Below are 136,646 nucleotides of genomic sequence, written 5' to 3' on the forward strand. Positions count from 1 at the left end.
GATCCCGGTGTCGCTGGGCTGGAGCAGTTCCCAGCTCAGCCTCACCCGAGGGATGTGGCAGTCCCAGATTTTTTGGGGCTGAGCTTGAAGAATTGGGGAAAACAAGGGCAGGGTTTTGTCCTGCGGAGGGTTTTGTCCCCATGAGGGAAGGGCGGGGAAGTTCTCCCGCACAAGGAAGTCCCACGGTGGTGGCACAAGTCCCAAAATGGTGGCACAAGTCCCGTGGTGGCACAAGGAAGTCGTGCAGTGGCACAAGGAAGTCCCACAGGGGTGGCACAAGTCCCGTGGTGGCACAAGGAAGTCCCACAATGGTGGCGCAAGGAAGTCGTGCAGTGGTGACACAAGTCCCGTGGTGGCACAAGGAAGTCGTGCAGTGGCACGGTGTGGCCCGGTCCTGGCCACCAAGCCACCGTGTCCCCAGCCAGCCCCTCAGGGTGGCACCGGGCACGCTCTGCCTTTGTCACCCCCGTGCTGTCACCGCTGGGGAAAGGGACATTTCCCATGGCCACAGGTGCGCCATCACCTGACCTGCTCGGAGCCCCTCCCACCTGCTTTTTTAGGATTTTTTAAAGCTAAAACCCTCCAAAAAAAAAAAGCTTTTTTGGCTTCTCCCACCCCATCCATCCCCCCGTGCCCAGGAGGGCGGTGCCCACCGGGGGTCCCGACCCCTCCCCAGCGCACACAATTCCCGCAGCGCTCCGTGCCGTTGGAGCGCACCTGAAGCGCCACCCCAAAAACCAGCCAGAGGCTCCACCTCGAGCTGCCACCGGCCCTGCGGAGGGCAGCACCGGCGACAAGGCGCTGGGACAGCGTGGCTGTCGCTGTCGCCGTGGCTGTCGCAGCGGGAGTGGCGTCGCGAGAGAGGCAGTGCGCGGTGTGGATAGAGGAAGGAGCCGAGCCGAGGGTTCGGGTTTCAACCCTCGTTTATCAGCCGGGCTGGTCCTGCCGCCTCTCGGGAGGCCACCGAGGTTTTTTTTTCCCGTCCTTTCCCCGCCACCTCCGGAACTCCTCGGCTCGGCTCTGAGCCTCCAAACACCTGGAGCAGGTAACTGAGGGGGCTGCGGGTGCTCCGGCCTCACTGCCCGGGCTCGGTGGGGTTAAAACCGGGATGGAGGAAGACTCCGAGGGGATGGAGAGGATGGAATCCGAGGGGTGGAGGTGTCAGAGGGGTTTGAGCTGCGCCTGGGGGAGCCGGAGATGCGGTTCGGAGCACCTCGTGAGGAGGGGACACAACCCCCGATGTCACACGGGGATATTTTCCAGCCTGGCCGCGGGTTGAGACTCTCCTGGAGGTATCCAGCTAAAAAAAAAAAAAATCTCCTGGAAGTTTCAAAGCAGCCGGTTCTGGTCGCGCTGCGCCAGGGGTTAATTCCCAGCCGGAGCTGCGGGAAGGTGTGGCTGCAGGATCGGGCTGGCACGGCCGGGAGCGGGGCAGGGGCAGCCGGTGCCTGCTCCGCTTCCAGCTGGGATTGGGGAGGGAATTCTCATCGGGTTTGGGGATCCTGACAGGGTTTGGGGGATCCTGACCGGATTTTGGGGGATCCTGACCGGGTTTGGGGGATCCTGACAGGGTTTTGGGGGATCCTGACCGAGTTTGGGGGATCCTGACCGGGTTTTGGGGGATCCTGACCGGGTTTGGGGGATCCTGACCGGGTTTGGGGGATCCTGCCCGGGTTTTGGGGGATCCTGCCCGGCTGGAGGGGCTCTCCCCGTCCTGCTGTGGCATGTGGGATGGTTGTGGTGGGTTTTCCCTGCCCTGTGGTGGGATGTGGTAACTGTGGTGTGATTTTCGTGGCCTGCTGTGGGATGTGGGATGGCTGTGGGATTTGGGATAGCTGGGCTGGCTTTTTTCCTGCCCTGCTGTGGGATTTGGGATTGTTGTGCTGGGTTTTCCCTGTCCTGCTGTGGGATTTGGGATAGTTGGGGTGGGATTTGGGATGTCTGTGGTTTCCACCCCACGGCTCCCAGCCCTCCCTGGGATGCCCAGGGCCTGGGAATGAACTCTCCAGCACTGGCAGGGGCGGGTTTGGAGCTGAGCTCGGTCCCGGCTCCATCCTGCTCCATCCTTCCTTGAGCTTAGTCCATCCTGCTGGGGCGGGAGGTGAGGGGGGACAGGCGGAGGGCACGGACGGCTTCTCCCTAAGGAGCTTCCTGAGGAGCTGCCGAGCGTTGGGATGACATCCCTCTGATCCCGCTGGCTCCCGGCTCAGGCTGGGCGGGGGGACACCAGTTCCCAACCACATGGAACAACATCCCTGACCCAAACCCCGGGAAAACGGGAGCCAGGGAGCCACAGGCACCTGCAGGAGTGATCCCCCACTTGCAGGAGGGATCCCCACCTCCACAAACCCGGCTGCGTTTCCCACACGCTTTATCCCAGCTGTGCCCTCTGGAAATGCGGGATGAGCCTCGGGCTCTTCCCAGGGCCCAGAAAACCAGTTCCAGCTCCCTGCTCTGCTCCAGTTCCTTGGTCCCACCTGCCCGTGAGGACCCTTGGAGGGATCCTGTGGCATTTTGGGAGGGATCTTGTGACAATTTTGGAGGGATCTTGTGAAAAATTTTGAGAGATTCTGTGGCACTTTTCAGAGGGATCCTGTGACATTTTGGGAGAGATCCTGTGTCCCCCTTGGAGGGATCCCGAGGCACTTTTGAGAGGCATCCTGTGTATTTTTGGAGGGATCCTGTGACCATCCCAAGGTGGGGGATCCTGTGACATTTTTGGAGGGATCCTGTGGGCATCCTAAGCGGGGGGGGAGGATCCTGTGACCCCCTTGGAGGGATCCTGTGGCACTTTTGGAGAGATCCTTGGGCCATTCCCAGGAGGAATCCTCTGCCCATCCCAAGGACCATCCCAGGCTGCTCCGCCGCCCCCAAAGGCACCACCGAGGGCTGTCCCCGGGCTGGGGCTGGCCCGGATCCACCAGCCCGTCCTTCCAGCTTCCCTCTGGGCCGGAGGGAGCGCCGGGGCCGCGTTTGTTCCTGCGGCAGAAGGAAAAAGGGGGAACCGACACCGAGCTCCTGCTCCAAAGGGATTTCTGGGAAGCTGCCTGCAACCCTCCGGATTTCCAGCTGGAAGCGTCTCACGGTGACTAAACTCCGCTCTGGGCCCTGCAGAGCCCAACCCGCCCGTGGCGCTGCGGAGGTGGCGACAAGCGACACGGCCAGGGCTGTTTGGTGACACTGAGGTGTGCCGTGTCCCCGCGCCGCCTGGGACACTCCCAGGGTTTGGTTGGCTGTTTGCGGGGCGCGGTTCAGCTCCCTCTGGATTGTTTTTGGTTTTTTTCTCCCAGAAGATTCGTGGTTTTTCCCCCTCCCCTTCCCCCGGGGCTGCTCCGGGCTTGGGGCGCTAATGAGGACGCGGTCGGGAATGAGCTGTGATTCACCGGGAAAGCCGTTCCCGGCCGTCCCACAGGCACATCGGGGGTGTGGTGGGCTGGAGATGACAATAAATCAGGGTTGTGGCATCCGAGGACAGCGAGGGAAAGGCGGCGGTCCCCCCTCGGGGTGTCCCAAGGGGTGGCACCACTGCAGAGCCACAGGAGAAATCTTGGCAAAGGTCCTGAGGGATTCTGGGATTTGGGGAGCCCTGAATGTGATTTTTTTAAAAATCTTTTTGCTTCGGACAAATCTTTTTGCTGATTTGGGGGGCTTTTGGCTCTTTTGGAGATTGATGAGGCGGGCACGTGGCCGTTTTTGGAAGGGACTGCCATGGCATCATCCATGAGAGCCAACTTCCCAAGTGCTCGGGAAGGTTTTTGTCCACTCCGCGCATTTCCTGTCACCCAGGCCGCCATCCCCGGGCCGCTCCCGGGGCCGTGGGATGTGTCCCAGATGGATTTGGGGCGGGAGAACCACCTGGACCAGCCCGGAGCTGCTCGGTGGTGCCTTGCACAACCCCGGGCGCGGCTGTGTCACCGCGGGTGACAGGCTGTTCCCAGTCCTCAAGGTGGGCCATCAGACCTAAAAAAAGGAGTTGTTTTTTTTCCCCCTTCACACCCAGCTCGACTCAAGGCACGTGTGGCACCGCACCAACGAGGCAACTGGGACGCTCGGGGAGGTGACAAAGCTGCCCACGGGTGACAAGTTCGCTGTGTCACCGGAGCGCAGCCGCTCCCGTCCCGCCATCCCGGCTTTGGGATCTTGCCTGGCATCCATAAATCTCCTGGCAGAGGCCTGCATCGTGCCGCTGGCACCTTCCCAGGCTCCCGCTCCGCTCCGGCAGGTGTGGGGCTCCGGCTATGGCAGGAATGTGCCGAATGTGTCGGGGCTTGACTGCGGGAGGTCGGCCCGCGGCTCGGGATGAATCACCGGCGGCTCTGGCAGCGCCGCGGCTCCCGGGCTGGGGCAGAGCCAGCGCTGCCCGAGTTCCCTCCAAACCCCGCCGGGAAATGCGATCCCGAGCCGGCAGCAGGGAGCTGCGAGCCGGCGCTGTCCGTGTCCCTCTTGCCGCACTGAGCTGACGCGTTTGTGGGGGTTTATTTTGGGTTTTTTTAAGCGTGGGAGATGCGGCAGTGGAAAATTGGGGGGTTTATCCAAAAAACCATCAAGAGGCTCCTCAGGGAGTGGAGCCCAGGCTGGGGCTCACCCTGCACCTGATCCCGGTGGGCTGGAGCGGGATTTGCAGCTCCAGGATTTACAGAGTGTCAGGAATCACCGCTGGGAGCAGAGGGATGCTCCATTTCACCCCCCTGCATCCCATCTCGGTGGGCTGGAGAGGGATTTGCAGCTCCTGGGTTTGTAGAACCTCAGGAATCACTCTTTGGAGCAGGGGGATGCTCTGTTTCACCCCCACCCTGCACCCTCTGAGTGCTGGAGCGGGAATATCGGCTCCAGGATTTACAGAGCGTCAGGAATCACCGCTGGGAGCAGGGGGATGCTCCATTTCACCCCTCTGCACCCTCTGAGTGCTCCCAACTCGAGGCGCTCACAAAGACTTCGTGCTTTATATCTCAGCTGGGCGAAAATGGGAATTCCCAAAGCCGTGCCCACCCCTCGGGCACAGGGATCCAAACCCAGCCCCACATCCGCAGGCCTTTATCAGCTGCCGGCCCTGGCTGCCTGCCCTGCGCGCTTTTGAGGCCGTTCGGTGGGATTTGAGGCGTGATTGAAACCATCCCGCGGCCTCCCCGGCCGCAGCCCGCGGGGTGGTGCCGAGCAGATGTTTGTCCAAGGATATTTGTGATCATTCCAACCCGGACGCCCCCGGCGCTGCAGCTGGGGCTGGACAAGGGCGAAATTCCCGCCGTGGCCTCGTCGGGAAGAGGGAACTGGGCGGTGGTGGCGGTGCTGTGAGTACCCCCAGAGCCGTGGGGACATGGGACAGCGATGGAGACCCTCAGTGGGGGTCGTGGGGACGAGCTGAGGGGACCCGCCATGCGACGCCTGGGTTTGGGGACAGAAGCGCGAGGTCCCCCAGGTGCCACCGCGCCGCGGGGACAGCGCGGGGACAGCGCGGGGAGGCGGCGATGGCGCAGCCCGGGGTTAATCATTCAACCCCTCGGCAGGTTGGGTAACGTAGCCAAGAGCGAGGCGGGGGCGGGGGGGAGGTGACAGGGACATCTGTCCGCCAGCTCCGCAGGGCTCAGGCACAGGGACAGCGCTCCTGCTCCTCCTCCTCCTCGTCCTCTCCATGGGGATGCAGGTGCCCATCCCGATGGTCCCGTGGGGACCGCAGCTCGCGGGGGACCCCCGGCGTGGCGGGGAGGGGACAGCGACACTGTGACAGCTCCGTGTGGCGGCTGAGCGGGAGCCGAGCTGGCCCCCGGCACGACGGAGGGAGCCAAGAGGCGCAGCTGGGTTGTAAACACGCCGGGATAAAGTTACAGCCATTGATGTTCCTTGGAAAAGCTGCGGGGGGAAACAAAAAGGGAGAGGGAGTTCCGGGAGCTCCGGGAGCCGCGATCCCGGCTGAGGAGGGAGCAGCTCCTGCCCCTCTGTGCCGCCCCTCGGGACCGACCCCAGCGCGGGGACAGCGGCGACTTCAGCGGCCGCCAGCGGGATGTGACAATCGGGGCTGGTCCCCGGGGTTGGGGGGGACACGCAGCCAGGACACTGCAGGAGCAGCTGCGGGTTCCTGGGGGTGCGGAGCCCTTTGGGAACCCCTTTTTGCTGCCCGGCCGCTCGTCCCGCGGTGACTTTGCCGTGTCACGGTGCCATCAAAGGCGCTTCCAGGCGGAGCGAGGGCTGGCTCCCGGAGCCGAGGGGGTTAAAGCTGGCGGCAGCTGCGGCGGCTGTTAATGATTGATACCAATGACGGTCTCCATGGGCTTGGGAAGGGAAATCACCCGCCCCGGCCGGCTGCCGGAGAGCCACCGGCTCGGCGAGTGGCGCAGCGGGCGGAGGGGACGCGCGGTGACACCGGTGAGTGTGCGCGCGTGTGTCCGTGTGTGTGTGAACGGCATTGTCACACGAGCCGGGACGTGTCACACGAGCCTGGACGTGTCACACGGGGCCCAGACGTGTCACACGGCGCTCAGACGTGTCACACAGAGCCCGCAATGGCACTCGTGGGCCATTGTCTGCGGCCAGTGCCACCGCCAGCAGCTGGTGGCCCGAGGGTGGTGACAAGCCGAGGTGGCAGGAGCAGCACGCCGGGCACCTGGGTGTGATTATGGAGCTCGGGCAGGGGCCGGGGATTTGTCCCGGAGGATTTTCTCAGCGCCGCTGCCGTAATCCCCTGACCTGACCTGGCCGGGGAGGGGCTCCTTTGATGCCGGGGATTGTGGGGACAGGAATTCCCGGCCATGGAAGTGGCTTCTGAGAGAGCTCAGGGAGAGTTCAAATCCTCCAGGGGCGAGTCCAAGTGGCTGCTCGGAGGTTGTGATGGGAATGGTGGCATTGGGTTGGGAATGGTGGCTCTGAGCGGGAATGGTGGCACTGGGTTGATAATGGTGGCTCCAGACGTCAGTGGTGGCACAATGGTGGGAATGGTGGCTCCAGACGGCAATGGTGGCTCCATGTGGAAATGGTGGCTCTGGGGTGGGAATGGTGGCACTGGGCTGGGAATGGTGGCACTGGGTTGGGAATGGTGGCACTGGGTGGGAATGGTGGCACTGGGTTGACAATGGTGGCTCCATATGGGAACGGTGGCACTGGGTTGGAAATGGTGGCTCTGGGATGGGAATGGTGGCACTGGGCTGGGAATGGTGGCACTGGGTTGGGAATGGTGGCACTGGGTGGGAATGGTGGCACTGGGTTGACAATGGTGGCTCCATATGGGAACGGTGGCACTGGGTTGGGAATGGTGGCACTGGGTGGGAATGGTGGCTCTGGGTTGGGAATGGTGGCTCCATATGGGAATGGTGGCACTGGCTGGGAATGGTGGCACTGGGTTGATAATGGTGGCACTGGGATGGGAATGGTGGCACTGGGTTGCCAATGGCACACAATATTGGGAATGGTGACTCCATGTGGGAATTGTGTCTCCAGCTGGGAACGGCAGCTCTGGTATCCCGCTGATCCCCTGCACAAGGGCCTGGGGCTCTGTCCCCACGAGGGGACAAAGGAGTGACATCAGAGCTGCCAGGGCACGGCCTGTCCCCCTCTGTGTCCCCACGCAGGGCTGTCACCGTCCCCACTTGTCCCCCACGGGGTCGCAGCAGCAGCGGCTCCCTTTGGCCGGCAGCCCCCGTGGGCCGCGCTGGGACGGAGCCGGCGTTTCCAGGGAGATAAAACACAAACTCCCGACGCTTTTTTTTTTTTTTTCTTTTTTTTTGGTGCTTTTTGTGCTTCTCCCCGACCCCAGCTGGCGCGGCAGCGGGGGACTCGCCCTCTCCGCGCTGTCTGCCAGCAGCCGCTTTGTTCTCTGGAAATCCCCGGCCTTTCCCTGCGCTCCCGGGGCCATCCATCCATCCCACCGCTGTCCCCTCCCCGCCGCTCTCCCCACAAAGCCGGGATGTCCCCGTGTGACGCTGCTGATGTCGCCGTGGTGCTGGGGAGCTGCCGGCCCGCCCTGCCCGAGGACTTTGGCCGGTTTTTCGGGGCTGGCACGGCGGCCCGGCCGCTTCCCGGGGGATCCAGCCCGGCCTCCGCCCTCGCTGCCCGCGCCGCTCCCACGGGACAAACAGCGACCGCGGCGAGCTGGTGGCCAGCGTGGCCAGCAGGAAAGGGTGGCCCTGGGCTGGCTTTGGGGTCTGGGTCACCCTGAGATGGCTTTTGGGGTCTGAATGGCTCTGAGATGGTTTTGGGGTCTGGGTGGCCCTGGGCTGGCTTTTGGATCTGAGTGGCCCTGGGCTGGTTTTTGGGGTCTGGGTGGCCCTAGGATGGTGTTTGGGGTCTAGGTAGCTCTGGGATCGTTTTTGGGGTCTGAGTGGCCCTGATATGGTTTTGGGGTCTGAGGGCCCTGGACTGGCATTGGGGTCTGGGTGGGCCTGGGATAGTTTTTGAGACCTGAGTGGCCCTGAGCTGGTTTTTGAATTCTAGGTAGCTCTGGGATGGTTTTGGGGGGTCTGAGTGGCCCTGGGATGATTTTTGGGGTCTGGGTAGCCCTGGGATGGTTTTTGGGGTCTGGATGACCCTGGGATGGTGTTTGGGGTCTGGATGGGATTTGTTCCCCAGGAGTGGGGTTCGTTCTCCAGCAGGGCTCCGCTGCCCCTGAGCCCCAGCCCTGACGGACACAGGGTGGAATTGCTGCCTCAGCAGGACAGAGGGGCCGGGATTGGGGCTGGGATGGGATTGTGGAGCAGATCCGTGCCGGGAGCAGCGGGATCTGCCAGGAGCTCCTCAGGCTGGAGGGAGCCTCGAGCTGTGGCCATCCCCACCTGGATTTGGAGCTCCCACAAACCGCTTTATTCCTGTTTATTTATCGTGCTGCAAATCCGCCAGCAGTGAGATTCCCGGGGGAATGGTTTGGTGATCCCTGGCACCAGGGGGGTTCCTGCTGTTCCCATTCCGCTTTTCCCTCCACCTCCTCTCCCCTGCCCTCTCCCATGGAATTCCCACAAATCCAGGAGCTGGGACGGGCCCGTGTGGAGATGCCGGACCCTCCGAGGGAATTTAAATCCATTTATTTCTTTAATCCCTGTGGTCCCTGCAGGATGGACCCTGGGGGGTTTTTTTGTGCTTTATAATCCATTTTTTCCCCACCCTGGGCTCCTCTGCAAAGCGGGACTCAGCAGTTTGTCCTCGCTGCTCCAAGGGCGGATTGTCCCTTTGGTGGGGACCGTGGGTGACAAGGTGACCCCGAGTCCCCTCCCGTGGGTGCTGAGCGCTGCAGCTCCCGGGGAGAAGAGGATTTCTGAGGGCTGTGGCTCAGGAGGAGGGGGAGAGGTGAAGAAAGGGTTGGAAAAATACGGGAAGGAGGAAGGGAGGGAGGGAGTTGTGCGGGGCGTGTTTGGCTGGCAGCCACCCCAGCCCCATCCCTGGACGCCGGGAACATGGAAAAACTTTGGATGAAGGGGTTTTGTGGCCACCGTGGGGGGAGTTTGGCTGTGTCCAGCTGTCCCAGCCCCATCCCGGAGTGGGGACACCTCTGTCCCCGAGCCGTGGGGGCAGCGAGGGCTCTGGGATCAGGATTGGGGCGTGGGAGGAGGCAGCGGTTGGATCCTGGAGCTCTTTGGGCAGGGCTGCTGGGGACAGCGGGGTCACGGTCCCTGTCCCCACCCTGCTTTGTTCGGGATTTAGGGAGCCCCGACAGGCCGGAATGGCCGTGGATTGGGAATGGTTCCCGTTAATTCTGGGGTTCTGGGGGGCCACTGCTCCCCTCCTCCTGCGGCCACCGAGCCCAGGTGAGGGCTGGCAGCAGGGGACAGCTCCCTCCTGTCACCGTGTCACCGTGTCCTCCCCAGCTGGAGCAGCGTCAGCTCCCTGGGACACTCAGCTCCAGGCTCTGGCTGTCCTTGGGGACATGGGGTGGCACTCACAGAGTCCTGGTGGCTCTGGGGGTCATTGGGGACAAAGAGTGGCACTCACAGAGTGCTGGGGACAAGGGTTGGTGCTCACAGAGTGCTCTGGTGGCTCTGGGGGTCCCTGGGGACAGGAGTGGCACTCACAGGGTCCTGGTGGCTCTGGGGGTCCCTGGGGATAGGGAATGGCACTCACAGAAGTGCTGGTGGCTTTTGGGGTTCTTTGGGGACATGGGGTGGCACTCACAGAGTGCTGGTGGCTCTGGGGGTCCCTGGGGACAGGGGTGGCACTCACAGGGTCCTGGTGGCTCTGGGGGTCCCTGGGGACAGGAGGTGGCACTCACAGAGTCCCAGTGGCTCTGGGGATCCTTGGTGACCCGTCCCAGCCGTGGTTTGTGGTCTGAAGAGCTGGAAAGCCACCACCCCGATGGGCTGAGGGAGGGGACAGGGGGACAGCGGGGTTGTCCCTCTGCCCCCCACAAGCTCCAGCTTTGGGAAGGGGGAGGAACAGCAGCACTGGAAGTTTTATTCCTCGATTATCCCATTTATTCCCTTCTCTTGCTCCGTGCGTGTCTGGGAAAGCACGAGGAGGTCCCGAGGGGTTTCTCTGAGGTTTATCTCCAGGAGAAGCAGCCACTTGTCCCCCTCAGCTCTCCTGGGAGGTCGTGGGGAGCTCTTGGCACCCCTGGAGCGTGTCCATGGATCGGACACAGATCATGGATCAGCCACGGCTGCGCCGTGTCCCTGCCCACCCCCGGACACCGATGACAGTGACAGAGCCCAGCTGGTGCCACCACCACGGTGCCTGCTCCTGGTCTAAAAAATCCCGGCCTAAAACCCCCCAGAGCCTGGCACAGCCCGTGTGACACCCCACAGGGTGGTGACACCCACCTGGGGTGACACAGAGTGACACCCCAACCCCTCCTCTGGCTCCGTCCCTGCTCCTGCCACGCTGTCCCCAGACTGCTGTCCCCAAAAGCAGCCACAGCCTCCTGTGGCAGGTCCCTTCCCGCAGTGGTGGCCGTGTCACCGGGCCAGCACTGGCATTGTCACCAAGGAGGGCTGGCACACGCCCGCAGCCGTTGGGGGACCTTGTCCCCGGATCCTCGGCTGGGGATGGAGAAGTGGGTGAGTCACTGTGGTGGGGACAGGGCGACATCAGGGGACACCCAGGTGTCTGCCACCGGTGCAGGCACTGGCGTGAGGCCATGGCTGTTGTGGTGGCAGTTTGTACGTGGATGTGTCACACCCCGAGGGCCTGGAAAAAGGGGGATTTGGGGTTGGGTTTGAGTTGGATTTGGTTTCAGTTTGGATTTGGATTTGGGGTTGGAGTTGGGTTTGGGTATGGATTTGGATTTGGTTTGGGTTTGTATTTGATTTGATTTCGATTTGGTTTGGCTTGGATTTGGTTTGGATTTGGCTTGGGTTTGGATTTAAGTTTGAATTTGGTTTCAGTTTGGATTCATTTCAGTTTGGATTCAGTCTCACTGGTGCTGCAGCGTTGGCACATTCCGGGATGTGCTGGGGCCACTGGTGCCATCAAAGGGACAGCGGGGACACCCCTGGAAGTGGTCACAGGCGCTGATCTCACCCCAAAGGGGCACAATCCGGATTTTTGGGAGGGTCCCACGGTGGTCCCGGGTTTTTCCGGGGCCGGGCAGTGACGGGACGGATCCCAGCGTCCTCCCCGGGCTCCGCTTCCTTCTTTGGAGCTTTCTTGGCAGTGTCAGCCCAATTCCCGCCCTCCTTCCCGAGGATTTGCCTGCCCGCCCTGCAGGCTTTGGATTCTCGTCCCAAAGCCCCTGCGGAGCGTGGCTCACCCCAAATCCTGCTCAGCCCATCCCCAAGGGCTCCCCGGGATTTATTTGGGGGTGCTGATACCCTGTGGGGTCTGTCCCCTCCCCGGTTGGTGCTTGTGCCCCTCCTGGTCCCCGGGATTTCCTCCCGGTGTCACCTGCGGGGAGGAACAGCCGCGGGGAGGAGGGGGACACACGCGGGGATGGTTTGGGGACACACCCGGGGATGGTTTGGGGACACTCGGGGATGGTTTGGGGACACTCGGGGATGATTTGGGGACACTCGGGGATGATTTGGGGACACCTGGAGATGCTTTGGGGACACCCAGGGATGGTTTGAGGACTCCCGGAGATAGTTTGGGGACACCCAGGGATGGTTTAGGGACACCCAGGGATGGTTTGAGGACACCCAGAGATGCTTTGGGGACATCCAGAGATGCTTTGGGGACACCCAGAGATGCTTTGGGGACACACGCAGGGGGAAGGGACGCAGCCACTGAATCCAGGGCAGCGACAGAGCTCAGCTCGGCTCGGCTGCTTCCCTCGCTGTGACACCCGCCCTTCCCTCTGCCCCGCCGGGCTGGGGGGGCCCGGCAGCCCCTCCCCAGCCTTTCCGAACCCCCCAAAACCCCCCTGAGCCCCCCGAGCCGCCCTTCCCCTGCCACCGGCATCTCCCCGCGCTCCGCACCTGGGCTGGGGGAGGCGGCTGTGCCGCGCTGCCCTTCGCCTCTCCTCTGCGGGGACGCGAGGAGCGGCAGCTGTTTTGTCCCCGCTGTCGCCTTCCCCGCCGCCTGCCGCACACCGGGGCCGCCCAACCCCGCCGCTCCCGGAGCCACCGGAGCCCCCCGGAAGCCCCCCGGAGCCAACCCCGGAGCTCCGCACCGCCAATGCCACCGGCGCGGGGCTGCCACGGCGACTGGCACGGCTGGCAGAGGAGACGAGCGGAGCCCTCGCCCACCGCCCGCGTCCCCGGCGGTCCCCGCTGTCCCCTGGCAGCGCGGTGGTGGCACCGGGCACCGGCAGTGCCCGCCGAGGGGGCGATGCCGGGAGGCGGGAGCGGGCGCTGAGCCGGGAGGGGGGACCCCGGGACCATGCTGAAGTTTCGGGCGGACCGGAGGGTGAGGTAGGAACCCCCCAAAAGGTTCTGGGGGGACCGGCGGGGAGCGGGCGGTGCGGGACCCTCGGGCCGGGCAGTGGCTGCTGCATTGCAGTGCTCGGGAGGCGATGGGCACCGCCGAGTTTCTGGAGCGGGGTCAGCCCCGGCAGCGCCTCCGGCCGCTGCTTCCCGGAGGTTTTTGGCTCTCTCCGGGGGCTGGGGGTGAGGGCAGGATTGGGGTGGGGGCTGGAGGAGCCGAGGGGGGTGCGGAATGGAGGTGTCCCGCCCGCAGGGACAGTCCAGCCTGCGGGGACAGGGCAGGGATGGACAAGGGGACACCCGGCGTGGGGTTCAGGGTGACGGGCAGGGATTGAGGGGGGACCCCCGGTGTGGGGTCCGGAGCAGCTGGTGGGTGCTGGCGGCGCCCACTTCCCACGCCTGGCGCTTTTTGGGGCGCTGCTCTCTCAGCACTGCACCCTCCCCGTGCGTCAGCGTGGCTGCGGGGATGGGACCTGCCCCAGTTCCCGGGATTTGAACCCCTCCGAGGGGATTCCCGGGCTGGGAAAACGCTCCGGGAGCAGCTGCAGCCCCCTCGGGCAGCGCTGGAGCGTGGGCCGGCCACTGAGGGTGACTCCGGCCGGAGCAGGCGGACCCTGGCGCGGTTCGGAGAGCGAACCCCCCGATTGTGGGGTGCACACACAGCCCCCGGCGTTTGGAGGTGCCCTGAAAACCCAGATCGCCGTCAGGGGACGGGGTGGGACTGCCAGGGGCGGCAGCTCAGCAGCGGCGGTGCTTTTTGGGCTGTCAGGGGTTAATACCTCCCGAGCCTGGGGTGGGATGGGGATGAGAATAGGGATGGGATTGGGGTGGGATGGGACGGTCCTGGCAGAGGTTTTTTCTCGCTCAAACTTCCCCCGTTCTGCTGACGGGCAGGAGGAGTTGGTGGCTGCTGGTCCGGGGGTGGCTCCGTGTCCCTGTGCCCGGCGGGTTTGGGAAGGAGGGATGGCTTCCGGTGTGAAATTCCTGGGATGGAGCCCTGATCCCCGTCCTTTCCCCCTGAGCACCCCAGGGAGCGCAGGAGGGGGTTCTGGGGTGCCTGGCAGTGCCACCTCTGTGGGACAGGGCACAAGGTGCCAGCAGAGCTGGGGACAGCCCTGTGACACCGCTGCTGGCACCGCCAGGGATCCCTTCAGCTGCACCCAGCGCCAGCGAGGCAGCAACTGCTGGTGCTGGGAATGCTGGGGTGGCTTTTGGGGTCTGAGTGGCCCTAGGATGGTTTTTGTGGTCTGAGGAGGTCCTAGGATGATTTTTGGGGGTCTGAGTGGTCCTAGGATGATTTTTGGGGTCTGAGTGGCCCTAGGATGGTTTTTGGGGTCTGAAAAGGTCCTAGGATGGTTTTTGGGGTCTGAGGGGTCCTAGGGTGGTTTTTGGGGTCTGAGTGGCCCCAGGATGGTTTTTGGGGTCTGGGGGGTCCCAGCCCCCGTGCCCAGGTGACCCCACTCAAAACCTCGAGGTGCTTTGGAAAAGGCTCCGAGAGCAGCCAGGGGAGGAGGTGACATTGGGGACACGGCTGCAGGCACAGCCCTGGATGGGCCGTGGCTGCTGCTGCAGTGACCTGTGAGTGTGGCCAGTGGTGACAGCTGGGCTGTGACAGCAGCGGGAGGGACAGCTCGGCCACCACGGCCCTGGGCACTTCCTGGGAAATGCCAGTGAGGTCTTTGAGTGCCCAGGGAAGGCGCTGGAGTGGCCGGAGTGGCTCAGTCTGGAGAAAAAGACCCCCAGGGGGACCCTCAGAGAATCAGGAGGGACCCTCTGCCTCTCCCTGCCAGGAGGTGACAACCAGGGCGGGTCAGGCTCTGCTCAGCACCCCTGGGAGTGTCCAGCTCAGTGGATGTGACACTTGGGGACACGGTTTGGTGGCGCTGGGTGAATGGCTGGGCTCGGTGACCTTGGAGGCCTTTCCAAACTAAACGATTCCGTGAAGGATCCTAAAGTATGGGATTATCGGGGTGCTCGAGGCAGGGCAGGGGGTGCCAACCCCGGTGTTGGTGTGGAACCAACAGAGCGGCAGAGGTGGTGCCAAAGGGACTCTGTGGGGGACACGGGGACTCTATGAGGGACACGGGGACTCTGCGAAGAACTGTGGGGGACATGGAGACTGTGAAGGACATGGGGACTCTGAGTGACTTTGTGGGGGACACAGTGACTTTGTGGGGGACATGGAGACTGTGAAGGACACAGGGACTCTGTGAGGGACACAGGGACCCTGTGAGGGACACAGGGACCCTGTGAGGGACGCTGTGAGGGAACACAGGGACTTTGTGGGGGACATGGACACTCCTAACACCCTCGCCATCGCTGTCCCCGCAGCCACAATGAAAGGCGGAACACCTTCCTGCACCCAGTGACGGGACAGCTCCCCGAGGACACCTCAAGGCTTGACTTGCCCAAGTACGTCGGCTCAGAATCTCCTCGGGTTGGGATGGGGGAGCCAGGAGGGGCTGGGAATGGTGGAGGGATGACTCAAACCCGCTGATTCCTCTCTCTGGTGTCACAGACAGAGCTCGGACATGTCCAGCAAGGCGGGCAGCAAGCGCCCGGCCACCGTCCCCAGCGAGCCCCCCAACCACGCCATGGTGGCCGAGGTGCCCCCGGAGCGCCCCGGAGGCCGGGTGAGTGCTTGGGGCGGGGTGACACTGCTGTCACCAGCTCTGAAAGGCAACCAGGGTCCCCAGCTCGGGGCACTGAGCATCTCCTCTGGCTCCACGCAGGCTCCGCGCTCATCCCGCAAAGGCATCGCCTTCGGGAAACGCTCCAACTCCATGAAGAGGAACCCCAACGCCGCCGTCACCAAGAGCGGGTGGCTCTACAAGCAGGTACCTGCCCCGGGCCGGCCCTTCCCGGCCCCGCAGCGCCCCGGGAACACCCGGGTCTCACTGCCCTTCCCTCGCAGGCCAGCTCGGGCGTGAAGCAGTGGAACAAGCGCTGGTTCGTGCTGGTGGATCGCTGCCTCTTCTACTACAAAGGTACAGCCACCCCCAGGGCTCCTGGCCACCCCCAGTGTCACCAGCACAAAGCCCCCGGCTCTTTCTGTGCCCTGTATTATTTGTGTTTCCCGGTGTTTTCCATGCCGAGGGGTTAATCCCGAGCTCTCCCCGCCTCCCTGGCAGCTCCCGGGGCTGGCATCAATAATTGAGGAGGTTGTTTGTGAGCCAGGGCAGAGCTGCGGGAGCAGCAACAGGCAGGGAGCCGATCCCACAGGTGGGACGGAGCCGGGCCATGAGGGAGGGGCTGTTCTGGGAGGAGGGGGTCCCTCCGTGGGTGTAACCCCAGGATTCGCTGCCCCGTTCCAGACGAGAAGGAGGAGAACATCCTGGGCAGCATCCCCCTGCTCAGCTTCCGCGTGGCCGCCGTGCAGCCCTCGGACAACATCAGCAGGAAGCACACGTTCAAGGTCAGGGCCTCTGCTGGGGCTGGCAGGGGACAGCGTGGCACTGGCGCGGTGGCACTGGCGCGGTGGCACTGCCCTGGTGGCATTGGGGTGGCGCTGGTGATGCTGGCAGGGTCCCCGCTGCGCTCGTGGCTTTCTCGGTGGCGGCGCATGGGGGCACGGCTGGGGTGAGCCCCGCGGGTCGGGTCTGCGTCTGCTGGGGGAAATGGGGACAGAGCAGTGTCCCCATGGTCACCACCCCACCCTGCAGGGTCCTGCTGGGGGAAATGGGGACGGAGCAGTGTCCCCATGGTCACCACCCCACCCTGCAGGGTCCTGCTGGGGGAAATGGGGACAGAGCAGTGTCCCCATGGTCACCACCCCACCCTGCAGGGTCCTGCTGGGCACTGCCGCCCCTCTCCTTGCCCTGCTGTCCCCTCTCCATGGCTGTTGTCCCCAATTCCAGCCCTGTTTAAGCTGCTTGACTGGCAAGTGTCACCAGAAAGGGGTGACCCTGCCACGGGTGGGGCTGGAGAGGGGAGCACAGAGAGGTGACAACAGCTGCTGCTCCATCCCTGGCAGGGTCTGAGCTTCCCTGGCATTTTTTTGGCACTGCTGGGCACCTTTGGCATCCCCGGGCACCTTCCCATAGGGCACTCCTGAGTTTTTCCCAGTTTAAGGGAGGGATTTGTGCAGCTGCCCCACGTTAAACCTGAATTTAGACTCAGCTGAATGGGTTTTAGGGGGAAGGGATGGCAATGGGTCACACATGGGTCTGCCCTGTGCCTGTGCTGGTGACACCTTCTGCAGGTGACAGCAGGGAAGTGACCTGAGGGTGTCCAGGGAAGGGTCTGGAGAGTCCTGAGGGAGCTGGGGAAGGGGTTAGAGAGTCCTGAGGGATTTGGGGAAGGGTCTGGAGAGTCCTGAGGGAGCTGGGGAGGGGCTCAGCCTGGAGAAAAGGAGCTCAGGGGGAATTTGTGGCTCTGCACAGCTCCCTGCCAGGAGGGGACAGCCGGGGGGATTTGGGATCTCATCCCGGGGAACGGGGACAGGAGGAGAGGGAACGGCCTCAGGCTGGGCCAGAGGAGGCTCAGGGTGGAATTCCAGCAGGAATTTCCTCATGGAAAGGGCGCTCAGGCCTTGGACGTGCCCAGGGAGGTTTTGAGTGCCCAGCCCTGGAGGTGTCACCTGGGGGTGGCACTGAGTGCTCAGGATGGGCATCAGGCACGGCTCAGACTCGATGATCCCGGAGGGATTTTCCAGCCTCAATAATTCCATGATTCCATGAAATCCCTGACACTGATGGGGGAAAACCTCACAAAGCTGCTGCTGAGCTCGGCAGCTCCTGGGTTTGGGGAGGACGGACTTGTCCAGGGAAGGGCAGAGAGGTTCCCACCGCACTGCCACTGACCCCGTGTCTGTGTTTCCTCCTCCTCCTCCTCCTCCCTCGGCGGGCGAGGACGCCGGGACAGGAGGGGTTTCTTGGTGCCACCCACCAGGCCAGCACCCAGCCACCACCACCTAGGTACCAACACCTTCTTGTGTTTCTGGTGCATGCAGAGGCTCAGGGCTCGCTCCCACTCTCCTGCTAATCCCAGGGATGGATTTTGATTTTGATTTCACCTTCTCCTCTGCCTGCAGAGCTTCCAGAAGTGCATGGGGGATGCTCAGGGGTTAACCCCATGGTGGCTGCATGCTCTGGGGAGGATGGAAACTCAAGGGAGGGGTTTAATCAGACCTCATTATTCCATTTGAATTCTGGTTTTTTTTTTTTTTTTTTTTTTTTTTTTTTTAAGAGATTGAAGCCTTGAAATTCTTTCAGGAGGAAAACTCCGACTCCTCCCTTTTCTTCCTCCTCGCTTTCCCCCACCCCTTTTCCACAGCGGGGGGAAGGTGGAAGCTTCAGAAAGGGCCCTCAAATAAAAGCTCCTTCCAGCACGTTCTGGGCAGAGAGCAGGCACCAACATCTTGGATCAAAACCGAACCTTTTCCTCCCAAAACATCTCCTGGGCCGAGAAACCACCTTCCCCCTCAGCCCGCATGGACGGTGCTCCTCTGGTGCTGCTGCTCTTGCTAGGACCTCTTTGCCACCCCAATATCGGGGTGCTGCTCCTCTCGGGGCGGGGCAGGGCTGCTCCCCAAAAAATCCCTGGGTGTGACTCCAAGGGGGATAAAACCCCGCTGTGAGGAGCCTGCAGAGCTCCCAAAAAACTCCTTGGGAGTGACTCCAAGGAGGATAAAACCCCGCTGTGAAGGGTCTGCAGAGCCCCCCAAAAAATCCCTGGAAGTGGCTCCAAGGAGGATAAAACCCCGCTGTGAGGAGCCTGCAGAGTCCCCCCAAAAAAATCCCTGGGAGCAAATCCAAGGGGGATAAAACCCCACTGCGAGGGGCCTGCAGAGCTCCCAAAAAACTCCCTGGGAGCAAATCCAAGGGGGGGCGGGGATAAAACCTCACTGCGAGGGGCCTGCAGAGCCCCCCAAAAAACTCTCTGGGAACAATTCTAAGTGGGATAAAAGCCTGCTGCGAGGGGCCTGCAGAGCTCCCCCAAAAAATCCCTGGGAACAAATCCAAGGGGGGAATAAAACCCCACTGTGAGGGGCCTGCAGAGCCCCCCAAAAAACTCCCCAGGAACATTCTAAGGGGGATAAAACCCCGCTGTGAGGGACCTGCAGAGCTCCCAAAAAACTCCTTGGGAGTGACTCCAAGGAGGATAAAACCCTGCTGTGAGGGGCCTGCAGAGCTTTCCCCCCACTCGGTAGAGAAGGATCTCTCCCGGCACCTCCCGGAGCAGCAGGACGGCGGTGCCAGGCTGGGAGCGGAGCTCTCACCGCCGTGTCCGTGTCTCTCTCCCCGTTCTGTGCCCCCACAGGTGACGGTGTGCTGGGTGGAGGAGCTGCCGGCAGGTAACGGGCAGTCCCTGTCTCCCCAGGCCGAGCACGCCGGCATCCGCACGTACTTCTTCAGCGCCGAGAACACGGAGGAGCAGGAGTCCTGGATCCAGGCCATGGGCGAGGCCGCCCGCGTGCAGATCCCCCCCACGCAGAGGTCGGTGCCACCAGCACTGCCCAGTCCTCCTGGGGACACGGTGCTGTCCTTGCTCCACCCCCAGGGACGTTTGTGGGGTGCTGGGTGACACCACGAGGCTCAGGGAGGGACAGGGGATCGCCGGATGTGAAAATCCCCGTTCGGGCACCACTCAGGCATGGCGCAGGGGACTGGGATCCGACCTGGAATGTCCCAACCTTCCCAGGAAGAGAGGGCTCGTAAGAGACAGCATTCCAGGGGTCTGGGCAGTCCTCCGGGCACTGGGTAACCTCAGCAAGCCTCAGCCTGTGGCTGCGAGTGATCAGCTCTCAGCAGTGATCCTGTTCTAAACAGTGATCCAGCTCTTAGCAGTGATTTCGGTTCAGCAGTGGTTTTCAGCTCTCAGCAATGATTTCAGCCTTAAAGGTGATTTCAGCTCTCAGCAGTGATCCAGCTCTGAGCAGCGATCCAGCTCTTAGCAGTGATTTCGGCTCTCAGCAGTGGTTTCTGCTCTGTGCTTTCAGTTCTTAGCAGTGATCCAGCTCTTAGTAGTGATTTCAGCCCTCAGAGATGATTCCTGCTCTCAGCAGTGGTTTTCAGCTCTCAGCAGTGATTTCTACTCTCAGCAGTGAGTGATTTATTTCAGCTCTCAGCAGTGATTTCAGATCTCGGCAGTGATTTCAGCCCTCAGAGGTGATTTCAGCTCTTAGCAGTGTTTTCTGCTCTGTGCTTTCAGTTCTTAGCAGTGATTTCAGCTCTCAGCAATGGTTTCAGCCCTCAGAGGTGATTTCAGCTCTCAGCAGTGATTTCAGCTCTCAGCAGTGATTTCAGCTCTCAGCAGTGATTTCAGCTCTGCCTTGCAATGTTCTCCCAGGCCGACTCAAGGACAGAGAGGCAGGAGGGTTGTGTGGCAATTCCACAGCGTAACCTTTATTATCCATCACCCTGCAAAGGTGGCCAGGGGTGACAGCTCCCTGCTGAACCGGGCAGAGCCTGGGGGATTTATGGGGGAAAGCGAGAGTGGTACCAAAGGGGGGAGACCAATGGGTTAGAAAGAATCTAGATGGGTGTACCAGAGCATGATGGGGACTCGCCATGACCAGGAGAACAGCCTCAGCTAAGGGGTAACTCTCCCCTGGGAAGGGTGAGATGAGCTTATCACAGCCCATCCAAGGGACATCCCTCCGGGGCAGAGGCTTGGCTGGCTCACCTGCCTCCCCAGCCCGCCCCAGGGGCACCACGGGGTGTCAGTGACCCCTCTGTGGTGCCACCCCGGGGCATCTCTGGGCATCGGTGACCCCTCTGTGGTGCCACCCCAGGAGTGCCACTGGGGTGTCAGTGACCCCTCTGTGGTGCCACCCCAGAAGTGCCACTGGGGTGTCAGTGACCCCTCTGTGGTGTCACCCCAGGGGCACTGCCAGAAATAAGTGACCTCTCTGTGGTGCCACCCCATGGTCCCAACCAGCCCTTGGTGACCCCTCTTTGGTGCCACCCCAGGGGTACCACGTGGTGTCAGTGGCCCCTTTGTGGTGCCACCCCAGAGGCATCTCTGGGCATCGGTGACCCCTCTGTGGTGCCACCCCATGGCCACCACCCACCCTTGGTGACCCCTCTTTGGTGCCACCCCAGAGGCACTGCCAGGACAATGGTGACCCCTTTGTGGTGCCACCCCAGGCTCACCACCAGGGCACCAGTGACCCCTCTGTGGTGTCTCGCCACCCCCAGGCACGAGAAGCCGGACTCGGAGAACATCCCCCCCAGCAAACACCACCACCACCAGCACCACCAGCACCACTGCAACACCGCCCACCGCGAGCACCCCAAGGCCGAGCCCGACGCCAGGACCCGCGGCGAGGGCGACGGCCGCGGCTCGGAGAAGACGGAGCGGAAACCGTCGGACGCCAAGAAGGATCCTCTGGCCAAAGCCAACGGCCTGGGCGGGCAGGAGCCGCCCTCGGAGCCGAGCAGTCCCTACCCCGAGGGCCCGCGGGGCCCGGCCAGCGCCGAGCGACCGGCACAACCCAACGGGTGGCCGTACCCCTCGCCCAGCCGGCCTGGCAGCACCGCCTTTCCCCCGGGAGGGGACGGTGACAGCGGCGCCCAGCGCCGGGGTGTCACCCCCAGGTCCTACCCCGAGAAGGTGGCGCAGCGCAAGAGCTCCATGACGCAGCTGCAGCAGTGGGTGAACTCCCGCCGGGCCACCGGGGCCGCCGAGGAGCTGCGCAGGTGAGGGATGGGATGGGATGGGATGGGATGGGATGGGATGGGATGGGATGGGATGGGATGGGATGGGATGGGATGGGATGGGATGGGATGATGCTTTATCCCCACGGCTGGTCCCTCTCTGGGAGGAAAATCTTGATTTTTCACAGGGGTTTGGGAGGAAAACCTTGGAGGAAAACTCTGATATTGCCCGGGTTTTTGGAGGAAACCTTAATTTTGACAAGGTTTTTGGAGGAAAACCCTGGTTTTGCCAGGTGGTTTTAGAGGAAAACCCTGTTTTTCCCAAAGTTTTTTCTGAGGAAAACCTTGGAGGAAAACCCTGATTTTGCCAGGGAGGAAAATCCTGTACTTGTCAGGGCTTTTTTTTTTTTTAGAGGAAGACCTTGGAGAAAACCCATTATTTCATATAGGGTTTTCCTCCAGAAAACACTGATTTTGCCAGCTATTTTTGGAGGAAAACTTGCACTGACTTCATCCGAGGAGCATGGAGAGCGGGGATACAGATGTGCCCAGGCAGTGACTGAAGTTTTCCCGCTGTCCTTAACGCTGTCCCTGCCCACCTCCAGCTCAGCTCTCACCTCTCTGTCCCCCTCTCCGTCCCCCTCTCCAGCCCCACCAGGTTTTACCCCGTATCCCGCCGGGTGCCCGATTACTACTCGCCCTACTCACCGCAGTACCCCGAGGAGTACCAGTACTACCCGCCGGGCGTGCGCCCCGACAGCATCTGCTCCATGCCCGCCTTCGACCGCCTCAGCCCGCCCTGGGCGCTGGAGGACAAACGCCACTCCTTCCGCAACGGGGGTCCCTTCCACCCTGCCTTCGGCCGCCAGGACGTGCCGCTGTGGCTGCCGGCGCCCTCCAGGCCTCCCAGTTACCTGGACGAGGTGGAGGCGGCCTCGGGCTCTCTGCGGAGGATGTCGCTGCAGCCGCGCTCTCGCTCGGTGCCGCGCTCGCCCAGCCAGGGCTCCTACGGCCGCGCCAGGGTTTACTCACCCGTGCGCTCGCCCAGCGCCCGCTTCGAGAGGCTCCCGCCCCGCGGGGATGAGGTTTATGCCGACCCCACCACCTTCGTCATGCGCAGGTCCATCAGCTCGCCCAAGGTGGGCACCGGGCGGGGCAGGGGGGTGGCGGTGTCCTGGTTGTGTCCCCTCTGCGCGCGCAAAGGGCCACCGAGCGCGGGGCTTGTAGCGGAGGGTGGGTTTGGGATTCCCGTTTCCATCCCGCAAGGATTCCTTGGTTGTGTTTGTTCCATGGGAGGGAGTGGGACAGGATCCATTAAATGAGGTGGGATCTGCGGGATGGGATCCATGGAATCCATGGGATGAGATGGGATTGGATCCACGGGATGGGATCCGTGGGATCCACCCCAAGATGTGCTCCCAGGCAGGGAGCACTGATTCCCCTGTCCCTCTCCTGTCCTCTCCTGTTCCTTCTCCTGCTGTCCCATGTCACTGACGTTGGGGTGGGGGTCCCCTCTCTCCACAGTACGATTACCTGGGTGACAGGCGGCCCGTCCCGGCCGGGGTGTACCCGTACCACTTCCCGGCGTCCCCCACCATCCACGACAAAATGGTACGTACCCGCTGTCCCCTGGGGGTGACCCTGTGACCCTGGGGACCTGGGGCAGTTTGGGGGGTCCTCACTCAAGGTGGCCAGGGAGGACCCGGTGCACCCCGGGGCAGCTTGTTGGGTCAGAGCTGGGCCTTTCATGGGTGTCTCTGGTCCCTCCCAGCCATTCCCGAAGGAAATCCATGTGGGAATTCCCTCCGTAGCAATGGGACACCCTCAGACCCCCAGGGTTCTCCCTGGCTGAGGCCAGCACTCCCCCAAACCCCTCCTGCTCTGCTTCCTCACATCTGGCCACAGCTGCTTCCTTCTCCTGCCTCGTGTCCCCTCCCGGAGCTGGGGGGGTGACACCGGGAGGTCCCCGCAGATCCCAAAACCTTGGGACGGGACCGCCAGAGAGCAGGGAGAAGCCTGAATTTCACCACACCCCACCCATGCCGCCCATCCATGCCCGCAGCCAGAGGCAGAATCTCCCCAGGATAAAAATAAAACTAAAAAATAAAAATAACAAACCAGCTTGCCCAGGGCCCGTGGGGCACATTCCTGGCAGCATTCCCGGCCCCAGGGGGTCATTCCATAGGCTCCCGCCTCCCCTAACCGCTTTTGCTTCTTCTTTTATGTGTTTTCGCTGCTCGTTTCTTGCCTGCTGGCTCCTGGTAGGATGAACTTTTAGACCTTCAGTTGCAAAGAAACCTAGAATATTTGGACCAGCAGGTAGGCGGAGCTGGCTGCCAGCCTCACCTCGCCGGCTGCTTCTTGTCCCCGTGTCCCTGTCCCCTCCTGCCATCCATCCTCACCGCTCCTGGCATCCCAGCAGCATCCCAGCAGCATCCCAGCAGCACCGGTTGTTCTTTTTTTCATTTTGGTTTTTGGCTTCTTCCATCCTCTGCATCCGTAGGGCCGCTCATCGCTCGGCAGAAAATTCCTTCCCAACCTCTGGCAGTGCCTCTGTGTGGTGGAATGGGTTCTTTTTGGGAGGAGAGGGGAGTTTTGGGGGTTTTGAGGGTTTTGGGGGCAGATTTCAATATTTCTGGGGGATTGAGCTGGAGTTCTGAGGGTGCAGCGGATCTGGAGTTCTCCAGGTTGGTGCCAGTGTGGCCGTGCTGTCCCCAAGCCCAGGGGTGGCAGGTGACACGTGGGGACCCGTGGCCGTGGTGATGTGGTGGCCCCTCGAGGGGTGAAAGGTGCAGGTGCAAAACCCAGCAGCGCTCAGGGGGTCTTGGAGGGGATTTTGGGAGGAAGATTTTGGGTTTGCCAGAGGCTTTTGGAGGAAAACCCTGAAGAAAAACCCTGATTTTGCTGGAAGGTTTTGGAGGAAAAGCCTGATTTTGAATGGGGTTTTTGGAGGAAAACCCTGATTTTTCCACGAGTTTTTAGGGGAACACCTTGATTTTGTCAAGGGTTTTGGAGGAAAACCTTGATTTCGAATGAGGTTTTTGGAGGAAAATCTTAGAGGAAAACCCTGATTTTGCCGGGGGGGAGGGTTTTAGAGGAAAACCTTGCGTTTGCCAGGGGCTTTTTTGAGGAAAACCTTGTCAGAAACCCCTGATTTTGTCAGGGATTTTTACAGGAAAACCTTGTATTTACCAGGGACTTTTTTGAGGAAAACCTTGTCGGAAAACCCTGATTTTACCAGGGATATTTTTTTTTTAATTAAAACCTCAGAGGAAACCCCTGATTCTGCCAGGGTTTTCTAAAGAAAACCCTGATTTTACCAGCTATTTTTGAAGGAAAACTTGCACTGATTTCACCCCAGGAGTGCAGGGAGAGAGGATACAGCCGGGAGAACCCCCAGGGATGTTCCCAGGCAGCGACTGAAGCCCCAGCCGGGCACAGGAGCTGCATCCCCGGCCAGGCTGGCACCATCCCATCCCGCTCCCGGCACGATCCCATTTGGCTGCAAACCTCCGGTGGCCGGGATGTGTGTCCGCCCTGGAGCGGCGCCAGCCCCGGGCAGGAGCTCTCGCTGCAATAAAAGCTCCTCTCGCTGCCTCGCAGCCTCTCCGAGGCTCTTTAAAACGCTCCCTAAAAAGGTTTGGCATCTCCTCCTCCTCCTCTTTTTCCTCCTCTCCCAGCGGCCTCTGGAGAGGTTAATTCGGAGTGACGCTGTCAAGGGCCTCTTTTCAAACATCCTGCTGTTCTGTTTTCTCTCTCCTTCCTCCCCCGGCTGCGGCCTCAGCAGGGTTTGGGCCCCGGTTTGGTGACAAAGTGTTGTCACCCTTTGGATTTCAGGGCTCCCAGGGCTTCCTGCGCAGGGCTGGGGGCTCTGGGATGAGCTGGGTGGGGCTCAGCTGCTGGTGGCTCGAGTGGCTTTGTCACCTGGCACCGGTGGCTTGAGTGGCTTTGTCACCTGGGCAATGCTGGTGACTTTAGTGGCTTTGTCATCTGGACAATGCTAGTGACTCAAGTGGCTTTGTCACCTGGACAGTGCTGGGGACTTGAGTGGCTTTGTCACCTGGCACTGGTGACTCAAGTGGCTCTGTCACCTGGACAGTGCTGGTGACTCGAGTGGCTCTGTCACCTGGCAGTGAGGGAGCTCAGCCATCACTGGCTGTGCACAGCTGGCTGGGGACACTCCTGTCCCCATGGCACAGACCGTGCCTGGCAGCAGGTATGTGCCATTCCCGGGGCCACCTGGAAAAGGGGACACTGCTGTCCCCAATGCCAGCTTTCAGTCACCTCCTCAGCACCCAGTGCCCATTTGCGGGGCCATGCCAGCCCTGGCTGGGCACAGAGCCCTGGGGCAGTGCCAGGGCCTGTCCGTGTGTCCGTCTGTGTGCCAGGCCACGCTGCTGCCACCGTCCCTGTCTGTCTGTGCCGTCTGCTCCCAGCTCTCTTTAATCCATGTTTTCCCTCCAAAAAGAACCGCACTAAAAGGAGCAACAGCAGCGCCAGGCCACAGCCGGAGCCCCTGGGCCACCTCAGGGGGTGGCATTTTGCATCCCGAGGGCTCCTGGAGCGGTCACCGCTGTCACAGGCGCGTGTCCCCGCTGACCCGTGTCCCCTTTCCTTCCCTGTGTGCCGCAGATGAGCGAGAGCGAGACCCTCATCACTATGGTGAACAGGATGGTGGAGACCTCCTCCCCTAGGGCCCAGCTCTACATGCAAGTAAGGCTCCGGCCACCAGGCCCTGCATGGCTCGTGCCTGGGCGGCCGTGCCGGTGTCACCTCCTGCCACCCGGGGTCACCTCCCGCCATCGCCACTCAGCCGCGGCATCCCGGCACATCCCGCTCTCGGGGGAACGCGCTGCTCCATCCCAGGCTTTGCTATAACCCATCCATGAGCCATTCCCGGCCGGCAAATCCTCGTGCCCGCAGCGCGAGGTGGGGACGGAGCTGTCCCCGGGGACTCTTGGGGACCGGGGACTCTTGGGGACAGAGCCACCCGCGGGGACTCTCGGGGACAGAGCCACTCCTGGGGACTTTTGAGGACAGAGCTGCTCCCGGGGACTCAGAGCCACCCCCGAGGGGACTCTTGGGGACAGAGCCACCCTTGGGGACTCTCGGCCCGAGCTGCCTCTGGTGAATTTTGGGGACGGAGCCACCCCCGGGGGCGCTGGGACGCGCGGAGCTCGGCTCGTCCTTGTTTTTGGAGTAGAAGTTGTGGGGTGGCAGGAACGCAGCTCCTAAACCAAGGCGGTAATTCCTGAAACAGGCACAGGGAACATTTCCCCCGCTCCGGAGGCTCCTTCTGTCCCCAGCGCTGGGGACATCCCAGCAGTGTCACCACATCGCTAGAGCCCCTCCGCTGCCACCCACCCCGGGTTGTGCTGCCCTGGGCGCTTCCTGGATGGGATTTTCCTACAAAAATAAAACAAAAACCGGCGGCTGTTCCCATCCGCTGCCAGCAGGGATGTGCCGGAGGGTGAATCCTCCGCCTGGCCGCGCTCCCTGCCCGGAGGCCGCTCCATCCCGATCCGCCCGCCTCTGCCTCCAGCCCCGCGGGCATTTCCCACATCCGGATCCATTTGCATCATCCCGGAGAGCTTTTAAAAGGCTCCGATGAACCCTCTCTGCTTTCTAGCAAATAATGATCCCCCCGCTCCTTCCTATCTCGTGCCTTTCATCTCCAGCTCTGGGGAGGCAGTTAATTGCCGAAGGTCCCATTAGTAATTGAGATTTCCAGGAAAGGAAAATGACTCACGGAGGAGCCGGGCGGGGGTAAACCAGCTGCTGATTTATAGGTGCTCCCACTCCCGCCGAGGTGGAATTACAGCTCGAGCGCGCTGCCTTTTGTTTTCCCTGCCTCTGGAACGGGAACGGTGGCGGTTAATGATTCACGAGGAGAGGTTGTGGCTGGATCGTTCCCGTTGGGAATGGGCAGGGAGAGGCTGTGACTCCATCCCAGTGACTGCTGCGGAGCATCCACCGGCTCCGGTCTCCTTTTCCCGGCTCGCAGGGATGGGGAGAGGGGCTGGGAGCCGCCTCCCCGTTCCCTGGGCGTCCCCCGGGGAGGGCCGGGCTCAGCCCTCGCTCTGCTTGCAGGTGACACCGTTCCCGGAGCCCTACAGGGACACCCTGCACCCCTACAAGATCAGCGAGCAGGACACCGATGTAAGAGCCAACCCTGTCCCCTCTGTCCCCTCTCTGCGTCCCCTGTCCCCGCAGGCAGAGCTTTGATGTGATTTATCCTCAGAGATAAATCTCGCCCCGAGTTTAATTCTTGCCCCATGTCCCAGTTTGTCCCGTGTCACCTCCAAGTCCCTGCAATGACAGCAGGAGGTTGGGACCCCCCTATGACCATCACCCCCATCAATCCCACCAGTCCTGGTGCATCCCGGCGGGATTCTCATCCCGCTCATCCTCTCCCCTCTCTCGGGCACAGAAGCTGCTGGGGAAGCTCTGCGAGCAGAACAAGGTGCTGCGGGAGCAGGAGAGGCTGGTGCAGCAGCTCCGGGCTGAGAAGGTACGTGGTGACACCTCAGGTGGCCACACGGGGACATGAGGGTGGCACCTGTGTGGTGAGGAAGTGACGTCACCACGGGAGGAGTTGGGTTGAACCTGGACATCCAGATGTGTGTGTGTCATCCCTCTGTCACCTTTAACCTGGACATCCAGATGTGTGTGTCCCCTGTCACTTTAAACTTGGATATCCAGGTGAGAATGCCGCCTGTCACCCCTGAACCTAGATATCCAGGTCACAGTGTCCCCTGTCACCTTTAACGTGGACATCCAGGTGTGTGTGTCCCCTGTCACCCCTGAACCTGGACATCCAGGTGTGTGTGTCCCCTGTCACCTGTAACCTGGATATCCAGGTGACAGTGTCCCCTGCCACCCCTGAACCTGGACATCCAGGTGAGGATGTCCCTCTGTCACCCCTTAACCTGGACATCCAGGTCACAGTGTCCCCTGCCACCCCTGGGTTGAAGGGACATTACAAACATCTCATTCCACCTCTGGGCCACCACCCTATCCCAGGTTCCCCGGCCTGGCTTTGGACACTTGCAGGGACATGCCATCCTCAGTTTGGGGACATTTCTGATCTGGGGGAGATGCCGTGGTGCTCCTGGTGCGTTACTGACTCCGTGTGTCCCCGCAGGAGAGCCTGGAGAGTGCCCTGATGGGGACGCACCAGGAGCTGGAGATGTTCGGCAGCCAGCCCGCCTACCCGGAGAAGCTGCTGCACAAGAAGGAATCGCTGCAGAACCAGCTCATCAACATCCGTGTGGAGCTGTCCCAGGCCAGCACGGTAACGGGCCGGGTCTGGGTCTTTTTTTTACCCTTCCCAGATGGAAAACGAACAGGGAATTCCCTTTGGTGGGGGGGGGGGTGAAGGCTCTCACTGGGGACAAAGTGAATTAGGCACCTCCCAGGTGCCAGCTCAGCTCCTGTCTCTGCCGTGTCCCAGACAGCTCAGAGCTTGTCCCCACTGCTGCCACCCCCTCCCCAGCTCGGGGGGCTGTGCTGGGTGCCAAAGACCCCCCTGATGCCCCCCACTGTCCCCTCAGGCCCTGGCAAACAGCACGGCCGAGTACGAGAGCCTGGAGAGCGAGGTGTCCACCCTGCACGATGACCTCTGGGAGCAGCTGAACCTGGACATCCAGGTGAGAATGTCCCTGTCACCCCTGAAGCTGGACATCCAGGTGTGAATGTCCCCTGCCACCCCTGAACCTGGACATCCAGGTGAGAATGTCCCTGTCACCCCTGAACCTGGACATCCAGGTGTGAGTGTCCCCTGCCACCCCTTTAACCTGGACATCCAGGTCACAGTGTCCCCTGTCACCCTGAACCTGGACATTCCAGATGAGAATGTCCCTGTCACCCTGAACCTGGACATTCCAGTCCCCTGCCACCCCTGGGGTCCCCATGGAGATGAAATCCCCCTCTGCCCCCACCAGTGGGGTCTCCATGCCCAGCCCTCATGTCCAGCTTTGGCCACCGAGGGTGTCACCGAGGGGGACAGCCCAGAGTCCCCCAACTGTCCCCAGCCCAGGTGGGTTCCTGGGGAGCAGATCCCGGCCTTCCAGCAGGGTAAAAACCCTGGATGTGACAGCTCAGGCTCAGTCAGATCCTACAGCTCAGTTTGGGGCTGGGGTCCAGCCCGGTTTGGGGTCGGCGCCGGTGTCCCCAGGATCCCTCGTGTCCCCTTTCCCCCACGCAGAACGAGATGCTCAACAGGCAGATCCAGAAGGAGATCTGGCGGATCCAGGACGTGATGGAGGGGCTGAGGAAGAACAACCCCTCCCGCGGCACCGACACCGCCAAGCACAGAGGTGACAGCGGGGAACTGTCCCCAGGGTGTCCCCGCTGGGCTCCTGCTCAGGGGGGGATCATTATCTCGTTATTATCTCGTCAGTAATTATCTCACTGCTGCTCTTTTCCCCTCCAGCAGTGGCGCTGGGCCCCTCGGGCACGTACAGCTCCAACAGCCCCGCCAGCCCCCTGAGCTCCGCCAGCCTCACCAGCCCCCTGAGCCCCTTCTCCCTCATCTCCGGCTCCCAGGGATCGCCCACCAAGCCAGGCCCTGGCGAGGTCAGTGACCCTGCTGTCCCCTCTTTGTCACCAGCACGGGATGGGGGGCACCGGGCGCGGCGCTGGTGGCTCCGCCTGGGGACACCGTTTTGGTGACACGGACGGACCCCAGTGCCACCTGGTGGCTTTGGGATCCTTGCGGTGGGGTCCGGAGGGACGGGAGTCGCTCAGCTCCAGCTTTTGGCTGCTCCTGGTGCCACCACGGTCACTCTGAGCGTCACCTGGCGTCACCTTCGTGCACAGGACATTTATTTAGGGCGGAATTTGGGGACTCCCCAGCCCCGCCTGGCCGGACAGAGGTGATGCTGCCAGTGTCCCCAAAGGCTGTCAACAGCCCTCCATATGGACAACCCCCAAACCCTGCCTGGCACGGGGGACAAGTGGGACAGCGAGAGGGACACCCTGAAGTCACCCTTTCCTCCTCCTCCTCCTCCATCCCTTTCTCCAGGACGCTCCCGACGGTGTTTTCTTCCACCTCGATCTCTTTTCTAACTCTCTCTCTTCCTTCTCTGCTCTCACGCCTCCCGCTCCTGCCCGCCGCAGGAACCGGGCCCGCCTCGGCCTCCCCTCCCCAAGTCCTACGTCCCCCTGGAGTCTCCTCCGGCCGTTCCTCCGCTCCCCAGCGAGAGCCGCCTCTGGCCCCACCCCGCCTCCCCTTCCTGGCACCAAGGCGGCGGAGAGGCCAAGCGGGGACAGGTACCGAACCCCGCGGGACACCGCCACCCTCCTCTTCCTCCTCCTCCTCCTCCGGATGGCGCTGGGATGAGGCAGGAGCCGCCCGCCCCAAATCCGCGGGGACAGCGCGGAGGTGGCACTTGTGGCGGGGACAGCTCTGCGTGCCACCCATCACCCCTCGTGTCCCCAGCAGGTCGCCACGCCCTGTGCGCGCTCAGGACAGAGATTGTCCCCTCCTCCTCCTTCTCTTCCTCCTCCTCCCGGGGAGGTTGTCCCTGGTTGTCCCCTCTGCTTTGCTCTGTCGCTGTCGCTGTCCTTCAGTGTCACCGCTCCCCGTGTGGAGGTGACAGGCTCCGAGCCCTCGGCTCCAGGGAAAACCGGGATTTGGGAACTCCCGCTGACACCTGGGCTGTGTGTGGGGACACACAGGTGACACCAGTGTCCTCAAGGGTCGGGATGAGTGGCCATGGACAGGCAGTGGCTGTGCCAAGTGGGGAAGGGACACGGTGCCAGCGCAGGTGGCACTTCCAGCTGCCGTGGGTGGCACAACGGTGGCTCCGTGTGGCTCCAGGGGTGTCACGGTGCATTTAGGGGGACACACTGGGCTGCTGGGCCTGTTGTCACACCCCTCTGTCACCCCAGCAGCTCCCGGGCTGTTCCCATGAGAGGGAGGATCCCAAAAATGTCCCTCTGGTGGCTGTCACACCCCTGTGTGACCCCACGGGCACAGGGTGCTGCTGGGGCCCAGCACAGAGCCAGGATGTCCCTGTCCCCGAGCTCCTGGGGGCTGTGGAGGGATTGTCACCTTGGAGGAACCTCTGTGCCTTCCTGTGGGGACAGCGGTGGGTGCCCAGCCCTGACAGGATGGGACACCGCGGGGACAAGAGCAGAGCCCCTTCAGCCCTTTTCCCCAAAATTTTGGGGTGCTCTGGTCCCACCTGGCTGCTGTCCGTGTGTCCGTGGAGAGGGTCCCTGGTCTGTCACCCCAAGAGCAGCTGGTGTCCCCTGTCCATGTGTCCTCAGTTTGTCACCCCAAGGGCAGTGGGTGTCCCCTGTCACTGTGTCCCTGATCTGTCACCTCAAGAGCAGCAGATGTCCCCTGTCCCTATGTCCTCAGTTTGTCACCCCAAGAGCAGCGGGTGTCCTCTGTCACTGTATCCCTGGTCTGTCACCCCAAGAGCAGCGGGTGTCCCCAGGCAGAGTGTGGCCCAGGACTGGGGTTCACTGGTCACTTTTCCCTGTCCCAGCCCAAAGCCGGCCTGGAGCAGAGCAGGAAGGAGCCAGCCCGGCCTGGCCCCGCGCCCGAGGGGCTCCCGCAGAGCCGGCCCGAGCAGGACGGCGACAAACAGGCGGCTCTCAACAAGGGTACGGCACTGGGGACACCCGGCGGGACCCCGGGGGTGACACTGGGACCTTCCCCTGCGTCACCTTGGTGTCGTCGTGTCCCCGCAGTGGGAATCGTCCCTCCCAGGACCAAATCTCCGGCGGAGGACGAGGTGGTGCCCAGGAGGAACGGGCTGGCCAACGGGCTCAGCTCGCGGGTAGGGCGAGGCTGGGGGGTCTGGGGGTGAGACTGGGGGTCTGGGGGTGTCTAGGGTGTCTCTGCTGCAGCCTGGGGACAGAAACCTGTGGCTGGGTGGCTCCAAGTGTCACCATCCTCCTCGTGGAGACCCCCGGAGTGAATTCAGCACCTTTACCCCATCCCGGGTGTGACAGCCCGGGTGTGACATCCCGGGTGTGACATCCTGGGTGTGACATCCCAGCGGCTCACAGCAGAGAGGGGTGGCACCGGGAGGATGTCACCAGCCACCAGCGGGTGACCACAGGGTTGGCCTGGTCCCCAGGAGCGACCCAAGAGCGCCGTGTTCGCCGCCGAGACCAAGGTGAAGATGAGCGTGGAGGAGCAGATCGACCGCATGAAGCGGCACCAGAGCGGCTCCATGAAGGACAAGAGGCGCAGCCTGCAGCTCCCCGGCCCCCAGCAGCCCCCCGGCCCCCAGCCCGACCCTCCCGGCACCAAAACCCCCTCCTCCTACAAGGTGGTGAGTCCCCCGGCGCGGGGAGCGAGCGGCGGGGACACCGCGGGGTGGCATCAAGGGGACAAGGTGCCAGCCCACGGGGACACTGTCGCTGCGCAGGTGCGGCGGCACCGCAGCATCCACGAGGTGGACATCTCGGACCTGGAGGCCGCACTGCGCTCCGACGAGCCCGGCAAAGTGTACGAGACGCCGCAGGAGGAGATCGCCCGGCTGCGCAAGATGGAGCTGGAGCCGCAGCACTACGACGTGGACATCAACAAGGAGGTGAGGACGGGATTGTCCCCGAGTGTCCTCAGGGTGGTCACACCATCCCCTGGCCTCGGGGAGCACCCTGGAGCTGTGTCCAGGCGTGGGTTGGAGGGGACAGGTTCCCAAGTGTCCATCCCGCTGTCCCCAGCTGTCCACGCCGGACAAAGTCCTGATCCCTGAGCGCTACGTGGAGCTGGAGCCCGAGTCGCCCCTCAGCCCCGAGGAGATGAAGGAGAAGCAGAAGAAGGTGGAAAGGATCAAGACCCTCATTGCCAAATCCAGGTGAGGCTGCAGCGCCCGCACCGGCCGTGCCAGGGGTCATCCTGAGGGGGACTGACCACTCACCTCCATCCCTTCCCTGGTCAGAACTGACCACCCACCTCCATCCCTTCCCTGGTCAGAACTGACCACCCACCTCCATCCCTTCCCTGGACACCCTGAGGGGGACTGACCACCCACCTCCATCCCTTCCCTGGTCAGAACTGACCACCCACCTCCATCCCTTCTTTGGGCAGAACTGACCACCCAACTGCAACCTGCACCCTGCACCCTTTCCCTGGACACCCTGAGGGGGACTGACCACTCACATCCATCACTTCTCTGAGGAGAACTGACCACCACCCACCTGCAACCTCCACCCCTTCCCTGAGCACCCTGAGCAGAACTGACCCCTTCCCTGGACACCCTGAGGGGGACTGCCCACCCAGCTGCACCCCTTCCCTGGACACTCCAAGACCACCCACCCATCTCCACCCCGTCCCCACCCATCCCAGGGGGAACCTACCACCCCTCTCCCTCCTTCCCGTCCCGGGGCTCCTGCCGGGGGTCCTGACCCCGGGTGCCGTTCTCAGCCTGCAGAACGTCATCCCGCTGGGCGAGGGGGAGGTGGACACCCCCCAGGACCCCGAGATGCAGCTGCAGGAGCAGGAGAAGAGGATCGAGATCTCCTGTGCCCTGGCTGCCGAGGCCTCGCGCCGCGGCCGGATGCTCTCGGGTGAGGAACGGGGGCCTCAGAGGGTGAGATCCTGCAGATCCCGGGACAAGGAGGTGCCAGGACAGCAGGAGGGCGGGATTCTGCAGGTCTCAGGACAAGGAGGTGCCAGCAGGGTGAGGCAGGTGCGGAGTTGGCAGCAGGACAAGGGGTCAGCGGGCAGGAGAAGGGTCAGGGACAGGGGGACAGGTGATGCCAGCAGCTCCTGGGGCTGCCTGTCCCCGAGATCCTGGGATGGAGCTGCCATTCCACAGCTTCCAGCACCTCGTCAGGAGGGTGGGAGTGCCTGGCTGGGTGGCATGAAGTGGCATGAGGTGGCATGAGGTGGCACCCCGTGCAGGGGGGTTGTGGTGGCACTCCACACCCAGGGAACTGCTTTGTCACCCCGTGCCCAGAGGGACTGTGGTGGCACGGGCTGGCACGTTGTGGCTGTGTATGGTGGCGCTTCACGCTGGGGGGATTGAGGTGGCACGCTGTGCCCAGGTGAGCATGGTGACATCCCGTACCTGGCTGACCGCGGTGTCACACTGTGCCCAGGCACCGACAGTGCCACACGATGCCCAGGCGCCTGCAGTGTCACACCGTGCTTGTGTGCCCACGGTGTCACACCTGTGTGCCCACAGTGCCACACCATGCCCAGGTGCCTGCAGTGTCACACCATGCTTGTGTGCCCACAGTGTCACACCTGTGTGCCCACAGTGCCACACCATGCCCAGGTGCCTGCAGGGTCACACCACACCTGTGTGCCTGCGGTGTCACACCACACCTGTGTGGCCACGGTGTCACACCGTGCCCAGATGCCCGCGCTGTCACACCATGCCCGCGCTGTCACACCATGCCTTGTCCATGAGGAGCCCTGCCGGGAGCTCACGTGTGCGTGCTGTGCCCAGCTCTGACTCTCTGCCCTGCCAGCTGTTGCTCTTTTTCCTGCCAGCTGCTCCTCCTTGTCCGCCCAGCTGTGGCTCTGTCCCCTGCCCAGCCATGGCTCTGTCCTGCCCAGCTGTGGCTGTTTGTCCTGCCAGCTGTGACTCTCTCTCCTGCCAGCTGTTGCTCTTTTTCCTGCCAGCCGTGGCTCTTTGCCCTGCCAGCTGTGACTGTCCTGCCAGCTGTAGCTCTGTCCTGCCAGCTGTGATTCTGCCCTACCCGCTGCTTGCTTCCCCCTCTTTCCTTTCTCTTTTTTCCCCTGCCCCGGGTCAACCCCGCTGTCCCCTGCCCGTCCCCGCTGTCCCCTGCCCGCTGTCCCCAGCCCGCTGTCCCGTCCCCGCTGTCCCCTCCTTCACCGCCCTGTCCCGTTTCTCGTTTCCAGCCCAGTGCGCTACCCCCAGCCCTCCCACCTCCCCAGCCTCCCCGACTCCACCGACCAACCCGCTGTCGTCCGAGCCGCCCCGGGCCGCCGACAGCAGCCACCTCATGCGGGTGTGAGCCTCTGACGTAAGCACCTCTTCTCTCTGACGTCATCCCCTCCATCCCTCCGCTGCCACGTCAGCCCCGGCTCCTCCATGGACCGAGTGTCCCCCCGCCGAAGCCGAGCCCCCGAGGTCAAAGGTGGAAAAAGGGGGAGCCCAGCATGAAAATCTGGGGAGGGTCACAGCCTCCCCCCGGCTCCTCTGAGCCAAATTCCCGCCGCGTTTCCCAGGGGGGGGGTGGGGCAGGGTGGAGCCCCCCCAGCTCAGCCCCTCTGTCCTGTGTCCCCCCCACTGTCCCCAGCTCAAGCCCTGGCTGCTGCCGGCGCCATCAAGTTCCACGGGGCCACCTTTTAGTCCCCTCCTGAGGTGACACTGAACCTGCTCGGCTCTCCCGGAGCCCCCTCCCCTCCCCGCGGCGGCGACACCACCGGGACACTCGGCACCGAGCGACGGGAGCCCCGAGGGCACGGACGGGTGAGGGAGATGTCCCCAAGGAGCCACCAGGGCCGCGGGGACACGGCTGTGACAGCGCAGGACTCGTGGGGCTGAAGCGGCTCTCGGGGTGGGGAGCCCAGCACGGACGGTGCTCCCACCTTCCAGCGCACCTGGATGCTCCTCCTCGGCTCCTCGGGCGTCCTTTCCCTTCCCTGAGCTCTGAGCCCAAGTTCGGAACCCGTCTGTGTCGCCAGCGGTGGCTCAGCCCGAGGAGGAAGGGGACAGGACGGGTGGAGGTGACACTGTGGGGACACACGGAGGTGCCCGGGGTGCTCCCAAGGGCTCTCCAAGCGCGGAGTGGGAGCTCTGGGCTGGGATGGGGATGTTGGGTGGGAGCAGAGCAGGGAATCGGGGTGCCAGGCGGGAAAACGGAGCTGTGGGGTCGGCAGGGACCCCGCTCTGCAGGGTTTGGGGACAGCGGTGTCACCCGGGCTGTCCCCATCCCGCTGTCACCCTCCAAAAATCCCTCTGGAGCCTTTTCCTGTAGCAAATTCCCTCTTTTCTTTATCGTCCTGGAGGGTGGGGGACAAAAATAAAATAAATCCCTGGAAGGATGTGAGGTTGGCAGAGAGGATGGAGCCAGGAGCTGGATCCCAGATCCCAAATCCCAAAATCCCAAATCCCTCCTGGCCCGATCCCAACCTCCCCCAGGACCTCCCTGCATCCCAACCCCAACTTAGCAATACTCGTAGGATCCCTGGAGCCCTAAATCCCGCTCCTGAGCCCCCCTTTAGCTCATAAAGCTGGCCCTTTATTTTGCTATTTACATGCCTTAATATATATGTTTGATGGAAATTCTACATTTATAATATATATCTATATTTGGTTTTCCTCTTCTTTTCCCGGGAAAAAAAAAAAAAGCTCGTGCCGAGCTCTCTCTCTCTTCTCCACAGGATTTGTTGGTGTCAGCCCCACCAACAGAAAAATGATAATAATAATATTAATAAAAAGTTCTTTGCCAATTTATTAGAGGGGGAAGGAAATCTCAACAAAGAAAAAAGAAAAAAGGAGAAAAAAAAGGGAAAAATAAAAGGAAAAAAAAAAACCTATTTAAAAAAATATATCTATTTTTTTCTGCTTTTATTAAAAAAGCAAAATTTATTTAAAATAAAAAAAAATGTATACAGAGACTGTAAGTTTGAAGAGAGGATGACTTTATTTTCCTGTGTCCCTTCTCGGGTCACTGGGGCAGACCCCCTCCGTTACTCTGGGGACATTTTGGGGACATCTTGGGGTGGCTGTGGGGACAGCAATTCCCATCTCTGGCATCCCGAGAGGACGAGGAACATCCCAAAGCCATCAACTTGCTGTCCCCAAGGTGTGACCCGATTTTATTTTATTTTAAAAAAATATATTAATAATAATAATAATTTTAAAAAAAGGAAACCAAACCGCAATGAATTAATGAATTAATTAATTTTATTTTGGTTATTATTTTTTCATAAACACTTCATAAAGCAGTGACTTGTTAACCCGGGAAGGATTTGCATCGGGAGGAAATAAATCTATTTATGCATTCGGGGAGGGTGGGACGGGAGGGCTTCGGTTTTCTGGGATATTTTCCTAGCAGTAGAGAAATAAAAATATCTACGAAACAACGATGATATTTTCCTGTAATTTTTTTTTTTTCCTCCAGGGGTGAGTTTGGATAAAAAATTAATTTTATGTTGGAGGAGCAGAGGGTGAGGGGGCTCCAGAGGCAGCTCCGCCTCCCTCTGCCTGGATTTTTTTGGGGGATTTGTTTTCCTGCTGGAGTTGGTTTTGGTGCTTGTGCAGGGATCAAATTCCCATCCCTGGGCAGTCTGTGGGATGAATTTTGGGGATGGCTGGGGTTAGGTGGCTCTGGGGTGACACAGGTGACACAGGGATGTGTCTGAAGGAGCCGATATTCCCACACCGACCAGCAAATCCTGGGAGCCTCGACATTCCCAAAACTCTCCTTTCCCATGGAGCAGCCTGGGATCCACAGGATCCGTGGGGACCCACGTCAGCCGTGAGTCCTGGGGACACTGCAGGGACCTCTGCTGTCCCCTCGGTGCCACTCGGCCACCCCAAGGATCTCAATCCAATTTTCCCTGTTTTAGGGATTCATCCCAGGGAACTCATTCCACAGGGACAGGGAAGGCAGGACCAGCCACGAGCCACCGTGTCCCCCTGAAGCCACTGTGTCCCTTTTGGAGCCACCATGTCCTCCCTGGAGCCACTGTGACTCCTCTGGAGCCACCATGTCGCCTGTGGGGCCACCAAGTTCCCTCTGGAGTGACCATGGCCCCTGGAACCATGTCCCCCTGAAGCCACCATGTCCCCCTGGAGTGCCCCTTTTGGACCCACCGTGTCCTCTCTGGAGCCACCGTGTCCCCTTAGAGTCACCCTGTCCCCTCTGGAGCCACCTTGTCCCTTTTGGACCCACCATGTCCCCTCTAAAGCCACCGTGTCCCCTCTGGAGTCACCACGTCCCTTTTGGGGCCACCGTGTCCCCTCTGAAGCCACCATGTCCCCTCTAAAGCTACCATGTCCCTTTTGGAGCTACTGTGTCCCCTCTGGAGCCACTGTGCCCCCTTGGAGCCACCATGTCCCCTTAGAGTCACCCGGTCCCTGCTGAAGCCACTGTGTCCCTTTTGGACCCACCATGTCCCCTCTAAAGCCACCATGTCCCCTCTGGAGTCACCGTGTCCCTTTTGGGGCCACCGTGTCCCCTCTGGAGCCACCACGTCCCTTCTGGACCCACCGCACGCCCTCTGGAGCCAGGTGACAACAACCTCTGGGTGTCCCCTCGGAGGTGGCACTGTGGGCGTTCCCGGGGCCGTTAATCATTCCCAGGGTGACGTGGGGACTAAAGGGCTTTTCCAAGGGTCACCCTGGAGCCACCGGGGCCACCCTCGCCCAGCCCCAAGATGGTGTCCCTGAGCGACTTCCAGCGTAAGCAGCCCCGGGGTGGCCGTGTCCCGGTGGGAATTCCCGTCCCGGCTGGAATTCCCGTCCCCGTGGGATCCGTGGGGACGTTTGGCAGCTCCCAATCCCGGCTGGGAGCTGCTGGATGGGGCTGGGAGGTTGTGAGGTGGGAAAATTGGGATGGGCTGAGGGTGGGGAGATTTTTCCAGGATCATCCAAGGATCGTCTCCAGCCTCTCCCGGAGGGAAAAGGGAAAAACGCAGGGAAAAGCTGGACAGGGTTTTCCCGTTGATTTTTTTTCCTTTGTAGTTCCTGATTTATCTCGGGGGTTTCTGGGCCTGGTCTGGGTGTAAAGGCTGATCCTGAGGTTTGGGGGGAAAAAAAAATCCAAAGGGTTTTTTTTGTCGTTGGTGGCACAGTGACAACACACAGAGGGACACAGTAAAAGTTCCTCGTTACGGCCACACGCTGCATTTTTTACAGTTTTTACAGTTTTTACAAACCTCGAGGGTGATTCTGATTGGTTAATAGCTTTGTTGTTAATTGTTCTATAGGTTAGTAAAAGGTATTTTAGCCGTCCATCAAACCTCTCTGTTCTGAGATTGTTCTTTGCTGATTCTCATGGGACAAATTCCTCATAATCACAGGGATAATATGATTTTTCACTTATTTTTCACCGTCAGAATAGACTCTGGTGTTAAAGGCACTTCTCATTCATATGGGAATTTACAAATTGGGAATTTACAAATTTTATACAGTTTTTACAAACCTCGAGGGTGATTCTGGTTGGTTAATAGCTTTGTTGTTAATTGTTCTATTGGTTAGTAAAAGGTATTTTAGCCGTCCATCAAACCTCTCCGTTCTGAGATTGTTCTTTACTGATTCTCATGGGACAAATCCCTCGAGATCACAGGGATAATATGATTTTTGAATTATTTCTCACCCTCAGAATAGTCTCTGGTGTTAAAGGAACTTCTCATTGATACGGGAATTTACAAATTGCTTGTTAGCGGCACTAAGAAGAAATTTCAGCTTTTTTACCTCATTTACGTCATTTTTTACCCCATTTTTTGGGAGGGGAAGGAGGGGGACAGGGAGGTTCTGGGATCCGGGGTGTGGAGCCGAGCCTTTGCCTCTGCTCTCCCGTTTTCCCCAGGGATCGGAGTGGGCCTGGTCGGCTTCGGCCTCTTCTTCCTCCTCTTCGGCATCCTGCTGTACTTCGACTCGGTGCTCCTGGCTTTTGGGAATGTGAGTGGGGCCGGGATGGGGGTCCCCACGGGGGGCTCAAGGAGCTGCCCTGACCCTCTCCCGTCCTTCCTCCCAGCTCCTCTTCCTCTCCGGCCTGGTCTTCATCATCGGCTTCCGGAGGACCTTCACCTTCTTCTTCCAGCGGCCCAAGCTGAAGGGCACCAGCTTCTTCTTCGGGGGGCTCGTGGTGGTCCTCATGCGGTGGCCGATCCTGGGGATGCTGCTGGAGGCCTACGGCTTCATCTCCCTCTTCAGGTGTGGGGTGGGACCCTCGGGATGGGACCCCTGGGATGGGATCCTTGGGATGGGATCTCTGGGATGGGATCCTTGGGATGGGATCCCTGGGATGGGATCCTCGGGATGGGATCTCTGGGATGGGATCCTCGGGATGGGATCCCTGGGATGGGATCCTCGGGATGGGACCCCTGGGATGGGATCTCTGGGATGGGATCTCTGGGATGGGATCCCTGGGATGGGATCTCTGGGATGGGATCTCTGGGATGGGATCCTCGGGATGGGATCTCTGGGATGGGATCCCTGGGATGGGATCCCTGGGATGGGATCTCTGGGATGGGATCCCTGGGATGGGATCTCTGGGATGGGATCTCTGGGATGGGATCCTTGGGATGGGATCCTCGGGATGGGATCTCTGGGATGGGATCTCTGGGATGGGATCTCTGGGATGGGATCCTTGGGATGGGATCTCTGGGATGGGATCTCTGGGATGGGATCCTCAGGATGGGATCCTCGGGATGGGATCTCTGGGATGGGATCCCTGGGATGGGATCTCTGGGATGGGATCTCTGGGATGGGATCCTCGGGATGGGATCCCTGGGATGGAATCTCTGGGATGGGATCCTGGAGGAGGAGCCTGGGCTCAGCGGATGCTCCCCGGAGCTCAGAGGGTCCATTTGTGTCCACACAGGAGCTTCTTCCCGGTGGTTTTTGGGTTTTTGGGCTCGCTGGCAAACATCCCCCTGCTGAGCCAGGTGAGAAGGGGCTGGGGACCCCTGGGGACCTTCAACCCCTCACCGGGATCCAGCCCCTGTGCCCCTCGGGCTGGGATCTGTCCCCACGGATGGGATTGCACAGGAAATGCCACCCTGGTGTCCCCAGAGCTGGATTTTCCCGCTAATCCTGGTCTGTCCCTGTCACAGCTCCTGCAGAAAATGGGGGATAGCGGCTCCATGGTGTGACCTGAGCAGTTCTGGGCCAAGCGGCTGCAATGGGATGCGGTGACAGAGCCCCAGGTCCAGCTGTCCCCAAGAGCTGGTGACTCTCTCATCCCCAGGACCCTCAGTGCCAGCCCCCAGTAGGGACAGTGTCCCCTCATTGTCCCACGGAGGTCCCGAGCCAGGCTCCGGGATCCAAGGGCTGTGCCAGGCTGGATTCTGGAATTCTCCCAGTTATTTAATTCTTTTCTGTGAAAGATTTAATTTAATAATAAAAAAAAAATTGTCCGAGAGTGAGCTCAGACTCGGCTCCTTTCCCATGGTCAGGGCTTGTCCCAGCGCTGCCACCCCCTGATGTCACTGGGAGGCATGGTGGCCATGGCTGAGGGTGGCACAGGGACATTGCCATGGCTGGAGACAGCACAGGAACCTTCCCCTGCCCAGCACTGGAGGTGACACAGGGACATTCTCATGGCTGGAGGTGACACGGGGACATTCCCATGGCAGAAGGTGACATGGGGACCTTCTCATATCCCTGTGGGTGACACGGCCCTTCCCATGGCCAGCACTGGAGGTGACACGGGGACATTCCCATGGCTGGAGATGGCATGGGGACATTCCCATGGCAGAAGGTGGCACAGGGACAGACCTTCCCATGGCTGGAGATGGCACGGGAACCTTTCCATGGCCATGGCTGGAGGTGGCACAGGGACATTCCCATGGCTGGGGATGACACAAGGACATCCCCATGGCTGAAGGTGACACAGGGACTGTCTCATGTCCCTGTGGGTGACATAGCCTTCCCATGGCTGGAGGTGACACAGGGACCTTCTCATATCCCTCTGGGTGACACAGCCTTTCCCACGGCCAGCACTGGAGGTGACACAGGGACATCCCCACGGCTGAAGGTGACACGGGATGTTCTCACGTCCCTGTGGGTGACACAGCCTTTCCCATGGCCGCACTGGAGGTGGCACAGGGATATTCCCATGGCTGAAGGTGGCACAGGGACAGACCTTCCCATGGCTGGAGGTAGCACGGGAACCTTCCCATGGCCATGGCTGGAGGTGGCACAGGGACATTCCCATGGCTGAAGGTGGCACAGGGACAGACCTTCCCATGGCTGGAGGTAGCACGGGAACCTTCCCATGGCCATGGCTGGAGGTGACACAGGGACCGTCTCATGTCCCTGTGGGTGACACGGCCCTTCCCATGGCCGCACTGGAGGTGGCACAGGGCCCCTCCCGGGGCAGGAGGTCCCCTCAGGTGACTTTAGAGGAATCCCTGTCCCCAGTAGAGCAGGCTGGGACAGCAGCGCTGGGGACGCCGCAGTTTAATTAAACCCAAAAGCAATCAAAGCTGCTCCCTGCGCAGAGCCCTCCTTAATGAGCAGGAATTAATTAACGAGCTTGTGCTGGACCTGTTCCCTCCGGAGCCTGATGGGAGATGGTGGCTCTGTGCCTGTTGTCACCTGTCTGTGCCTGTTGTCACTTGGCTGTGCCTGTTGTCACCTGGCTGAGCTCACTGTCACCTGGTTGTGCCCACTGTCACCTGGCTGTTCCCCTTGTCACCTGGTTGTGCCCCTTGTCACAGCCCAGGTGTGCTCCAGGTGAAACCAAAGCTCTGGGCTCACCTGGGCACCCAAATCCCCGCCCAGGGAAGGGGATCCCGGTTTTTGATGGCAGCAGGAATGGAAAATGAGATTCCTGACAGGAGTCTGGAGCCTCCTCGGCTCCTCGATTCCTGCTTTGCTTCGCTCCAGCTGAAAACTCCCACTTCTCCTGGTGAGGAGATTCCCGAGGTTTAGGGCCCTCATCCCTGTGGAAACCAGCGAGGAGGAGCAGGAAACGTGCCCAGGTGGGAAAAACCAAGCCAAGGACGAGGAGATTCCCTGGATGGCACCGAGGGATCACAGAATCACGGAATTATTTGGGGTTTTTAGGGATCTCCAAGCCCTCCTCATCCCTCTCCCTGCCCCGGGACACCTTTCCTTATCCCAGGTTGCTCCAAACCCCACGCAGACACTTCCTGGAGCTTTTCCAGGCTGGGAAAATCCTCAGGGAATGGCTGTGAGCTCCCTCAGAGCCAGAGCCCCTCTATGGATGATTTCTGCCGGGAATATTTTCCCCTCCCAGCTCCGTAAATCCTCTCCCTGGCAGGGATTTGGTTTCACGCACCAGCTCCGGGTTTGCCCTGACGTCAATCCCCGAATTCCCCTGGTGCTGGTGCCATCCCCTAAACCCTTCCCAAAAGTTGGGTTTGTTTTTTTTTACTCCAGAGCTTTTCGGTCACCCGGGATGAGGATCCTCACCAGCACCTCGTGTGTTTTTTCACCAGAAGGAAAACCAGAAACCTGGATTAGGAAATTGTGGAAAATGTGTGGGAAGAGCAGAAATTCACCTCTTTTTTTTTTTCTTTATGTGCTGTTCCAAAAGATCCCTCGAGAAATCAAAGCTTCCCAGTGATTTTGGTTGGAGCAGGAAGAGCTAAAAAAATTCGGATTTTGTTTTCAGGAAAGCAGCCCACTCAGCCTGACAGGAGGAAGGAAGGGATTTATCCATCGGGAAGGTGATTTTTTTCCTCTCTGGGAAATGTTTTTTCCTTCCGTTCTCCCTGAAAAACCGGCAGGAAAATGACTGGGGAGCAATTCCCAGAGGAGCTGCTCTTGATGGGATCCATCATTGGAGAAAACGCCAGGATTTCGGAGCAAATTTTGCTTCAAACCTTTTGCTTTTGGAGCCTTTGGCAGCAGAGTCCCCACATGGATCCAGTGAGGGATTTCTGCCTTTTCCCGATGCTCTGGAATCCTCTGGGGTAGAATATTCCAGTTCAGGGAAGTTTTGGGGCTGCACGGGAAGAGTTCAGGATCTTCCCTGTGGATCTGAGGGGCTGGGAATGAACCCAGAGCTGCCTGATGTCCCTGTCCCCTTCCCTGCCGTGTCCCTGTCCCTCTGATCCCCCCCAAAATCACTTTTCCAGTTTTGTTTTGTTTTTTAACCCTTTTCCATCTCAGCTCCAGCTCCAGGCTGGCAGAAAGGACTGGGGAATTCCTTGGGAGGGTTTTCCCGGCACTGGGAAAGGGCTGGGAACATCCCAGAGCCCTGGAGCTGGGACAAGGCGCCAGTGGCCACCCTAAAACAGCAGCCCTTGGCTCTCTGATGGATTTGGGGAAATAATTTTTCCCGTTTTCCCATCTAAGGGGGTTTTGGGGCCATCCCATGGGTTGGGTTGTCCCCCTCTGGTTCCCTCACCCCACAGCACTTCCCAATTATCCCATTCTGGATTCCCACGGGAGAGGGGCCCAGCTGTTCCAGCTGTGCCAAAGCCATGCCCAGGGCACGCCAAATCCCCAGGGACCCCAAAGCAGCAGCCCTTGGATCTGTGATGGATTTGGGGAAGTTGTTTTTCCCTATTTCCCCCCCGTTTTCCCATCCAAGGGAGTTTGGGGGCCATCCCAGGGGTTGGGTTGTGCCCCTCTGGATTCCTTACCCCACAGCTTATCCCACTCTGGATTCCCACAGGAGAGGGGCCCAGCTGTTCCAGCTGTGCCAAAGCCGTGCCCAGGGCACCCCAAATCCCCAGGAACCCCAAAGCAGCAGCCCTTAGATCTCTGATGGATTCGGGGAAGTCACTGCTCCCCATTTTCCCCCCGTTTTCCCATCCAAGGGGGTTTTGGGGCCATCCTAGGGGTTGGGTTGTGCCCCTCTGGATTCCTTATCCCACTCTGGATTCCCACAGGAGAGGGGCCCAGCTGTTCCAGCTGTGCCAAAGCCATATTCAGGCCATCCCAAATCCTCAGGGATCCTTCCCTGGATCCGAAGGAACTGAAAACACCCGATCCCCACAGCCCCACATCCCGGGACCCCCTTTTTTTCCTTCGAACCCCTCGCTGCACCCGCGGCTTTTCCTGCGGGGAAAAGGATCTTGGCAAAGCCGGCCGAGCCTGCGGGATGCCCCGGGCAGGGATTTATGGCCGCGGGCTCCCTGCCAGCCCAAATCACGTCTCTGCTGCTCCTGACCCCACAAACCTGCGCCGGGCCACGAGGCTCCCCGGAGTGACGCAGGGACGACGGTCCTGCGTGGGAAAAGACGTCAGGGCTGGGGGCAGAGCCCCGTGGGGCTGAGCCTTGGGGTCAGCGGTGCCCTGGCAGCCAAAATCCCGCCGGGAATGAGGCGTTAATCCTCCAGAGTTTTTTTTTGGGGGGGGGGGGGGGGGGGGGGAAGCTGTTGGGAGTTTGTGGGGCGTCCCCCGGACCGGGGTGACAGCAGAGCCCTGAGCAAATGGCACGGAGGGGACGGTGACCGTGGGGCTTGTGGGGCTCCTCCAAGAACATTTGTATTGCCTTCGGGGTCATTTTCCACCGAGATTCCCGAGGTCAGGAGACCCTGGGAGCCGCTGATGCAGCACCCCTCTGTCCTGTCCCCCGGGGGGGACACAGCGACCTGAGGGGGGTCAGAGGTGCAGCTGGCAGCTCCTGAGGGATTTGAGCAGCTCCTCCCTTCCCAAACGCCGGGATCTGACCCCACACAGAGCAGCTGAGATGAGTTGGGCCGTTCTCTGCTCCAAGCTCCAGGCCTGGTTTAACAGAGCTGGGGCTGGAGGGATTCCCCAGAGCACCCCCCAGAGGGGCAGAGGGGCCGGGGGGGTCTTCACTCGGTGTCTCCATGGCCAGCAGGGCCGAGTGGCCTTGGCCGGTCCGGTTCCTGTAGGGAAAAATCCCATCATTCCTCTGCAGGTGGAGTTTGGGGACATCTCCTGGGCCAGGATGTCACCCTCACCTGTGTCACCACGCAGCATCTCTCCCAGCTGGCAGCAGCAGGGATTTGTGTCCCTCACATTACTCCCTGGAGTAATTCAGGAGCGATCAACCCCAAGGGATGTGGGATCCCAAATATCCACAGCTCCCCTTGTGCCATCCCACCGGGCACTGGAGGGGTCCTGGCACTGCCACCCTCCATGGGACTGTCCTGGCCACTGCCCAGGGCCACCCATGGCATTCCTGGACTATCCAGTGCCATCCACAGAATTCCCAGCCTGTCCAGTGCTCTCCACGGAATTCCAGCCTGCCCAGTGCCACCCATGGCATTCCTGGACTAACCAGTGCCACCCATGGCATTCCCGGACTATCCAGTGTCATCCATGGCATTCCCGGACTAGCCAGCATTATCCATAGGATTCCCAGTCTGCCCAGTTCTATCCATGGCATTCCCAGCCTGTCCAGGGCTGTCCATGCCATTCCCAACTCTCCATGGCATTCCCAGCCTGTCCAGTCTTATCCATGGAATTCCCATCCTATCCAGAGCTCTCCACGCCATTCCCAGCTTGCCCAGTGTTCTCCATAACATTCCCAGCCCGTCCAGGGCTGTCTATGCCATTCCCAACCTATCCAACCTTATCCACGGCATTCCCAGCATTATCCAGTTCTATCCACGCCATTCCCAGCCCTCCCCCAGGCAGGGGAGGAGGAACCCACAGGGATGGAGGATCCCGGGCTATAAAATCCTCCTCCGCTCCGGGACGGAGCTGCGGGCACGGGAGGTGACAGCGGGGGACACACACGATGGCGCTGGCACCCGGCAGGAGGCTGGCGCGGTACCTGCTGCTCTTGGCCGTCACCTGGGGCGCCACTTTTGTCCCCTCGCCGGCCCAGGCTTTGCAGAGGTAGCCGGGGTCCCCCCGCTTTTATTCCCGGGGTTCGGCGAGGAGCGGCTTTGCTGCTTCACCCCCTTCCTCCTCCTCCTCCTCTTCCTCTGCTCTTCCTCACTCCTCTTCCTCGTGCTCACGGCGGGACTCCACCAGCCCGCGGCTCTTTCCCAACCTGAATCATTCGGGAGCGCCCCGAACCCCAAATAACCGAGCTGGGGGCTGTGGGTGCCTCCTGCCGTCCCCCGCCCACGCGGGACTCCCCACCTTTGGGTGGGCTCCCACCTTTGGGTGGGCTCGGGAGCACCCCGCGGTGGGAGCGGCGGGGAGCTGCTGCCATCTAGAGCCGCCCGGCCGGATTCCCGAGGCTGGGAATGCCGCTGGAGGGCGCCGGGGGGTCCGTGGGGGGGATCCCCAAAGCTGTGTCCTTGCCGCCCACGCACCAGGATCGCCCTGCGGAGGATGCCCTCCATCCGCCAGACGCTGCAGGAGATGGGTGTGAAGGTGCGGGAGGTGTTCCCGGAGCTGCGCCGGGGCGTGCGGGCAGGAGGGGACAGTCCCCGCAACGGGACAGCGCCCACCCTCCTCACCAACTACCTGGACGTGAGTGTGGCCCTGCCCGAGGAGGGCTTTGTCACCCCGATGTCACCCCGATGTCACCCGGCAGCCCCAGCTCGGCTCGGTGTGACCCCCTTCCCGCCAGAGCTGCCCCCCAGGGATGCTCCCTTTGCCCCCCCAGACCCAATATTTCGGCGAGATCAGCATCGGGACCCCCGCGCAGACCTTCAAGGTGGTGTTTGACACGGGCTCGGCCAACCTGTGGGTGCCGTCCTACAAGTGCTCCCCCCTCTACAGCGCCTGCGGTGAGTAGGGGGCTGTTGGAACCCTGGGTGAGCCCCCCAAAACCTCAGCGGGTCCCTGGGCTGCCCAGAGAGGGCTGAAAAATTTTAATTGTTATAATTAAAATTAATTATTCTGTATTAATTATAATACAATAGCAATTAATTATAATTACGTACTTATAAAATAATCCATTTTAATTTTAGTTTTAGTTTTAATTGTAATTTTAATTGTGATTGTAATTTTGATTTTTAATTTTAATTTTGATAGATTTTTTTTTCCATGCGGGGGGTCTCTCTGTTGGTACCCAGACCCCTCGCATTGAGGCGGGGTGGGTCCGTTCCCCTCCCAGGGGATTTTTGGGGTGGGCAGAGATGCTCTGTGCCCCTCTGGGATGTCCCTTGTCCCTGTCCCCAGTGTCCCACAGCCGCTACGACTCCTCCAAGTCGCGCACTTACATCGCCAATGGCACCAGCTTCGCCATCCGCTATGGCACCGGCAGCGTCAAGGGCGTCCTGAGCCAGGACATCGTCATGGTGAGCCCCAGAAACCCCAAATCCACACTCCTGGGGGCCACAGGATCCCCAAAATCCTCACACCTGGGACCCACAAAACCCCCAAATTCCTCGCTCCTGGAACTCAAGAAATTCCCCAAATTCTACGCTCTGGGAAGGCATAGAATCCTCAAAATCCTCACACCTGGGACTCACAGAATCACTCAAATTCCTCACTCCTGGAACCCACAAAATCCTCCAAATCCACATTCTTGAAACCCACAAAACCCCCAAATTCCTCACTCCTGGAACTCAAGAAATTCCCCAAATTCTACGCTTCTGGAATGCACAGAATCCTCCCAAAATCCGCACACCTGGAACCCACACAATCCCCAAATTCCTCACTCCTGGAACTCAAGGAATCCCCCAAATTCTATGCTCCTGGAATGCACAGAATCCCCCCAAAAATCCTCACAGCTGGAATGCAGAGAATCCTCAAAATCCTCACATCTGGCACCCCAGAACCCCCAAATTCCTCACTCCTGGAATCCTCCAAATCCACACTCCTGGAACCCAAAAAACCCACAAAATCCACACTCTTGGAACCCACAAAACCCTCCAAATCCACACTCCTGGAACCCACAGAAACCCCAAAACCCACACATCTGAAACCCATAAAATCCCTCCCCAAACCCCACACACCTGAAATCCCCTGAAATCCCCTAAACCTGAAATCCCCTAAACCCACACACCCAAAACCCTCAAAACCCCTCAAACCCGCGCTCCTGGCGCCACTGGCTCAACCAGGAGCCACATGAGGAGTTTTTTGGGGGGACATTCAGCCCTCCCAGAAGCCCCCCGTGTCCCCGTTGCAGGTGTCGGACATCCCGATCGTCCAGGTGTTCGCCGAGGCCACGGCCCTGCCCGCCTTCCCCTTCATCTTCGCCCGCTTCGACGGCGTGCTGGGCATGGGCTACCCCGGGCAGGCCATCGACGGCATCACGCCCGTCTTCGACCGCATCCTGGCCCAGCAGATCCTGCAGGAGGACGTGTTCTCCGTCTACTACAGCCGGTGGGGACAAGGGGACAGCGCAGGGACAGTGAGGGGACAGCGAGGGGACAGTGTGGGGACAGCGAGGGGACAGTGAGGGGTGAACACGGAGATACTGTGAAGGAGTTGTGGGGATAACGTGGGGACACTGTGGGGATGATGCGGGGGTGATGAAGGGATGTGGTGGTGGGGACACTGTGGGGACACAGTGGGGACACGGTGGGGATAACACGGGGACATGGCGGGGATAACACGGGGACACTGTGGGGACAACGTGGGGACAACAGGGGGACATGGTGGGGATAACGCAGAGACACGGCGGGGACACTGTGGGGACAATGCAGGGATAATGGGGGGACACCACAGGGATAACAGGGGGACACTGAGGGGACACCGTGGGGACACCGCAGGAATACTGAGGGGACGTTGTGGGGACACTGAGGGGACACCATGGGGACACCACAGGGATAATGGGGGGACACTGCAGGGACACTGAGGGGACATTGTGGGGACACTGTGGGGATACCGTGGGGACACCACAGGAGGGTCAGGGTTTAGGGGCAGGGCTGGGATTTGTGGGGTTGGGGAAGAGATGGGGATGGGAGGGAGGGAGGTGGAGGATCCTGGAGGAGATGGAGAGGGAAGGATGGAAGGAAATGGAGGATACCGGAGGAGCTGGGGAGGGAGAGAGAGGGAGAGGGATGATCCTGGAGGAGATGGGGAGGGAAGGAGGGAAATAAGTGGAGGATCCTGGCGGAGCTGGGCTGGGAGAGAAATGGGCGATGCTGGAGGAGTTGGGTGGGAAGGAGGATCCTGGAGGAGCTGGGGAGGGAAGGAATAGAGGATGCTGGAAAAGCTGGGGCGAGAGGGAGAGAGACGTCCTTGGAGGAGCTGGAGTGGGAGGGTGGGAAGGAAGTGGAGGATCCTGGAGGAGCTGGAGAAGGAAGGAGGGAAGGAATGGAGGATGTTGGAGGAGCGGGACTGGAGAGGGAGATGGAAGATCCTAGAGGAGCTGGGGAGGGAAGGAATGGAGGATGTTGGAGGAGCTGCGGTGGGAAGGAGGATTCTGGAGGAGTGGGGCTGGGAGAGGGAGGGAAATGAAAGATCCTGGAGGAGTTTGGGTGGGAACGAGGGAAATAAGAGGAGGATCCTGGAGATGCTGGGGAGAAAAGGAATGGAGGATGCTCGAGGAGCTGGGATGGGAGACAGAGGGAAGATCCTGGAGGAGCTGGAATGCAGGGTGGGACGGAGGATTTTGGAGGAGCTGGAGGGGAAGGAGGGAAGGAAATTGAGGCTCCTGGAGGATGAGGGGTGGGATGAGGCAGCACAGGAGGCACACAGAGGTGGGCGCTGATCCGGAGCTGCCGGTCAGGACGTGGCTGCTCCCGGCTCGTTTGTCACTGTCATTGTCACTGCACAGCCACCAGCTGGGTGAGAGCGGCCGCAGCAATCCCCTCCTGGAGGGGCTCTGTGTTCCCACAGGCAAAATAAAAAAAAAAAAAAAATCAATCCTCCCTAAAAAAAATCTCTTTAAAAACCCTGCGCCAGCACCCAAATCTTCCATTCCTCGCCCCAAACTGCTGGAGCTCCTCCCAGCGCCCCCAAAGCCACTGGAGCAGCGGGAGGAGGCGCAGGAATTCTGCTTCCCACCCCAGCACTCCCCAGGGACCCCAAAAACATTAACCCGCGACTGTGCAGTGACAGAAAAACCCCAAACACATCCTAAATCCTGTTGAGTACTGTTGGATTTAGGGGCAGCGTGGTGCCACTGGTGTCCCCTGGGCCTCTGGGTGTCACCTGTGTCCCCGGGGCTCCCTGGGGACACCGCTGGCCCCGGGGCCTCACGGAGCGTCCCTCTCTTTGCAGCGCTTCCAAGTAAGAAGACCCAAAGCACGAGAGCCCTCGAGGCCAGCCCCCCGTGTCCCCTGGGGTCCCCACGTCCCTCTGCCACCTCCAGGATGTCCTGCCCGGGATTCCTGCTGCCCTCAGTGGCCACCAAACCCGCCTGGAGCATGTGGCACCTCGCTGTCCCCGCGGCTCCTGCTCCCTCCGGGCTGGAATTTTGGGGAAAGGGGAATCGCTTCCTGCCACATTTGGAATTCTGAGGAAAGGGGAAATCACTCTCCGCTGGGATGGGATTTTTGGGGAAAGAGAAATCTCTCTTCCCCGTGCTGGGATTTTTGGGGAAAGGGGAATTGTTCCCTGTTGGGCTGGGATTTTTAGGGTAAGAGGAATCATTCCCTCCTGTGCTGGAATTTTGGGGGAAGAGGAATCACTCCCTGCTGGGACTGGGATTTTTAGGGGAAGGGGAATTGCTTCCTGCCCAGCTGGGATTTTTAGGATAAGAGGAATCATTCCCTCCTGTGCTGGAATTTTGGGGAAAGAGGAATCACTCCCTCCCGTTCTGGGATTTTTGGGGAAAGAGGAATCACTCCCGCGTGTCCCCAGGAACGCTCCCCTGAAACCCGGCGGGGAAATCATCCTGGGAGGCAGCGACCCGGCCTATTACAGCGGCGACTTCCACTACCTGAACGTCAGCAGGAGCGGCTCCTGGCAGATCAGCATGAAGGGGTGAGCGCGGGGACAGCCCCCGGGGATTCCCGGAATCACAAATCGCGGGATTCTTTGGGTGAGGAAAAAAAAAACCTTTGGGATCACGGAATCCACCATTAGCCCAGCACTGACAGGTCCTGGGCTGCATCGCGCGGCTCTGGGAGGGAGATTTTAGGGATTTCAGAGATGTTTTCAGAGATGTTTTCAGAGATGTTTTCAGAGATGTTTTCAGAGATGTTTTCAGGGATTTTAGGGGTGTTTTCAGGGATGTTTTCAGAGATTTTTTCAGGGATTTCAGGGATGTTTTGAGGGATTTTAGGGGTGTTTCCAGGGATGTTTCCAGGGATGTTTTCAGGGATGTTTTCCCCCATCTGGAGAGGAGCGGGGCGGGCTCCTGCCGCCTCTCCAGGCTCAGCGAGGAGCAGCTGGGAATGCAGAAGGGGTGGCACAACCGTGGGCTGATTTTCCACTCGGGAGCTGCAGTTGGAGGAGTTTAACCCCCGTCGGTGCTGCGGGAGGAGCTGAGACAATCCCGCTTTGTTTAACCAAACAAAAAACCAAAAAACAAAAAAAACTCAAATGAAGTTTATTTTGTGCATGTGCATCCAGCACGTGATGGAGCGTAGATCCCACATCGGGAAAGATGGGAGCAGCACATGCCTGGATGGGGTTGGGTGTGACATTGTTGGATGTGACAAGTGTCCCAGGGGACACTTGGGATGGATGTGTCACCCCCTGGAGCAGCCTTGGTGTCACCAGGGGACACTCGGGATGGATCTGACATTCCCAGGAACACCCCTGGTGTCACCAGGAGACACTTGGGATGGGTGTGACACTCCCAGTGTCACCAGGGAACACTTGGGATGGATGTGACATTTCCAGGAGCACCTCTGGTGTCACCAGGAGACACTCAGGATGGATCTGACATTCCCAGTGCCACCAGGGGACACTTGGGATGGGTGTGCCACTCCCAGGAGCAGCCTTGGTGTCACAGTCAGGATAGACGTGACACTCCTGGGAGCACCCTTGGTGTCACCACGAGACACCCACACTCCCAGTGCCACCAGGGGACACTCGGGATGGATGTGACGCTCCCGGTGCCACCAGGGGACACTCAGGGCCACCCCTCCGTGCGCAGGGTGTCGGTGGGGGCCGAGCTCCTGTTCTGCAGGGACGGCTGCTCGGTGGCCGTGGACACCGGCGCCTCCTACATCACCGGCCCCGCCGGGCCCGTGTCCGTGCTCATGAAAGCCATCGGGGCCACCGAGGTGGCCGAGGGCGAGGTGAGTGACATCCCGCCCCGCTCTGTGTCCCCGCGGCCTGCCTGGCCCTGTCGCAGCGCTGTCCCTGTCCCCGCAGTTCGTGGTGGACTGTGAGCGGGTGCCTCAGCTGCCCAACATCTCCTTCCACCTGGGAGGGAAGGTCTACGGCCTCAGCGGCCCGGCCTACGTCCTGAGGGTGAGTGTCCTGGGTGTCCCCAAATCAGCCCAAATCAGCCCCAAAAGGACGTTCCTCGTTTTCCCCAAACCCTTTTTTATCTTGGGTTGGATTGTCCGTGTGAGCCAGGGCGAGCTGTTCCTTCTCCCCTGTGTGGTTTTTTTGGGATTTGGGATGAGCAGGGACAGGCAGGGAGGGTTTCTGCTGGGATTTGGGGACCAGGAAAGGCTTTGCACGCCAAGGATGGACACTGGAGCAGCGGGAAGCGCTCACCAAAGAGTTCACGGAGGGTTTGGACAACACCCCCAGGCCCTGGGGTGGGATTTTGGGGGAAAGAAGCTGGTCCAGAAAAAATAATTCTGGAGGTTTGGGGGGTTTTTTTTCATGAAAGAGCAGAGGTTTTTCTCTGCCCTGGGTGTGGAGATGCCCCTGGGGCTGTCCCCTGTGCCGGCCTGGAGGGAGGGACAGGGCACTGCTCCCACCTCAGGGACATTCCCAGTTTCTCCTGCAGTGCTCCCACCTCAGGGACATTCCCAGTTTTCCCTGCAGTGCTCCCAGCCCAGGGACATTCCCAGTTTTCCCTGCACTGCTCCCAGCTCAGGGACATTCCCAGTTTTTCCCGCACTGCTCCCACCTCAGGGACATTCCCAGGTTTTCCCGCACTGCTCCCACCTCAGGGACATTCCCAGTTTTCCCTGCACTGCTCCCAGCTCAGGGACATTCCCAGATTTTCCTGCAGTGCTCCCACCTCAGGGACATTCCCAGTTTCTCCTGCAGTGCTCCCAGCTCAGGGACATTCCCAGTTCCCGATCCTCGTTCAGGTCATCCCGCCATCCCCGAGGACTCGTGGCCAAGCAGAGGGTGAGGGGACACGGGGACACTCCTCCTGTCCCCTCCCATCGCCTCTCCCCCTCGCAGCAATCCCAGTACGGCGAGGACGTGTGCGTGGTGGCTTTCTCTGGGCTGGACATCCCGCCTCCGGCCGGGCCCCTCTGGATCCTGGGCGCCACTTTCATCGGTCACTACTACACCAAATTCGACCGCCGCCACAACCGCATCGGCTTCGCCACGGCCCGCTGAGCTCCGGGGACACCGGGAGGGCACCGGGAGGGCACCGGGAATGGCTGTGGAGATCCAGGAGGAGCCCCGGGAAGCAGCCAGGAGAGAACGGCAGCTCCATTCCATCTCCGCCGCCTCCTCTCCGTCATCGCAGCCGGTTCCAAAACTCGCCCGTTCCCACTCCCCAAAACCCCCGCGCTGCTTCCCGGGAGCTTCTCCCGCTGCCGAGAGCTGAGCCTGGAGCTGGGTTGGGAATTCCAGCGGGATGCCGCGGCCGGAGCGGCCCCTCCGGGCGGTTTTCAGGATGATGTGCAATGACACACGATATTAGGACGATGTGCAATGACGAGGGCGGCACGCCGTGAGTCGCTGGTGTGGCTGAGGGACGGTCTGCGCCTGTTTGTGTTGGCCCTAAATCGGAGGGGGAAAACACGGAATAATCGGTGTTTAATGGTAGCTTTAGCCGGTGTTAGCCCTGCCCCTCCTCGCGACTTTGATATTAAACAATTTAAAGCAACGGGAGGCTGAGTGGAGGGTTGGGGTTGCAGAGGGACGGGTCAGGCACCTTTATTTTAGGGAACTGCGACACAAATGTCCCTGTGCCGGGAGTGACCGCTTGATTTGTGTCCTTCCACCCCATCAGGGTGCAGAGGCTCACCAGCTCCTGCCACCGCATCTCCTGAGGGCAAATCAAGGGCTCTGCAAAGCTCCTCCGGAGGATGGGATGATCCCAGGACCCCTGGGTGTCCCCCTGGGGACAGGGCTGTGCCTCAGCTCTGCTGGACACTCCGGAGAGGGGACAATGCCTGTGTCACACAGGGCGGTGGCTCCTGTCCCCGGGCCTGGACGTGAAAAAACATTCTGGAAGGTTCTTTTTCCATGAAAGAGCAGAGGTTTTTCTCTGCCCTGGATGTGGGGATGTCCCTGGGGCTGTCCCCTGTGCCGGCCTGGAGAGAGGGACAGGGCACTGCTCCCAGCCCAGGGACATTCCCAGTTTTCCCTGCAGTGCTCCCAGCCCAGGGACATTCCCAGTTTTCCCTGCACTGCTCCCAGTCCAGGGACATTCCCGGTTCCAGCCCTGCAGCCCTCGATCCAAGTGATCCCCAAGGCCAAGGGAACACGGCCTCACCTCCAGTTTGACCAGTTCAGCCAACTGGGAGTGTCACAGCCCTCAGGGAAAGCTGCTCCTGGAGTGAATCAGGATCTCCCCACGGAGGAGCAGCCGCTGGCAGGATCTGCACACTCCAGAGCTGCAGTCGGCAGCGACCGATGGATTCCCAGAGCTGGTGAACCCAGGGCTGGCAACTCCAGAGCTGGGGAATTCCCAGTGCTGAGGAATTCCTCGTGCTGACCATCCCAGAGCTGAGTTTCCAGTGCTGAGGAATTCCCAGGGCTGACAATCCCAGCGCTGACAAATTCCCTCTCAGCTCCAGGGATATTTGGGAAGGGGACGCTCCTGCCAGCACTGATCCAGTGGCTGCTGTGTGATCCTTCCAGCACCTTCCCTAAACTCCCAGTTCTCCCTCAATCCATCCCTCCCAGCCCGGATCCTCATCCCTGCCCTTCTCCCAGCCCGGATCCCGCTCCCGGCCCTGCCCCACGGCAGCCCCAGAGCGCAGAGTTGGATGTGTCTGGGGCGGATGTTTGTCCGTCCCGGGTGCTTTCTCCGCCGCTCTGGAGCGTTTAAACCCCTCCGCACAACCCCGCGGGCTCCAGGGAGGGGAAAATTCCGGCTCCTGCGGGTGGGATGTGGGGGTTTGGGGTGGTTTTTTTTCTGTCACCTCCGGAGTGGTGGCAGCGGCTCTCCAGGGCCGGCGGGTGGAGGCAAGAGAGGAGTATCTCCTCTCATCCAGCGTTTCCTGAGCCGCTCACCAGCACAGGAAACCGCGGGGGCCGGGCGGCAGCGGCACGGAGGGATGGGAGCATCAGAAAAGAGGGAATCTGCTGAGGCCGGGGCTGGAGCTGCATCCACAACCCTCTGGATGGGCAGAGAAGCCTGGTGAGAGTCTCTCCTTTGTACCGGGGGGAAATCCCGCTTGGAAATTTCCCAACCTCCACAGCCGAGGTTCGGGTCTGGAGAAGACTCGAGCGGATGTAAAAGGTGACCTCAGCCCCCACCGAGGTTTCTGCCGCATCCCTCAGCTGGAAAACGCTCGGCCTGGCTTAACCCGGGATGTTTTCGCTATTCCGATTCCATTCCAAGCAGCGGGAATTAAAATCCGCCCGAGCCGCCGGCGGTGCTGCCGGGCCCCTTAACCAGAGTTATTAACACCTCTAATCGCCCTCTCCAGAGCCAATTTCCCGCTGGACTCTGCGGCCCTGCCCGCGGGGCTCCGCCGGCCCGGATTAGATCGTTCCGGCCGAGCAATTAGTCCCCGCTCAGCCCGGCAGCAATTATCCCCGTCCTATTAACACTGGCAGGGCCGCAGTTATTTTTAGGAGCACGGGAAACAGCCCGGCGGGGGTTTTGTCCCCTCCCTGCCCTTTTTAAAATGATTTTCCCCCCAGGTCTCCACGGTCCATCGCGCTGATTTCAGGCGCGGCCAGCCGGGAGCTCTGGAGGGGACATTTTTTCTCCGCCGCCCGTGTGACGCTGTAATTTCCTCTGATGATAATGAAGCGGCGCCCGGAGCCGTGTCCGGGGGCTGCGGGGGGTTCTGTCGCTGGGGAAAATCCCGCTCTGCCTTCACCGCCAAAAATCCTCTTCCCAGCCCATCGCTGTGGATGGCAGCGCCCGGAGGGTGCGATGGGAGAGGTTATCCCGAGGGGATCGCCCGGAGCCCCGGGGGCTGGAGCTCGTCCCGTGCGTGGCATCCGCATCCTTTTTAACCCCGAAGGGAGGGAGCGGGGGCTGTGCGGAGCGGGATGGCGGAGGGGGTCAGGGGAGGGATGGAGGGACGGACGGACATTGGGGTGCAGGTGTGACGGGGGCGGTACCAGTCCCGGTCCCGGCACGGATCCTCTGGAATGGCTTTGGGGTTCCGGGAATGGCTGCGGGAGGCACCGGCAGCAGGTGCGGCAGAGCGGGGTCCCGGTCCCGGTTCCGGTGCCGGCCGGGCGGGGCTCCGCTGCCCAGGACGCCGGGGCGGGTCGGTGTGGATGGGATGCCCCATCCCGGTGCGGATCCGCTGCCCGGGGGCGGTCCCGGTCGGGCGCGGGCGGCCTGGGGTCCCGGTGCGGGCGGGGCGCGGATCCGCTGCCCGGCTCCCGGTGCGGGTCCGCTGATGCGGGGTCGGTCCCGGTGGGATGCAGATCCTCTTCCCGGTGCCGGTGGGATGTAGATCCCTTTCCCGGAATGCCGGTCCCGGTAGGATGTGGGTCCCGGTGGGATGCAGGTCCCGGTAGGAGGCGGGTCCCTGCCCCCGGAGCCGGTCCCGGTAGGATGCAGGTCCCGGTGGGATGCAGGTCTCGGTGGGATGCAGGTCCCGGTGGGATGCGAGTCCCGGTAGGAGGCGGGTCCCTGCCCCCGGTGCCGGTCCCGGTGAGATGCAGGTCCCGGTAGGATGGGGGTTCCTGTCACTGGAGCCGGTCCCGGTGGGATGCAGGTCCCGGTAGGATGCGGGTCCCGGTGGGATGCAGATCCCGGTGGGATGCGGGTCCCGGTGGGATGCAGGTCCCGGTGGGATGCGGGTCCCTGCCCCCGGTGCCGGTCCCGGTGGGATGCAGGTCCGGTGGGATGCGGGTCCCGGTGGGATGCGGGTCCCGGTGGGATGCAGGTCCCGGTAGGAGGCGGGTCCCTGCCCCCGGAGCCGGTGCGGGCGCTGCCGCGGCTGCCGGGGAGGCGGGCGGGAGGCGGGCCGGTGACTCATGGCTTCCCAACGGCGGCGGCTCCTCCCCGCGGCCGCCGGCCCCGCGCAGCCCCCGGCGGCACATGGGCCGCGGCTCCGGCAGCGCGGAGCTGGCCATGGCCGCACCGCCCGCCCGCTGCCCCGACTGCCCGCGGCCGGAGCGGGGCGGCGGCGGCGGGACCCCGGCCGTGCCGCACCTCGGCGTTGCGGTGGACGAGAGGGACGTGCTGCCCGGGGCGCTGCGGATCGTGCGGCACCTCAGACCCGCCTGGGAACCGGCCACGGTGAAGACCAAGGTACGGGGAGAGCCTGAGCCGGCAGCCCGAGAACCGGCAGCCGCTGGCCCGCGGGGATGGCGCGGTGGGGCTGCAGAGCCCGCCTGGGGTGGGGCTGGGGGGTTATAGGGTCGGTGTGAGGGGGCTGCGGGGCTGGCTCCGGTGGGGTGTGGGGTCAGCTCAAGGGGGGCTGCGAGGCTCACGCTGGGGGGCTGGAGGGTGTGCCTCAGGGGGGTTGTGGGGCTCAGCCTATAGGGCTATAGGGTCTGCCCCATGGGGGTTGTGGGGCTCAGCCTATAGGGCTATAGGGTCTGCCCCATGGGGGTTGTGGGGCTCAGCCTATAGGGCTATAGGGTCTGTCCCATGGGGGTTGTGGGGCTCAGCCTATAGGGCTATAGGGTCTATCCCATGGGGGTTGTGGGGCTCAGCCTGCAGGGTTATAGGGTCTGCCCCAGGGGGGTTGTGGGGCTCAGCCTATAGGGCTATAGGGTCTGTCCTAGGGGAGTTGTAGGGCTCAGCCTATAGGGCTATAGGGTCTGTCCCATGGGGGTTGTGGGGCTCAGCCTATAGGGCTATAGGGTCTGTCCTAGGGGAGTTGTAGGGCTCAGCCTATAGGGCTATAGGGTCTGCCCCAGGGGGGTTGTGGGGCTCAGCCTGCAGGGCTATAGGGTCTGCCCCATGGGGGTTGTGGGGCTCAGCCTATAGGGCTATAGGGTCTGTCACATGGGGAGTTGTGGGGCTCAGCCTATAGGGCTATAGGGTCTGTCACATGGGGAGTTGTGGGGCTCAGCCTATAGGGCTATAGGGTCTGTCCTGGGGGCACTATGGGGCTCAACCCCGGGGGCCATGGGGTCAGTGTGAGGGGGGATGTAGGGCTCACCCAAGGGCGGCTGTGGGGTTCACCATGGACAGGGGGTGACACCCTGTACCCCCCACCCCTGGGTCTCCCCTCTGCGCTCAGAGCCTAACCGGGGGTCCACCAGCTGTGCAAAGGTGTGACACCCCCCGCGAGGTTTAGGGACCCCTGGGGCGCTCACCGAGCGGTGGCTTTTGGGATAAAAGTGTCCCCGGGCTGGCCGCAGGAGTGGCCGCTCCCAGGAGACGCTCTTGTTTGGGATTTTTTTGTCGGCTCCCACATCTCCCGGGCTGCGTGGGCTGAGCCCCAGCTCAGGTGGGAGCCGGACACCAGCTCCGGGTCCTGGCACGGGACAGGGCTCGGCTCCGCGGGGCTCTGCTGGGAGAGCTGCGCTGGCGTGGGAATCCCTGTCCCCGTCCTGCCAGCTCCGGGGTGACACAGGTGACACGGGCCGCTGGCCCGGCCGCCGGAGCGTGCAGGAGCTGGCGCTGCGTGCCCTTAAACGTCTGCACGTGAGGCAGTGTCCCCTCCGAAAGCACACGCTTCCCGTCATTAAAAATGTATTAATAGCCGAGTGTAATTAAATACAAGAAGCTGCAGGAAAAGCCGCCTGAAAGGACAGACGGCCACGGGCAGGAAGCTGGGAGTTGAAGTTTGCAGGGGCAGGAAATGTCGAGCTCTGCTCGCAGAGCTCGGTGCCTGTGTGCAGGGACCCCCCCGGCTCTGCGGGCTCCGCAGGGGTCAGCGTTCAACAGCAGCTCGGGAGTGCGGGAGGGTGTTTTTAATTTAAAAAAGAAAAAGAAAAAAGGGGGAAAACCCACTCAGGAGTTGAGGGGGAAACCCTCCCGTTGAGTTTTCCCCGGCGGGAGCCGCTGAGGATGGGATGGAGCGGGCCGGGGGCTTCAGCCGGTTCCCGATAGCGATCCCGTTCTCCTGCCCGGTGCCCTGGAGCTCTGCCCCGTTCCCGGCACCTCCCCGGGGCTGTACCAGCCTGTGCCTGTGGCACGGGGGAAAAAAAAACCAACAAAAAACCAAACCTGCCGGAGCTCAGGAGCACGGCAAGGAGGATGTGGAGGCTGCTGGGGCTGCCCTGAGCTCCGGGCTGTGCCCGCTTCCCTGCTCCTCATCCCCGAGGAATGTCCGAGGCAGTCACCCACGCTCCCAGGGCAGCGCCAACTCCTCCATCCATCCATCCCTCCAGAGATAAGGGCGGCAGCGACGCGGAGCCAAACCCTGCCAGGATTCAGGCAGGGCTGGGTGTTTTCAGCCCAGATTTGGCAACAAGTTGCCCTGCTGGGGCTGGGGGTGCTCAGACAGGGGGCACGGGGGTGTTTTGGGAATGCTGAGGGATTTTCCTGGCAGCTGCAGCGCCCAGAGCTGGATTTTGCTGCTTCGCCCCCCGGTGCTTTGGCACAGCTCTCCGGCAAAGTTCACGGAGTTTCACTCCTTCCCTCTGTCCCTGCTGTCCCCCGGCTGCAGGAGGGGAGGATTTGGGGTGGTTGAAGCCGGGAAACACAGGGAACAGCCCTGCGCATTCCCTGAGCAGCCCCAGCCCATCCCTGGGAGCCGGCGGAGCTGCCAGCCCCAAACCCTGCAGGTCACCGAGGCACCACGTGTGCCCCTGCAGAGCTGCTGGCCTGGAATTCGGGGCGGGATAAGGCTCAGTAATCCCGTTAAACCTGCTGGAAAGGGCTGCCCGGGCTGTGGGGCAGCAAAACAGAGCAGCACACGAGGATTTCAGTCCATGTGGAGCCGCTCACCTGCGGCCAACCTGAGTGTGGCCGCTGGTGACACCTGCATGGACGGGATGTGACACCTCTGCTGCCCCTGGCAGGACGAGGGGAGGGAAAAGCAGCTTGAGAAGGTTCAGATTCGGTGCTGAAACCCAGATTATCGGCTCGAGGAAAAGCAGCTTGAGAAGGTTCAGCAGCAACCCCTGAGGATGGGGCAGCTGCCTGGCCCTGCTGGCCCCAAATCCAGCTGTGGGATGGGGGTGTCAGCCCCGTGTGACTTGGAGGATCCCATTCCAGCGCCTGGAGTCTCCCTCGGGAGGCAGCCCTATATATAGGAAGCCTATAGGGGAGCGTGGGTTGCTGAGTGGGATGTCTAAAATTATCCGTCCCCTCCCTGAGCTCCGCGGCTGCCGGAGCTGGAGCCCTCTGCCCCCTTCTGCTCCTGCTCCCCCATCCCACTGGGGTGAGGGAATCATTCCAGGGGGAGCCACAGCTCCCAGGAGTGCCCAGCTTGGAGCTGGACATCCCACAGCCTGGGGGGAAATGGGGCAGGGGTTTCCTGTGGGGTGACAGAGCCCTAAATCCCCTCAGTGCCCTGGAGGTGCCCAAAATCCCAGTGGGATGAGGGAATCCTTCCCATGGGGACCCTCAGCACCCCATAGGGACAACGGGACAGGGTTTTTTGTGGGGTGACACATCCCCAAACCCCCTCAATGCTCTGGAAGTGCCCAAAATCCCAATGGGATGAAAAAATCATCCTCGTAGGAAGCTGCAGCACCCCAGAGCTGACATGGGGGACAATGGGACAGGGTTTTTTGTGGGGTGACACATCCCCAAACCCCCTCAGTGCCCTGGAAGTTCCCAAAATCGCAGATGGGATAAAGGAATCCTCCCAATGGGGAGCCTCAGCACCCCATGGGGACAACGGGACAGGGTTTTCCCATGGGGTGACACATCCCCAAACCCCCTCAGTGCTCTGGAAATGCCCCAAATCCCAGATGGGATATAGGAATCCTTCCCATGGGGAGCCTCAGCACCCCATGAGGACAACGGGACAGGGTTTTCCCATGGGGTGACACATCCCCAAACCCCCTCAATGCCCTGGAAGTTCCCAAATCCCGGCGGGCCGGCGCTCGGAGGCCGGCGCGGGCGGCAGCAGCCGCGGCATGTGCGCGGGCAGGCGGCCAAGGCGGAGCGCCGGGAGAACAAAACTCCCTTTCCATCTGCGAGGAGCCGTCAGAGCGCTGACACGGGATGTCCCCAGCAGCGACGTCCCCGCCTATCAGCGCCCCGGCCCGCGGGGAGGGTCGGAGGAGGGGATGGTGTTTGCTCCGGGCTTGTTTTCCGCCTCGATGGGTGGTTTATCTATTTATTATTTCTCTCTCTCTCTCTCTTTTTTTTTTTTTTTTTTTTTCTTTTTTTTTTTATTTCGTGCCAATTCACCCTGGTTTTCTTGTTGGTTTTTTTTTTTTTCTTCCCCCTCCACTGGGAGAGATTCCCGGGGCTGCTCCCGTGCCAAACGTGCTGCTGAGATATCCCTCTGTCCCTGAGATATCCCTGAACTGTTCTGTCGCTGTAGGGCACGAAAAAAAAAAAAAAAAAAAAAAAAAAAAGAATGACTCCAAATATTTCAGAAAGGAAAAACCTTTATTGTCTAATTCTTACTACCTTTTATAAGGTGTTCCCATAAAGACTTAACAGGGTCGGTGAATAGGAATTTAATTTTGTGGTTTAAACTACAAAAACAGCACCTGGAGAAAGGTTGTTTGGAGACAGGAGAGTTGTTGGCCAAGATTCTTTTGAGAAGAAACTTCCTCGAGAAATTTTTTTTTTTTCCCTTGGGAAAAAAAGTCAGCAGCTGCTAGCAGACTAAAAAAAATCTCTCAAACACAGAACTATCAGGCCCACGCTGCTCCAGGTGAAAAATTGCAGGATTTCCACCCAAACCACAGAGCCCTGAGCCTCGAGTCTTTGCAAACCCGTGTCACCTCCCCCAGGACTTGTCCTGGCTGTGCCACCCCGCTCATTTTCCTCATTCCTGCTGTCACCACGAGGTTTTTCTTTGGTTGGGAAGAGCCAGGGGGGTTCTGTCACCGGATGGACACGAAAAGAAGGACACTCACACGGTCAGGGCAGAAAAGAAGGAAGCTTATTTTGAGATTCTGACTTACACAGTGTTCGGAGTTTGATCAGGTGTTGTATTTCTCTGGGGAATGTTTTTTCCCCAGGACCCCTGAGGCCTGTAACCATGTCGTTTGACCCTTCCTTCCTTTCTTGACCCAACTGGCTGAGGTCCAGCCATCCCCCCGGGGCAGGATAAGGCCCTGTTCTTCCTCTTTCTTCCTCTTTCCCTCCTTCTGGATGTCTCTTGCCCTCTGGGCCTCGTTTCCCCTCCTGGAATAAACACCTTGGATCAACCCTGGGGGTAAGAGCCTCTTTTGGATCTTCTGTCTTGTCCCTGAAATATTCCCCCAAAGCCTCCCAAGGAACTGAGCCAGCCCCGGGGGGATTGGTTTCAATCAGGGATTGGGGGATGAGGTTGTCACTTCTTTGACCCCCACTGGTCAACCCAGAAGTCCATCAGTTTATCCTTCCTCCAGGAAGGAATGCGTGAATTACAAAACATCGCTCTTTGTTCGTGTCAGAATGGTGAGAAAACTCAGAATACAGAATGTCAACAGCAGAAAGCTGAAAAATCAGGAATGGCATGAGCCCCATTCCCGGGTGTCACCTCTGGCCGTGTTTGTCCCCTCCCCAAGCTCTTCACTGACGGCATCACCAACAAGCTGGTGGCCTGCTACACGGACGAGGGCATGGGGGACGCGCTGCTGGTGCGAGTGTACGGCAGGAAAACCGAGCTGCTGGTGGACAGGGAGACGGAGCTGAGGAATTTCCAGGTGCTGCGAGCCCACGGCTGCGCCCCCGACCTCTACTGCGCCTTCCAGAACGGCCTCTGCTACCAATTCCTGCCGGGAATCGCCCTGGGGCCCCACCACGTGCGGGATCCTCACATCTTCAGGTGGGTGGGATTTCCCCCTGGGTAGTCCTTTGGCGGTTTTCTGGGGGAAATCTGTGATTTTTGGGGGATTTGTTGAGTGTTTTCAGCTCTCGTCTCGTTGTTGTGGGTGGGGATAAATTGGGCCAAACTTCAGGCAATTCGTTAAAATTACCCGATTTCTGAAGGGTCAGGTTTTGGTGAAGAGAGGTTTTTGTTTTTTTTTTTTTTTTTTCCTGAGAAGCTGGAATAAAAGTTTTCTGGGAGCCTGGAATAAAGGTTTCCTGAGAACCTGGATTAAAGGTTTTCTGGGGACCTGGAATAGAGGTTTCCTGAGAATCTGGAATAAAGGTTTTCTGGAAACCTGGAATAAAGGTTTTTTGTGAACCTAGAATAAAGGTTTTCTGGGAATTTGGAATTTCTTGGGAAAAGCACAGTTTAGGCCTGGAGATGTGAACTCTGAGACGCTTCAGAGGCTGATCCATGGAATGGGGGGGCTCAGCTGTGCTCACCCCGTGTTTTAAGCAGGATTTTCAAGGGGATGCCCCTGAAGCCATCCCAAAGCTCTTTTGGGGATTTCAGGGCGGGGATTTTGATGGGATGACCTCTGACCCCTCTGCTGTGCTCCACGCCAGGCTGGTGGCCCGGGAGATGGCCCGAGTCCACGCCATCCACGCCAACGGGAGCCTGCCCAGGCCCATCCTGTGGCAGAAGCTGCACAAATACCTCAGCCTGGTGAAGACGGAGCTCAGCCCAAAGGGATCCGAGCCCAGGTAAAGGCAGAGGGATCCCGGAGCCAGGCTCTGCCCACCCAGCCCTGGGTCAGGCAGGAGCAGGGGGCACAGCCCTGGACCCCAGGTGAAGCCTCTGTGGGGATCTGGGGGTGGGTTTGGGTTTGGATCCCCCCAGGAGCAGCTCCAGCCCCTTCCTGCTGGCCATTTGGGGAGGATTTCAGCTCTTTTGGAGCTCTGGGTAGAGCCCTGGATCCCAAATAAAGCCTCTGCAGGGATCTGGAGGTGGGTTTGGGGTTGGATGCCCCCAGGAGCAGTTCCAGCCCTTTCCTGGTGCCACTTTGGGGAGGATTTCAGCTTTTTGGAGCTCTGGGATGTGTCTGTGCAGCATCCAAGCAGGATCCAGCCGGAGCCACAGCCCTCCCACTGCTGTAACAATCCTCATCCTCCTCTTCCTCCTCCTCCTCCCGGGAATTTAAGCCTAGAACAAGCTCAGCTGAGCTGATGATGCACCCTAAAAATTAAAACACTCAGTTCACACTCCCAACCACTTTTTTGGGGGGCGGCAGGTGAGTGTTGGAGTGCCGGGGAAGGTTTTGGGCAGCCCCAAGAGGCGGAGGAGGTGAACGAACCCCCGGCAGGACAATGATTAACCCGGGACAGGAGCCAGGAGCGCTCCGCTCGGCGCTGGGCAGACTTTACCCAACCTGCGCCTTCCGCGCGGCCAATTAGGCAAATCATTAACGAGCTCCGTTCCTGGAAGCCGAGCTCCTGAGGACCCCGGCAGAGTCCCAAATGTCCCCGCAGCCCCGGGGCTTTGCCGGGTGCTTGGGGACCGAGCGCTGGGTGGGGCTGGGGGGTGGATTTGGGGGTTTTTGGGGACGAGGGATGGGCTGAGGCTGAGGGGTGGTGTCTGCCTGGGGCACCAGACCTGGCCCCGCTCCCCAAAAACAGCCCCGTGAGCCCCGCTGTGTGGCTTTAGCGGGGTCGGTGGTGAGGCACGAGAGGGGAGTCAGGGAAATTCGGCCCCTGAGCCCCCAGGGAAGTGCTGGAAGCCGTGAAAATTCTACCCCTGGGCCCTCAAGGAAGAGCAATTCTGTCCCTGAGCTCTCAGGAAAGATCAATTCTGCCCTTGAGCCCCAGGGAAATGCTGAAAGCCCGAGGGAGTTCTATCCCTGAGCCCCCAGGGAAGAGCAATTCTGCCCCTGAGCCTCAAGAGAAGTGCTGGAAACCAGGGAAATGCCCTCCCTGAGCTCCCAGAGAAGAGCAGTTCCACTCCTGTGGCCCCAGGAAATTGCTGGAAGCTGGGGAAACTCTGCTCCTGAGCCCTCGGGGAAGAGCAATTCTGCCCCTGAGCCCCCAGGGAAGCACTGGAAACTGGGGAAATTCTGCCCCTGGGCCCTCAAGGAAGAGCAGCTCTGCCCCTGAGCCTCCAGAGAAGTGCTGGAAGCCGGGGGAATTCTATCCCTGAGCCCTCAGGGAAGTGCTGGAAGCTGGGGAAATGCCACCCCTGAGCTCCCAGAAAAGGGCAATTCTGTCCCTGAGCCCCCATGGAGGAGCAATTCTGCCCCTGAGCTCCAGGGAAATACTGGAAGCCAGGGAAATTCTACCTCTGAGACCCCAGGGAAGAGCAGTTCTGCCCCCCCGAGCCCCCGGGGAGTGTCCCCGGAGCAGCAGCCGTGCCCCTGTCCCCTCTGTCCCCGTGTCCAGGCTCCCGCAGGACGTGCCCGGCCCCGAGGCGCTGGAGCAGGAGCTGGCCTGGATGGAGGAGACGCTGCCCCAGCTGGGCTCGCCCGTGGTGCTGTGCCACAACGACCTCCTGTGCAAGAACATCATCTACGACAGGACACGAGGTCTGCGTGTCCCCGGGCCACCCCCCGGGGCTGTCACCTGGGTGTCCCCTCGCCCCTGACGGCCCCTTGTGTCCCCGCAGAGCACGTCCGCTTCATCGACTACGAGTACACGGGGTACAACTACCAGGCCTTCGACATCGGGAACCACTTCAACGAGTTCGCAGGTTGGGGCGGGAATGGGATCCTCTGGGATGGGATCCTCTGGGGTGGGGAATGGGATCCTCTGGGAGGGGAAATGGGATCCTCTGGGGTGGGATCCTCTGGGGTGGGGAATGGGATCCTCTGGGATGGGATCCTCTGGGGTGGGATCCTCTGGGGTGGGGAATGGGATCATCTGGGCTGGGGAATGGGATCCATCCTGTTGGGATGGGAAATGGGGCCCTCTTCAACCAGTTTGCAGGTTGGGGTGGGAAATGGGATCCTCTGGGGTGGGAATGGTATCCTCTGGGGTGGAGAATGGGATCCCCTGGAATGGGAAATGGAATCCTCTGGAATGGGAATGGGATCTGCTGGGAGGGGAAATGGGATCCTCTGGGGTGGGGATGGGATCCTCTGGGAGGGGAAATGGGATCCATCCTGTTGGGATGGGAAATGGGAACCTCTTCAATGAATTTGCAGGTTGGGGTGGGAATGGGATCCTCCGGGATGGGGAATGGGATCCCCTGGGTTGGGGAATGGGATCCTCTGGAAGGGGGAATGTGATCCTCTAGGATGGGGAATGGGGTCTTCTGGGGTGGGGAATGGGATCCTCTGGAATGGGAATGGGATCCTCTGGGGTGGGATCCTCTGGGAGGGGAAATGGGATCCATCCTTTTGGGATGGGAAATGGGAACCTCTGCAATGAATTTGCAGGTTGGGGTGGGAAATGGGATCCTCCGGGATGGGGAATGGGATCCTCTGGGGTGGGGATGGGATCCCCTGGAATGGGGAATGGAATCCTCTGGAATGGGAATGGGATCTGCTGGGAGGGGAAATGGGATCCTCTGGAATGGGATCCTCTGGGGTGGGGATGGGATCCTCTGGGAGGGGAAATGGGATCCATCCTGTTGGGATGGGAAATGGGATCCTCTGCGGGCTCCAAAGGGCCCCGAGCCCTGGCCTGGGGTGTCCCCAGCTCTGGGGTGGAGGAGGGAGTTAAATCCCCAGTTTCAGGGTGAGGAATGGGATCTCTTCATCCCTGGAGGTGGAGGAGGCAGCGTTATTCCCAGCTCCCCTGGGGGTGGAGGATGGAGCCGCACCCCAAATCCTACAGCAGGAATGGGGCTGCCCGTGCTCAGAGCGGGGTCTCTGCTGGTTTGGGGCACCTGCTGCCCCTGGGCTGCCGTTCCTGCCTCCTCACCTGGGGGCTGACCCCTGCTGTGTGCCTGGGTGGGGTTGTGCTCTCCTCATTTTGCTGTGGAGACTCCAACCCCTCTGTGTCCCCTCCGTGTCCCCTCATGTCCCCCGTGTCCCTCTGTGTCCCCCAGGTGTCAAGGAGGTGGATTATGGCCTCTACCCCAGCAAGGAGACGCAGCTGCAGTGGCTGCACTCCTACCTGCAGGCCTACAAGGAGCTCACCCAGGGGCACCCAGGTGACGCCCAGGGGCGCCCAGGTGACATCCAGGTGTCCCAGGAGGAGCTGGAGACTCTCTACGTGCAAGTGAACAAGTTCTCCTTGGTGAGTGCTGGGAGGAGCCAGCCTCGCCCCAGGGCTGAAAGCACAACCCAGGGGATGAGAGGTCTCCCTGCTCTTGGGCTTCCAGCTGACCTGGCAGCTTGGGGACATCGGGGACAGGCTGTCCCAGGGGGCCTGGCAGTGCCTCAGGGGCGCCGGGCAAGGTCACAGGGGCGTGTTGGGGACAGCGAGTGTCACACAGCCGCGGCCTTGGGCAGCCCTTTAGAAGGGTCAGACAGGGCCTGACGTGAGGAAATCCTCTTTGGTAACTGCCAGCGGCGGCCCCGGCCAATTTTCTGGAAATTTCAGGTGAAATATCCTCTGTTTTCCCGGCTGGAGCTGCTGGCAGGGGGGTGGGAGCCCATGGTCAGCATCCTCCCTGCTCAATCCTTGGCTCCGGGTGGGAGCAGCCTCTGGAGGGCACAAAAATCCCGGTGTGGGCCAGCTCCGCTCCCCGTCCTGTCCTTGTCACCGCCCCGGGAATTCCCGGCCCCAGGCAGGAGAGGCAGGAGCGTTCCTGTGCCTGATCCTTGTTCTGCCCCTTGCAGGCATCCCATTTCCTCTGGGCGTGCTGGGGCCTGATCCAGGATAAATACTCGACCATAGACTTTAATTTCTTAAGGTGAGGCCACGGCGCTGGATCCCAGCGGGAAATGAGAGGAGCAGGAAGATCCCGGGGAGGATCCCGGGGTGGGGGTGGATCCCAGGGAAGATCCCGGTGTTCCCTGGGGAGGGTCCCAGGGGAGAATCCCAGGAAAGATCCCAGGGTCCCCGGGGACACGCGTGGCTCCGAGCTGTCCCTTCTCTCTCGGCAGATATGCAAAGTTAAGGTTTAAACAATACTTCAAGATGAAGCCGGTGGTCACAGCCCTGCAGGTCCCCAAATAGGGGCCACCCCGAGCTCTGCTGTCCTGGCCCCTCGCCCAGCCCAGCCGGGGGCCAGGGGGGGACAGGAGGGGCCGCCACCGCTGCCAGGAGAGCCTGGACACCCCCAAACTGGACCAGGAGATGCTGGAGAGGACCACAGCCCACGCCAGGAAGCCTCACCATCGCCTTAAGGCCGAGCCCCGCTCGGTCCCGGTGCCCGGCGGGTCCGTGCCCTGCTGGCACCGCTGCTGCTGCTGCTGCCGGGGCTGGCACCGCCCTGCTGTCCCCGTGCTGTCCCCAGGGAGGGACACGCCGTCACCCTGCCCCGCTGTCCCCAGGGAGGGACACACCGTCACCCCGGCCCCGCTGTCCCCGAGGAGGGACACGCCATCACCTCGTCTGCTCAGGAGCCCCCAGAGCTGCCCAGTCACTTCGCTGTGCCCTCTGTCCCCTCCTGCCCTGCTGGGTGTCACCAGGATGCCACCCCCAAGCCAGCGCTGTCCCGGGTGACCCCAGGCACGGGATCCTTTCCCAGGGGGGGCTGGAGATGTGGGGAAAGGGGCAGCCGGGAGGGTCTGGCACCAGTGGGGTGCTGCTGGCGGGCACTGGGTGCCTGCCCCCCCTGTGCTCTGCGTGTCCCCACTGTCCCCTTTAGCTTGGTGGCTTCCCCCCCACACCCAGCAGCTTCCCAGCTCTGCCCTTACCCTCTCCCCCAGGGGCAGGGAGGTCCGGGGGGGTCGGTCCTGCCTGTCCCCACCCCCGGGAGGAGGTGACACGGAGCCCTGTGACCCTGGGGACACGGTGACTGTCCCTTGTCTGGGCACAGGGACCTCCCCCAGAGCCCTGTGACCCTGCCCTGGCTGTGGGGACAAGGTGACTGTCCCTTGTCTGGGCACAGACGGGACCAACGCTGCTGGCGCGCCCCTGGTTTTTTTTTTGTTGTTGTTTTTTTGGGGGGGGTTTTTTGGTTTTTGTTTTTGGTTTGTTTTTTGGTTTGTTTTGTTTTTTTTTTTTTTTTGGTGCGAAATAAAAGCTGCTGGTAGCTGGAATTTGGGGGTGGTGGGTCTTGGGGGGTCTGTGCTGGAGCAGGGGCAGCACCCCCGGGGTCTGGGGGTGCTCCTGTCCCTTCTGTACCTGGAGATGTCCCCATCCAGCCCTGGCCCCGCTCTCTGCTCCAAAAAAAGTCAATTTTATTGTGCCAAGGGACGGGGAGGGGGAAGGAACGATTGTAAACAGGGATGTGAAATATACAGGTTAAGTTACTCGTCCTCTTATTATTAACAAAATAAAGCTCTATCTATATTTACAATCTTTAAAAACAAAACAAAATGACAACAACAACAAAAAAAGAGAAATAATAAATGGAGGAGAGACAGGAAGAGCTGCAGTTGTGGGGAGGGGACACATCTGTCCCCAGCCCCTCTGCAGCAGAGGCCAGCCCAGCCTGGAGCTGGGACCCCTCCCCAGGGACCCCTTTCCTCCCCAGGGACCCCGGCACAGGGAGCTGGGAATAAATAAAGCGCTGCCAAAGGGCAGGAGAGGAGCCAGGGGCTGGCTGGGCAGGGCGGGATGTCCCCTGGGATAAAGGATGTCCCCATGGCGGTGTCCCCTCGGCAGTGTCCCCAGCATGGGGGTGCCGGTGCTGCTGAGCTGCAGATCCCCACCCCAAGCTGGGGACAGGGGGACAAGGGGACAGAGGCTGCTGCCTGCTTTGTGCAGCCTCGAGCTCGGGTGGCCGTGCCTCCTGCAGTGTCCCCGTCACGGTGACAGTCCCCACGGTGTTCCCAGCACTGTCACTGTCCTCGCAGTGTCCCAATTCTGTCACTGTCCACCTGGTGTCCTCACCACTGTCACTGTCCCCCTGGTGTCCCCAACATGGTGACAGTCCCTGAAGTGTCCTTGCGCTGTCACTGTCCTCGCGCTGTCCCCAGCACTGCCACTGTCCCCGCGGTGTCCCCAGAATGGTGACAGTCCCCACGGTGTCCCCAGTGCTGTCACTGTCCCTGCGGTGTCCCCAGAATGGTGACAGTCCCCGCGGTGTCCCAGCGCTGTCACTGTCCCCGCGGTGTCCCCAGAATGGTGACAGTCCCCGCGGTGTCCCCAGCGCTGCCACTGTCCCCGCGCTGTCCCGGGCTCGGGGCCTGTTCCCGGCTGCGGCCACAGGGAGGTGCCGGAGCCCCGCGTACGGAGCGACACCGGAGGGGACACGGGCAGGGAGAGAGCGGGTGTGCGCAGCTGGACACGGCACAGACACACCTGGACACGGCACAGACACACCTGGACACTGTGTGTGCACAGCTGGACACGGCACAGACACACCTGGACACAGCACAGACACACCTGGACACGGCACAGACACACCTGGACACTTGTGTGTGCACAGCTGGACATTGCACACTCAGCAGTGTGTGTGCAGCCACACATTTCACGGGCACACCTGAACTGTGCGCACACCCCTGGACACCGCACACACACACCTGGATACCACACACACACCTGGACACTGCACGCACACACCTGGACGTTGCCCACACTCCTGGATACTGTGTGTGCACACCCAGACACTGCACACGCACACACCTGGACACTGTGTTTGCACACCTGGACATTCCACATGCACACCTGGACAGCACACACACACCTGGACATCACACACACACCTGGACACCGTAGACACACACCTGGACAGCACACACACACCTGGACATCACACACACCCCTGGACACCCCTAACTCTCACCTGGACACACCTAACTCTCACCTGGATGCCCAAACTCTCACCTGGACACCCTCATGCACAGCCACACCATACCCAACCCCCCCCCACCCCGGACAGGCTCTGACCAGAACAAGCTCATTTTTCCTAAGGATTCATTTTTCCCCCTAACAGCCACTATCTCTCCCTCTCTCTCCCCCTGCAGGGCTCAGGTGGGGCCCGAGCTCCAGGGACAGGTGCCCAGGGACAGCCGGGCACGTCCCCCGCCCCGAGCAGGGGCTGGCAGGGCAGGAACAGCCCCCGCTTTGTTCCCAAAGTGGGCCAGAGCTGCCGGCAGCACAAAGGGCCCTGAGGAGCCCTTGGCCGGAGCCGGGGCCAGGCTGGAGCTAAAATTGGCTCCGTGGGAATTCGCTGGCAGGCTCCAAAGAATGAGCGGGAAGAGCGGCCAGGAGGTCACACCAGGATAGAGGAGAGATGAGTGTGTCCCCATCCCGTGTCCCCATCCCGTGTCCGCACCCTGTGTCCCCACATCGTGTCCCCAGTCCGTGCCCAGCAGGTGAGGCTCTCCGGGACCCACAGGTGCTGCAGGGCTGGGAGATGCTCTGGAGGTTCCCTGCACTCTCAGGTCCCCTCAGAGGACACCAGAGCAGCAGCCCCGTGTCACCAAACCTCCAGGCTCGGTGGCCTCAGCCCCGTGTCACCAAACCTCCAGGCTCAGTGTGCCACCAAAGTAAGGCCAAGCCAAGTCGTTGCCACCCAAAATTCCAGGTGCCCACCCTGCTGTCACTCCCCTCTGCTGTGGCCGAGTCCCATCCCGCCAGGACACTCCTGGCGGTGGCAGCCAGCCCTGCCACCCCCTGCGCTGTCCCCCCCGTGTCCCCTCAGTCCGTCAGCACCACCAGCTCGCCGTCACTCTTGTCCTCGCCCTCCGAGTCCTCGTCCTCGCTGTAGCGGTACACGTCCCCCTCGGCCACCGAGTGCCCGTCGTCCCCGGCGTCCCCGTCCTTGAGGCTGCGGGTGTTGACGATGACGGGCATGGCGGGGTCCACGCCGCGGGGCAGGTAATGCTCCAGGAGGGGCGGGGGCAGCTGCACGCCCACCGGCCGCGGGTACAGCACGTCCGAGGAGCTGGGGGGCACCTGGCTGCCCTGCGGCCTGTGGGACACGGGGGGCGGGCACTGAGAGGGGCGGCCAGCGGTCATGGGGCTTCCCGAGGCCACCCCAGGGTGGGGACAGTCTGTGGGGGGCAGGTGGGTGGCGACCCCGTGGGCGCGAGGTGGGCATGCACCTCATGGACATCAGGTGGGCACCAGGTGAGAACCTGCCCCATTGACATCCAGGTGGGCACCAACCCCATAAACATCAAGGTGGGCAACAACCCCTGGGGTACCAGGTGAGCCCCCACCCATGCCATGAGGTGAACACCCATGTCACCAGGTGAACATCCATCCCGTGGACACGAGGTGGGCACAAACCCCATGGGCACCAGGTGAGCCCCCACCTGTGGTGACCAGGTGAGGCCCCACCCATGTCACCTGGTGAACATTCATCCCATGGACATGAGGTGGGCACAAACCCCATGGGCACCAGGTGAGCACTCACCCACCCATGGTGACAGGTGAAGCGCCACCCATGTCACCAGGTGAACATCCACCCCATGGACACCAGGTGAGCCCCCACCAATGGTGACCAGGTGAGTGTCCACCGAAGGTGACCAGGTGAACACCCATGCCACTAGATGAACATCCACACGTGCCACCAGATGAACACCCCTCCATGCCACCAGGTGGGCACTCCCCCATGGACACAAACTCCATGTCACCACGTGACCCCCACCCTTGTCACCATATGACACGGGTGACACCCTCCCATGCCACCAACATGACCCCCACCCCTCAGAGCCCCGTGGGGGGGGGGGGGGGGCATGTCCCTTATCAATTACCCTATCAAATATCCCTGCCTGGCGTCCTGGCGCCGGTTCCTCATCAGCGCCTTGTACTCGCCCACGCGCAGCCGCTTGCCCTCCACGATGCAGGTGCGCTTGGGCCGCGGCTTGTACTTGTAATCCGGGTACTTCTCCAGGTGCTGCCGGCTCAGCCGCGCCTGCTCCTCGTAGTAGGGCTGCTTCTCCTGGTTGGACATGGATTTCCAGCGGGATCCTGCATGGGGAAGGAGCGCAGTGTCCTCACACCCCGCCCCAGTGAGGGAGTGGTGGCCCGGGATAAACCCAGCCTGAGATTTGTTGGTTGGTTAATTAGGGAGTGCTGGTAATTAATGTTTCTTTGTGGGAATGGCACCTGGATTTGCAGCTGGTGGGTGACGCGTGGTGCTGCTGGGTTCTGCCAGAATGTCGGGAACAGCTTCCCTGAATTTCCCTGGGCATTTCCAGGGATCCATCCACTCATTCCCTAACCTTCCCCAGGCACCTTGAGGGATCCATCCACTCATTCCCTGACCTTCCTTCCTGGGATCCATCCACTCATTCCCTGACCTTCCCTCCGAGGATTCATCTCCTCATTCCCTGACCTTCCCTCTGAGGATTCATCCCCTCATTCCCTGACCTTCCCTCTGAGATTCATCTCCTCATTCCCTGACCTTCCCTCCAAGATTCATCTCCTCATTCCCTGACCTTCCTTCCTGGGATCCATCCCCTCATTCCCTGACCTTCCCTCCTGGGATTCATCTCCTCATTCCCTGACCTTCCCTCCCCTGCCCCAGAATCTTGTTCTCATCCCTCCAGGGAATGAAGAGAAGATCTCCTGCCCTGGGATTTTATTCCCATCCCTCCAGGGGATCCTTCCCTGGGCTTTTGTTCCCTTCCCTCCAGGGGATGCAGAGGGGGTCCCCTGCCCCAGGACTCACCCAGGATCTTGCTGATGCTGGAGTTGTGCATGTCGGGGAAGGCCTGCAGGATCTTCCTGCGCTCGTCCTTGGCCCACACCATGAAGGCGTTCATGGGCCTCTTGATGTGGTTGTTGTTCCTGGACTCCGGGAAGTGCCGGGAGCCTGCGAGGGACACCCGGGATGAGGACAGGAGCTGGAGCAAACCCGGGCTCACCCCCGTGCTGCCCTCCATGCTCACCGTCCATCTCACAGCCCAGCAGAGCCTCGTCCAGCCGGTGCCCGGGGGTCTCCTCCATCCGCTCCTTCACCGGCGAGGAATCAATTCCGACGTGTTCCTGCAGGACAGCGCGGTCAGCAGCCACCCCCAGCCAGGGGACAGCTGTGGGGTGGCACTGGGGTGGCAGAGGGGACGGTGAGCAGGCAGAGGGACCCTCACCTTGCGGTAGGGGCTGCTCAGTGAGCCCTCCATGGCGGCGCCGTGGCCGTGCAGCAGCTGCCGCGCGTCGTGGATGGCTTTGGTGATGGCATCGCCCTCTCCCAGGAATCCTGGAGGGATACAGCACCCCTCAGTGCCAGGGGTCATCCCACTGACCACTGACAGCATCCCTCAGTGCCAGGGGTCACCCCACTGACCCTCCAGACCACCCACTGACACGGGCATCCCTCAGTGCCAGGGGTCACCCTACTGACCACTGACAGCATCCCTCAGTGTCAGGGGTCACTCCACTGACCCCTCAGAGCACTGACCCCCATGGGCACCCGTCAGTGCCTCCGGTCATCCCACTGACCACTGACAGCACCCCTCAGTGCCAAGGGTCACCCCGCTGACCCCTCAGAGCACTCACCCCCATGGGCATCCCTCAGTGACAGTGACCACCCCACTGACCCCCCCAAACCACCCACCCCCATGGGCACCCCTCAGTGCCAGGGGTCACCCCACTGATCCCCTCCAGACCACCTACTGCCACAGGGACCCCTCAGTGCCGGGGTCGCCCTACTGACCCCTCAGAGCACTGACCCCCATGAGCACCCATCAGTGCCACCAGTCATCCCACTGACCCCCCCAGACCACCCATCCCCATGGGCACCCGTCAGTGCCAAAGGTCACCCCCATGGGCATCCCTCAGTGCCAGGGGTCACCCCACTGACCTCCCAGACCACCTACTGCCACAGGGACCCCTCAGTGCCAGGGGTCACCCTGCTGACCCCCCAGACCACCCACCCCCATGGGCACCCATCAGTGCCACCGGTTATCCCGCTGACCATTGACAGCATCCCTCAGTGCCAGGGATCACCCCGCTGACCACTCACAGCACCCACCGCTATGTGCACCCATCAGTGCCAGTGGTCATTCTGCTGACCACTCACAGCACTGACCCCCACGGGCACCCATCAGTGACAGTGACCACCCTGCTGACCCCCCAGACCACCCACCCCCATGGGCACCCATCAGTGCCAGTGGTCACTCACAGCGCTGACCCCACCCTGACCATCACAGCTGTGCCCTGAGGGGTGGCATGGCCCGAGATCACCCCTGGGAGCAGCAACGATTGTCACATGTCCCCAAAAAAGCCCCGAAGGGTGCTAAGGAACCCACCCAGGGGGAGGCTGGACGGGCTGGGCTGCAGCTCCCTGCTGGCCCCGTGGCTCGGCGTCAGCGACTGGCAGCCGCCCATCTTCAAACTGGGCGAACTGGAGGCACTGGGGAGCTCGGAACCTTTGGGTTTGGCCGTCAGGTTCAGCGGCTGCGAGGTCTCCTGGGGAGGAGGGAGGGATGGGGGGTGAGGAGCTGGCCCCAAAACCCCAGCATGGGATTAAGAGGTTTTTTTGGGGGGCTGTACCAGGGGTTAAAAAGGGAATTTTGGGGCTGTACCAGGGTTTGAAGGAGCTTTTTGGGGAGTGTACCAGGTGTTTAAGGGGGTTTTAGGGGCTGTACCTGGGGTTTTAGGGGCTGTACCAGGGGTTGAAGGAGGGTTTTGGGGCAGTACCAGGGGTTTAAGGAGGTTTTTAGGGCTATATCTGGGGTTTAAGGAGGTTTTTGGGGCTGTACCAGGGTTTGAAGGAGGTTTTAGGGGCTGTACCAGAGGTTCAAGGAGTTTTTTGGGGCTGTACCAGGTGTTAAAGAGGGAATTTTGGGGCTGTACCAGGGGTTTAAGGAGGTTTTTGGGGCTGTACCTGCATCTGGAGGTGTCCCGGGCCCGCGGGTCTCTTCAGCGTGGGAGGAGGGGGGCTGTGCAGGAGCTGCACCGGGTAATCCACTGCGGGGACACAGGGGACAGCGGTTGGGGACAACAGGGACACGGCTGAGGGGAGGGGACAAGGCCAGCCTGCAGGGCTGGATGGGGACCCCAAATCACCTGGTTTGCAGGGGATGGGCTGGATGGGCAGCGCCAGCTGGGACTCGGGGGACACCGGGAGGGGCTGGTGGCCGGGGGTGAAGGCGGGGATCATCACGTAGGGCATGTTCACCTGCTGGAGGGGACAGCGGGGACACAGGGGACACCACATCAGCGCTGAGTGGCAGTGCCACCCCACCCCAAAGGGACAGCAGGACACGGGGAAGGGGACAGAGGAGGTGTCCCCTGCCTTTACCTGGATCTGCTGCTGCAGGAGGTTGATCTTGTGCTGCTGCTGGATGAGCTGCTGCTGCTGCTTGGCGATCTGGGGTGGGGACAGGGACAGGTTGGGGACATCAAGGATCTGACCCACCCACCAAGAAAAGGGGTGCAGGGGGTCCCCCAGGGCTGCGGGGAGGGAAAGAGGAGGGGCTGAGCTGTCTCTGAGCCACCTGCAGGGACACAAGGGCTGGCAGGGACCTGTCACCTGCACCCCGCGTGTGACAGCGGTGTCACCCCTGCCCTTGGGAGGGACAAAATCGGTGTTCAGGGAGGAGATGAGCACAGGCAGGAGGGACCTGGGGTGGTCTGTTCCCATTAAGGAGCTCAATCCCCATCTCCATCCACCTTTGGCCCTCCCAGCTCCCAGGGAGGGAAGGTTTTGGGATGGGAACAGGGAACAGGACCCCAAAGCCACCTCCCTGCCCCTCCTGGTGACCCCAAAGGGACGGACACTTTAAACCCAATAACCAGCTGCTTGAAGCCCACAGTGCAACTTCATTAACCCATTACAGGGGTTATTCCCCAATGGAGCAGGGGTCAGAGGGATTTTCTGGGGCTCTACCAGGGTTTGGGGGGCTGTAGCAGGGTTTGGAGGGGGTTTTGGGGTGTACCAGGGGTTGAAGGATTTTTTGGGGGCTGTACCAGAGTTCGGAGGGATTTTGGGCCTGTACAGGGGTTTGGAGGGGTTTTTGGGGCTGTTCCAGGGTTTGGAGGGGTTTTTTTGGGGGCTGTACCAGGGATTGGACAGTTTTGTGGCTGTACCAAACCGATGACGAAGAAAGAAAGAAGAATAAGAAGGACTCAGCCAACGCCTTCAATCCTCCATCTCGTTCCATATCTTACAACACACTAAAAACTAAAATCCTTAAACTCCAAGTTTCCAGGGTCTCAAGGAGGTGCCCACCTGCTCCTGCTGCTGCCGGGCCAGCTCCATCTGCTGCTGCTGCTTCTCGAAGAGCATGGTGGCCATGTTCTTCTGCTCCGAGTGCGCCGTCAGCAGCTGGTCCCGCAGCGTGGACAGCTGGTTGATCATCACCAGCAGCTGCAGCTCCTTCTCCGCCAGGCTCTCCTGGGTCCCTGCAAAAAGGGGAAAAAAATTAAAATAAATGAGGTATTTTACGGGGAAAAAAAAAAAAGTCCTGATGAAGGTCGGGGGAGAGTCAGCAGCACGAGGTGGAGGTGGGTTTATTTATTCTCATTTCTTTAGACCGGGGAGGTTAAACTCTTTGGGGTGGGCAGAGAAAATGTGAGGTGGAGAAGTGTCTTACGGCCACCAGTGACACCACTGAGTGACCTGAGAGTGTCAGATTTGGGAGGAATGCAAAGATCCCCAAATGCTCTGTGCAGTCAGAGGTTGCAGAGATGGTTTTTAGTGTTCCCCTCTAAATCCAGGGTGGGGAGGAAGGGAGGGAATGGGGTTGGGAGTGGGGAAAGAGAGTCAGCAGCACGAGGTGGGGTTGTTTAAGGGGTGTAATTCTCATCTCCTTTGACCACAGACGGAAGACTTTGGGGTGGGCCGAGAAAACGTGAGGTGGAGAAGTGTCTTACGGCCACCAGTGCCACCACTGGGTGACCAGAGAGTGTCAGATCTGGGAGGAATGCAAAGATCCCCTCATATTAAACCTCCCCTGTGCAGTCAGAGGCTGCCGGGATGGGTTTTAATGTTCCCTGTTGAATCCAGGGTGGGGAGGAAGGGAGGGAATGGGAATGGGATGGGAAGCGCCAGCCCGGAGGATGCAAACAGATCCTAAATCCTCATGGATTTGCTTCCTTCCCTCACAGCATTTTGGGGGCTCATCCCACAAGCAGCAAAGCCCTGAAATCCCCGTATTTCACCTTTTCCTCCCAAGAAAATCAACTTAAAAAGGGACAAATCCCTAGGAAATGTGGACATTTCCCATCTCCCCTCCTGCTGTGTTTCCCGCCGGGATTCAGGAGGGAGGTGGGTGGAGGTCGATCCCACCTTTCACTTCCTTGGATTCAGCCGTGTTCCGGCCCAGCAGCCGCTCCTTCCAGTCACTGGACAGCAGCTTCTCGATGGTGGGCATCACTGGGGGACAGGGACAGGGACAGGGACAGGGAGAAGAGGACAACCACATGAGCACATCCCATGGCTCATCCCATCCCGCAGCTCTGGGAAAATCCCAAAGGGCAGGGAGAGGGATCCCAAAAGGCCCATTTTGGGAACGTTTCCCACCTTCCTTCAGGTTCCTGTTGAAGTCCAGCTTCTCCTGGCCGCTCCCGGCCGGCTCGAAGGCGGAGCGCCGGGGCTCGGGGATGTCCCCAGCAGGAGAGCGGGATTCCTGGGGACACAGAATGTCACTGTCACCGCCAGGGACACCCCCAGGATGGGACATCCCGATCTGGCGGGATGCTGGGAGCTGGAGCACGGTCTGCTGGGCACGTTCTGAATCCCATCGTGCTGGAAATGCTGGAATTTTCTCCTGTTTATCCATGGCTCCTTGGAGCTCCTTTCCGCTCTGAAGGCAGAGCAGGGAGAGGGAATACCCCCAGGACAAGGGGAGAGGGAGGTTGGAGGGATGGGGAACACCTGGAAGAGGCTGTGGGGGTTCCATACCAAAGCTGAAGCCCTCAAACCCCAAGGGTGTCCCCAGAGCCCCCAGACCCCAGGGGTGACCCCAGAGCAGCCAAAAAACGTCTCAGAAAAGCCTCAGATTTCAGTCTGAATCCCTTGGGAAGAGGAAAAACCAGACAGGGGAGAGCAGCCAGCACCTCTTCCATGCGATGGGAGGGTCAGGAGCAGGGGTGGGGACAGCGCCACCTTTGTCACACCCACCTGTGGCAGGGCCTGGGGGTCGGTGCCATCCCGGGGAGGTGGCCCTGGGGGTTCTTGGGGCCGGGGCTCGGCGCTGGGGGCAGCCCCCGGGGGGGTCTCGGGACCACCCTCCTTCTGCTCCTCGGTCTTGACGGCGCAGTTCACCATGGCGCCCGCTCCATCCAGCTCCAGGGGCGGAGAGGCCGGGCTCCTCACAGACATCCTGGGGACAGCAGGGATGTCACCACGGCCACCAGGCACCCCCTGGCGTGGGCACCCCTCTCCCAGCCTGGCCCCACCCCGGGGTGGGCCGCGGTGCAAGGACAATGTCCCTGGGGTTTGCTGCCGGCCAAGCTGAGCTCTGGCTCCCAGGTTTTCGGGAAGTTTTCCAAGTTTCTGGGGGCTCAAGGGAAATCTTGGGATGGAGGAATAAATTCCTAAAGGCAGCACAGAGGTTGGGGCTGAGGGACCTTCATGAGGAAGGCCAGGCTCAGGGTGACAGGGACCCAGCGGTCCCCAGGAGCCGTCCCTGGAAAGCCACCGGAGGTTTCCTGCTCCGATGGGAAGTGGAAATCCTGGCTCTGCCCGACAGGGGCTGGGACGGCACCAGAACAGAACCCTCGGCATGGGATGGACCTGGGACAGGGACTGGCCACCAGAATTGCTCCTCTGGGGGTCCCTGGACCTGGGAGTGGCCACCAGAACGGTCACCAGGAGTCCCCAGCCTGCCACCACCCTGCCAGGACAAGGCCTGGTCCCGGGAATGGCTCTTCCTGATCCCACCAAACCCCCTGAGGGTGCCAATGCCCTTCCCAGCGCTGCTAGATGGGAATTGCAGGAACGATGTTGAGTTTTATAGGGAATGGGCTCTAACACCCCAAGGGCACCCCCAGCACGGACATTCCATGGGGTTTCACCCATGTTCCACCCCCAAAAATGTTGTTGTTGTTGTTGTTTTTTTTTAAATCCCCATTTTCATTCCATGTTCCACCCCAAAAATGGGTTTTTTTGAAAATCCCGTTTTCATTCCATGTCCCACCCCTCAAAAAAACCCGGGATTTTTTGAAAATCCTGTTTTCATTCCACATTCCACCCCAAAAACGTGTCCCATTCCAGGTGCCAGGGTGCCCACGGGGCAGTGCCCACCGGGATTTGCCTTCTCGAGGCCACCAACCCTCACACCACACAGCAAGAAGAGGAACGAGCATTGTCCTCCCCTTTTCAGGCAGGAATAATGGGAAAAAGGAACGCTCTTAAGGAAGGGATTTACCCCGGACGCTGCCGGGAATTGGGATCTGGGCTGTGGGACCACCCTGCTCACCCCAAACCCAGTTTTCACCTCTCAGACCCCCCTTTAGGAGCCCCTAAACCCCATTTTTGGGATGGGAAGGGCTGAGCCCGGCTTGGGGGGCAGCAGTTACATAACAAACAAAGCCCCCGGCTCAAGCTGCGAATTAATCAAACGGCTGAAAATAAAACCTTCCTCTCAGGAACTTCAAACAAAAGAAATGAAAACAACAAGGCCGGCTGGGTAATGAAAAGCCAGGGCTGTGAATAGGGGACAAAAGGAAGTGGAACAATGGGGTGTTGGACAAAAGCAATAAAGTAAAGGGAAGTGTGACAGCTCCACAATAGGGCACTGTGCTCGCCAGCCTTTCTGATCTTAGCGGGCCTTTTTTTTTTTATTTAATCTCGGTTCCCTCCTCGCCCTCCGCCGAAAAAACCTCGCCGGGTTTCCTCCTGGCCCCGCATCGCCCGATGCATCCTGCGGCGCCCCTTCCTGCCCCGGCTCACCCCAAAATTCACCGCCGGGAAAGGACCGGACACGGCGGGGAGCTGCGCCAGCTCCAGCGAGGGTTGGCCTTTGCTGGGGTGGGATGTGTGTTACAGGTGGGGGAAACTGAGGCAGGAATGCGCAGCGCGGCACCCTCAGCCCCTCAGGTGTGCGTGAAAGTCCTTTTTTTCCGGTTTTTTTACAGGTTTTTTCGACGCGGATATCCAAGTTTTTGTAGGTTTTGGGGTGCTGAAACGGCGGCGCTAAGTGATGGTTTGGGTTTCAGACACAAAATCCCATGCAGAGAGGCACAAAATCCCACAAAATCCCATCCCGCAGGTCCCGTTCCCATCGTGCTTCACCTCCCACTGGAAGTTCACACTTTAAAATGGGGCCGGCGCTCTAATAGGGCCGCGTTTGAAAGAGGCCTCGTGGAGGGTTTATCCGCCCCACCCAGCAAACCCAAAAATAAAAGGGAAAATAGGAAAAGGGGCTGTTTTGTCATCCCAGGCGGTCTCAGGTGTGGGATCCGGGCCTCCCTGGGGCACACAATGGACTCTGAAAGGGATCTTCTTGGGTTTTCATGTTCCCCGTTGAATCCAGGATGGGGAGGAAGGGAGGGAATGGGGTTGGGATGGAAAGCGCCATCCTGGAGGATGCAAACAGATCCTAAATCCTCATGGGACGCTTCCTTCCCTCACAGCGCTTTGGGGGCTCACCCCACAACCAGCAAAGCCCTGAAATCCCCATATTTCACCTTTTCCTCCCAATCCCAGCCTGGCAACTCCAAGATTTTTCTGGTGGCAGCTTTTATTTCCCGGGTTGTAGCCGTGAACGGCACGTCCTGCAATTCTCCTGGCGGCCGTGCCACCCTTCCTGCCCCACCAGCCAGGCCTGATCCTATCGGCCCCGTGCAGCAGAACAGCTCCAGGGGCTGGGAAAAAGGGGATGAGGAGCCAAAAACACCCCCACCCTGCCCGGCACCAGTTTGGGAATCTGAGAGATGCCAAAGTCCTGGCGCTGCAGGAGTTTGGGATCCAGGATGTGCCAATATCCTGGCACTGCAGGAGCTTGAGGATCCAAAAATTGTCAAATGCAGGAGCTTGGGGATCCAAAAAATGTCAGGATCCTGGCACAGCAGGAGCTTGGGATCCAGGAAACGTGGAGATCCTGCAGAGTTTGGGAATCCTAGAAATGTCAGGATCCCGGGACTGGAGACACTTGGGATCCAAGAAATGTTGAGATCCCTTTACTGCAGGAGCCTGGGGATCCAAGAGATGTTGAGATCCCAGCACAGCAGGAGTTTGGGATTCAGGAAATATTGAGATCCCAGCACTGCAGGAATTTGGGGTCCAAGAAACACCAAGATCCTGCTACTGCAGGAGTTTGGGAGTTCAAGGGGTGACGGGATTCCAGCACCGCAGGCGTTTGGGGACAGAAAAGGTGTGGAGACCAGGAGATGCCGAGATCTTGGCACCGCAGGATCTTGGGGATCCGAGAGCCACCATGATCCTTCACCATCCTGCCACCTCGGGGCTCGTCCTGCCCCTCAGTTTGGGGACAAAGCCACCCCAGGGACAGCAGAGAGACCTTTGCCCAGATTTTCGGGATGGCCCTGCCCTCTCCTGCCCATCAGGTTATCCCAACCCTTGGAATTTTTGCTCTCCTCCCTCCCAAAACTCTCCATCCACAGGTCTTCCCTTCAGGAGCCCAACGTGGTGCCAAATCATCCAACCCCCCCGCCCCCCAAAAAAAAACAGGGAAAAAAAAATCCATGGAGGAAACACCATAGGAGCAACCCCGACACCCGCGGGAGAGGAGGGAGGAAAAAATAAAGACACACACGGGGAGATTTTTCCTTTTCCAGGCAGGACCTGAGGAATCCCGGCACAGACAATAGCCCATCTCCTGCCAGACGAGCGGAGCCGCTTTCCTGCCAGACTCGGAATGTCCTTTCGGGGCCCTTTCCCAGCGGTTTCCGCCCCCGGGTGTCTTCCAAGAGGAAAAAAAAAAAAAAGAATGGATGTTTGCCGCGGGCAGGGATGGCCCGGGGCTGGCCCCTGGCCCTGGCTGTGGGAAGTTCACGGAGCTGCCGTCCCTTCCCTGGGGAGCCGGAGCATCCCGGGATGGAGGAGGGATGGTTCCCGGGAAGAGCAGGTGTGGCTGGGGGGAGAGGAGGGAAAAAATATGGGTGAGGAAATGCAAGACTCCGGGGTTGGCTGGGCCTGGAAAATTATTTTAACCCCAAAAGGATGAAGGTTTTTAGACTCCGAAATGCCACCAGATGAGAGCCGCAGGGTTTGCTGGTTCTGAAAAACCATTTTTTAAACCCCAAAAGGTGATGGAGGAAGGCTTTTATACTCAGAAATGCCACCAGCACCACCACGAGAGCCACAGCTCCGTGTGTCCCCTGCCAGGGTTGTGTCCCCAAGGTGCTGGCTCTGAAAAAATAGGGGTTTAACCCCAAAAGGCAACGGGATAATGGTTTTTAGACTCAGAAATACCACCAGCACCACCACGAGAGCCACAGGGTTTGCTGGTTCTGAAAAACTCTTTCTTAACCCCAAAAAGTGCTGGGACGAGCATTTTCAACCCCAGAAACGCCACCAGCACCACCACGAGAGAGCCGCAGGGTTTGCTGGTTCTGAAAAATTACTTTTTAACCCCCAAAAGGCAACGGGATGAGCATTTTGAGCCCCAAAAATGCCACCAGCACCAGGTGAGAGTCACAGCTCCGTGTGTCCCTGCTCATAGCCCATGTCCCCTGCCAGGGCCGTGTCCCCGCCCCGCTGCCCCACAAAGCAGCAGTGGAAACGCTCCAAATTTGGGCTCAGCCCAATCCTCGGCCGCCTCCGCGGTCTCGACATCTCTCACCTGCCTCAGCAGCACAAAAAAACCCAAAGTGCTCTAAAAAACCCAGAGCTGCTCTGCTCAGGCACCGGAAAAGCTGAAGGAGCCGCGCTGAGATGGAAAATTTTTGGTGGGCATGGAGGGTTTGGGGAGGGGGGGACGCTCCAAAGGGCGGAATGGGAATATCCTGGAGTGTCCCAGTGGAAAAATCCCCATCCTAAAGACACCCCCAGACGCCAAATTCCCCTTTCCATCCTGGTGAGACTTTTGGGGTGAGCAGGAGCTGGGGTTACTTTCTGCCCACCTAACCCAGGTGGGCATTTGTCCCTCCTCCAGCCACCCTCAGCGCCCTGAAGGCCATTTCTCCTTCCCTAAAAGACAAACGGCTTCTGGAAACATCCGGAAACGTCCCCACGGGGTCAGGGCACGGCGGTGACGCTGCGGTGACAGCACCTGCATCATGGAAACTCCCGGCAACAGGAAGGGGTCAGGGTCACCTCTTTGCTTGTGCCACCCCCAGTTCCACCAGGTCCCCTCTCCAGGGGTGTGGGACCCTGTCCTGGTGTCCCCATGGAGGGATGTCCCCTCCTCAGCCCCGGGATTGTCTCAGCACAGCCACGTTATGGGTTTTTTTTGGGGGGTAAACAGCGATTTTCTGTCTTTTAAAACAAAAAGAAGCAATCCACGACTGCCCATGGGAGGTTGGATCCTAAAGGAATTACAATTTTTACCAATCTTATCCCCAAAATCACCCTGTCCAAAGGCGTCCGGGCCACATCCAGGGTTATTAGAGAGGTGCACATCTCCCGGATGAACTCCAGCAGAGTTCTGGAGGAAAATCCAACCAATCCCAGCCTCCAAAACTCGAGGAAAGAGGGGGAAATAACAGGGATTCGTGCTGAAGTTCTCTTAAATGCAAAGCAGGGAGGAAAAGAGGAATTCCCAGGCTGGGCCAAGGGGAAGAGGAGGATCAGGGAGGCTTTGTGCTCCGTGTTCTCCATCAGGGATGTTCTCCATCCCCTGTAAATCCCAGGACACTCAGGAAATGGGATGAGGGCTCAGCTGCAGATCAGCCTCTACCCTCAGTGCTTTTCCCATGGGATTTATCCCTCTGGGCCCCATCCAGCCCATCCCCTCGGGGCTTGGCCTCCCTGTGCCCAGCAGGATCCCGGTGGGATGGTCCAGGGGGGTGGGAATGGGAAAACAGAGACCCCCAACATAGCCTGATACGGGTGAGTCAACCCCAAAACATTCCCTGTGGGCACAGGGAACAGGATCCATGCCCTAAATATTCCCTGAGGGCACAGGGAACAGGATCCATGTCCCACACATCACAGGGATCCATTGGATCCATGCCCAACACATTCCCTGTGGGCACTGGGATCTCTTGGATCCATCCCAGAGCTCTGGGACACATCCCAGCGTCCCTTGGGATGGAGAATTCCCACCTTCCTCTGCTTTCCTGGTACTCCAAGGGGGTTTATCCTTTAGGATCCCAAAAACACCTGGGACCTTCGTTCCCAAACCCGAATCCAGGGATTCTGCCTCCAGCCAGCCTGTGTGACAAAACCCAGCCAGGAGGGTCCAAAATTATCCAAATTATCCAAATAAAACCCAATCCCTGGAATCAGCCAGACCCTTCCCTGGCCCGGGGCCACCCCATTCACATTTTTCCTTTTGCCATGGGGAGGGTTTGAGAGAGGAGGAGGGAATAAAAAAACCCTGAACCTCAGGTGGAACTTCCTGACCCTGAGATTTATGAGGCGGGAATGATCTCATCAGGGAAGAGGAGGAAACTCCGGCGCTGGAATTATTTCCAACCCCTGTTAAAATTCCCACCCCCCCTGTGCCGGGAACAATCCCAGGACAAAGGCACGTGATGGTGCCTCTGGTCATTCCCGTTTCCTCCAGACCAGACAGGAGGTTTGGGTTGGTTCCTCCACTCCAGGAGATGAATCCATGAGGAAAAAGCTCCTTTTGCAGCACCTCCGGCTTGGTTTATATCCAGGGAATTTCGTGGGCTGGAAGGGTCTTTAGGGACCATCCCCAACACCACCCATGGATTTCCCATGCAAAAAGGGATTGGGAGGGGAAGGGCAGATGGGTGAACCCAAATTTGGTTTTTTTTTTTTAACAATGAGGCCAGGACATCCCCTCACTCCCCAATCAATCCACCCCAAGCTACCAATGGTGGGAATTAACCACCCATCTGTGGGTTTTCACGGCATTTTACACCCTCGGATAATTCCTTATTTTTCCAGGCTTTTAGGGAGTTCATCCCAGTCAACAACCAACCCCCATCTTTGTGCTTTGATGGGATTTTAAACCTCCCAATAACTCCTTATTTTCCACGAGTTTAGGGAGTTCATCAAAGTCAAAAAATCCCCATCCTTGAGCTTTAATGGGATTTTAAACCTCTCCATAATTCCTTTTTTTTCCAGGACTTTGGGGCATCCATCCCATCTCCGTAACCCCCCAACTCTTGACCTTAAACGGAATTTTACACCTTCCAATAATCCCGTTATTTTTTTCCCTTAGAGGCGAGAGGCAGCACAGAAAAAGGGATTGGGAAGAGCTTTCCTCCTGCTGGGAGGTGCGGGGCAGGTGGGTGAGCCAAAATTTGGGATTTTTTAACAACAGGACCAGGACATCCCCACGCTCCCCAATCAAACCTGAACTGCCGATGGCGGAAATTAAATTAAAAAACCCGACGAAACGCAGAGAAATAAAGAAAACACGAGAAATAAAAGAAAATAAGAGAAATAAAAGAAATAAAGAGAAATTCAGGACGAGGAGAGGGAAAACTCACCCAGAGGCTGGCACGGCTCCCTCCCTCCTTGCCCCGGCAGCTGCTGCCCCAAAACGCCCCACGGGGTTTATCGGGGTGGCCGATCTCGATCTTGGTGGCGTTTTTGTGTCACTTGTGTCACTCAGCGTTTCCAGGGGCAGGGGAGGGAGTGGGGCTGAGGCGCTGAGCGCAAATAAGGTTTTAAACCAGGCTTTAAACCTGACTTTAAACCCGATTTTCAAACCGACTTTAAACCAAACTTTAAAGCAGAATTTAAACCGGATTTTCCTATCAACTGAGGGAGGCAGGAAGGGCCAAGACATCCGACCCTTTTCCTGGCCCTGTTGGAAAAAAAAAATTTGGGGATTTGGGCTCACCCACCTGCCCTGCCCCTCCCAGCAGCAGGGAAGCTCTTCCCAATCCCTTTTTCCATGGGAAATCCGTGGGTGGTGTTGGGGACGTGCAGAATTTGGGGCTGGTTTTGGGTCCATAACCCTCCATCCTTGAGTTTTCATGGCATTTTACATGCTCGGATAATTCCTTATTTTTCCAGGCTTTGGGGCAGTTCATCCCAGTCAACAACCCGCCCCCATCCTTGAGCTTTTATGGGATTTTAAACCTCCCAATAATTCCTAATTTTTCCAGGAGTTTGGGGCGTGCCTCCCACATCAAACCCATCTCCAGAACCCCCCAGCTCTTGAGCTTAAATGGAATTTTACACCTTCCAACAATCCCATTATTTTTTTCTCCAGGTTTGGGAGTCCATTCCATGTCAATAACCCCTCACCCCCCTGAGCTTTTATAGCATTTTATTCCTTCCACTAATCCTTTTTTTCCCAGGTTTTTGGGGTTCCTGTCAACAACCCCCCACAATCCTTGACCTTTTATGGCATTTTCCACCTTCCCCTAATCCCTTCTCCTCCCAGGTTTTCCCATCTGGGGGCACCAATCCCGCCTGGTGTTTCCCAGGATTGCTGAGCACACCCAGGAGCACCCAAGGGTGCTCAGAGCCAGCCCTGGGGCCTCGTCACCCGCAGCACCCAAATCGCACCCCAAAATCTTATGGGGCCGCGTTTCCGCCCCACAGCCGCAGCAGCAGCGCCCCGGAAACCTTTGGGGTCCCTGAGCTGCAGCAAACACGTCCTCACCTCCGGATTGTCACATGGAGGGACAAAAAAGGACAAAAGGGGACATGGAGACAATTACCAAATTTAACCAAATCCGGGGAGCTCCAGGAGTTGGGGTCGCTTCACATCCCAGCAATGGGATTGGGTTTTCCTTGGCGTTTTGGGAGCTGCCCCAGGAGCCATCGGGACATTTGTGAACCTCACTCGGAGGGAAAAAGTGCCACTGGTTGCTCCTCACCTGCCCCCAAAATCATCTCCTGCCCCAAAATCATCTCCCCAAACGCCGCCCTGACCCCGTTCCTGCCGCGCTCTGGCTGACAGAAATCAGGGATGGATGAGTTTGGGTGAAACCCTCCACGAGCAAAACACATTTTTGGCCCCATTTTCCCGCTCAGCCGTGGTTGTTTTGGGGGCGTTTGCCCTGGTTTGGGGTGTGGATTTGGGTCCCTGAGCTCGTCATCCCCCACCTTGGTGACGCAGAGCGTCCGGCGGCGGCGCTTCCGGGGGCCTCACGTGTGGGAGAAACTGCAGGAGCCATTTTTGTCACTGTTTTGTCACTTTTTGGTCGCTATTTCAGCTCAGGGAGACACCCCCAGATTCTGGGCTTTGGGGTTTGGGAGTTCGGACACCCCACTTCCCATCCCACTGCTGGATCCAAAAGGGATTTGGGAACAGCGACCTCCAAATCACCACAATCCCACTGGGAAGGGTTTGGGCTTCACCCCCTCCTCTCCCTGCTGGATTTGGAGGAATTAAACCCCAGCAAAGTCAGCTCCTGGATGGGTTTCTCACGTTTAGGGGAGCAGAGGGATTTGGGAATGAGATTTTTGGGGTGGTTCTTATTCCGCAACAAAAGCCTGGCACAGAGGAGAAGCTGCCAGCCCCTCCCCATTTGGGATCAAACTGGGGCTCCTGCAGCACACGAGGGGCTGGTGGCACCTGTGTCACCTCCCCTGCTCCATCCCAGTGTCCCCGGGTTCCCTGAGAAGCGGGAATTGGCAGCTCCGGCCTCCAGGTACCATCCCAGCCTGGTCCCCAGAAACTGGGATGTGCTGCGCATCCCTGGCTCTGGGAAAACAAAAGGATTTTGGGGTCCTGGGCTCCTGTGCCCGTTCCCTGGATTGTGCCAGCCCCCAGGATGAGGATTTTTTTAGGAAAACACCCAAATCCCACATCCAGAAATGTCTTTTCCCCAGCCAAATTCCCAGGACGGAGCCACAGACCAGAGGAAACGCAGCAGGAAGGACCCGGCACAAGATCCCAGAGACCTGAGAACCCAAATGGCTTCACATCCCAGCAATGGGATTGGGTTTTTTTTTTTTTTGGCGTTTTGGGAGCTGCCCCAGGAGCCATTGGGGCATTTGTGAACCTCACTCGGAGGGAAAAGGTGCCACCGGCTGCTCCTCAAATCCTGCCCCCAAATTCATTTCCCACCCCAAATCCCTAAAAGAGCCCCTAAAAAGGGTAAATCCTGCTCCGTCCTGCAGCTGGGCTCTGCAGGGGACCTTCCCTGCCCCTGAAATCCGCATGGAAAACCGGCGGGGAAGGGTTCCCTGCGGGGAACTGGCGGGAGCTGCAGCCACGAGGGGTCCGTGCCACCCGTGCCACCCCCGCCCGTCGCCACCCGCGGACCGGGCACGTTCCCGAGCCAGCCCTGCCCCGGGGGACGCCGCTTTCCTCCGGGCGGGAGAGCAGAACAATAGGGCCGAGCCCTCCATTGTTCCAGACAAAAGATAAGGCCGGGCTCTGGCATTCCAAACCGCCCGCCCTGCTCGGGATCTGCCATTCCCGGTCTGCCATTCCTGAGCTCTGCCATTCCCCATCTCTCCCATTCCCATTTTTGCCATTCCCAGCCTCTCCCATTCCTGTTTTTGCCATTCCCCATTTTTGGCCATTTCCACCTCTCCCATTCCCCATTTTTTCCATTCTCCATCTTTGCCATTCCCTGTTTCTGCCATTCCCAGTCTCTCCTATTCCCCATCTTTGCCATTCCCACCTCTCCCATTCCCCGTTTTTTCCATTCCCCAATTTTTGCCATTCCCAGCTTTTTCTGTCCCTCCGTGGTCCCCAATCCTTGCTGCACCCATCTCCCTGTCCCCACAGTGGGGACACCATGGGTGACACGGGCCACCCTCTCCTGTCCCCTCCCTGAGGTCTCCGGTGCTGGGACAGTGCCGTGGTGGCAGCCCAGGACTGGCCAACAACGGAAAACTTTCAGTTTTGAGGGGTCAGGGTTGGGACAGCGGCAATGCCACCAGGAATTTCTCCTTTCTAAATTCGGGATTTCTCCCTTTCAAATCCCAAAATTCTCCATTTCAAATTCCAAATTTCTCCCTCCTACATTCAGGATTTCTCTCTTTCGGGTTCTGAATTCCTCCCTTCCAAATTCAGAATTCCAACTTCTGAATTTCTCCTTTCCAACCTTTGAATTCTTCCTTTCCAAACCCTGAATTTCTCCCTTCCAAATCCTGAATTCCTCCCTTCCAACTTCCTAATTCCAAACCCTGAATTCCTCCCTTCCACCTTCTGAATTCTTCCCTTCCAAATTCCGAATTCCTCCCTTCCGACTTCTGAACCCTTCCAAACTCCAATCTCTCCCTTCCAACTCTGAATTCTTCCCTTCAAATCCGAAATTCCTCCCTTCCGACTTCCTAATTCAACCCTGAATTCCTCCCTTCCAACCCCTGAATTCCTCCTTTCCAGCTTCTCCCGCTTCCCCACCTCTCCTGCCAACAACCCTGTTCTCTCCACACCCAAAGAGGATCAAATGCTGCCTTTTTCAGCTCCCCTCGTTATATTTAATTTATATCCTCTCCTCTTTTCCACCCAACAAATGAGCAGCCGCCAGCGCGCCGGCACCGGCATTAAAATAACAATACCAGATTTTCGGCTGGGAGCTGCCTCATGTGGCTTCTTATCTCGTCCCTGCTGATAGGGACAGGGGAAAGGTGGCAGGAGGCTGCAGCCGCCACCTGCATCTTTTATAAGCCTCACATGGCCCGAGCAGGCCTGGCTGGGACACGGAGAGTTACATCGTGGAGGCGAAAATTCAAATATTTCAGACCTGGTAATGGAGTGTTTTGATTCTAGAGGGGTGAAATCTTAGATATTTCAAGCCTGGGAACAAAGAATTTAAATTGTGGACGGGCAAAATTTCAAATATTTTAAACCTGGGAACAGAGAATTAAATAGCAGAGGAGCGAAATTTCAAATATTTCAGACCTGGAACAGAGAATTAAATAGCAGAGAGGGCAAATTTCAAATATTTCAGACCTGGTAATGGAGTGTTTGATTCTAGAGGGGTGAAATTTCAGATATTTCAAACCTGGGAACAGAGAATTAATAGCAGAGGGGCAAAATTTCAAATATTTCAGACCTAGGAACAGAGAATCGAATAGTGGAGGGGCAAAATTTCAAATATTTCAGATCTGGTAATGGAGTGTTTGAATTCTAGAGGGGCAAAATTTTGAATATTTCAGCCCCAGCTTTCCCAATTTGGATCCTTTGGCTGAAGGGGCAGGAGCTTCCCCTGGATCATCACGGGAGGAGTTTTTGAGTTTAAAATGATGGATTTGAGGAAAAAGCACACACAGAAACCTTTGGGGAGCAGGGAATTTTGGGGGACAAAGGTGAGCAGACTCATTTCTGTTCCCAGGTCTGAAATATTTGAAATTTTGCTTCTCTAAAACTTATGCTCCGTACCAGGCCTGAAAAAATTCGAAAATTTGCCTCTCCACAATTAAATCTCTCCATTACCAGGCCTGAAATATTTGAACTTTTCCTTCTCTAGAATTTAATGCTCTGTTACCAGGCCTGAAAAACCTGAATTTTTCCCTCTCCACTATTGAATTCTCCATTCCCAGGTCTGAAATATCTGAAATTTTGCCTCTCCACTATTTAATTCTCCATTCCCAGATCTGAAATATTTGAAATTTTGCCTCCACAATTTAATGCTCTGTTCCAACGTCTGAAATATCTGAAATTTTGCCTCTCCACAATTTTAATTCTCCATTCCCAAATCTGAAATATTTGATTTTTTTTTTCTCTCTGTGTCACTCCCCGAGCTGCAGGAGCCCGGGCACTGCCCCGCACGGGTGGGCACGGCCCCGCACGGAGCAGATCCACCCTTTGCAGCGACTCCCTGCGAGGCTCAGGACGGGCTAAAAACCACGGCGATATTTTCCAGCAGAGCTGTCAGGAGCCGCGGTAATTTATCCCCTTTCGGCGTGTTCCCGACTGGGTTAAAAGCGGGCTGGGAGTCGGGTGATGATGCATGGCACAAAAACTTCCCCGCAGCTCCGGCCCCTGCAGCGCCCAGAAACCCAAAACGCCACGGAATGCTGTGAAAATCCCGGGGAAGGAACGGGGGAAAGCCCGGTTCAGTTCGGTTTGGGGGTGCTGCTGTGGGGGGACCCCCAGCCTCGGGGTGTGCGGCTTTTGGGGCTCTGCGGGTGAGGTGTGGGTGTACCCGGCTCCTGCTGAGCCCCAAAATCCTGCTGAGCCCCAAAATCCTGCTGAGCACCCCCAGATCGTCCTGAGCCCCAAATCCTGCTGAGACCCCCAGATCCTGCTGAACCCCCAAATCCTGCTGAACCCCAAATCCTGCTGAGCACCCCCAGATCCTCCTGATCCCCAAAATCCTCTGAGCCCCCAAAATCCTGCTGAGCACCCCCAGATCGTCCTGAGCCCCAAATCCTGCTGACCCCAAATCCAGCTGAGACCCCTCCAGATCCTGCTGACCCCCAATCCTGCTGAGCACCCCCAGATCCTCCTGAGTCCCAAATCCTGCTCAGCCCCAAAATCTGCTGACCCCAAAATCCGCTGATCACCCCCAGATCCTCTAAACCCCAAATCCTGCTGAGCCCCAATCCTGCTGAGAGAACTAAAGGCGAGAAATGGAGGGACAAAGAGACCCCCACCCCCAGATCCTTCTGAGCACCCTCAGATCGTCCTGAGCCCCCAAAATCCTGCTGGGCCCCAAAACCTGCTGGCCCCCCCCTCATCGTCCTGAGCCCCAAAATCCTACTGGGCTCCCGGATTGTCCTGAGCCCCTGGAGCTCCTCTGGCCTCAGCGTGGGTGTACCCGGCTCCTGCTGAGCCCCAAAATCCTGCTGAGACCCCCCCAGATCCTCCTGAACCCCCAATCCTGCTGAGCACCCCCAAGATCCTCCTGAGCCCCCCCAATTGTCCTGAGGCCCAAAATCCTTCTGCCCCCCCCAATCCCACTGATCCTCCCTGATCCTGCTGAGAACCCCCAGATCGTCCTGAGCCCCAAAATCCTGCTGAGACATCCCCCCCCAGATCGTCCTGAGCCCTCAAATCCTACTGGGTCCCCCCCAGACCGTTCTGAGCACCCCCAGATCCTGAGCCCCAAAATCCTACTGGGTCCCCCCCAGATCGTCCTGAGGCCCTGGAGCTCCTCTGGCCTCAGCGTGGGTGTACCCAGCTCCTGCTGCACCCCCAAATCCTGCTGAGCCCCAGAGCTCCTTCACACTCATCCCTGAGCCCCCAAATCCTCCTGAGCCCCCCAGAGCTGCTCCATCCTCAGCTCCGAACCCCCCAGCTCCTCCTGAGCCCCCCCAACTCCTCCATCCTCAGCCCTGAGCCCCCCAACTCCTCCTGAATCCCACAAACTCCTCCATCCTCAGGCCTGAGCTCCTCCTGAGCCCCCCAAACTCCTCCTGAGCCCCCCAAACTTCCTCCTGAGACCCCAAACTCCTCTCTCCATCAACTCTGAACCCTCTCAGCTCCTTTATCACCTCTGAAGCCTAGCACCCCAGAGCCCCCCTATCCCTTCCTGAGCCCCCCAACTCCTCCTGATCCGCCTCAAATTCATCCTCCTGAGCCCCCAAACTTGTCCATTCCTCAGCCTGAGCACCCCAGCTCCTCCTGAGCCCCCCCAACTCCTCCTGATCCGCCTCAAATTCATCCTCCTGAGCCCCCCCAACTCCTCCATCCTCAGCCCTGAGTCCCCCAGATCTCAACAAACCCCCCCCCAGCCCTCTCAGAGCCCCACAGCCACTCTCGGAGCCCCCCAAAGCAGCAGCCCGGACCCCCCACCCTTTTCCCAGAGGTGCTGCCCGTGGCACCGCCGGCTTCTGAACCATCCCAAAGGTCTTTCCCAGCCTTCCCAAGCCCGGGGAATTTTTTGTGTGCGGTGGGAATTCCTCAGCCCGCGGTCCCCCCTCACCAGCCTGCAGCGATGCTCCCTCGGAGCAGAGAACAAAAGAGGGCAGCGGCTCCTCGGCGGGCTCAGGGCAGCGGCTGCCCCGCCACCAGTGGATTGTTTTTGCTCCAAAATAACAAAAAAAACACCAGAATTTTTAAGGAAAACGAGCAGCGGGTGTTCCCGCAGGCGCGGCTGGGAACTGGCAGGGTGGGACACGGCCCCGAGGGGTGTTCAAGGTGGTCTCCTGGCTGGTCAGAGATTTTTTGGACGTGTTTTTTTTTTAGGGAGAGGGGGGGAGTGGGATTTTTGCCACCCCCACGTGCAGGCACAAAGGGCGGCTGCACGAAGCAGCCGGGAATGTTCACATGGGATAAAGCCGGAGCCAGCAGGAGCAGGAACGTGGCTCTGGACAAAGCCGGGTGAGCAAAGGGGTCACAGCCGTGAGGGGACAGCATCCCTGACCCCCAAACCCCCGGGTCAGCTCTCATGGACCCCCCAAAAGTGATGCCAACAGCTGAGGCCACCCCAAAGGTCCCTGGAAGTTTGTTTGGGTTTGTTGTGGGTGGGTTGGGATCCCGGAGCTGAGCACACGGAGGGTTGGGAGAGCAGCGGCTTCCAGAGCCCGGAGCATCCCGGAGATTCCCTCCTCACATCCCGGAGATCCCTCCTCACATCCCGGAGATCCCCTCCTTACATCCCAGCGATTCCATTCTTCACATCCACCTGCAGCCCAGAGATTCCCATTACCTGTGTCCCAGAGATTCATCTCACACAGCCCAGAGCATCCCAAAGATTCCCATCACCTGATCCCCAAGACTCCCCTCACCTGTATCCTAAAGATTCCTGTCACCTGTACCCCAAAGATCCCCTCTGCACACCTCATCTGTATCCCAGAGATTCCCTCCACACAGCCCAGCGCATCCCAGGGATTCCCATTACCTGCATCCCAAGGTTCACCTCACACATCCCACCTGCATCCCAAAGATTCCCTCCACACAGCCCACCTGTGTCCCAAAGATTCACCTCACAGAGCCCAGCACATCCCAGAGATGCTCTTCCACCTGCATCCCAAAAATTCCCCTCACCTGCATCCCAAAGATTCCCCTCACCTGTAGCCCAAAGATTTCCCTTCACTTGTATCCCAAAGATTGCCTCCACCTGCATCCCAAAGATTCCCCTCACACAGCCCAGAGCATCCCAGAGATTCACCTGAACCCTAGAGACCCCCTCCACCTGAACTCCAGAGATTCCCTCCACACATCCCACCTGTATCCCAGAGTTTCCTTGACCTTTGCCCCAGAGATTCCCTGCACACAGCCCAGTGCATCCCAGGGATTCCCTTTACCTGCATCCCAAGATCCCCTCACACATCCCAAAGATTCCTCCATACCTCCAAGTGCATCCTAAAGATTCCTATTACCTGTATCCCAAAAATTCCCATCACCTCAATCCTAAAGATTCCCATCACCTCAATCCCAAAAACTCCCATCACCTCAATCCCAAAAATTCTCATCACCTGTGTCCCAAAAATTCCCTTCACCTGCATTCCAAAGATTCCCTCCATACCTCCAAGTGCATCCCAAAAATTCCCATTGCGTCAATCCCAAAAACTCCCATCACCTCAATCCCAAAGATTTCCATCACCTCAATCCCAAAGATTCCCATTACCTGTATCCCAAAACTCCCATCACCTCAATCCCAAAGATTCCCATCACCTCAATCCCACAGGGATTCACTCTCCCACCCCACATCCCCACCAGGAAAATCCCAGTCCGTGTCCCAGGGATGCTCTGCCGCCGACACCAGCAGGGATGGGCTCCCCACCTTTTTGGGGGGTTTTGGAGTCCCCCAAAACCTCACCTGGGGTGTTTCAAACCACCCCCCGAGCCACCCCTCAACCCCAGGACTGCTCAGCCCTGGAGGGTTCTGGGTCCCAGCTGGGCACAAGGGACCCCAAAAAGCCCCAAAAATTATAAATAATCCCACTGAAAAAGTGATTTTAGCATGTGCCCCTTCCAGGGACCCCAAAAAACACCCCAAAATTATAAATAATCCCACGGAAAAAGTGATTTAGCATGTGCCCCTTCCCAGGGACCCCAGAAACCCCAAAATTATAAATAATCCACTAAAGAGTGGCTTTATCATGCCCCTGTTCCTGAGGATCCCAGAAAACACCAAATTTTAAATAATCTCACTGAAAAAGGGGTTTAACGTGTTTCCTTCCTGGGGGCCTCAGAACCTCCAATTAAAATAATCCCACTGACAGAGCAGCTTTAAAATGTTCCCCTTCCCATGGATGCCAGCAAACCCAAAATTAAATATAATCCACCTGAAAAAAAGGAAATTTAACATGTTGCCCTTCTCAGGGCACCCCAGAAAACCCCCAAATTAGATATAATTTCACCTAAAAGAGTGGCTTTACCATGCCCCTGTTCCTGAGGACCCCCAGAAAAGCCCCAAAATTTAAATATAATCCCACTGAAACGCAATTTTACAATGTTGCCCTTCCCAGGGACCCCAGAAAACCCCCCAAATGACAAATAATCCCATTAACAGAGCAGCTTTCCCTGTGCTCCCTTCCCGGGGACAGAAACCCTTCCCCTGCAGCCCATAAATGAAATTTAAACCTCTCCAGCACACAACAACTTTATGAGCTGCTTCATCTCCCCCATCCCAGATCCTTTTCCCCCTGGAATCGTGGACAATTCATCAGGGAGACAAAAAGTCCAGAAATTCCCCTCGGGATATCTCAGAGCTCGGGATAAACTTCCCTAGTGAGATTTAGGAGAGCTGGGAGGGTTTAAGTTAAAAAAAAGGGGGAAAAAAAGCAAAGTAAGAGCTGAGCTTTTCCAAGAGAGGAAAAAGGGGGATTTAAAATAAAAATTGAGATTTTTGCCCTGCTGGGAAGGGAGAGGTGCCGTGAGAGGAACAGGAATCAGAGCAGAGGGAGAGAGGATGGTGGCGGAAAATGTGTCAAGGAAAACTGTCTGAGCCCGCCCGCCGTTGTCAAGGCCGGCTGCTATTTTTATACGCCCAAAAGCCTCCGAAAAAAAAAAAAAAAAAAAAAAAAAAAAAAAGGCTTTCAAAAAATGAAGAAAAAAGAAAAAGGGAAAAAAACACCCCAAAGAGTAGTGTCTCAGTGTCACCAGAATGGATCCTGCACCAAAGGAAAATCGAAGCGAGAGGAAATGCAGGAATTACAAACAGGAGCCACGGGCTCGGGAGGAAGGGACGAGATGAGCAAAATATCACATCGACCGAGCTCATTCTCCTGTTTTTTGGGGTTTTTTCACTCCTTAAATCCATCCCTCCCGCTTTTCGGGAGCCCGAGGAGATGGAACCGAGACTCCAACCACGGGCCGCGATTTATTTTTGTTCCTGGGCAGCATCATTCCTTCCTCCCTGGCACCGACCCCCTGGAAATCCTTCATCAGAGGTGGAAACCGCCGCAGGTTTCTGTTTATTCGCCTTTTGGGGTTTTTTTCGCCTTTCGGAGCGTTTCTCTTTCGCCGCTAAACTTTAACTCGCTGAGATTTTTTTTTTTTTTCAGCTCTCGAAGGTGGAAAAAAAAAAACCCCAAAAAACCCGAATTCTCTCCAAATGTGCACCCAGAGCTCCTGAAGGACGCTCTCCGCTGCCCGGGGAGCTCAGGGAATGTCGCTGTGGCGGTGACAAGGTTTGTCCCAGCCAAGCGACAAGAGTTCAGCGCTGTCCCCTCCTCAGTCCTCTCTGGTCGCGCGCTGTCGCGACACTGTCGCGGCGTTTGTGCCTCTCCGTGTGGCACCGGCCGAGTTTTCCTGCTCGGCCCTGCGGGGTGGCCGGAGCCATCGTGTCCCCTGTCACCCCGCAGGGACACCTGGAAGGGTGGGATGCACCCAAGTGTCACTTGGGGACAGGGATGAGGGACAAGAGGCGGCGACAAGGGGGACCCCAACCCGCCCCGGCAGGGCACAGCCGTGTCCCCACCCGGGACAGTGTCCCTGTCCGTCTGTCCCTGCGCACCGCGGGGACACCCCAGAGCGCGCCGGGGGTGGGGTGACTGTCCCCGTGTCCCCCCGTGTCCCCAAATCACACAGCGGGGACCGCGCTCTGTGCCGGGCAGAGCCCGGAGCTTCCCGGTGGGACGGAGCCAAAATTCCCGGTGAGTTTGTGGGATTAACCCTTCTCCTGCCGGGATTAACCTTCTCCTGCCGGGTTCTGACCTGCGGGAAGAGGGGCTCGGAGCGGAGTTCGCAGCCCCGAACTGGCGGCTGAGCGGGCCGGACCCCGCGCCCCTTTTCCCTTTTCCCTTCTCCTCTCAAGCCGAGGGGGGTTTCCCTTCGGTTCTCCCCAGCCGCGACCCCCGAGGATGTTCCCTGACCCCCCAAAAGCGTTCCTGACCCCGCAGGGTGCTCTGGCCCCCGGGGCTGTGCCGGTGCCCCCCGAGCTGTCTGACCCCCGGGGCTCTCTGCCCCCGGGCTGTCTCGGTGCCCCCCGGCTGTCTGTGACCCCCGAGGTGTCTGTGACCCCGGACTGTCTCGGTGCCCCCGAGGTGTCTCGGTGCCCGCCGCCGCACTCACTTCCGCTGCGCTGCCTCTCTGAGCCCCGGTCCCGCCGGTGCCGGTGCAGGTGTCCCGGTTGCCAGCCCGGTGCAGCCCGGTGTCGCAGCCCGGTGCTGTCCCCCTGCGGGCTCCGCCACCTCCGCCCGCCGCGCCCGCCTCAGGTCCGCTCCTGTCCCCAGCGCCTCCGGTGGGAGCTGCCCCGGCGCCGGGCGGAGAGAGGAGAGGAGGAGGGGAGGAGGAGGAGGAGGAGGAGGAGGAGGAGGAGGAGGAGGAGCAGGGACAGCGGTCCAGCCAGCCAACAACCGGCTCCGGGGCGGCCCCAGCGCCCCGTCCCCTCCCCTCGGGACCCCGCGTGTGACAGCGCCGGCGGCTCCACGCTCTGCCCGCAGCTCCCCACAGGCCCACCCCCCAAAAGCTGGGAGGACCTCGGAGGGGTCTTGGGGACACCCTGAGTCCCCTCCGCACCCGAGGCTGGCAAGGACCGGACCCCCCGCTCCGAGCCGTGCCGGATTTGGAGAGCCCAGCTCCATTCCCGAGGTTGGAAGGTCCCAAAATCACAACGCGTCCCCAAAAACCCACCTTCCAACTTCCAAATCACCCCAAATTTACTCCTGACGCGCTGGTTCATCCTCCCCCACCTCTCCTTTCCCTGAAAATTCTGACCGGACCGTTCCTGATTTTTCCACATCCCACAAAACTCCCTGAGGAGCCCCGGGTGGCCGGGAGACGCGCCCTGTCACAGCCGGAGGGAGAAGGAGGGAGCGGCAGCGGAAGCTCACTGGGTCACCTGGGGCACAAAGCGGGATCCATCCCCCGGCAGCCCTGCACGGCTTTTCCCTGGATCCCACCCGGCCCCATTGTGGAGGGCAGCCCAGTGGAACCGGTCCATTGTGGCCGCACTTCGGGAATTCTTCCCGCTCCCTTGTTTGCCAGTTCGGCTCGTGGCCAGCGTGGAAACTTCCTGATCCTCAAATCAATCATCCCCCGGCCCTAGAAACGCCTCAGAGGTGAGGGCTCTCGGAGCTCCCAAACTCTCAGGTTTGGGATTTTCAAATGGTTTTGTGCTGGATCAAAACCCCGAAAACATCTGCAGGCTCCTCCTCCAGGTGCAACCTTTTCCTGGTGGGAATCCCAAAAGGGTTTCCCTTTTTCTATCCCAAAAGGTTCCCTCTTTTTATCATCAATCCCAAAAAGGTTTCTCCCTTTTATCAATCCCAAAAGGGTTTCCCCTTTTTCTAATCACAAAAGGGTTTCCCATTTTTCCAATCCCAAAAGGGTTTCCCCTTTCCCAATCCCAAAAGGAATTGGATGTTTTCCCATTAAATTTTAGGGAATAATCAGCAGTAGGGGAATAAACAATTAGGGGAATAAAGGGAAATAATTTTAGGGAAACCCACGGAATCATTCTTTTTAAAGGGTTAAAATACTCGATACTAAACGCTGCTAAACCTTTTTTGGGATTTTTTTTTTTTTGAACCCACCCCTTTTGTGCCCCATGGCAACGCTGGCACGGAGCAAAGGGAACATGGACAGCGACATCATTCCCATTTTGTGATGGAAACCGGGAGCTCGGTTGGATCCACAAGGATTTTCCCGCCTGGGGGCAGCTCAGGATCTCCCCACGGCCCCAAATCCAGCGCCCCACGTGGCTCCTCCCTCAGCAGCTCCTGGGAATTCCATCAGCTTCCGAGGGGATAAAATATGGAATTCCATAATCCCCTTCTGCTAAAATCCTGGGAATTCCATCACCTTCCAAGGGGATAAAATCCTTTCCAGGGGAGGTCCAAGGGGTGCCTTGAACCGGCCACGTTGACAAGGAACCCTTGGTTTTATTCCTTTTTTTTTTTTTTTTTTTTTTTTTTTTTTTTTTTTTTTTTTTTTTTTTTTTTTTTTTTTTTTTTTAGTTTTCCTGCCGTGAAACCTTTACATGTTTGCATCAACCCGAAGGTTGTTTATGTTTCACCAGCCGGAAAGTTCCCATTGACTCCGGGCTCTTTCCTCCCCCACACCGTTTTTTTTCCCTGGGATTTCTTTTTCTTTCTTTTCTTTTTTTTTTTTCTTTTTTTTTTTTTTTTTTTTTTTTTTTTTTCTTTTTTCCTCCCGAAGTGGTTTTTTTTTTGTTTGTTTGGTTTTTTTTGGTTTTTTTTTTTTTTTGGTTGTTTTTGTTTTGTTTTTTTTTTTTAATTTGGTGGGGTTTTTTAGGGTTTGTTTTGGTTTGTTTTGGGGTTTTTTTTTTGTTTTGGGTTTTTTTGGGGGTGATGGTTTTTTGTTTTGTTGTTTTTTTGGGGGTTTTTTTGGGGGGTTTTTTTTAGTTTTTTCCATCCAAGGGTAGGAGAAAGATGGAGCCGCCGGGATTTGGATTTGCCCGACCCCATGGGCTGAGCTGGAGGTTCTAGAGGTGTTTTGGGCACCCACAGCCCACTCCCAGCCCTCTCCCTGTCCCCATCCCATGGGAAGGAGCCGAGCAGTGAGCTGGGATCATTTCCCATCCTCACCCCGAGGATTTCCCAGAAACAGGGGGATGTGGGCTGCACCCACAGACCCCGAGCCCTAAAGGGCTCAGTGGAACATTCCCTTAACCCAGCGAAACATCCGTTTAAACCCAGTGGAACATCCAACCGAACTCAGTGAAACATCCAGTTAAACCAGTGGAACATTCCCATTAAAATCAGTGAAATTCCTATTTAAACCAGCGGAACATTCCCGTTAAAATCAGTGAACCCCATTAAAACCAGTGAGACATTCCCATTAAACCAGTGAAACACTTCCATTAAAACCAGTGATCGTTCCCATTAAACCAGTGGACATTCCCATTAAACCCGTAGAAACATTCCCTTTAAACCAGTGAAATATTCCAATAATCCAGTGAAACACTTGCATTAAAACCAGTAGACATTCCCATTAAAACCAGTGAGACATTCCCGAATTCCCGTTCCCAGCGCAGGGACAGGCCCAGGGACGGGCAGGACCCAGAGGCAGCTCCCCCCCCAGCCCCCGCCCCACTGAGGGACACTGTCCCAGTGCCCCCCTGGCGCGGGCAGCCTGGCGTGTCCCCAAAGCCACCAGCCCCTCTGTGTCCCACCCCCTGACCCCCGAGAGGCCTCAGGAGGGAGGGTGGTTATGGGGACCTGTGTCCCCCCCTAAGGTCCCCAAAGCCACTCCAGGGGTCCCCAAACCGGACAGGGACACAATTCCCAAAGGGAATTCCGGAGGACGGAGCTAAAGAAGAGGATCGGAGTTTTGTTTGATCGTCACGGCAACAGCCGGGCTGGACTTTCACTTTCCTTCCTGCCCAGGCTGGCCCCAGTGGCCCAAGCTGGTGACTGTCCCCACCGGTCCCCCCAGTGCCACCCACACTGTGGGCCCTGGGCCTGGCACCCCTCATGGCCTGCTGGACACCCCCAGTTCGGCATCCCCAGACATGCTGGACACCCCCAGGATGTCCTGGACATCCCCAGGACCAGCTGGCCATCCCTGGATCTGCTGGACACCTCCAGGACCTCCTGACATCCTCCTCAAGACCAACTGGACACCTCCATGACCTGCTGGACAAACTCAACACCCACTGGACATCGCCAGGACCTCCTGGACATCCGCAGACCCTCTGGACACCCAGGACCTCCTGGCCATGCCCAGGAGCACAGGCGTGAGTGCCAGGCTGAGATTATGGCACACACCCTTCCCTGTCCCCGTCCTTCCAGATGGGGTCACGCAGGACCCCCCAACTCCTGCTCCCACCTGGCTGCACCTGGGCCGGCCCCAGGCCGCTCCAGGCTTCACATCCCTGCTGCACCATTCCCCATCCCTCCTGCAGCATTCCCCCATTCCCCATCCCTCCTGCACCATTCCCCATCCCCCGCAGCATTCCCCATCCCTCCTGCAGCATTCCCCATCCCTCCTGCACCATTCCCCCATTCCCCCATCCCTCCGCAGCATCCCGGTGTCCCCCGGGCAGCAGGAAGCCGGGACAATGGCTGCAGGAGCCGCCGAGCCCGAGGGGCAGCGCTGGGGGCAGGGCAGCGGGGCAAGCACGGCCAGCGCTCGCCTTCCTTTTTCCCAAGCCCTGCCCGAGCCCCGGGAGCCTCGAGCCGAGCCCGGGTCTGGCCAGGCCCCCGGAGCAGGATCCCGGGCACTGAGTCACGCGAAGGCTGCAGACAATGGCTGCGCCCCTTCGAACCCCCGAGCGGGCAGAGCCCCGAGAGCAGCCCCGGCCCCGCTTCCTGCGAGGAAACGCAGCCTTTGTTCGGGAACGGCACGGGCCGAGCGCCTCTCGGCCTGGGAACGCTCCGAGCGGTCCCCCAGTGTTCCCGTGTCCCCACGGCCAGTCCCCTGTCCCCTCAGCCGTGTCCTCGTGGGAATGGAGCTCCCGGTGCTTCCAGCCATTCCTGTGTCCTCAGCCATTCCTGTTCCTCATGGTCATCCTGTGTCCCTCAGCTGTGTCCCGTGGAATGGAGTTCCCGTGTCCCTAAGCCACTCCTGTGTCCCCTCAGTCATTCCCATGTCCCCTCACCTGTATCCTCAGGGACTCCATTCCCATGTCCCCTCAGCCATTCCTGTTGTGTCCCTCAGCCATTCCTGTGTCCCCTCAGCCAGTCCCATGATCCTGCCTTGTGTCCCACCATGAAATCCGGGATTGAAGGCGCTGCCACAGCCCACGAGGTCACTGCCACCACCCCCGAGTGCCATCAGCTGGTGTGTGGCGTTGGATCCACCTCCTCACATCCCAATCCCACCTTCCAATGCCAATTCCACCTCCCAGCCCCCCCAAATCCAGTCACACTACTCGGCTAACCCCACCTCTGCCCCCCCTGAGGGACCCTGAGGACCCCCTGGGGTCCCCACGTGTGACCCTCCTGTGTGTGACACCACTCATGCCAACCTGGGGACATCCAGCTCCATGCAGGGCACCTCTGGGACTCAATTCCTGACCTGGTTTTCACCCAGGCGGTTCGGATTGTCCCCCCTTGTCCCTGTCCCCAGCAGGGTGGCAAAGCCGCCAGGGGCTGGGGGGTGACACAACCAGCATGGCACTGTCCCCACAGCCACCATGGCACTGTCCCCACAGCCAGTGTGGCACTGTCCCCACAGCCACCATGGCACTGTCCCCACAGCCAGTGTGGCACTGTCCCCACAGCCAGTGGGGCACTGTCCCCACAGCCAGCATGGCACTGTCCCCACAGCCAGTATGGCACTGTCCCCACAGCCACCATGGCACTGTCCCCACACCATGGCACTGTCCCCACATCCAATTCGCACCGTCTCCACAGCCAGTGTGGCATTGTCCCCACAGCCGGTGTGGCACTGTCCCCACAGCCACCATGGCACTGTCCCCACAGCCAGTGTGGCACTGTCCCCACAGCCAGTGTGGCACTGTCCCCACAGCCAGTGTGGCACTGTCCCCACAGCCACCATGGCACTGTCCCTGAAGCCACCATGGCACTGTCCCCACAGCCAGTGTGGCACTGTCCCCCACAGCCAGTGTGGCATGTCCCCAGCCGTGCCCAGGCTGCAGGGCATGACAGCAGCGGTGCAGGGAGCTGAGCTGGAGAGACGCGTGGGGAGGGACAGAGGGACAGGGAGACAGAGGACAGGGGAGGGACACAGAGCCAGGGGAGGGACACAGAGCCAGGGGAGTGACAGAGGGACAGGGGAGGGACAGGGACAGGGAGGGACACAGGGACAGCCGGACCACACAGCGGGCACGGCCGGGGGCAGCGGGGCCGAGCTGAGCCCTGACCTCCCCCGGAGCCGAGCCCGCTGTCGCTTCAAAGGCGACACTGGGGTTGTCACCCTGGGCCAGGCCGGCTCCGGAGGGACCCGGTGCCACCCACGGCCCAGTGCCGGGCCCCTCGGGCTCAGCCCCGCAGAGGGGCTTTTCGTGTCCCCCCAGCCTTTGTTTTCTGGTTAGGGCTTTTGTTCCCCCCTCTTTGGTGCTTTGTTCCAGCTCGTCCTTTGTTCCGACGCCTTTGGTTTCTCTTCCCTTTGATGCTTTGTCACTCCCTTCATCTTGGTGCTTTTCTTTCCCCCGGTTTTTTTTGGTGTTTTGTTTTGGTTTTTGGGGGTTTTGTTTTGTTTTTAAAGCTGGCTCTTGGTTTTTTTTTTTTTTTGGAATTTTATTTGGCTCTTTTTTTGTTGTTGTTTTTTTTTCTGTCCTGGCCTTGGCATTTTTCTCTTTCTCCTGCCTCGTCCACTCCTCGGGTCACATGGACGGGGCCCGGATTGTCTCCAAATCCCCATTTGTCTTGTTTTGGTGCCTGCATTTCCCTGCTTTTATGTCCTATTTTTTTTTTTTTCTTCTTCTTAAGAGACTCTCCGCGATTTCTTCTCCCCGGCTGCTGAGGAGAGCGGGGAAGGGGGAGCTCGGGGCTTAATTAATTAGCGAGTGTAATCTTTAGCTGCGGGATGTGCGGAGCATCATTAGGGCTGTCATTAGGGTGTTAAGGGTTAGCGAGGGTTTAAACACCAGCTAATTGCAGCCAAGAGCTCCCGGCTCGGCAGGGAAAAAAAGAAAAAAAGAAAAAAATAAAGGAGAAAAAGAAAAAATCCAGCGGGAACAGCCGGGATTTTGGGGAGAATTGGGAGAAAATTCCCCACAGGGAGGAGAAGAGAGGAGCCCTCAGAGGCCAAAATGTTGCTGGGATTAAGGAATGCGTTCATGTCTCCTCCTCAAAAAAAAACCCCCAAAAATCATCACTTTAGGGGTGTTAAATGTCACTTTGGGTGACAGAACCCAGCGCAGCGCCAGCCCGGGGTCAAAGGGGAGGATGGAGAGGGCTCGCTCCCTCGAGGGTGGCGATTTCTCCCTGTTCCATCACCCAGCAGCACCAAGACACCCTTTGGATGCGGGAATTCGGAATTGGATGCGGGAATTCCGGTGGGAATTCAGAACTGGGACGAGCCCAGGGCAGGGCTGGAGCAGCCACAGGGCTGCTGCTGCTGCTCGGGGCGGTGGCACTGAAAGGGACAAGGACTTTGATGTCAACAACCTTCCCTCCCCAAATCGGGCACGTGCGCGGAGCCCACCGCAAAAATCAGATACCGGGATTTGGAGCCGTTTATTTCCCCCCTCCAGAACGGCTCCGATCGCGGCCGCTCCGCTTCGATTTCTCCCCCCTCTGCCAACCCTCAACCTCTGCTCGCAGCTGGGCAGGCGAAGGGATGTCGCATCAACCCCAAAACGAGCCCAGGATCCTTTTTGGGGCGCCCCAAACCTCTACCCCACCCCGATCCCGCAAAGTTTCTTGCAGCTGGCGCTGCTGCCCGGCTGCCGAGGGGAGGAAACAGCCAAAAAATAGCAACAGATTGTGCCCCTAGATAAGGTGATCGATATCAGAGAGCGCCGCTTTTTATCAGCCCAGCTGCTCGAGAGGCGAGCGAGGCAGGAGATGGCCCCGATAGGCCCCTCGACACCCCAAATTCTGCCGTCCCAGCTCGTGTTCGGTAACCCGGTGACGTCCTCGAGGTTTTATTTTGGAGGGGCCGCTGTGGGAAAGGGTTTTGGGGTGGGGGGATAATGGCTGGAGGGTTCCGCAGGAAGGGATGGGTGATTTGTGTGATCGGGGTGGATCAGGAGGGGTCCGGGTGCTGTTAACACCCCCCAAAATTCTGGGGTGACCCGCAGCACGGCATTCCTGGGATGAGGCAGGCGGTGGAAAGTTCCAGAGGGGGATTTTTGGGGGGGAAACAGCTGGAGGACACCTCCGTGACCCCACAAATGAGCGCAGGCACAGGCGGAGCTCTCCGGGGGAGAGCAGATTCCTCCCCTGGCTCATCCCCGGGGTGAGGAATTCCAGGGAATGGGCGCACGCAGGAATTCCCCACAGGGAGGAGAAGACACAGCAGCCCCCAGAGGGTAAAAGGTTGATGGGAGCAAGGAGCGCGTTCTTATCTCCCAAAAAAACCCCCAAAAATCGGCACTTCAGGGGTGTTAAATGTCACTTTGGGTGACAGAACCCAGCGCAGCGCCAGCCCGGGGGCAAAGGGAGAGGATGGAGAGGGCTCGGCTCCATCGAGGGTGGCGATTTCTCCCTGTTCCATCACCCAGCGGGCCAAGACACCCTTTGGATGCGGGAATCCGGAATTTGGGGCACAGAGCCCCCTAAACTGCTCCCGCCGGCCCCAATCCCAAAGGGAAACCGGGACCTGCCTGTCCGCCCTTCCCGTGGCTCCGGGAGCGCCAAAACCCGAGCTCGGCTGCCAGGGATCAGCGGGGACATCCCGGGGACATCCCGGGGACATCCTCACCCTCCTCAAAGTCATGACCCGCACATTGTCCCCCCAAAACGGTGCCACGCCGCGTGTCCCCGGTGCCAGCGGTGCCAGGGCGCCGTGCCAGCCCGGCCAGCACCTCCCGATGGGGTTTAAAAACCCCAAAGCGCTGCCAACAAAAGGAGCTGGTAACAAACAAACCCATCCCGCAGGTCTGCCCGGGCTCAGGCTGCGAGCGCCGCTGTTCAAATGCAAACCCCAGACCCATAAAACCCGGATCGCCCATCCTAAAACCGCCCCGGGGGGCTCCCGCTGAGCCTGGTGGCCTTGATGCCACCACCTCCCGTGGCATTGTCACCGAGATCACCCTCTCAGCTCGCTCTGCCCTTTCCTCCGAAGGGCTGAACCTGTTTTTGATGGCAGAGCTGGCACCGGGAAGGCTGAAAAAAAAACCCCAAAAAACCTCAAAGAACCCCCCAACCCAGCCCAAACCCTGATCTCTGTATCTGCAGCCATGCAAGGAATATGTTCAGCGCAGCACAAAAGCATCCCTGAAAATAGAAGCGCCAGGGCCAGGCCTGCCAGTGGCTGTGTGAGATAACGTCTACTTGCAAACAGTGTGTCTTTGTGCCGCTGTCACTGTCCCCATTGTTCGGGAGCCCATTGCCTCGGGGATATTGTTCCCTCCTTTTGTCTCAGCCCGGCTCCTTTTTGTTTGACTTTACTTTACCATTTCATTCCTCTCCTTTGTGGCGCCGTTCTTGCTTTTGTCTCTCTCTCTCTCTCTCTCTCTCTCTCTCTCTCTCTTCTCTTTTCTCTCGCTGATTTGTATTTAGCGATTGTTCCCGGCTCGCTGCGAGCACAAAGTGCTCCGGGGCTCTTTTCTCACTCCATTCATTCCCTATTCAGGTGCGTTTGTTTGCCCATAGGTAGCGGCAGGAGCGGGATTTAGGAGCGGGATGAGGGATTTTTGGGGGTCCTGGAGGCTGCTGGTGGCCTTTGGGGACAGCCAGGTCCTCGTGTCCCTCATCCCAGCGGCAAAAAAAGCACCGGGAAAAGGATAATTGAGACCCCCAAGAAAGGTAAATGAGACCCCCCAAAAGGACAGATAGATCCCAAACCGGACAAATGAGACCCGAAATGGACAAATGAGACCCCAAAAGGACAAATGAGACCGCAGGTGGCCCCGAGGAGCGGCCCAGGATGCTGACAGGACAGGGACACGGGGGTGGCACCGCAGAGGTGACCGGGCCCGGTGCCACCACGCTGAGCGCCAGCACAGAAATCCCAAAGCGGATCCCGACCCTGGAATTGTCGATCCCGACTCCCCACAGCCCTGGATCTCCCCCATCCCCGGATTTTGGGAACCTGGGGAGAACATTCCATGCGCTCCACCGCCGCTGTGACCTCCCCGAGGGACCCTGGGGGTGGCACCAGGGTGGCACCAGGGTGGGCACCACCCAGCCCCGGCGGGGACAGCACGGAGGGATTCACCCCTCGGCTGCTCGTGGGGACCGCAGGGACAGCGGCGGTGGCCGGAGGTGACCTGGGGACACCCGGGCAGCGGCTCCGAGGCTCCCGCAGGGTGGGGGACACCCGCTGTCCCCGCTCTGCCCCCAGACCCGCAGGGTGCAGGGCGGGCTCCTTCCCAACGCCACGAGGAAGAGGAGGAGGATTCGGATTCCCCAGGAACCCTTCAGGGCCACCCCCGGGAGACAACAAAGCCCCGCTGTTCTCCGGGCACGCGTGACCCGAGGGGACTTTTCCATCCCCTCCCCCGCCGCCGAAACCCCGAGGATGGAAAAAAAAAACCTCCTCCTCGTCAGCCGGGCACACCCCACGGGAAGCGGGAGAGGTCCCCGAGACTCACCCCGGAGCGAGGGACGCAGCGGGACCAGGGGACAGCGAGCGGTGGCCGCGGTGGCTCCTCGGGGCCCAGGCGGTCCCGGGGCGGCGGGGAGGCGTGCCTGGGAATGGAGGGAGCGGACCCGGGGCCATTGTCTCATTGTTCGGGCTTCAAAAGGACAATGGGCCATTGTTGTCCCCGGGGATCCCATTGTTTGCTTTCCCTGCAGATCCCCGAGCTTTCCCGAGGGCCGGCTCCGTGTGTGGGACGCTGGAGAACGACGGGGCAGGAATGTTTCCTTCCACACCCTCCCCGCTTTGATTTTATTTTGGGTTGGGTTTTTTTGGGGTTTTTTTTCTCGGTTTTTCACCTCCTGGAAGGGTTCAGCAGGGCCGGGGCTGGGAGAACCCAGAGACCCCCAAAACCCGCAGGGAACGGGCTGAGAGCGGGGGAAATTCACCCTCCATCCCTGCGGATTCCCAAACCCCAGCCGGGATTCTGGTGGGACACGAGCCCGGCTCTGCCTCCAGGAGCATCCACAGGGAATATCCCGATTTTCCGGCCTCCCTCCTCCCATCCCTGACATCCCCCAGACCCAAATCTGGCGGGGCTCGGCTCCTGCAGCGTCCAGGAAAATCCCCCTGGAAACACAAAATCCGCTCGGGGAGCGATCCCGGTTCATTCCCGGGGTTCATTCCCGTGGCTGCTGACTCGGGAAAATGAAATTGTGGCGCCGGGAAAAGGCTGCGGGAGGGAGAAGGAGCAGGGAAAGAGCAGAATTCCAGCTGTGAGGAAGGAGCAGGAAAGAGATAGGGAAGGAAAAGAATTCCAGGACTGGGGAAGGAGAGAGGTAGCCGAATTCCAGGAGTGAAGGAGGAGAATTCCAGGTGGAGAATTCCAAGAGTAGAGAAAGAGCAGAATTCTAAGAGTGAGGAAGGAGCAGAATTTCAGGAGCAGAATTCCAGCCCCTTCCCAGCCCGAGGGATGGATGGAGCACGAGACCGGCTCCGCTGTGCCCAGGGACGCCCGCGCTGCTCCCAAGAGCCGGGAAAAGCAGGAAAACTCCAGCGGGGAGCCCGGGAGGAAAATCTCCGGGATTTTCCCGTGCGGGAATCAGCCCGGCCGCGGTCCCTCCCCTGCCCTTGGAGAGATCCCGGCCCGGCTGGAAGAGCCCCCGGGGCTGAGAACCCCCAAACTCCGCTCCCCAGCTTTGTCCCCACTGTGTCCCTGCTGTCCCCCGCTGTCCCCGGCTGGAGAGGGACAAAGCCCAGCCTGGGGAGGGACAGACCAAGCTCAGCTTAACAGCAAAAACAATAAAGCCGCGTTTAGGTTTGGGTTTTTTTGTTTTTTTTTTTTTTTCGAAGTGCGGCCGCTAAAGGTGAAAGCGAGCCCAGGGCGGGCTGTGGATGGGAAATTCCCGGGAATTCCCGCGGATTCCAAGCAGGAGACGAGGCCGGGCTTTGGCTCTGCGGCGCCTCCGAGACGAGTTTGTGGGATAAAGGATTTATTTGGGGAGAGGAGGGGATCAACAGGAGCGGTTTGGGGCGGGATAAGGGACGGGTTTGGGATCCCACAGGGACAGGGGGCGGTGTCCCCTTCCTGGGAATCCCACAGGGACCAGGGCGGTGTCCCCATCCCCGGAGCCCTGCGGGGACACAGGTGCCAGCCCTGGGCACCGCCCCTTGGTGCTCCGGGGGGTTCACCGGGGGAGGTGACACAAGGGAAGGGGTGACAGTGGCCGGGACACGGGGAGGTGACACAACCTGTCTGAGGTTCTCCAACACTTCCCGAATGTGACTTACACACCTGTGGGGTGACACACCCACTGTCACTGTCACACACACTGTCACTGTCACACTGTCACTGTCACACTGTCACTGTCACACTGTCACACTCCCTGCCACGCCAGGCTGGCTCCCATGGGAACCCCACCTATCCATGGGAATGTCCCAAAGGATTGCAGCGTGGAGTCCTTTATCTCCCTGGTATTCCCGGCTCAAATATCCCCTTTTTAGGAATTCCCCAAAAGAATTCCATCCTTTTCCCATAAATCCAACACTGGGAAAACCTAAAAGCGTCCCCAGCTGGATTTGGGGTTTGTGGGAGCTGGGAAAGGGGAAAAGTCCCTCTGGGAAAAGGGAGGGAATGGGAATTCCCAACCCTGGAGATGTGGGATGGGATTTGTGCCACATCCCAATGAGCTGATCCAGGATTTGGGGTTTTCCAAGAATTTCCTCCAGGAATTCCTTCCCAGAGCAGCTTTACCCTCACCCAGCCCTGGCCGGGAGCTGAAGGAATTTTCACCCTCTGGAAAAGCAGAACTGGGGAAAAGCCGCGAGGGCAAAAAAATCCAAGGAAAAGGGGTTAGGAAAACAGGAATCTCCGCCCTCCTCCCGGGAATTCCTGCCGGGATCGGGATCGGGCAGAGCCGAGCCCGCAGCTCCCCCTTCTGTCCCCAGCCCTCGGGAAGGTTTTATTCCCGTTCTGGCAGGAATTTGGGATGCTCCGGGCAGAATTCCCACAGAATTCCTACAAAATTCCCACAGAATTCCATAGCTCGGGAAAAGAATTCCAGCTGGGAATGCTGGAAAGGGGGGGGAAAAAATCCCAGGAGTCTCCCCCAGGTGAGGATTGGGAAGGGATTTCTTGAGGGGAAAAAAGGGATTGGTTTGGGAAAAAGGATTTGATTTTGGGAAAAAAGAAAATCTGATTGTTTTTGGGATAAAGGGGTTGGTTTTTGGGGGAAAGGGATTGGTTTGGGAAAAGGATTTTTTGGGAAAAGGAGATTTGTTTTAGAAAGTGGGGATTGATTTTTGGGGAGAAAAAGGATTGTTTTGGGGAAGATGGGGTTTGGAAAAAGGGATTTTTTGGGGGAGGGAGAAAAAGGAGATTTGTTTTGGGAAAGAAAGGATTCTTTTTGGGAAGAAGGGACGGGTTTTAAGAAGAAGAGACGGATTTTGGGGATTGTTTTTGGATCAACACCTTGGTTTGGGAAAACCTGAACCCCCAGGATCCAATCCCATGGGGAAAAAAAAAAACCACCTGGAAAATCCCTCTCCATACCCAAGCCTGAGACCCCACTGCCAGCTTTTCTGAAAAAACGTTTTTTATTCCCCCAAGAAAAGCCCCTGAACTACAAAAGAATTCCCAAAACAACGTGGGGATCTCCACCTCTGCGAAATCTCCAGAGTTCCCAATCCTGGTTTTCCAAAATTCCCAATCCTGGTTTTTCCAGACCTCTCAATCCTGGTTTTTCCAGCGTTCCCAATCCCGGTTTTCCAGGCTGGGAACAGCTGGATCCTAGTTGGAGACACTCTGCAGGAGGGTGATGTCCCCTTCAGCATGATCCGACCTGGAACCCAACAGGATCAGGGAATGGGGGAAAGTTTTGGGATGGGAGAGCCCCAAACCCAGCCCACCCCACAGCTGGATCCCAAACCCCCATCTGCAGCTCCCAACCCCTGGATTTAGATCCCAATCCCAGGTTCTGGCATCCCAAACCCGGATTTTGGGCTCCCACAGCTGGATTTTGGGCTCCCACCCGTGTGGTTTTTCGTGGCCCACATCTGGATTTCAGGTCTGACATCGGGAGTTTTTAGGCTCCAGCATCTGGATTTGAGATCCCAAACCTGGGATTTCACGTCCCACAGCCAGGTTTGGGGATCCCACAGCTGGATTTCAGCCCCACAGCTGGATTCCAGGGCCCAGTCCCCAAATTTCAGGTCCCACCCCTGGATTTCAGGCTCTAACACTTGGATTTTAGGTCCCACATCTGGATTTTCGGTCCCATCCCCAGGTCCCAGCCTCCCAAACCTGGATTTCAGATTCTGACATCTGATTCCAAGTCCCACACCTCAATTTTGGGTCCCACACTGGAATTTTTGGGCTCCCACACCTGGATTTAAGGTCCTAACCCCAGGTTCCAGGATCCCACACCTGCATTTTAGGTTTTAACACCCGAATTTCAGGTTTTAACACACAAATTTCAGGTTTTAACACCCGAATTTCAGGTTTTAACATCCGAATTTCAGGTTTTAACACACAAATTTCAGGTTTTAACACCCAAATTTCAGGTTTTAACACCCGAATTTCAGGTTTTAACACCCGAATTTCAGGTTTTAAACACCCGAATTTCAGGTTTTAACACCCAAATTTCATGTTTTAACATCCGAATTTCAGGTTTTAACACACAAATTTCAGGTTTTAACAAACAAATTTCAGGTTTTAACACCCAAATTTCACATCCTCCACCTGCAGTTTAGGATCCCACCCCCGGATTTCAAGCCCCAGCCCCCAAATTCCTGCCCCACACCCCAAATTCCTGCCCCACACCCCAAATTCCAGGCTCCCACCCCGCCCTGACCTACCCAGCTGCTTCCTGGACTTGGTTTTGGAGTGGATCTCCTCAGCATCATCCAGCACCAGGTTCATGTACTCGTCAAAGCCCTGCAGGAGCAGCACCAGCCTCGGTCAGGGACCTCAAACCTCCCAAAAAACCCCAAATCTCCAAATTCCCGGGAGAAACAGGAACATTCCCACTCCCCCCACATGGTTTTTTCAGGGAAAAGAAGCAGGAAATGGGTTTAGGAATGGGAGAAATGGGAAAAAAGGAATGGGAATGGATTTGGGAATGGGGAAAAAATAAATGGGAGTGGGAATGGAAATGGGTTGAGGAATGGGAAAATGGGAAAAGAAGGAATGGAAATGGGAATGGAGATGGGTTTAGGAATGAGAAAACGGGGAAAAAAGAATGGAAATGGGTTTAGGAATAGGAAAAATGGGAAAAAAAGAATGAGAATGGAAATGGAGAAAATGGGGGAAAAAGGAATGGGTTTAGGGATGGGAAAAAAGGAAAGGGAATGGTTTTAGGAACAAGAAAAATGGGGGAAAAAAGGAACAGGAATAGAAATGGGTTTATGAATGGGAAAAATGGAAAACAAAAACTGGGAATGGAAATTGGAAAAATAGGAAAAAAGGAATAGGTTTAGAGATGGGAAGGAAGGAATGGGAACGTGTTTAGGGATGGGAAGGAAGCAGAGGGTGACAAGGGACACTCACGATGATGCAGCCTTCTATCCTCATGTTCACCTGCTCGTAGAGCCACACCTGGATCCTGGATCTCTGCACAGCACCGACAGGGAGAGAAAACCCGGGATGGGAGCAGCCCCGAGGGCTCCCTGTCTGCCCTCCCCAGCCCAGGGCAGCCTGGGGATCCTCGGGAATATCCCCTGGGATTGCAGGATGGAGGAGCAGCAGGAACTCCCCTCACGTTTAAAGGGTTTTAAATGGAAACAAACAGGATTTAAATTGGGTTTTGGGAGGGAATTTTTCCCTGGGAGGGTGGAGAGGGGCTGGGATGGAATTCCCAGAGGAGCTGTGGTTCCTCCATCCCTGGAGTGTCCCAGGTGGGCTGGACAGTGGATAAAATGGATAAAAATGGATAAAATGGGTAAAATGGCAATCTGGGATAGTGGGAGGTGTCCCTGCCTATGGGATTTGGATGATCCCTTCCAATCCAAACCATTCCAGGATCCCATGGGCTGGTTTGGATGGGATTTTGGGAATAAATTCTATCCCTGGGGCTGGGAAGGAATTCCCAGAGAATCCCCGGCTGCCCCATCCCTGGGATTATCCCAGGCCAGGCTGGAGCAGCCCGGGATAGGGGAAGGTCCCTGCCCAGGGAATGGGGGCACTGGATGGGATCTGAGGTCCCTTCCCACCCAAAGCAGCCCGTGACCCCGCGGTGCAGCCCCCGGTGGCCGTACTCACGTTCTGCAGGTAGCGGAAGATCAGTTCTGGAGGCGAGAGTTAAGGACAAAGCACAGCCAGGAGCCCCCGGGGACAGCCGAGCCCCCAGGGCCCCGCCGCCCTCAGGAGGCGGAACCCGAAACCCCGAGGGGAAAAACCCGCGGGCCCTGAGGGGAACCGGCGGCCCTCAGGAATGAAGGCCGCGTTCCCCTGGATGCAGCCATTATCCCGATGGTGAAACCCGCCAGCCCCGCGCTCCCCGCGCTCCCCCGGCGCCCCGAGGGGCTGGTGGTAGGATACGATGGGCTGCACCATCACCTTCTGCACCTTCTGGCCCTGCCCGCGGTACGCCATGGCTGCACGGGGCCCGCGCGGCGCGGGGCACTGTGGATAGCGGCGGGGCAGGAGCGGCGCCGCGCGGAGCACTGTGGGATAGCGGCGGTGTGAGGGGATGAGAGGAGCGCGGGGCACTGTGGGATAGCGGCGGTGTGAGGGGAGCGCGGGGCACTGTGGGATAGCGGCGGTGTGAGGGGAGCGCGGGGCACTGTGGGATAGCGGCGGTGTGAGGGGAGAGGGGAGCGCGGGGCACTGTGGGATAGCGGCGGTGTGAGGGGAGCGCGGGCACTGTGGGATAGCGGCGTGTGAGGGGAGCGCGGGGCACTGTGGGATAGCGGCGGTGTGAGGGGAGCGCGGGGCACTGTGGGATAGCGGCGGTGTGAGGGGAGCGCGGGGCACTGTGGGATAGCGGCGGTGTGAGGGAGAGGGGAGCGCGGGGCACTGTGGGATAGCGGCGGTGTGAGGGGAGCGGGGGCACTGTGGTAGCGGCGGTGTGAGGGGAGCGCGGGGCACTGTGGGATAGCGGCGGTGTGAGGTTTTTTTATTGGGTTTTTAATCTTTATTTTTACGGTTGTTTTTTGCTCTTAGGTATCTTTTTTTTTCTTTCCTTTTTTTTTTTATTTTTTTTTTAGGCAGGTTTATTGCTATTATTTTATTTCGTTTTAATAACCGTAACTCCTAGAAAAACATAAATTAAAATGTTCCTCTGGCTCAGAGCTACAGCAGACCTGTGCCTCAAAGTGCCTAACTTTAAAATCAAATGGCTTTTTGTGCTCTTACAGGCACCAGTTTTCCTGTTAAGTCGTGCTACAAGGTCACAAAAAACGAGAGAAGCCAAAATATTTGAAATATCTCCCATCCTGAGGTCCTGCTCCTGTCCCCGTTCCCTGGATGAGATCCCAAATCCCCCCGCTGTCCCCCTCCTGGCAGGGAGCTGTGCAGAGCCACAAATTCCCCCTGAGCTCCTTTTCTCCAGGCTGAGCCCCTCCCCAGCTCCCTCAGGACTCTCCAGACCCTTCCCCAAATCCCTCAGGACTCTCCAGACCCTTCCCAGCTCCCTCAGGACTCTCCAGACCCTTCCCCAGCTCCCTCAGGACTTTCCCTGGCTGATTCCACAACCTCCTGCACTTCATTAATTTCTCATTAACACTCACATGATTCCATTCCTTCATTAAACCACGAAAAGCAGAGAGCTCTGCACAGACACCAGAGTGAGCAGCCTACCTTTAATCCCTTAAATACAATCATACAAATATACAAATGGAAGAATAAATATTTACAGAAAAAACAAAACAAAAAAAATAACCAAACCAAAAAATAAACAAGCCCACAGGGATTCCCATCCAATCCCATCTCCCAACGGGGCTGGAAAAGAGGGAAGTCAGCCAAGGGGGAACATTCCAGGTGCTTTTCCTGCCTCCCAGAAGGATCCCAGCTGGATTGTGGGAGGCTCAATCCAGTCCTTCAGCAGGGAGGGATCCTCAGAACCGAGAGGCACTTGAAAGCAATCCTCCTTTTCCCCAATTCCTGCAGGCAGCCAGAGGAATTCTGTTGCCCATCAGGGAGAAGTCAGAGTCAGAGGCTCACCCTGGCAGTGTTTGGTCCAAATCCTGACCCGGCTGCTCCCTCTGCCAGCCCTGAATTTCCTGAATTTCCCCCCAGTTCCGAGTGCAGAGGCAGCGTCCATCCCTGAATTCCAGAGTTGACATAGTAACTCCGGGATTTGGTTGGGATTCAGTGTCCAGGAGGGGGCTGGGACTGGCTCTGGAGATGGGATCTGTGTCCTGCCCTCCCCGAGGGAATTCCAAGTGCTTTGTCCTGTCCCGTGTGGGAGGAGCCTCCGGAATTTCGGGAGAACTCTGCCTATTCCTAACAATCCAACTGTGCTTGCCAGCTGGGAACAGCATCTCCTCCACGGATCCAACAACATTTACAGGATTTCTGTGAAGGGTGAGGGAAGGAATTTTATGTTTTATGGGGGTTTTTTTTGAGTCTTTTTCCCCCGCAGTTTTTATTATTTTTTTTTTCCTTTAAAAAAACCACCTGAGTTTAAAAACTCAGCTGTCAATCATCTCTGAAGTGTCCAGCAGGAGATCATCCTCATCCTTCCCTGGATCCAGATCGATTTCTGCTTCCAGTTTTCTCCCCCCGAGATCTCCCAGATGAGCTTCTCGAAGTCGTCCTCCACGGACAGCGCGGGTTTGGCGGCGCCGGCGGAGCTCAGCCGCCGCAGCTTCAGCGGCACCTCCAGCGACGAGGAGGAGGATCCAGACCCCTCTGACACTGCCAGGAATCCCTCTGGCTGCCAGCCTGCACCTCGGGGCTGGGGAGAAAGGAAAAGCGAAAAAAATCAGTATGGAGTCTCTGAGGTGGATTCTGGGAGTTTGGGGTCTTGATGAGTTTTTGGAGCCCTGGATTGGTTTTGAATCTCAGAATTGGTTTTGGGAAGTCCTGGATCACACTCTCGGGAAGTTCTGGATGGGTTTTGGGGAGTCCAGGATGGGTCTTGGGGAGTCCAGCCGGCCGAGCTGAGGTGCCGCAGCTTCACCAGGACCTCGAGGGAGGAGATGGAAGAGGAGGAAGAAGAGGAAGAAGAGGAGGAGGGAAGGGGAAGAAGAGGATCCAGACACCCTGACACTGCCAGGAATCCCTCTGGCTGCCAGCCTGCAGCTCGGGGCTGGGGAAAAGGAAAAGGGAAAAAAAAAACATCAGTGGAGGTCCCTGGTGGTGGTTTGAGGTGGATTCTTGGAGTCTGGGGTCTTGATGAGTTTTGGACTCCTGGATTGGTTTTGAAGTCCAGAATTGGTTTGGGAAGTTCTGGATCACACTCTGGGAAGTTCTGGATCACACTCTGGGGAAGTTCTGGATCACACTCTGGGAAGTCCAGGATGGGTTTTGGGTCCAGGATGGGTTTTGGGGAGTCAGCTGGCCGAGCTGAGGTGCCGCAGCTTCACCAGGACCTCGAGGGAGAGGAGATGAAGAGTAGGAAGAGGAAGAAGAGGAGGAAGGGGAGAAAGAGGATCCAGACACTCTCACTGCCAGGGAATCCCTCTGGCTGCCAGCCTGCACCTCGGGCTGGGAGAAAGGAAAGGGAAAAAAAAATCAGTGTGGGAGGTCTCTGAGGTGGATTCTGGGAGTTTGAGGTCTTGGATGAGTTTTTGGAGCCCTGGATTGGTTTTGAAGCCCAGAATTGGTTTTGGGAAGTCCTGGATGGGTTTTGGGGAGTCCAGCCAGCCAAGGTAAGGTGCCGCAGCTCACCAGGACCTTGAGAGAGGATGGAGGAAGAGGAGGAGGAAGGGGAAAGAGGATCCAGACCCCTTGACACTGCCAGGGAATCCCTCTGGCTGCCAGCCTGCAGCTCAGGGCTGGGGGAGAAGGAAAAGGGAAAAAAATCAATATGGGAGGTCTCTGAGGTGGAGTTTTGAATTTTACACCAGGGAGGGTGTTTGGGTTTGGGAGTCCTGGATTGGTTTGAAGTCCAGGATTGGTTTGGGGGAGTCCTGGATGAGCTGGATCAGTTCAAGGTTTGGGGATTTAGCACGAGGAAACACAGCTGGAATGTGGGGGAGAAAGTGCAAGAAGAAACCCCCAAGGCTCTGAAAAAAATCCCCAAAATCACTGAAAAAATCCAGAAAATCACTGAAAAGAAACCCCTAAAGAAGCCACTGAGAAGGTCACCAAAATTCTGAAAGGCCACTGGAAAGAAATCCCAAAAAACCACTGAAAAAGGCCCAAAACTCACTCAAAAAAAAACCCCAAAAAAACAACCCAAAGCTCTGCCCAAGTGCAGCATTTTAGAGAACCCAAAGGAGCTCTGCTGCACAAATATTAATTCCAATTAATCCCAATTAATGGCTCCTGCTGGATTTGGCACCAATTCCCTCAGAAGTGGCATTTCCCCCTCGTGGCCACCCCTCAATCCCATCCCTGGGGTCAGGAAGGAGAAGGAAAAGTTTGGGATTGGGATTTACCTGCTCTGGGAATTCTCTCCCCGAGGGATGGAGCCTGGGCTGTCCTCTGAGGAACTGGGAACAACCACCTGGGAATGAGGAACAGGACAATTTTGAGGCTATAAAAATCCTAAATTTTAAGAGATTTTTTTTTCCCTCTTCTGCTTCACCTGAAGCAGGCAATCCTAAAATGAGGAATTTTTAAGGAATTTTTGGCTTGGAACAGCCAAAACCATCCCAAAATCCCAACAGGGGAATTCTGGTGATGCTCCCAAAGCAGGAATGTGCTGCTCCCCAACACTTGTGGGGTGAAAGAGGATAGAAAAGCTGGAGGAGGTTTCACTTTTCCATTTTTTTTTTTTTTTTGGAGGAGGTTTCCCTTTTCCAGGTTTTTATTTTTTTGGGAGGAGGTTTCCCTTTTCCAGGTTTATTTTTTTTTTTGAGGAGGTTTCCCTTTTCCAGGTTTTTATTTTTTTTGAGGAGGTTTCCCTTTTCCAGGTTTTTATTGTTTTGGAGGAGGTTTCCCTTTTCCAGGTGTGTTTCTTTGGGAAGGAGGAGGGATTTGTGGCCTTACCTTGGCTGAGGGCTCCTGGCTGTCCCCGCTGGTGGCACTGAGTGGCTTCACTGCCACCACAGCAGGGGGGGTGGCCCTCGGGCCCTTCCTCTTCAGGGGCTGCTTGGGCCGTGGGTGCTTTTGCCATCCAGAGGCTTCAGGGACACCTTGGATTTGGGCTGGGATGGAGGGAAAAGGAGGAATGAGGCAGCTTTGGGTTAAAAAACCAAAAAAACCCAACCAAATTCCAAGGGTTTGTTGCTATTCTGGAATTCCAGGATGGTTTGGGTCACTCTCTGTGCTCCAGGTTCTCATGATCCCAGGGGGATCCAAACTGCCCTTGGGCACTTCCATGATGGAGCAGCCATGGATTTTCTGGGAACATTCTACCCCACTCCCTCCTGAGGGAAGGATTTCATCCTGAAATGTGGCAGTGGGAAGCCATTCCCTGGTCCTGTCCCTCCATCCCTCATCCCAAAAGTCCTCTTCAGTTCTCCTTGGATCCCTCTCCAGAGGAGAACATTCCAATATTCCCCACTTACACCTTCCCAAGCCCCTGCTCTGGATTTGCTCCAAACATTCCCAACCCTCCGCATCCTCAGAGCTGCAGCATTCCAGCTGGGAATGAATGATCCCAGCTGCCTCCCACTGAGGTTTTGTGGTTTTTTTCCCCATGAATCCCAATCCCAGGATATTCCCAAACACCTACCTCTGGTATTTCCTCGAGGGGCAGCTGAGCTCCTTTTTCCCTGCATCTTTTCTGGGCTTCCCATGGATCCTCCTGGATTTTCCCATTTTCCTCTCTGCCCAGCTGCTGAGTTGCTGATCCCACAGCAGCCTCAGGCTCCCTGATCCCAGAGTTTTCTCCTGGTTTTCTCCTGGTTTTCAGCTGGGATTGTCCCAGCTCCTTTCTGGAGTTTCTCCTCCTGTCGTTGTTTCAGCTGACGTTTCTCCCACATGATTTCCTCCAGGCTCTTCACCTGAATCCCAGAGTTCCCTGAATTCTGGGGAAGGGAAAAATATCCCGAGAGGGTTATTATGGATAAAAAGTCTAATAATGAAAAATGAATAATGAAAAAAACAAATGAATCTGGGGATTAAAAAACAAAAAAATCGGGGGGATAAACCCCCCAAATCGGGGGGATAAAACCCCCAAAATCGGGGGGATAAACCCCCAAAATCTGGGGGATAAAACCCCCAAAATCTGGGGGATAAACCCCCAAAATCTGGGGATTAAAAAACCCCCCCCAAAAAATCTGGGGATAAAAAAAAAACCAAAAAGAATAATCTGGGATAAAAAACCCAAAAAAAATCTGGAGATAAAAAAAAAAATCAACCCAGGGATGAAAAAAAAAAATCAATCAGAGGATGAAAAAAATCAGAGGATGAAAAAAATCTGGGGATTCACTAAGGAATTTTGGGTGCAAATCCTTCCAAAATGGCTCCATTTGGCACCATTAAAATACAACTTCTTTTTTTTTTTTTTTTTTTTTTTGCAAGATGCCTCCTTATGGAAATACACTTTGAAAACTGCAATTCCCCAAAAAATCCCAATCTTTTTAGGGAATTTAAAACTACCTAAGCTCCCCCACAGAGGCCAAGCTCCTTTAAAATTCTGATTTTTAGGGTTAAAATATCCAGCTTGGGATTTTAAAAATAGAGGGGGAAAAATAATGCAGGGAAAAAAATGAGAAAATTTATTATTTTATGCCCAAAATGCTCAGAAAAGTGAGGAATTAATCAGAAATGTGAAAATTTATTATGAATTTGTTCAGACTCACCTCAGCAGATGCAGAACTCCCTTTGAGGGAAGGTTTGTTCAGCTCCACGATCATTTTTTCTTCTCTTCCAGGTGCTTTAAAACAAGAAAAAACATCCAAAAATTGTGGTGGGTTTTTTTATTTCCCTATTTTTATTAACAGGAAGAAATTCCTGCAGGATTTTCTCTCCCTTTCAGTCCCATTGTGGATTAAATAATCTGAAGGATGAAATTTTTGATGCCTTTGTGCTGATAAATCCTTCCCAAGGATTCCAAAGGGGAATGGAATGGATTCCAGCACAGGGGAAGATCCCACACCCCAAAAATCCAGGCAGAAAAATAAAAAAAAAAAGGGGAAAATACACCACAAAGCTTCTCAAGGAATGGATTTTCCAGTGGGAAACTCATGGAAAATCACAAAATTCTTTTAACTCTGGAGTCTGAAAGCTCCAGGAATGAAATTTTCCCTCAAGGAAATTTTGATGGAATTCATGGAGAATCCCATGATCCTTCTACAGAAGGAATTTTTCAGAGGGAAATATGGGAAATTATCTAATTCATGGAGAATCCTGTGATCCTTTGAACTCTGGAGCCTGAAAACTCCTCAAGGAATGAATTTTCCAGTGGAAAATATGGGACAACTCATGGAAAAAATCCCCTGATCCTTATAACTCTGGAAGAAATGGATTTTCCAGTGGGCAACACAGGAAATTTAATGGAATTCATGGAGAATCCTGTGATCTTTTTAACCCAGAGCCTGAGACCTTCAAGCACACCCAGAAGGACAAAGCCAAGATATTCCTGAGCAGACAGGGTTAGTTTTCAGGGAGAAGGAGAACTCCCAGGGGGAAGCAGAACTCCCAAGGGGAATTAGAACTGAACCAGAACTCCCAGGAGAAGTAGAAGTGAAAAAGAAATTCCCAGGGGGAATTAGAACTGAAGCAGAACTTTCCAGGGGAAGCAGAAGCCCCCAGGGGGAAGCAGAAGTCCCAGGGGAGCAGACCCCTCCTCACCCAGGAGCTTGGTGACCCGCAGCAGTTCCTGCCCCTCAGGGTGCCTCGGGCTGGGCAGCAGGAGCAGGAACGTTCTCCCCACTCTGCTGCATCCTCAGCGCCTTCTCCCTCTTGATCTCCTCCAGGGTTTTGATCCGAACTTCTCCTGCCCCTTTGGCTCTTCCTGCCCTCTGCCATCGGCACCCCTGCCTGCCCCAGCTGGAGCAGGATGTTCTGTTTCCTGCCATCAGCCTCGGCTTTGGCCCTGCCGGGGAATTCCTCGGGTTTTCCTTCTCCTCTCCTGATCTTTTGTGGTTTTTCTCTGCCAGGGCTCCCGTCAGCGATTGATGCGAGCTGCTGGGGAGGGTTTTGGCTCCTAAATTGGGATCTTCAGTTTTCCTGCCTTCCCCCTGGGATTTTGCCTGGGGCTTCCCCTCGCCTCTGGTGGCTTTTTCCAGGCGGATCTCCTCCAGGGTTTTCACTCGGATCTCCTCGATGGGTTTGGCAGCTTTGTCTGGAGAAATTCAAAGGCAGGGAAATGAAAGAGAGCTCAAAGGAGGGGGAATAAATCCTATTTCAAGCCTCCAGAATTTCTCCCAGCACTGAGGGAATTTGGGATTGAGGGCTCTCAATCCCAAATTGGGTTGGAAGGACTTCCAACCTTCTCCTATCCCAGGGTGCTCCAATCCAGCCTGGGACACTCCCAGGGATGGGGCAGCCACGGATTCTCTGGGAATTTGTAAGGTGGGAGGAGTCAGGAGTTCTGAAATCAGGATTTTTTTCATGGAATGGTTTGGGTTGGAAGATCTTAAGGATTGTCCCAGTCCCACCCCAGCCATGGGCAGGGACACTTTCCATGATCCCAGACTCTTCCAAATCCCAGGGATGGGGCAGCCAGGGATTTTCTGGGAATTCTATCCCAGTGCCAGGGAAGGATTTATTCCCAAAATCCCATCCAAACCAGCCCATGGGATCCTGGAATGGTTTGGATTGGAAGGGATCATCCAAATCCCATGGGCAGGGACACCTCCCACTATCCCAGGCTGCCATTTTACCCATTTTATCCATTTTTCTCTCTTTTATCCACTGTCCAGCCCAGCCTGGGACACTCCAGGGATGGAGGAACCACAGCTCCTCTGGGAATTCCATCCCAGCCCCTCCCAGGGAAGGATTTATTCCCAAAAATCCCATCTAAACCCATTCCCCCTGGGGATTATTCCCTCTCCTGCAGGTTCCCTTGAGCCACAGTGATCAAAATTCCTCCTCTTCAGGCTGAACAATCCCAATTCTCTGAACAATAAACTTCTCTCCTTCCTTCAAACCACTTGGACTTGGAAAATCAGAGCCAGTCATTCCTTAAAATGACCAGTTTAAGGCTGCATGGAAGTTCTTGGGGAGAAAAAGAAAAGAAGAATATTTCCAATCTAATTTTTACCTGTCTCTGTGCTGCTCTGCTCAGAGGGCAGCCCCAGCCTCTCCTTCAGGGACTTCAGGACTTGCACTAAAAAAAAATACAGAGGAAAAGTTAAAAAGCTGCAAAAAAAATCTCAATTTTGGGTGGGAAATGAGACAGGAGAACAACTCAGTTGGATTCAGAGTGACCTTTAACCCTCAACCAACGTGCAAAAAAGAAGCAGGAGAAAAGAGGAACAGAAAATCCCAAAGAGAAAAGCTGGAGAGAAAATGCCAAACAGAAAAAACCAGGAGAGAAAATGCCAAAATAAAAACCAGAAGAGAAAAATCCCAAAATAAAAAACCAGGAGGGAACCATCCCCAAGAGGATTTGCAGGTGTGAAATCCAGGTGTTTTGGTACCTGTGCCTCTCCTTGGGGCTTTGTCAGTGTTTTCCTGCAGCTCTGCTTTCCTCCCCAGCCTGTCAGCAACGTTCCTCCTCAGGGGAAGGAAAGTTTTCCCACCTTCAGAAAGACAAAAAAAAGAGAAATTCTTTCAGAATATTCCTCTGCAGGAAGGTTTAGAACAATCCCCCACTCACATCAATCCTCCCAGACTAATTTTTAATATTTGGGGGTTTTAGTTGTTAACAGAATTGGCTGCTTTTGATGTAAATACTTCACAGAAAGCTCTTACCCATGAGGGTTTTCCTTTTTCCCAGTCTGTCAGGGAGGTTCAGCTGGATCACGGGGTCCCTCCCCTAAAACAAGGGATAATCTTTGCAGTGCACCAAAAGCAGCCAAAAAACGACATTTTCATCCCCCCAAAAAAACGACATTTTCATCCCCAAAAAAACGACATTTTCATCCCAAAAAACGACATTTTCATCCCCAAAAAACGACATTTTCATCCCCAAAAAACGACATTTTCATCCCCAAAAAACGACATTTTCATCCCCAAAAAACGACATTTTCTGGCTGCCAAACCACAGAAACTAAAGAAGCAGTGGGAGGAGAAATGGTTTAATGCTAAAACTTCCTGAGTTTTAATTCCAACCCAAACTCAGCACCTCCAAATCCCCAACTTCTCCAACATAACACTTCAATCAGGAAAAGGCAGCAGCAAATCTGAGTTATTCTAATTCTTAATTATTTTATTTAAGGCTGTGGGATGGGAATTTTTTGGGATTTACCTTCCTTGGAGGAGAGGGTCACAGTTCTGAGCACGGTCCTGACGTTTTCCTTCTCTGGCACGGGATGCTCCGGGCTTGGAGGGGATCCACAGCCACTCCTGAAGGACCTTCTGCATGGAAAAAACATGGGGAAAAAATCAGGATATTTAGTAATTTTCCTTGGAATTCCAAGCAGCTGCCATATGCCAAAGTAGCTCTTCAAAAAACAATTTAAAAATTGTAAGTTTTGTCCCTGTGGAATCTCTCAAAGTGCAAAAATAAAAAAATATTCTAAAAAAAAATATTCCTTCCCTTGTAAATTGTCCAAAGGAGAATCAGGATTAAACCCAAGGATGGAAAGAAGGGAGAAGGATGAAAAAGGAGGGATTTTAGGGATATGAACTCACCACCTTGTTTTTTGGCTTTTTCCTTAAGTTTCTTCAATTTGATCTCTTCCAAGGTTTTGATCCCGAAATTTAAGTTGTCATCTGGAAGCAGAGAATGGGGTCAGGAAAAGGAGGAAAATTCTTCCCAAAATAATGGGAATAAATCAATCAATCAGCAATCCCCAGGAGTTAAAAAGCCCCAGAAACAGGTGGGATTTTAGAAAACTGGCAGCTTTTTTTCACCCTCCAAGGAAAAAGCCACAATTTTGAACACAAATTTATGGAGAGGGATTAAAGATTCCTGTATTCCTTGGATCTGGATTTCCACAAGGCCTGAAGGGATATTTTCAAAATATTTAAACTCTACTTTTAAACTCCTTAAATTCCATTTATACTTTATTTTGTCCCACAAAAGCAAACCAGGAGGATTATTTTTTTCCCTGATAAAGAAGAATGCAATTAGGTAGGAATGAACTCCTGGATTCCATTCAGCATTCCTGGGGGTTATTTTATCTCAGGAATATTTTGCTTTTAATTGTCCAATTCTCCCCCCAAGTCCCTCCTTCCTGCAGCTCTTGGAATACCTTGCTTTGCACTGGGATTGGATTTCCTGGTGGAAATCACCCTCAGTCCATTGTGGGTTTCTGTGGGTGGTGGCTGGACTGGGGTTTTGGTTTCTTCTCCTTCTTCAGAAAGCTGGTCTGGAAATGGAAAAAAAAAATCAAACCCAAAATGGAATAATTGATGGAGTTAGGATTCAGCCAAACCTTTTTGTTTTTAGGTTATTCAATATTTCAAGCCATAAAAACATTTATGCCTCTCTTCTGCAGCTTAAACCTCCAAACAACTCACGAATTTCACGATTTATATCACGACTAACATATACAAAAAAAGGCATTAAAGCAGAAATATCTGCAATAAATCCCAGATTTCTCACCATCATCATCTTCATCATCATCTGCAGCGTTGATGACCACTGGGGGATGGGTGGGACTGGGGACATTCTCGGAGTTTTCCACTTTCATCACCCCCCTGAGCTGTGGGGAGGGGTTGGACTGGACGGAGAGTTTGTTCTGCTGCAGCTGCACCATCTTCCCCTCGTCCTCTGCAGCCTCAGGGGGGCTTGGGAGAGTGGCTGGGGAGGAGAAATATTCCAACTTTGGACCCATAAAGTTGAAAATTTGGTAACAGAACACGTCTGGATTCAGTTCTTTATGCCCCATGCATAAAGGGGTTAAGGGAGAAGGGAAAAGGAACTTTGAAAACTAAAAATCACCAAGTACAGAGAAGGGAAAAAAAATTTATATTAGAATTTTGCTCCATTCTCAACTGTAAATATCCCTTTCATAAAGTGTGGCTTGACAAAACCTCAACTGTGACTCCCAAACTTAGATCTCAAATGCTGTAAATTTGACTAGAGAACATTCTTGGGTTCAATTCCTTATTCCCCACCCACACAGGGGTTAAAGGAGAAGAGAAAGGGAACTTTGAAAAGCAAAAATCACCAAGTACAGAGAAGGGAAAGATTTTTAAATTAGAATTTCACTGCATTCCCCTGACTGCAAATTTCCCTTTCAGGAGGTGTGGCTTGACAAAAACACAAATGTGACTCAGAAATCCCAAACTTTGACCCCAAATGCTGTAAATGTGATAACAGAACACATCTGGATTCAGCTCTTTATTCCCCACCCACACAGGGGTTAAAGGAGAAGGGAAAAGGAACTTTGAAAAGCAGAAATCACCAAGCACAGAGCAGAGGAAAAATTCCCAAATCAGAATTTCACTCCATTCCTGTGACTGCAAACTCCCCTTCAGCCAAAACAATTCCTTGAGCCTCCACATAATTTTATGGAACATTCACCAGGAATTCTTGGATCTTTTGAGGAAAAAAAAGGAGGTGGAGAACTCACTTGATCTGAGGGAAAGGAAGAGCCCATCCACATAATTTTAAGGAATATTCACCAGGAATTCTTGAATATTTCAAGGAAAAAATGGGATAGAAACCCCACTTTTGCTCAGGGGTAGGAAGAGCCCATCCACAGAATTTGCAGGAATATTCAGCCTAAATTCTTGTCTCTTTTGAGGAAAAAAGGAGGTGGAAAACTCAACTTTTGCTCAGGGGTGAAGAAGAGCTCGTCCACGTAATTTTAAGGAACATTCAGCATGAATTCTTGGATATTTTGAGGAAAAAAGAAGATGGAGCATCCACTTTTGCTCAGGGGAAGTAAAAGCCCATACACATAATTTCAAGGAATATTCAGCCTAAATTCTTGGCTCTTTTGAGGAAAAAGGAGCTGCAGAACTCACTTTTGCTGGGGGGAAGGAAGAGCCCGTCCACGTAGCGCCCCTTGGTGTGGTGGAAAGCACAGTTGTGCTTCTGGCAGCCTCCAGGTTGGTTCTCCCAGTAACAGGCGATCTCACTGCGCTTTTTCTGAGGGGAAAAGCACAAATCCAGACTCAGGGAATGCTCCCTGGGATGTGCAAAGTGGCTCAGTTTGTCAGCAGGTCACAGGGAAAGGTGGAAATTCACTCCAAAGGGCATAGAGACAAGGGTTTGGAGGCTGGGAAAATGGAGTTTTTCTGTTTTTTTTTTTTTTCCTATCATGAAGCTGGAAAAGACAGGGCACTGTCACAGAGTTAATACAATCCTGTATTAATAAATTACTACAAAATTCAAAATAATGGGCTTATTCACGGGGAAAAAATTCAATTTTCAGATTTGAATTGCCGGTGGAATTTATCTTTCAGAGCTTTAGCTCCTTCACGCTTTTTTTTTCTCCCCACCCTGTACAATTCTAAGAGCTCAAGATAAAACTCTGGGGAGAAATCCAGGCTCATTTCAGGAATTTGTTTGCTATCACATTTAAGGAGTGGGATCCATGTGGATGCTCTGCTAAAAACTCCGAGAACAACATCATTTAATAAAAAATCCCGCTGAGGAAAAAAACACCTTAAAAATTAAATTTTTTTCCCACTCCCGCTAACCGAAACTCCTACAAATCTCTGCTGGAAAACAACCTTTATCCCCTGGGTGTTTTTGGGGGTGAGGAGAGGGTTTTTAGGCAGCACTCACATCGATTTCCATGTGCCTGAACCTGCAGACATTCCTGAAGCAGCGGCCCTCCTGCCACAGGGTGCAGACAGTCTCACTGCCCAGCGCGGCCTCACAGTGCCGGAAGGAACAGGAGTCTCCCTGAAATAACACAGGAAATCAGCATGAAAAACAGCCCCAAAAAATCACACTCAGCTTTAAAAAGTAAATAGGGGTGGAAAAGAGAATCGTGGAGGTGTAAAGGATGGGATGGGAAAAGGAGAGAGGTTGGAAAAATGGGATGGGGAAAGCGCAGGGGGTATTAAAAATGGGATGGGAAATCAGAACGGTTATAAAAAAATGGGATGGGAAAACCTCACAGGCAAAAAATAAAGGGTGGTGGAAAGGAGAATCACACAGGCTAAAAAAATGGGATGGGAAAAGCAAAAAAGTTATAAAAATGGGATGGGAAAAGGAGAGAGGTTGGAAAAATGGGATGGGGAAATCTCACAGGTTCAAAAATAAATGAGGTTGGAAAGGAGAATCACATAGGTTAAAAAATGGGATGGGAAAAGCACAAAGGTCAACAAAATGGGATGGGAAAAGCAGAAAAGTTATAAAAATGGGATGGGAAAAGCACAGGGGTTATAAAAATGGGATGGGAAAACCTCACGGGTTAAAAAATAAATGGGGTTGGAAAGGAGAATCACACAGGGTAAAAAATGGGATGGGAAAATAACACAGGTTAAAAAAATGGGATGGGAAAACCACACAGGTTAAAAAATACACAGGGTTGAAAGGAGAATCACATAGGTCAAAAAAAAACCCCCAGTTTTCAGATCTGGGAGCTGAATAATTAATGAATGAAGAGGAATTTATTTCTTCCCTCTTCCTGCTCTTTGCTGGGAAATTAAAAAGGGAATGAAAGAATACCAAAGGGAATCGGATCCAAAAGAAAAATCACACAGGTTTAAAAAACCCCTCAATTTTCAGACCTGGGAGCTGAACAATTAACAAACGAGGAGGAATTTGCTCCTTCCTGCCCTTTGCTCAGGAACTGCAGAGGACTCACCTTGTTGCAGGTGGAGTAGAAGAAGAAGTAGCAGTCGTCTCCCTGGTTGGACATGCTGCAGAAATCCTGGGAAAAGCTCAGGTTTGTTCCCTCTCAGGGTTCTCCTCCAGCCTGGGAAAGAACTGCCTTGGCTTCAAACTCTTCTCCTGGTTTAGCAGTGACAGCTTCTTTTTAAAAGCAACCCTAAAGCAAAGGAGCAAAAAAAATTGTTGGTTTGGGAGTTGTTTCCTGTTAATTGATTTATTTCTGGAGGGAGGTGAGGATTTGAAATCAGCCAGGCACAAAAATGAAGGTGAAGTTGTGTAAAATTGCATATTTAAAAATGGAGTTGTTTGGGAAATGTAGATAAATTTTAACTGAGGTTTGGCCAAAACTGCAGGAATTTAATCAGCATAAATTCCAATTTGTGACCTTAACAACAGTTGTGGGAGCTGAGATAAAGAATCACGGTGTGATCCAAAAGAGAGGCACTTCTTCAAAACCTGGCTGTGATTCTGAGTCAGCAATGACACAAGAATATGTTATTATTATCAAATATTATTCCACATTACGTTATTAATATCATCTCTTTAAATTAGACTTTAATTTTAAATTATGAGCCCAAAGTGACCCAATTTCTTTAAAAAACAGGTAATTTTGAGTTGTCAATACTATTGATTCCTTAACAGTGATCAACAATGAGTTGTCAATACTATTGATTCCAATGAGTTATAATATTGACTCCATAAGTTACTAATAATCAGTTATTAATAATGTTTATTCCAAAATAGTGATCAATGAGTTATCAATAATATTGATTCCAAAATAGTGATCAATAATGAGTTATCAATACTATTGATTCCATAACACATTATAATCCCATATTATTCCACATTATTAACATAACCCCTTAATTTGCCATCTGAAAATACACTTTAATTAGTAGATATTAACATTAATCCCATACTAATAATCGCATATTAACAATCACGTACTACTAATCATGATAATAATAATAATAATAATAATGACATAATAATAATAATAATGACATAATAACACCAGACCTTAAGCACAGAATATCTCAACAATATCTTAACAATGGGGTTTGAAACAACATTAATTGGAAATATTTGGATGAATAAATTAGAATAATTTCCATGATATCCAAGTGCCACATTGCAGAATTTTTCCTAATCTTTTTTTCCCCAGATTTTTTTCCCAGTCTCAGAGGATTTTTCCCAATTTTTCCTCAATTCCAAAGGGATTTTTCCCCAATCCCAAAGGGGATTTTTCCACAATTTTTTCCCAATCCCAAAGGGGATTTTTCCCTAGTTTTATTCCAGATTTTTTTCCCAATCCCAGGGGAATTTTCCCCCATTCTTTCCCCAGTCCCAGGGGGATTTTTCCCCCATCCCAGGAGGATTTCCCCCATTTTTTCCCCAATCCCAGGGGGATTTTTCCCTATTCTTTCCCCAATCCCAGGGGGGATTTTTCCCTATTCTTTCCCCAATCCCAGGGGGGATTTTTCCCCATTTTCCCCCAATCCCAGGGGGGATTTTTCCCCCATTTTCCCCCAATCCCAGGGGGGATTTTTCCCCCATTTTTTCCCCAATCCCAGGGGGGATTTTCCCCCATTTTTGCCCCAATCTCAGGGGGGATTTTCCCCCATTTTTGCCCCAATCCCAGGGGGGATTTTTCCCCCATTCTTTCCCCAATCCCAGGGGGGATTTTCCCCCATTTTTTCCCCCATCCCAGGGGGGATTTTCCCCCATTATTTCCCCAATCCCAGGAGGATTTTTCCCCATTTTTGCCCCAATTCCAGGGGGATTTTTCCCCAATCCCAGGGGGGATTTTTCCCCATTTTTCCCCACTCCCAGGGCATTCTGGGGCTCACCCACCTGGCCACGTTGAGCACAGGCTTTGATCTTCCCAGCCATGCAGTTCCCTTCTCCTGTAGGCCGAAGGAGTCCGTCAATGAATAACAAAGGGGCAGAAAGAATTTTTTTTTTCCTCTTTTTTTTTTTTTTTGTTTTTGTTTTTCCTCCTGACAATTCCAAGGGAAACCTCTCAGCCAACAATTCCAAACTCTGAGGTGCTCTCAGAACAAAATCTGACAACTAATGGAGGAGGAGGAGGAGGAATTGAGTCCATTGGAAAAGTGGCACGACTGGAGACAGCCAGGGATATTTTTAGCTCTTCCAATAAAAAAAAAAAATTAAAAAAAAAAACAAAAACAACAACAAAAATAATAATAATAATAAAAAATTAAAAAATAAAAAAGCCCCAGTGTTTGATTTTTTTTTTTTTAAGATGAATTCAGGATTCAAAGTGGCTGCAAAAATGAGGCTCCATCTTCCACAGCTGGGGCAATTTCTAATTTTTTTTTTAATTTTTTTTTTTAATTATTTAATTCAGTAAAGTTGCAATTTCGAGTCTTCTGAGATTTCTTCACCTATTAAGAAAACACACACACAAAAAAAACACCCTTCCCCCGTCTTTATGACCTGTACAGCATCAAAAAAAAACACAACTCATTTCTACACAATTTTTTTTTTTTGTGTGTATAAACCCACCAAATGTGTTTTTATACACACCCCAAACCAGGGAAAGGAACAGCAGAATGAGGAGAGAAAAAATAAATACATCAGGAATTTTAAACCATTTAAAGAAAATCAAGGGGAAGAGGAAAAAATGAGATTATTTTGGTGATTTTGGATGAGGGTCAGAGGGGGTTTGGGGACATTGGGGACAGCACAAGGGACACAAAGACACCCACAGCCCTCAGGAATGGTTTTATCCCTCAGCCAAGGAAAAGCAGGAGCAGATTATTCCAGAATCCATCATAATAAACATTTTTCCACCTTATGAATGTGATTTAAGAAGCAGGGATTAGGAATTGGGGTTTGCCATCAAAAAAAAAAAAAAAAAAAAAAATCACAGTTTTGCCCTAAATCCGTTGATTTGTCATGATCTTGGCCTTGGGGTTTTTGGTGCCATCAAAAGTTGAATTTATTCAGCTTTTAAAAAAATTTTTTCACATGAATCACGTTTTTTTTTCTTTTGGATGTTGTTATAAAAAAAAATCAGATTTTTTTTTATGGTTCTTTTCCATACAACCTGCAACCAAACCAGCTAAAAATCCAAATTAAAAAAGTCATGTCACCCTTTGTGACAGATTTCTGACTCTTTGGGGAGGGACAAAACTGACTGAAATTGTTCTTTATAGGTTAAGAAAAACACTTGGAACCTTTCACTCACACAAACACTAGGGAATTTTCCCAGGATTTGGGTTTTTGGGGGTTTTTTTTTGGCCAGGGAATTTGCTCTAAATCTAAAATAAAGAGAGGAAAAAATGGATTCTCATCTTGGTTTTTTCAGGGTTTTTTTTTTGGACTGTTGACCAAGGGAATAAAAAATAAAACAAGGATTCAGTGCAGGGTTCTCTCCCTTTCTTCCATCTCTCCACGGGGTAAAATTCATTTTTAGACCTTCAAAATCAGCTTTGGGCTCACGGAGATTCCTGGGAATCTACTCCTAAAAAATTCCTGCAGCTCTTTCTTGTGCAAGTCCCAACGTTTCTCCAGGTGTTTTTTTTTTCCTCCCTCAACGCTCTTGGGAGTTGAAAATTGAAAATTTCAAGCCTGAATTCTTCGGGTTTGCTCAAGCCAACACTGAAATCCGTGGGAATTAAACTGGGAGCAGAAATTCCAACTCAATTCAAGAGGAATTCTCAAGCTGGAAGGTGAAATTTCCTTTCCTCAGGCAATGAGACACACCTAAAAAATGCAACATTCCTACATCCACCTCCCTGAGGGGGAAAGAAAATTCCTTCAGATTTAATTCTTTTATGAATTAAATCAGCATTTTGCCTTCTACAGTTTTTCCATGTTCCAAGTCAGGGTCTGAATGTTGTTTTAAAAGTGGGAATAAAATCTTGGAAAATCAACAACAGATTAAAAAAATAATCATCAACCAAACCTCCCCCATCAAAAAAGCCCTCAAGGTAATTTAATTATTAAAAAAAAGGTTCATTAAAACCCTTTTTTTTTCCCCCTCTCATTTTAAACTGGTGTCAAGGTGGCAATCAAAATTCAAAAAAAAAAAAAAGGGAAAATGTGAATAAAAGTGAGTAACTCTGGTGCACTCAGCAGGTCTCAAATTAATTAATTAGAATTTTAAACCCCCCCCTCCTTTTTTTTTTTTTTTTTTTTGCTTTGTCCAGAATTCCATTAAAATTCTTGTAGCAAAATAGTTTTCAACCAATTATTTGTAAAAAAAAAAAATAAAAAAAATCAAATCCATCAGAAATGCAGCAGCTGAGGGTCAGCAAAAACCAAACCCCAAGTATTTAAAGAAATATAAAAACACCCCAGAGAAGTTTTCCTGCACCTCCCTGTGGGGAATTCTTGGATTTAAAGGCCTCAAATTTCCCAGGAAAAGCTTCTCCTGCTGCTTCACTTGTGCCGTGAATTCCTGACAAAGACATTCGATGATTCACCTCCTGTTCATCAGGTGACAAGGAAGGAAAAGCAACAAGAATTCCACATTTAAATCCCTTTTTTTAGGCAGTTTTTTCACTGTCCTCCAGCTTTTCCTCCTCAGGAGTCAACCCCAAACCAAGAGAAGCTGCTACATCCATTCTTGAATAAAACAGGAATGATTAAAGAAAATTAATTTCTTTTTTTCTGACCATATTTCCGAGTTCAACCCCAAGGCCTGGCAGCGATTTCTTGTGACAATTCCTCCCCCTCACGGGAATGTTTTATTAAATCCCAAAAAAAGGTTCGATTTTCCCCCTGGATTTCACCTTGGAAAAGCGTCACTGGAGCCGGGAAGTGTCACCACCGGGAAGTTTTCCCTGGAAAACTCCTGGATACATCCAACAACAACTTCAGGCCACCTGCTGTGCTTCAGGTGTGCCCAAACTCAGTCCCCAAATCCTTTTACTCCTCAGAAAATCGCTTTTTATTATCTCTTTTTACGGCCAAATAAAGCCGGGTTTTAGTTAGGAAGCGTGACCCTGAATGCAATTCTGGGAATAACCTGGAGGCTCCGAAACCTCCAACAACAAAAAAAAAAAACTCCTTTTGGCGTTTCCACAACAAAAACCGACGGCAGAAAGCAGAAACCTCTCAGCTCCAACCTTTAAAAAAACCAAGAAAAACCCTCAAAAAAATCCACCGAATCGCGTTGTTTTTTAACAACCGACGGGAGGAATTCGGCCCGGCTGCATCCAGAGTTACTCAGCTCCTGAAGTTCCTTTAGGGAGTGAGGAGTAATTAAGTGACTACATCAGAAATACCCTTTAGACGCGTTGCTACGACAGGAAGGAAGGAGGTTTTACCTGAAAATGAGGAGATTTATAAAGCACCTGCGCCGGGATCGCGGATTTGGAGGGGGGCACGAGCCCTGAGGAAAGGCCTCGGGCCTACCCCGGACAGACAGCGTCCCCCCCAAAAAAAACCCCACAGGGGTCGGAAATCGACCTCATCCCGGCTTTATTCCCACTAATTCCACCTCATCCCACCTCACCCTGCGCGTCCCCTCTCCCGCTGTGGGGACAGAGCGGGGGACGCGCGGCCTGCGGACAGGAACCGCGGCTGGGCCAGCACCCCCCTTCCCTCCCGTCCTCCCATCTCCCGCCAGCCGCCGCGGAGGCTCCGAAGCGCTCTATTTACGGTCGATCGGGGAGTTTTACCGAGCCCCCGGGGGCCGCCGGGCCGCTGTCGCCGAGCTCCGCCGCTGTCGCCGCCGCCGTGTCCCCGCTGTGCCCGGCTCAAAGATGGCGGCCGGCGCGCGCGCAGCCTCAGCGGGCCCGCTGCCAAGATGGCGGCCGGAAGTAGCGTCAACGGGCCCGTTGCCAAGATGGCGGCCGGAAGTAGCGTCAACGGGCCCGTTGCCAAGATGGCGGCCGGAAGTGGCTTCACCCGCCCCACAGGAAAGGGAGAGGGCGGGCGGGAGCCTGGAAGGGTTTCTGCTGTGTATTGGGTTTTTTTTTTTGTTTCCCCGCGTTTCAAAAAACCCGGCTTTATTTGGCCCGTTAAAAAGATAATGCGAAAAACTAAGTTCACTTTTTATGTAAATTTTAAGAAATAGGTTTAATAGAAAATAAGAGAATTAAGAGATAGGAGAAAAGCAAAGTATTGCCGGGCCGGGCCGGACCACAACCTGCTATATCAGAGACAGACTTTAAATACCCTTTCTGTTGTATCAATCTGTTGAATATTCACATTTTTCCATAAATTAGTTTCCATATTGTAGGGAATGTTTTGCGTGGTCCCTCCTCGGGCCCACCATTTTAGAGCACATGTGGTTTTTGCTTGTGTTTTCCATTATCACCTTCATTATCACCTCCAGCTCGGGCCTTGGTCCACACTTTCTTCAGATGGGGAGATGCTGATAGTGGGGGTATCAATGGCAGAGTCTTCTTTACATGTTCACTGGATTTGTTTTTAATTTAACAGTTTATTCATACTATATCAATAGTAGGGTCTTCTTTACATGTTCCCCAGATGTTATTTAGACAAAACCTCCCTGGGCAACCCTTTCCAAAGCCTGGCCACCCTTTCCATGAGGAAATTCCTCCCTGCTAAAAATGCATATTATAAAGTTGGCTTTTCAACTTGGAGACGTTTGGGAAGGAATTTTCTTTCAATGCACTGGGATTTTCTCATCGTGACCCTGGGGTACTGAACACTCAACGCTGCTTCACCGTTAAAACACAACTCCAGTGCAATCAACGCCTGGGAATGAGAAGATTTAAGTGGGAATGAGAGGATTTAAGTGGGAATGAGAGGATTTAAGTGGGAATGAGAAGATTTAAGTGGGAATGAGAGGATTTAAGGGGCTGGTTGCTTGAATTTCCCATTTCCCTTCTTTTTTGGACAAAGTTCCTCTCTGGAGGGAAAGGACTCTCAGCTACGGAAGGAGGACGTGGTTTCAAGCCGATCCCAAGGCGATGGAGATTCCAACTCCACCAAGGATCACCTCAGCAGTACTGGGGATGGGAAAAGGGAGATCCCTGCCCCAGGACAGCCCCTCACGGCCCAGCAGCACCATTTGGGCGACAT

At 56.9% G+C, this 136,646-nt stretch overlaps 7 protein-coding genes across 10 annotated transcripts; 4 read left to right on the forward strand and 3 right to left on the reverse strand.

Annotated features, from left to right (window-relative positions):
- Positions 1-12,725: 12,725 nt before the first annotated feature.
- PLEKHA6 (pleckstrin homology domain containing A6) lies at positions 12,726-35,777 on the forward strand. Its single transcript, XM_066336000.1, has 27 exons — positions 12,726-12,761; positions 15,105-15,185; positions 15,292-15,406; positions 15,506-15,610; positions 15,688-15,760; positions 16,088-16,188; positions 19,035-19,210; positions 20,915-21,415; positions 22,023-22,512; positions 22,898-22,984; positions 23,639-23,692; positions 26,006-26,086; positions 27,464-27,532; positions 27,804-27,884; positions 28,518-28,667; positions 28,927-29,022; positions 29,580-29,691; positions 29,811-29,950; positions 30,494-30,646; positions 31,873-31,990; positions 32,078-32,166; positions 32,470-32,667; positions 32,764-32,928; positions 33,062-33,195; positions 33,765-33,907; positions 35,211-35,335; positions 35,612-35,777. Exons 1-26 carry the CDS (start codon positions 12,730-12,732, stop codon positions 35,324-35,326), a joined length of 3,660 nt encoding a protein of 1,219 aa, XP_066192097.1. The 5' UTR covers positions 12,726-12,729; the 3' UTR covers positions 35,327-35,335; positions 35,612-35,777.
- A 2,892-nt stretch (positions 35,778-38,669) lies between these two features.
- GOLT1A (golgi transport 1A) lies at positions 38,670-41,403 on the forward strand. Its single transcript, XM_066335666.1, has 5 exons — positions 38,670-38,724; positions 39,854-39,945; positions 40,022-40,200; positions 40,871-40,934; positions 41,103-41,403. Exons 1-5 carry the CDS (start codon positions 38,700-38,702, stop codon positions 41,139-41,141), a joined length of 399 nt encoding a protein of 132 aa, XP_066191763.1. The 5' UTR covers positions 38,670-38,699; the 3' UTR covers positions 41,142-41,403.
- A 5,275-nt stretch (positions 41,404-46,678) lies between these two features.
- REN (renin) lies at positions 46,679-54,598 on the forward strand. Its single transcript, XM_066335567.1, has 10 exons — positions 46,679-46,779; positions 47,208-47,364; positions 47,501-47,624; positions 48,019-48,137; positions 48,971-49,167; positions 51,013-51,021; positions 51,595-51,717; positions 52,838-52,982; positions 53,059-53,157; positions 54,055-54,598. The coding sequence occupies exons 1-10, from the start codon at positions 46,679-46,681 to the stop codon at positions 54,214-54,216; spliced, it is 1,236 nt and encodes a 411-aa protein (XP_066191664.1). The 3' UTR covers positions 54,217-54,598.
- Positions 54,599-58,051: 3,453 nt separating this feature from the next.
- Positions 58,052-110,556, forward strand: ETNK2 (ethanolamine kinase 2). Of its 3 annotated transcripts, XM_066335892.1 has the most exons (10): positions 58,187-58,279; positions 63,448-63,496; positions 63,607-63,866; positions 64,478-64,615; positions 66,284-66,426; positions 66,507-66,590; positions 67,893-68,083; positions 68,629-68,702; positions 68,896-69,888; positions 110,534-110,556. In XM_066335892.1, the coding sequence occupies exons 2-9, from the start codon at positions 63,494-63,496 to the stop codon at positions 68,966-68,968; spliced, it is 966 nt and encodes a 321-aa protein (XP_066191989.1). In that variant the 5' UTR covers positions 58,187-58,279; positions 63,448-63,493; the 3' UTR covers positions 68,969-69,888; positions 110,534-110,556. The 3 variants fall into 3 exon arrangements, with proteins under 3 accessions (XP_066191990.1, XP_066191988.1, XP_066191989.1); XM_066335893.1 differs by lacking the exon at positions 63,448-63,496 and having other exon boundaries at positions 58,052-58,279; XM_066335891.1 differs by lacking the exons at positions 63,448-63,496; positions 68,629-68,702 and having other exon boundaries at positions 58,055-58,279.
- On the reverse strand, positions 72,175-80,123 carry SOX13 (SRY-box transcription factor 13). Of its 2 annotated transcripts, none has more exons than XM_066335715.1 (13): positions 79,923-80,123; positions 79,323-79,428; positions 79,089-79,175; positions 78,030-78,202; positions 77,100-77,168; positions 76,865-76,976; positions 76,683-76,765; positions 76,105-76,264; positions 74,944-75,053; positions 74,746-74,842; positions 74,526-74,669; positions 73,606-73,822; positions 72,175-72,818 (listed from the first exon to the last, which is right to left on the reverse strand). In XM_066335715.1, the coding sequence occupies exons 1-13, from the start codon at positions 80,121-80,123 to the stop codon at positions 72,545-72,547; spliced, it is 1,833 nt and encodes a 610-aa protein (XP_066191812.1). In that variant the 3' UTR covers positions 72,175-72,544. The 2 variants fall into 2 exon arrangements, with proteins under 2 accessions (XP_066191812.1, XP_066191811.1); XM_066335714.1 differs by having other exon boundaries at positions 76,865-76,979.
- A 1,736-nt stretch (positions 110,557-112,292) lies between the features above and the next one.
- SNRPE (small nuclear ribonucleoprotein polypeptide E) lies at positions 112,293-115,439 on the reverse strand. The gene is given in 6 exon segments (XM_066335918.1): positions 112,293-112,536; positions 112,539-112,556; positions 113,572-113,650; positions 114,263-114,325; positions 114,974-115,001; positions 115,254-115,439. Coding segments are annotated over 6 exon segments (273 nt in total). The 5' UTR covers positions 115,307-115,439; the 3' UTR covers positions 112,293-112,504.
- A 1,830-nt stretch (positions 115,440-117,269) lies between these two features.
- On the reverse strand, positions 117,270-129,777 carry ZC3H11A (zinc finger CCCH-type containing 11A). Its single transcript, XM_066335894.1, is given in 24 exon segments — positions 117,270-117,429; positions 117,432-117,571; positions 118,604-118,653; positions 119,260-119,327; positions 119,813-119,920; positions 119,923-119,970; positions 120,501-120,651; positions 120,653-120,795; positions 121,573-121,646; positions 122,564-122,601; positions 122,603-122,730; positions 122,732-122,832; positions 122,835-123,056; positions 123,978-124,043; positions 124,357-124,458; positions 124,631-124,711; positions 125,127-125,192; positions 125,195-125,236; positions 125,513-125,593; positions 126,076-126,192; positions 126,429-126,626; positions 127,799-127,922; positions 128,565-128,684; positions 129,595-129,777. Coding segments are annotated over 24 exon segments (2,406 nt in total). The 5' UTR covers positions 129,649-129,777; the 3' UTR covers positions 117,270-117,345.
- Between the last annotated feature and the right edge of the window lie 6,869 nt (positions 129,778-136,646).

Source organism: Sylvia atricapilla, chromosome 25, assembly GCF_009819655.1.
Source record: "Sylvia atricapilla isolate bSylAtr1 chromosome 25, bSylAtr1.pri, whole genome shotgun sequence".
Taxonomy (NCBI): domain Eukaryota; kingdom Metazoa; phylum Chordata; class Aves; order Passeriformes; family Sylviidae; genus Sylvia; species Sylvia atricapilla.

Excerpts from the sequence above, each read along its gene's own strand:
- GOLT1A (XM_066335666.1), top strand. The coding sequence starts at position 38,700 with ATGGTGTCCCTGAGCGACTTCCAGC. Across the intron at positions 38,725-39,853 it reads GTCCCTGAGCGACTTCCAGC|GGATCGGAGTGGGCCTGGTC; the intron begins GTAAGCAGCCCC and ends CGTTTTCCCCAG. Across the intron at positions 39,946-40,021 it reads TGCTCCTGGCTTTTGGGAAT|CTCCTCTTCCTCTCCGGCCT; the intron begins GTGAGTGGGGCC and ends CCTTCCTCCCAG.
- ETNK2 (XM_066335893.1), top strand. The coding sequence starts at position 58,067 with ATGGGCCGCGGCTCCGGCAGCGCGGAGCTGGCCATGGCCGCACCGCCC. Across the intron at positions 66,427-66,506 it reads CATCTACGACAGGACACGAG|AGCACGTCCGCTTCATCGAC; the intron begins GTCTGCGTGTCC and ends GTGTCCCCGCAG. Across the intron at positions 68,084-68,628 it reads AAGTGAACAAGTTCTCCTTG|GCATCCCATTTCCTCTGGGC; the intron begins GTGAGTGCTGGG and ends TGCCCCTTGCAG.
- SOX13 (XM_066335714.1), bottom strand. The coding sequence starts at position 80,123 with ATGTCTGTGAGGAGCCCGGCCTCTCCGCCCCTGGAGCTGGATGGAGCG. Across the intron at positions 76,265-76,682 it reads CGGGACACCTCCAGATGCAG|GAGACCTCGCAGCCGCTGAA; the intron begins GTACAGCCCCAA and ends CCTCCTCCCCAG. Across the intron at positions 74,843-74,943 it reads TGAGCAGCCCCTACCGCAAG|GAACACGTCGGAATTGATTC; the intron begins GTGAGGGTCCCT and ends GCTGTCCTGCAG.
- REN (XM_066335567.1), top strand. The coding sequence starts at position 46,679 with ATGGCGCTGGCACCCGGCAGGAGGCTGGCGCGGTACCTGCTGCTCTTG. Across the intron at positions 47,365-47,500 it reads TCCTCACCAACTACCTGGAC|ACCCAATATTTCGGCGAGAT; the intron begins GTGAGTGTGGCC and ends TTGCCCCCCCAG. Across the intron at positions 51,718-52,837 it reads TGGCAGATCAGCATGAAGGG|GGTGTCGGTGGGGGCCGAGC; the intron begins GTGAGCGCGGGG and ends CTCCGTGCGCAG.
- PLEKHA6 (XM_066336000.1), top strand. The coding sequence starts at position 12,730 with ATGCTGAAGTTTCGGGCGGACCGGAGGGTGAG. Across the intron at positions 15,611-15,687 it reads GCGGGTGGCTCTACAAGCAG|GCCAGCTCGGGCGTGAAGCA; the intron begins GTACCTGCCCCG and ends CTTCCCTCGCAG. Across the intron at positions 32,167-32,469 it reads CCAACGGGCTCAGCTCGCGG|GAGCGACCCAAGAGCGCCGT; the intron begins GTAGGGCGAGGC and ends CCTGGTCCCCAG.